Source organism: Chenopodium quinoa, unplaced genomic scaffold, assembly GCF_001683475.1.
Source record: "Chenopodium quinoa cultivar QQ74 unplaced genomic scaffold, ASM168347v1, whole genome shotgun sequence".
Classification (NCBI taxonomy): domain Eukaryota; kingdom Viridiplantae; phylum Streptophyta; class Magnoliopsida; order Caryophyllales; family Amaranthaceae; genus Chenopodium; species Chenopodium quinoa.
The window spans coordinates 3,916,119-4,039,170 of NW_018743697.1; the positions used below are offsets into that span (position 1 = coordinate 3,916,119).

A 123,052-nucleotide genomic window follows, 5' to 3' on the forward strand; every position below is an offset into this window, starting at 1 on the left:
AAAATTTAGAAGTAAAATCAAGTCAAGAGAGAAAAAAGAATAAAAAGTGTAACGTTCGAGTTGACTCGAGACTTGACTCGCTTGAACAACGATGTGAAATATGAAGAAAATAGGTGGGAGCAACGAAGAAGAAGAATAGTAGAGCTGCACATATATAGCATAGCCATGTACTACAGCTACGTTATTTAAAAGTCTATGCAATTACACAAACTGCGAAGCATATGTCATGTCGCTGCTTTCTGAATTAAACAGCAGTGATTTATCCAATCATTCAATCATCTATCAATCTTCCATCCTAAACTTCACTATGTTCTTCACTTTTTCCAAATCTGGTACTGTACAAGTTTAAAGTTCTCCCAATTTGTTTCTTTTTTTTTGGCCTAATTTAAGCCTCTTTTTGTTTGGAGATAATTCATTTTACACAAGCTGTTTCATTTTGCCCAAATTCTCAAAAAAAAAAAAAAAAAAAAAAAAGTTTAAGGTGGACTAATTTGAGGCTAAGAATTGTTAACATTGGTTAGAGATTTCCCCACGTTCCTTGTACACCTATTTTCTTACTTGAAAAAAGTATCCGTGATATGGAAAAGATATGTGAAAAAAAACACAATATTTTACTTTTTTTTTTTAGGGGAAAAACACAATATTTTACTTGGATAAAGTCTATATATAATGTTTAATATTTTGACATACTCAAAATGAAATTCAGGCATGTAAAATTGTAAATAGGGTAGATACTACAAGTGCTTGCACTACCTACGCAACCATCCAAGATTTTTTTTTTAATTTTTTTACTACATCTGTTACAAATTATTTGCAACGATTTGACATAAAGTAGAGAGGAAAAATGTCTAATCGTTGCAAATAATATGTAACGGAGGTAATATTTTTTTGGTAAGGTTGGATCACACGTCAGCGAGATAAGTACAGAGACATAATAAAAGTTTACATGTATGAAACCTCACATATTTTCCTTTTAAAAAAAAAAAAAAAAAAAAACCCTCACATTTCATTAGACTTATTAAATACGAAATACAGTGATAATCTCATTACCTGCATCACTACACATTAACAGTATTTTTTTTGTTTTTTTTTTAAAAAGGATCAATAGTCACTCTCCAATCTCAGCCTACTGCATTACTGAAATGGAATTTCAGAAACTGATATAAAAATAATAAATCCAGAGGAAATAAGTTGCAGCAAATCAGAAAATATGTCAGCACTATAAGTCTATAACCTCTCAAACAACACATACGACTTTCAATATAATTCTCAGTAATGTAGTATTACAAGTCACGTCACCTAATTCCATCTCTCATAAACCTCAATTTGTTATAAATTATCACATTTTCTCAACCACTAAAAATAAAGAATTTACCATAATATATATCACAGTCCAGTTCCATCTCAGGACATTAACATTTTTTCCGAACATCACAAATATTAGTATGATACTTGGAGTCCTGATTTTATCTCAAATAGCCGACTCTGAGTCCGAGCAACATAGACATTTATTCTAACAACATAGTAGTGAATATGTACTGCTAATAATTTCTAACAGCACACAAAAGTTTTTTTTAAAAAAAAAAAAAAAGAGAGAGAGAGTTTACTGGAAGAGTACTCCAGTAGGAGTAACAAACTTAATAAAGAAGCTATGAAGAAGGAACCTGCAAAACAGGTGACTGAATCATAAATTGGGATTCAATAAATAAGGGAAGAAGAAAGGATTCTGCAACTGAAGATCTCTTACCTTTTCTAGGAACCAAATAATATAATACAGAGAAAAGGCACTGCAGTCAAGGATCCCTATGCTCTACCTATTCTAACAATTCCAGAGATCTTGTAGCCCTGTAGGACTCATCCCTATTTTCCCTTCCTTTTCACTTCTCAGATCCATAAATGGCAGCTGTCATTTGAGCCATCTTATTAGACAATCAAACTTTCAAAGCTACCCTAAAAAAAAAAAAAAAAAAAAAAAATCTGTCTTTTCTGCAAGTGTGTTGTCATAGATATAAGAAGAGTTATCAGTGTCTCAGTAGAAAAGTAAATATAAGACACAATCCCTTGTCTTTCAAGCAAACCCCTCTCTCTCTCTCTCTCTCTCTCTCTCTCTCTCTCTCTCCTCCCAATGCAAGAAGAAAGGCCAGTAAACTTAAGGGTTCTCTCTGGATTTTCAGTGTTTTTTCTTATTGGCAGAAATTTGGGACCCAATGCAAGAAGTATATACTGTATACATATAATGATCATGGAATCATGCATAGCATTGTTCAACTCCAAGTGATCTGAATCATCTTTCACTCTCTCTTTCTCTCACTAAAAAAGAAAATACTTATCGTTTGAGTTTCTGGGAGCAATGAGAAAGAAGTTGTTTAGCACAATTGTGTTACTTCTGCAAATTGTTGCTTGGGTTCCTGCAACTAGTAGGCTTTTGATTCCAAACCATGATTCTTCTTCTCTGATATCAGGTACCAACTGTATGTTATTTCATCACCATTTTGACCTGTTAAGAAAATTTGCTAGTAACATTAACAGTATCAAGAACTACGATCACTCTACATTCCGGGAAAATAATTTTGGCACTCCGACTGAGAGAGCAGAGTTTTAATGCTCTGATCATAAAGAGGAGTGCCAAAATCAGTTTCCAACATTCCACTTGTCCCAATCAAACCAAAACTATAATCACCCCTAACTAAAAATTTTCTGTGTTCAGGTACTGGTGGAAGTCCAGAGAGTTCACAAGCTCCCTGCAGTTCAATAGAGGTATAATCACTCTCGCTCTCTCTGTCTCTATCTCTCTACTTATGAATCTATCTCTATTTTTCTCTTGTTTGAATATTAACATCCAATAATAAACATTTTTGCAGGATTTACAGAAACTATCAGAAGCAAAAAGCTACAGAAATGAACTTGGTTCAAGACCCCCGAATTGCGACCACAAATGTGATGGTTGCAACCCTTGTGTAGCCATACAAGTACCCACAATAAGCGGCGGCCACTTAGGAATACAGTATGCAAATTATGAGCCTGTTAGTTGGAAATGCAAATGTGGGGCAACATTCTACAGCCCGTAACTATTTTTGTTACCCTAAAGTCTAGGTATTTATAAGTTAAAAACTTATCTTAAGTTCAGCAAATGCTTTTTTACTCTGTTTTCTATCTTGAGTGAAGTTTAGAGTGCATTTAGCTCTGTACAAATTAGGCATTCTATTTGAGATATGAGTCAAATCAATGTAGAAGTATATATTAATCATCTGTACTAAATCAATATTCGAGTTTTCTCAAGGTTTTGAGCAAAAAAATTGCATCAATCTTATCATGTCAATTCTATTCTATGAGACGTGTAAGTCATCAAATTAGAGGACTCACATTTCCTCCTCTACCTTTCCTTGCTGTCTTGGATAGATTCGATTTGAATTTCACCCACCAGATATCCCTTGTCGTTTGTGCTGATATGAAAGATTCAGCCAAGACTTCATAATGTCGTAAGTCGTAAACCCAATGGCAACAGACGGGACAACTTTGATGTAGTTAATACTCAGACCAGCAAACAACTGCCTCCATCCTTGACTTTGAACAATCCCCCTAAGGCCTTCAATGGTGTTTTTATACCTTGCTCCACCTTGATGCAAATTTTCAACCTGCAGTCGACATTTTACCTAAAAGTCAGTTATTGAGTCATACGCACACAGGTAGGCTCTTTTTCATAGTACTTTTTGTTACAAGATAATTAAATCTGAAATAAGGGATGTTCATCCAAAGAAAGTGATAGTTGGTTAATTAGCACCAAAAAACACAAATGAAAAAGAAAGGAGAAGGGAAACAAATGCATTTGAGTCACCCAAGTGGCCAAGTTGGATCTAATCGTTCAATCATGCAAAAAAACTAATTATGCGCACTGCCCCAGTTGTAGTTTGTATCATTAGCTGTGTGAAACTCTCTTTGTCATCGCACCAGTAAACTCAAGATTAAATGTTGTAAGCTAAAGGTTTGAGAAAAGGGCCATATTTTGCTGAAAGCAAAGGATTGGAACAGCCAAATGATCACAAAAATGACAAGTACGATGCTCATAGAGACATGGATGGCACTTTGCACAATCATTCTCATGTCAATTCGACACGACTAAATACAATCAGCTTGGCATATCCAAAGACCTTGTATCAAAGGAAACTGATTAAGAGTAGCACAGATCATTTCACATGACTAATCCCATCACAACTCCTAAAAATCAATATGGAAACTATCAACTCGTTGAGAATCTCCTTCAGAATTTGTGCTACCCCCTCAATCCCAAATTGCTAGCTGATTTGCTGCAATCACTGTTTTTTAGGTGTTCATCAACTTTGACAATAATTATTCATGATACTCCTTGCTATCTTTTTCGTTAAATGTCTTTTCAATAAATCAATTTTTAAATTTTTTTTAACTATATGCAATTAAAAATATATTAATAGGCAAACATGAATAAAAAAAATAATAATAATAAAAAGAGAGAGCAAACAGTTAGGACAAAGGGAGTAGTACACTGGGTTTGCCACTATATCTTGGTATATCAACTACACAACCATTACTACAAAATGTTTATGTTAACTTATTGGCAGGCTCTGGGAGTAGTTGAAGGCTTGAAGCCACAGACTAAATCCCATGCAATGTGTTATTCATCCCTAATTGAACATGCAGAATTGAGTAATTTAAATTTTTTTTTATTTTTTTATTTTTAAAAAAAACACAACAACAACAACAACAAAAATATTGATCTAAAGATGCTGAGCAACCCAACCAATGTAATATATAATGAACCATTAAGCATCCAGATATAAGTACATTATGAAATATGAATTATGTAGTTAGGATTCCTAGTCCAATGAAGAAATCTAAATATAGATAAAAAATAATAATAATAACAATAATAAAAATAAAAAGATTGCCACTATACCTAATAATAAATATAAAACGAAATAAGAGGTAAAAAAAGAGGGGGGGGGGGGGGGAACGAGGACACTTGGAGAAATTTACCTGCATTTGTCGTCTAACAACATCCAATGGGTATGTGAAGGTTTGTCCAAATAATCCAGCTAAAGCTCCACAAGAAAGCCTTAATACAATGGATTTTTGATGCTCATCAGGAACTCTTCTTTTGAGCTCCTCGTATATATAGAACTTCAAACCAGCGTATGGAAGGATTCCAACAAGTGTTGGTCCTGCTCAAACAGTGAGTCACAATGTCACATGGCATATACAGTACTTACAAGAGTAACAACTGCGTAATTAGTCCAAAAAAGATAGCATGGCATGGGTAAAAACAATCCTTCCTAACTTCTTATTAACTAAACACTGACCTAAACAGCCATAATTTTTATGCTTTAAGGTGTGACTGTGCGAGTGTGTGACCGAGAATTTTCATATGAAGGGGAACATCCAACGTACACGTGATAATAAGAGCAACAATCACAGTGAACCCTTTAGAATGCAAGCACTGAAAATAATTTAGTTCTCCTAAGCAAGTACTTACCCACGCCACGATACAAGGCGCGCACACCGCCTTCATTGTAAACACGCTTAAATACATCTTTTACTCCACTATATGATGGAGAAGAGTTGCTGCAGTTCAAACTGCTCCTGAAAGTTGACCGTTTGTCCACTACCTTAGACCAGATAAATGATGACAAAAGCCATGAAAATACACATTACCAACCAACTACAAAGTCAAATTCTGGTAATGAAACAATAAGAATGTCATGACCCTTAATAAATGTAGGATAGGCACCTGATAAGCAAGCTTTGTCCTCGCCAAGTCCAAGGGGTATGTGCATAAAACTGCAGTACCACCAGCTGCTGAGCCGGCTATAAGATCTACAACAGGTCCTGTCCCCAGGGAAGTACATTTATCATACAGCCAAAACCGGTATCTCTCATACGCCATGTAATGCAAAGCTGCATAAGGAACAATCCGGAGGACACTTGCACCATTCCCTCTAATAAGAAATCGAGTAGTTTAATACAAATTAACAACTTGCACCAACCAAACATAACTGTGAAAACAGAAGAAAAAATAAACAACAAACCAATAAATCAAAGCCTTACTTGTACAACCCTTGTATCCCTTCATGATTTAGCACCTTCTTCAGTGACCTGTAGACCCCAAGAGAATGAAACCCATCCGTTCGTGTCTACAAATGTGTTAAAAATCTCATATAAGCACTGCAATTAGTAACTAGTTCCTCTAATCATTGTCACCCTGATTTCACGTTCATATTCATTCAATTAATCAATTTCTTATCAACCCCAAACAACTAAAATCCTCTACAAGTGCCTAATTTCCACAAAACAACAACCCCAAAATACTCTTTTACCAGTGCCATTGCTCAAGATTATTTAATATGTAATCTTCAACAAACACAAATTACTACTTCCATCCCAGTTTACTGGCTCCAGTTTTCTTATAGGCGTTCCAAATTATCCAACTCATTACTTATTATGAATTATTTCTCTCTAATTTGTCTCTTGAATTGGGTCCTAAATATATACGGCGGGATTATAACAAGTAATAACACCAAATAATATCCCAAAAACAATTCAAATCAAAACATTCACCTCATAATTTCATAAATTCATCAATTAACTTAAAAACACAATACAATTAGCAACAAAACCAACAACTAAACCCATCAAATCAATTTAACAATCTTTACTACAACCCCAATTAATTAAACAACATCAAAATTAAAAATTCAATAAATAAAAAAAAAACCTGAAAAAGAATCTTAATTCTTTCAAGGGGGGCAACAGCAGTCTTAGCAAAAGCACCAGCAGCACCACCAGCAATCAATTCCCTGACATAAACAGGCAAAGAATCGACAAAAGTAGGATCATCATCAACAATTAAGCCGGCAACATTCGATGAAGATGACAACGTTGTACTATCCGAAGAACCCATCTCGAAATCTGAGGAAACAATTAACTGAATTGGGGATTACCAGCCGGAAGAAGGGATTTGGGTGTTCTTCCGGGGTAATTTGATTGATCTGAATCAACCGCATTAAAAGGGGTATTTTAATGAATATTCAGGAAATTTGGAAAACAAATTTATCATTGGACACGTTTTTTCCTCTTTTCCTTCTACTGGAAAGACACAGTGGAAGGAGGAAACTTCCCAACGCTTTTTTTTTTTTTGGTCTTCCTTGTTTTGGCGCTTTCGTATTCTACAGTATTTTTATGATTTGAGTACTAACTAGTAACAACCTTAACAAATTCTTATATGCACTCGGGTTTATGTAGAGGTGAGGCCGTGTAGGCATATGTAGTATTTGTTGCTCATTTGAAGATTAGAAAATAAGTAAATAAATTCAAAATCAAATGACTAAAAGAAAATCAATGAAAGAAAGAAATGACTTGTCCAGTTAACAACTCTAAAAATTAATTTATTAAATGTTGATTTGCTATGTTTTTGTTCAATTAGTGTTGCATATACTTGCATGGATAAGTATATCAAATGACACATGCTTTTTAAAAAACCATTGTATATATATATGATAATGTCGTGCCACATTGGATAGATTTAAATAGGCTTTATAAGATTTAAAAAAAAAAAGTTAATTTAGAATTATATTTGGATAGAATTTTAAGATAAAATTGTTAGTTTGGAGTTTTATTTTCGATAAAATTTCAATATTTCATAGGTACAAATTGAATTATAATTTTATTCAAAAAAATTATTAGATTATAATTCTAAAAATTATCATATAAGTAGACCGGTCAATTAGGGCCAGGTCATGAGTTATCTCGAATTAAAAATTTATCTTAAAATTCAATATATAAACCACCCAAGCATTGCACAAATGCACGGGGCACAAAAATAGTATGATCGTGCTTGGTGAATAGCTGAAAGTTAAAGCTGATTTTTACTAGCTGAATGTATTAAGTGATTTGACTAACTTATTTTATTACTTGATTGTATAAAAGTGTTTAGTAAATAGCCGATAACTTAAAGTTGATTGAGTATGTGAAATGACCAATAAGCTAATTGTGGGGTAAATAGTTTAGGTAGAATTTTAAATTAAATGGGGATATAAGAGTCATTTCGCCATAAATTAATGAATAGGCTAATTGAAAATCACATCAATGCCAAATAAATCCTTAGCATTCAGATTTTTTAAAAAAATTTCATCCAATTCAACTTTACCAAACCCGATTCGAATACTCGAATTGACACCAATAATATCCGCTATGGACTCGATGTCTCTCTAATCGGACATGCTCACATGCCCATTGCCCAATTTGTTTTCATCAAAATGGCTTCATTTTCGTTTTTATAAAGCCCAAATCAACCGACTGTCACCTCTTCCTCTCTTTCTCCGATATTGCTCCGTTGTTTGCTCTTCCTCACTGTACTTCCAGATCTCCAATTCCACCCAGAAAATGGCGTCATTCTCTGTTTATCGGGTGAGTCTTCTCTCTCTTTCTCTAGATCCACGACTTACTTTTCTTTTACTTAATTTGTAGTTCAATTTCTTTTGCAATTTTCATTACATTTCGATTTGATCCAATTTTTGCGCTACCCAAAACAATTAAACCTAATTTGATCTGATTTTTGTTCAATCAAAACAAAATCGCTTAATTTGATCTGATTTCGTTGTTCCTATATTTCAATCGAGTGTAATTAACATTGTTTAGGGTCTGATTTAACATTCATCGTAGCTAAAACAATCATTATTCGCAATTTAATTGATGAATTATGCTTATATCGTGGCACTGAATCGCTGCAATTGTGGAAGTTGATGAAAAGTTGTGTGATTTGTGATTGATCATGAGTAGTTGATGTTATTTGGTTATGATTCGGTCGTGTAGGACTCATGCCCATTAGTGAAGAACATACTGCTTCTCGATTCGGAAGGGAAGAGGGTAGCTGTTAAGTATTATTCGGATGAATGGTCTACGAATGCGGCGAAATTGGCCTATGAGAAATCCGTCTTTACTAAAACTCAGAAGACTAATGCTAGGACAGAAGGTAGCCTATCATTATATTGATATGATGTGTTTGTTTCTCGTACATTAATTTGATGGCGTCGAGTTTGACAGCTCATAAGTTGTGTTTGCTTTGTATGATTTTGTTTATGAACATGTATGATCTGCAGTGCAGTTATGTTTAAAAGCTTCTCCAGCTCAAGATATTATTGAAAGGGAATTTTGATTAAGTTATATACTGTTCTAGCCTTCTAGATAATGATGATAGGACATAAACAGGCCGTGTAATCAGATCTTGAGCGCAGGGCTTTGGTGCATATTATAGGCAGTTAGTTTTATGCATCATGATTAGTCAAACCGTCTAGGATATTGAACTGTTTTGGTAGACTCTGGATTACAAACGTGCTACAACGTGGTAGCGATTACCTGCCATGAATATGTTTGCATGCTTGGCAAATACAGCCTAACTACACCAATAAGACATACAGAGTTTTATTTTAATCTAAACTATGAAATTTTAATGTATCTTTGGGAATTTACTTGTTGATAATAGCTGAGGAGACTTTGTAGATTGGGGTTTAATTGGAACCATTTGCTGCTAGCTTATTAATTTGAAGTTTGTGCTCTTTATATCAGGGTTACAATGAATGTCAGTTTTTCAAGATTTTAAAAAGTACTACATAAGTTATTGGGACTCCATGTAAGATGTAACTCATATAAGTTAATCTTTTGGCCCGTGCAATGCACGACTTGTTAATAGAAAATTGCATTGAGAGATGATTAAGGAAATACCAATAAATAATTATGAGTGTAATACGTAAATGAAAACATAATTAAAGAAATAAAAATTTTGGGACTTTAATTTGAAATGAGACTTAATAGAAAGAAGATGGAGGGACTAAAATCAAAGAGAGAAAATAAAAAGGTTGAATTAAAGAGGGGAGATGAAGATGAAGTGTTTAATGAAAGAGTTAAGAAAAATTGTATAATTAAAAATAAAAAAATTTAAAACGACATGTGGCACATTGAGTTGAAGAAGAAGATAGGGAAGTGTAATAGAATGATGACATATGTCTTTTTTGGTTTGCCTTTTTAAATACTAAGTATAGATAGATATAGATGTTTGGGGCTCCTTATGACCTAGATTAAAGTTAATAGAATGCCAGCAGAAGTTGGTTAATTTGTCCTCTGTGGAAACTCCTTATGATATGTGGAGTATTTGCTTTGAGCAATTTTTTTGGGTACCAACTTTTGCTCTTCTCTAATGGGAACAAAAGCCTTTAGATTAAATCATGTGTTAGAAGGAGTATATCTCTGTTATAGTGTTATATGTAGCTCCCCATGCATATATGTCTGGAAAAAGTAACTTGTCAGTTCAATGGCTGTTAAATCATGTTACGAATTTTCCTTGGAACTGCTACGTAATATACTCTTGGTCTATCATTATCTTATATGGTCACTGATATATCATGATTGTCCAGCTGAAATAACTATGTTTGACAACAACATCGTCATCTATAAGTTCATCCAGGACCTCCACTTCTTTGTAACTGGAGGTGATGATGAAAATGAACTTATTCTGGATGCTGTGCTTCAGGGTTTCTTTGATGCTGTTACCCTTTTACTGAGGTAGCTTTTTAAGAGCTAATGGATTTATTATCTATTTTTTATTCTTATTTTTATATTGATGTTAAACTTATGCTTGTTTGCTATCTATATATGGTGTTGTTTTGTGTCCAGGAACAAGGTTGACAAAAGTGAAGCCCTTGAGAATTTGGATCTTATACTTCTATGCCTCGATGAGATAGTTGACAGAGGGTAATATATTGTCCAAGCACTTGATTATTATGTGATTTTTGTTTAGTAATAAATGCTTTTGTTTTATTTGGATTTTATGTTGATATGTCTCTTTTCTTTCTGGAAATATCATTCTTGTGTTGCCAATATCCGTCCCAATATTTCTTCCATAATGTACCAAAATATCTTAGATCTATGAATCTTCGTGTTGATGTTGAAGTAATTAACCTATACCAGGGCAGCTAAAGCTATACTGGCTGTCATCTTCACTTGCTAAGTTGGTGATATGGCATATGACTCTCTTGTAGTAGCTGCCCCGGAATGGTTAATAAACAGTACATTCTTAATGGCTGGTGCATTAGTTTTGTTTAAAGTGCTCTGAATGAAGCACCAGCAGCTTAAAAGAAGTAGAAAACTAGGGATTATTTTTGTATGCATGGTAATGATGCGCCATTTACAGATTCTCTCAATTTCTGGTTCATGGTTATCCCTTTTTTCTGTAGTTGCTCATCATGCTATATGGCTCTCTAATTCTCCAGAACAGTTTGGAATTCTTAGTATTAGTAGTATTGAGTATTGACATAATGGCATGTTTCTGGGAAGTTGTTACAAATTTAGGAATCAATATTAATTTGTAGCAGAATCATTTTCATTTTCTTTTGTCAAAATAGTAATAGCTTGATCAACTATTTATGATAGATACGTATAATCAAGTAAGCTCATGTTTGTTGTATCTTTTTAGGCCTTGTTAGTTAGATGTTAATAGCTGTGGGAATTCATAATTCCATGGAAGAAGAGGGTTCACCAAAGGCTGTGGAGCTTCTAGTCCCACACCTATTTTCTAGTTTTGCCATTACAGTTGCTTAGGTTATGATGTAGGGGTAGGCCAGGCTTGTTGGCAAACAAAATGCTTACATGGCATACTAAGATCCCATGTCTCTGCATGTGTTTCCTTTGAAATTTGGAGCTGCCTTAGATGCACTCCTAGAAATTGGACATTTAAACCTCTAAAAATGACTTATGTGTGTTCAGATTAGCTGAATAGCTTACATATTATATTTTTTTTTCCTTTTTTTTTTTTGGCTTGTTGTGGCTGGCTCGGGCTCAATCTTATATTTCCTAATGCAGGATGATTCTTGAGACTGATGGTAATGTCATTGCTAATAAAGTTGCTACCAGTAGCGTTGATCCTGCTGCACCCTTATCTGAGCAGGTGATGCTATTGAATTTTGTTATTTTTCTCTTTAGTTATTTGTCTCATTTAGACACCATTATCTCCCCTTGCTTTTCATGTGCTTCTGTAGTTCTGTTTAGTATCTGAATGATGATTTTTCCCTCTGGATATGTATTAGAAATCAGTGAATTTATAGACTACTCAATAATGTACCTGTGGGATATATGTACAGCGTACATAGTTCATATATAAATGTTGTTTGATTGAAGACTGACAAAAAGCTTTCCTGTTAATCCGCAGACCATATCTCAAGCACTGGCTTTGGCTCGCGAACACTTGACAAGATCTCTTTTGAGCTAATAATCTATACAATGAATATATTGTCAGCCATTTACTCTATCTTGGATTCTTTGGCGATCCCCTGCTTCATGATGCCAAATTGTTGCGGTTTTTTTGTTGTCTGGCTGATATTCTAGCTGATATGATCATTTAGCTTTGCTTAGCTCATTTAAGCACTTTGTTGGAAGAGTTTATTTTCTTTAGCGAAACCTTTGAAACATTGATTTGCTAGCAAGAAGTATATTCGTTGATGTACCATTTTGTGTATAACTCGTTCAATATAAAAAATTATGTCCTGGTTACATTAATAACTTTGCACCTGGAGTCTTTTTTCTCAATAGTTTCTTACTCGCAAATCTTATGCTGGAGGGGGCACATAGGCCTCCTTTAGTCCTTTACCAATGTACTCAGTGATTTGATTGATCCAACTCCTTTCAAGCCTCTACAATGTCTTCCGAATCTTCTCGTCGAATGGCATTAATATTTAAATTAAGGAGTAAGGCCAATCAATTAACAGGATGCGTTAATGATTAAGTTTAATAGAACCTCTCTAATAGGCATTAATAGGCCACATAAATACTACGTTAGTTTTTTTAGTTTTTACACTTGTGCGGCTGTGCCACCCCATTAGGTCATATCCCAAATGCCTTTACTTTTGGATATATGGCTTACTGGGCAACATGCCAACATTCCCTCTGTATCTAAAAATAAGTACGGAGTAGTAAGCATCGTTTTTTATAGTTTTGTTGCATATACCGAGTACGTTGTTAGGAGTACTTGGTGTATACTTTTAGAGGTAGAACGAGTATATTTTTTTGTAGTTTACAGATACAAGAACTTGTTTTTTCAACTATATTTTGAGGGTTTATTAATTATTATAGTAATTATTTAATGTATTAACTTCATGAGCTTTATACTAAAACCTTTTTTTCGTATTAATTTTACATTAATACTAGTTTAACCAGATCCTACTTGGGGCCTATAAACTGAACTGAAATGAACAGGCCCTTAATAAAACCTATATATATCAGAAACACATATTCATTCGTGTAAAAGTTTTAGACCAATGATTAGGGGTGAAAGTTCGGTATTCGGTTTGGATTACACCCCAAACCGAATCCAAACCGAATTATTTCGGTTTCGGATTTTTGAAACCGAATCCAAACCGAATTTGGATTCAATCCAATCCAATCCAAACCGAAATAATTCGGTTTTGAGAATTAAATCCAATCCAAACCGAAATAATTCGGTTTTGAGAATTAAATCCAATCCAAACCGAATTTTTATGGGCTGCTGTATTAGGCCTTAAAATCTGGGCTTTTTATTGGGCATATAATTTTGGGCCTTTTAAGGCCTAAATTTTGTACCTGTTCCTGAACAAAATTAAAGCATAAATTTTAACATACAACTTTCACAAGTCACAACCATATGCCATACTGCCATAGTAACTAAATTGTCCAGCCATACTGCCATAGACCATAGTAATTAAATACACTTACACATTGTCCACATTGAGACATAAGAACTTAACAAGTCTTAAAACTATCAAAACAGTCCACATGATGAATTGATAATAAAACAGACAAACAGTCCACAAATGAACTAGTTCAACCAACAGGGCAGCTTCATTCTTAGGCTCTTGGCAGAAACTTCAAGTCTTCAATCAATAGGGCAGCTTCATTCTTGGCAGCTAACTCTCAATCAAGCTCAACCAAGTCCGGGTTTTGACCACCAATTGTCATATTCCTCAAGTCTAATAACATTAAAAAAAAATAAACAAGTTACATAATATATATGAAATAATGAAAAAAAATAACATGATAATTGTTGTTTTATGTTACCTTCTTCAAGATCTTCAACTTCTTGTAAACACTCTTCTATATTAGGAAAGGGAGAAGAACGTAGCCAATTTTGAGCACAAACAAGTCCTTCAACGACCCTTGGAGTTAAGGAGCTCCTAAATGGGTCTAGAACCCTACCACCAGTGCTGAATGCACTCTCAGAGGCTACTGTTGAGATAGAGACAGCAAGTATATCACGGGCCATTCTTCCAATTGTTGGAAACCTAGCACTATTAAACTTCCACCACCCCAAAATATCAAAATTTTCACATTCCTCCTCCGTTTCCTCTTCTAAATATTTGTCTAACTCAATTTTTGCTTCTCCATCTTTCTCACACTTATGTTTCTTATACTTACTTTTCAATACCTGAAGCTTCTTTTGTTTGGGAGAAAATTGGGAACTGTCCATACTTGAGGACACTTCCTCCCTAATCACATCACCAGAAGAACCACGATACTCCTCATACAATGCATTCAAAGACTCTTTCAAATTATTCACCAAAACAAATGCATGCTTAGAATCATAAATTTCAATTAACATCCACTCAACATAATCTAACTTATAACGAGGATCAAGCACAACAGCAATAAAAATCAGCATGTTTATTTTCTCCGGATCACCCCAATATTTGTCATATTTCTCCTTCATTTTAGTAGCCATAAGACACATCTCCACATCATCATTTGTCATCAAATCTTTCAAAAGGACAGCAACACTCACCAATTCATGGAAAAATAAATTGGAAGTCACATGCAAAGACCCAGAGACACGCAACGTAAGATCATAAAAGACTTGTAAAAATTCAGAAAACCTTCTGACTGTTTCCCAATCCTCAGAAGTAGGGCAGCCCTTCCCCTCCCTCTCATTTAACTCAATCACATAATGAGGGTCCTCCTCAGAGTACCTCTCAAAAGCATACTCAAACACCAAAGCAGCATCCAACATTAAAAAGGTGGAATTCCACCTAGTAGGCACATCAAGGCACAACAACTTTTTAGAGTTGATTTTTTCTTCCACAACACATTTTTTAAACCTTACCAACCTAGAAGGGGATTGTTTGATGAATCTTACAGCTTGTCTCACACGAGTAATAGACTCATTAACAATTTTCAAGCCATCAGACACAACCAAATTCACAATATGAGCAACACAACGCATATGAAGGAACCGACCCTTAAGAACCCCAGCTTTCCAACCATTTATTTTCCTTCTCATATATCCTATTGCGGTATCATTTGAGCTAGCATTATCAACAGTTATGCAAAATACTTTCTCAAGTTCCCAATCAAGCAAACATTTCTCAATTTCTTTCCCAATTTCCTCCCCCTTATGACTTGATATAGGACAAAAATTCAGAATACGTTTTTGCAAATTCCAGTCATTATCAACAAAGTGAACAGTCAAGCACATGTAATTAATTTGCTGAATAGATGTCCATGTATCGGTTGTTAATGAAACCCTTGAGTTACAATTTTTTAATACCAATTTCAGCTTTCTTTTTTGAGTTAAAAAAGTTTCATAACAATCTTTAGCCACAGTAATTCTGGAAGGGACATGAAATCTAGGCTCCATTACATTACAAAATTTTTTAAAGCCTACTCCCTCAACAAACTTAAAAGGCAATTCATCAACTATAACCATCTCAGATAAAGCTTTTCTAATTACAGTTGGATCATATTTCACATAAGACAATCCACTAGTACAACCACTTTCAATTTTATTGCTTTTGAAAGACAACAAACTTTGTTTTGATTCTTTAGGAGTATTATAGGGGTACTTACGACATCTATTTATATGAGCCCACAATGGACTAGTGCCATTTCTCTTTGTACCACACTTGTATCTCATACCACAGTACTTGCAACGTGCTTCCATTCCAGTGTGTGTTTCTTCCTTGATAAAGTGCTCCCAAACCTCGGAACGATCCTTCATTCTCTTCCTCTTGGGTTTGGATTTTTCATTGTCAGATTCATGCTCCTCAATAGGGACATTCCCTTCAACATTATCCATATTTGTGGACATTCTGATAATCTGATTTAAAACAGAAAAAAGAACTCACTCAATAACCAACAATTTTTATGCAAATCTATGAAAAACAATCAATCTATCACCAGTTCGAGCATAATACAATTCGAGCATAATACAATTTCGAGCATAATACAATTCGAGCATAATAACTATTCAAAGAAAACAATCTATCACCAGTTCGAAAATAACAAAGAAAACATGCAATTCGAGCATAATACTATAATAGAACAACATATATTCTGAACTCTGAAGGAATATCATCAATTCGAGCATAATACAATTCGAGCATAATAACTATTCAAAGAAAACAATCTATCACCAGTTCGAAAATGACAAAGAAAACATGCAATTCGAGCATAATACTATAATAGAACAACATATATTCTGAACTCTGAAGGAATATCATCAATTCGAGCATAATACAATTCGAGCATAATAACTATTCAAAGAAAACAATCTATCACCAGTTCGAAAATAACAAAGAAAACATGCAATTCGAGCAGGAAAAGAGAAGTGCAAGTGAAATCTGAAATTCAAAAATAACAAACATGCAATTCGAGCAGGAAAAGAGAAGTGCAAGTGAAATCTGAAATTCAAAATAACAAAGAAAACATGCAATTCGAGCAGGAAAAGAGAAGTGAAATATGAAATATTGAAATTAAAGCATACCGGAACACTCGAACAGGTGGTCAGCGGCGGCCGGCGTTGGAACACTCGAACGGAACACAGGTGGTGAGAGGGAGAGATGAGGGAAAATCTAGGGTTTTAGTGAGGGAAAGAGATCAGAAACGAAAGAGAAGTGAAATATGAAATATTGAAATTAAAGCATACCGCCATACCGGAACACTCGAACAGGTGGTCAGCGGCGGCCGGCGTTGGAACACTCGAACGGAACACAGCCACAGGTGGTAAGTAGGAAAGCAGGAAGTAGTGAGGTGGTGGATTGGTGGTGGTGGACGAACGGAGTGACTGAGTGAGGTGGTGAGAGGGAGAGATGAGGGAAAATCTAGGGTTTTACTTTTAGTGAGGGAAACGGCTGAGATTGAGAGATTCTGAGAAATGGGCTTATAAATTTAGGGTTTGAGTATATATACGTAGGAAAATGGGCTGAGAAATGGGGCTTATTTCGGTTCGGTGTTCGGTTTTCGGTTTTTAAAATCCCAAAACCGAATCCAAACCGATATAATTCGGTTTTCATTTTCTCAAACCGATCCAAACCGAAAACCGAACAAAACCGAACCGAATTGCTTATTCGGTTCGGTTTGGTTCGGTTTTCGGTTTTTATCCAAACTACTTTCACCCCTACCAATGATAAGTCGGCTCAAATAAAGAGAGCTTTAGACCATATTACACAATGAAACCAAAACATCGTATTCATATGAAGATAACATATTAAAAGAGGCAGTGCCCTGATTACCGAACCTCGTTTTCTTGGCAAACACGTACATAATCTAGCCGCAAGCAAATATGGCATTGACAACTACAATAGTTAAATAAAGTCTTTATTTACGTGGCCAAAGTAAGAAGCATTAATACACCGTAAGAGAAAAAGAGCAATGGACTGACACAAATAAAGAACAATGACGAACATTACTTAAGTTTTTGGTTCACCTAATTTACTCTTAAGAGACAAAGAACCACCTTTACATCACCTTCATAGCTTCATCTACAAGAAAAGTAACGTATATTGATTATTTTTTTAAAAGCTAGTTTTAGTTGGTATAACACTATAACTATAGATCTATCTAACGCAGTATACTAATTGTAATTAAAGAACTTGTTTTATTTTTCACTTGACAAGATTGACAAGACATAAATTTAACCATCAATTCAATATACTTTGTAATGTTTAGTTTTCTGTGTTTTAAAAAAAAAACCCTAGTAATTTATACCGGTATTGTGATAGTATTGACTATTGAGACTAGTCTAATAAGATCTCGTATAATATACATAGTATATACGAAGTAGTATTTTTTTTTCTTTAATTATTAAGTCAAAAGCCTTTAAAGAAGTAAGTCAAATTATATGAGGTATTGTGGTACATATTTGAATGATGTAAAATTTAAATTATATCAAGTCAAAAAAAAAAATGTAGACACACATGAAATGGAATTTTTAAAACCTTTCATATACTTTTAAAATTTAAGGTTTATTTTTATTTTTTATAATAAGATTTCGACCTTATAAAAAAAGAAAGACATCAATATCACTTATTTAGTACTCCGTATTTTTAATCACAGCAATTACGCAATTTGTCAAATTATTTATTGTTGAGATGGACTCTTTCAATAAATATGGTGTAATGTCAAAACCATCACATAGCTCAAAGCATATGATAAATTAAACCAATACTCCACTTAATAATCACATTAGGTATTATTGAGTAAACAAAGAGAGACACTAAGAGTACAATGCATTGCATTTATTAAAATTAGCAGATTCCTCTTTTATTAGTAATAACTTTACTGTATGAAAATTGGTTGATGTCCATATCTTCTCCACCTCTATCTTGTCCAAAACTATAATCAAATGGTCGGTGGACTTTCCTTAAATATGTAATGTGTTGAGATCAATTATGTTTATGGCTAGCACGTTTTATGTTTTTTTGCATAATACCTCAATAATTAATGATAATTTACTAATAAGCTGAACTGAACTGAACTGAACTGAAATTTGAGAGATGGAAATTAGGAGCTGGACTGAAGTGAACTGATTGGAGCTGAACTGAACTGAATGGAGTTGAACTGGACTGAATTGAAATTAAGTAAATGTGAACATGCTCTGAGTTTTTAGTTGGACTAGTAACCAAAGAAAACCAATTGTAGTGATCTACCCAACTTTACTACTTCCTCTGTTCCAATATTATTACAACAATTGGACTTTAAAAAAAAAATTGCACTAATCGTCACTCTTGATTGACCATATAATATGATTTGTAAGTTGAAACAAAATATAGGCATGTTAAATTTGTTTCATAAATACTTTTCTAATATCAACTTTTTATAATTTTAACTATTGTACAATTATAGATATTTAACATACCACCTCCATTCATTTTAGTTGCAACAATGAAATTTTTTATGTCTTACAAATAATATCTCATTGTTGCAACTAAAAGTTAACGGATGTAGTAAAAAAAAATATGTTTTGAAATGCGTAATTTCATCCTTATTGCAATATTATTGAAATGGAGAAAAATATTAGCTTAATTTGTAACATTATTAGATATATATATCCACGCATAATCAGATCACTCAATGTTGATTTTCACAGCTTAATTAAACTGTTTCTAATATAGTGTCTATATATTATGAAGAAGGAACTAGTCTTCTACTCTTTATCCGTTGTCAAAAAAAAAAAAAAAAAAAAAAAAAAAATTGTCTGGATTAATTCAGATATTAATTAGTCAAGTTGAAAATGCACATGTTTAATAACACTAAGCAACAAAATAAATCATGATATGTTTTTTTTTTTTCCTTTCTTTTTATTTTTTTTAATAATATCATGATATGTTGAGCTCCCTGATCAAAATTTAGTAGAAGACAATTCAGAGTGGGAAGCCTCAACGTGGAGCCCACTCATTAAAATCAAAGAATTGGAGTATTTCAGATTTTGTAGTGAGAATGACTACATTGAGGTTGCCATACGACTATACGAGGAATTTGTAATTTCTAATGAATTTCTGTATCATTTTCCATTTTTAATTAAGCGCATTGAATTTACGAAGTAGGGAGTACTATTTATTTATTTATCTTTAATACACGGAAAACGGAATCATTGATTTTTTTTTATAAATATTGAAGTATACATTTTTAATTTTTTGTGTGTGATTGAACCACAATTGCAATACAAATTAATAATGGGAGTGAAAGATTTAAATTTTAAATACATGATATATCGTGCACAAGTTCTTAGTCTTAATCATTATAACAAAACCTCATCGGTTAAAACACAGAAGTATTACATACCGACAAACAATCATACATAGTAGTAATATTTATTTCCTATAACGTTTGTTCAGTTCAGCTTAATTTCAGTTCAATTCCTAATTTCTTTCTCTCATAAATAATTCATTTCAGCTTAGTTATTTTCAGTAAATCAAAATAGGCCCTAATTTATCAATTTTATATATATTTTTTTTTGTTAAATAAATATAACAGAACAGATGAAACATCAACATACAGAGGATTGATTATTAAGAAAATTTTAATATAAGTCCACATAAATAATTAAATACTCGTATGAAGTATGAGGTATTGTATGTATTTGTTGATATATTAGTAAAAAGTTATACACTTATACTCTTTATTTATGTTTTTGTCAATGTTCAATTTTTCTTATCTTAAAAAAATAAAAAATTACGTTTGTTTATTTTAACTAAAACATTTCAATTGGATACGAGTAGGCGAGTAGGTGGAAAAAAAGGAGCGTGTAATTCCTTTTATAGAAATACTCCTGTTAAACACTACGGAGTGTGTACTATATTACGGAGTACTGTTTATATCATTGTAGCTAGGAGCTGTCAGACTAACAACAGCAGAATAGCCCAGCAGTTGCTACTGACATAAAAAATCCAATTAGTATCATTCATTTAATTTATGTAATTAAGTACTCTTACTAACTAACTAAAATTATATATGCTTGATTTGGACAGTAATAAATTTCATTTATATAATTGACTTGGACAGTTGTATGTTAAGTTGCAAATTTGTATGAGTCTAAAATGCATGTTGAACCAACTACTCAGCTACTTTTAAACTCTTTGTAACACTATGATGTTTTTAATTAAGAAAATAATATCACAATAATGGAGTGTGAAATATTTTATTACTAGATAGTATTATTATAAGGGGTGTGGATTTGTAGGTACAATCTCGGTTGCATACAATTTATTTTAACCAATTATTCTTTTTTTGAGGGATAATATAGTGTGAAATGAGAGTTTTAATACTAATTAGAACCAACAAGATCCTCCAAGGCACAAATGTCCAAGTAGAAAGCATTCAAGTACATCTGCTTCACCCAATCGTGGAGACCAAATGTGATATTAGATGAGCTAGAGCAATTATTTCACGACTCTTTGAACATGAAAAATACACGCTATATGAAAGACATGTATGAAAATGAACAAATTGGCTATATATGAATTGTAATTTAGCATCTACTATTTCATCATGGTATTCACATTCAACTTATCTCAGTTAATATTTGAAGGTCATTTTTATCGAGGTTACTTTATTTCAATTTATATAGATTTTACGCATACTTGTTCTTGTAGATGCATCTTATAAATTGTATTTCGTATAATTTATTAGATCACATAGCCTGGTTTCTCATTGGGACAAGACATTATCGTGACCATATGTCATCTTATGTGCATATATAATGACTCACATCAACGCATGTAGGTCATAATTTTTTACATTCCTCTATATATTGTTTGTGTGTTGGCAAAAAAAAAAAAACAATTTTAGAGGAACTTTGGATGAATTAGCAACAATTAGATATGAAATGAAAGAAATTTTAGTCTACTAGCAAGTAGCAATGACTAATGAGCACAAATTTCTTTTGTAGAAAATTGAGTTGACTCCTTCAATACTTAGGTCTACTAGTCTTTAGTTTCTACCAATCTAAAACAGGTGTCCACTTCACCCTCAATTACTAGGAAACTTCTATTCTCAATCAATGCCCAAAATTTCACAAATAAAGAAAGAAATTGGTGAATTTCACTTTAGCAAATTTTATTTATTTATTTTATTTCAAAGAAAGTAAAAAAAAAAAAAAAAAAAAACATGAAAAGTTATGGTATGGGGACTCAAATTAAATTAATCACCATACACTTTAATTGGAAATTGTTATTAATTATTTAATAAATGTAGTAAATAATTAATTATTCTTATTTTAAAGAAATTTATTAATAAGGCCCGGAAAATGCTGCTTATTGGTTCGAAGTTTTCCGGACGAAGAGAAGAAAGACTAAACCCTGTTTTCTCTCTCTTCCTCTGTCTCTCATTCTCTCTGCAATTTCCCCCCTCTTTCTCTCTCTAGATTTTCTCTCTTCTAACCCAAAAAATAAACATACATTGAGATCCCTCCAAAATTAAGGAGCTGTATTTTGCTAAGATCTCTTATTATTTCAAAATTTGGGTTTTGTCTTTAATTTTTTTTGTTGGTGTTTTTGGATTTTGATAACAACAAGTCAAGCATTGTGATTATCGCAGGTACCCTCATTGTCTTTTTTACAATCTTTAATGTTATGAGCTTTATTACTTTTTTTTTTTTAAAAAAAAAATTATTATATATTTTTTTTCTGGGTTGGGGGGATTTCTGGGACAATTTCTTCATCTGGGTATGATTTCAAATTTTTTTTGGGGAATAATTTTGTCTGGGTTTTTGTCGGTTTTAATGCATGATATCTGGAATTGTTTTTTCTCTTATAATGCATGATCAGAAATTAGTGATATGATTTTGACTCTTGTTCTTCATTGTTGGATCAGTCTTTCTTATATTATGATTTTTTTTATTTTTTTTTGGATTTTATTTATATGATTTGTCCCCATATCCAATTTCTTTATGTAATTCATGTTTGGGATATTAAAGAAAATGCTATTTTGTTGGTTGACTTTATGAATTTTTAGAATTTCAAATATTAGGAGATGAGAACCAGCTAAATTGTGATTCTGTATACATTATAATGGGCTGTTATATATGTAGGAATTGCTTTGGATCGGTTAAATATCTTTCTGGGGTACAGTGATTTCTTGGAATTTCAGCTGAAAGATTGAAAGGGGGTGAGCTCCCAGGAGGATGAAATGGTTTGATTAAGATGTGTCAATATAGACTTGATTGACTTAGAAAGCTAAGATATGGCGAAGGGTAGGATTAGGGCAAAGATACGTCGTAGCAATCTTTATACATTTGCCTGTCTCCGGCCACACCATCAAAGGCCTGAGGATCCTCCGAGCTCATTACCTGATGGCCCCGGCTTTTCTCGAATTGTACACTGCAACCAATCTGATCTTCATAAGAAAAAACCTCTTAGATATAGGTCTAACAATATCTCGACTACTAAGTACAATATTATTACATTCCTTCCAAAGGGTCTATTTGAGCAATTTCGTCGTGCTGCCAATATGTACTTTCTCTTGGCTGCAATTCTATCTGTCACCTCAGTTTCACCGTTTGGTCCTATTAGTATGATTGCTCCTCTGTCTATTGTGGTTGGGCTTACTATGGCCAAGGAAGCTGTGGAGGATTGGCGTAGGTTTATTCAAGATATGAAGGTTAATAGTCGAAAAGTCAGTGTTCACAAAGGGGATGGTGTGTTTGGGGGCAGGACATGGCAAAGGGTATGTGTTGGAGATGTTGTAAAAGTAAAGAAGGATGAGTTTTTCCCAGCAGATTTGTTGCTGCTATCTTCAAGTTATGAAGATGGTATTTGTTATGTGGAGACTATGAATTTAGACGGCGAGACAAACTTAAAAGTTAAGAGAGCTCTAGAAGTAACCTTAACGTTGGATGATGACTCCTCATTTAAGGATTTCAAGGGTATGATCAGATGTGAGGACCCAAATCCGAATCTTTACACATTCGTCGGTAATTTGGAGTTTGAGCGCCAGATCTTTCCTATTGATCCAAATCAGATTCTTCTGAGGGACTCAAAGCTCAGGAACACTGGTTATGTGTATGGTGTGGTTATTTTCACTGGACATGACAGTAAAGTGATGCAGAATGCAACTGATTCCCCTTCAAAAAGAAGTAGGATAGAAAAGAAAATGGACCATATCATATATATCCTTTTCTCTGTGCTTGTGTTGATTTCCTTGATCAGCTCAGTTGGCTTCTCAGTGAGGACCAAGTATGACATGCCAAAATGGTGGTACTTGAGAGCCCCAGATGGCAAGGGCTTGTATGATCCCAACAGGCCAGCGTTGTCTGGTCTCTTCCATCTTGTCACTGCGCTCATACTGTATGGATACTTAATTCCAATCTCACTGTATGTTTCCATTGAGTTTGTGAAATTTCTACAAGCCATCTTTATTGACAAGGACTTACACATGTATGATGAAGAGTCAGGAACACCAGCACAGGCTAGGACATCAAATTTAAATGAGGAATTGGGCCAAGTTGACACAATCCTATCCGACAAAACTGGTACTTTGACATGCAATCAAATGGATTTTCTCAAGTGCTGTATTGCTGGTGTAGCATATGGCACTCGTTCTAGTGAAGTTGAACTTGCTGCTGCTAAACAGATGGCAAAGGACCTAGAGGAGCAGGGTGCAGAAATGTCTAATAGTGGTTTCAGAAGGTCAGAAATAGAGTTGGAATCTGTAATCACTTCCAGAGATGAGAGGGATCATAAAACTGCTGTAAAAGGCTTTGGCTTTGAGGATGACCGGCTCCTGGCAGGCAATTGGGTTAATGAGCCCAATGTGGAGACTATGCTGTTATTTTTTCGCATTCTTGCAGTCTGTCATACTGCCATCCCTGAGCTGAATGAAGAGACCGGCACATACACTTATGAAGCAGAATCTCCTGACGAAGCTGCCTTTCTTGCGGCTGCCAGGGAATTTGGTTTTGAGTTTGTGAAAAGAACCCAATCCACTGTCGTTGTTCGTGAGAGATATTCTAGCTATGGACAAGCTGTTGAAAGGTCAGCTTGAACTGAACAAGTTACTGTACCTGAGGTGTTACTGTAACATTTTTCTTGTTGTGTTGAAAATTTGAAAACTATTGAATTGTTTTCTTTCCTATATGTATCTGTCAGGGAATATAAAGTTCTTACTCTTTTAGATTTCACGAGCAAGAGAAAACGAATGTCTGTGATCGTGCGCAATGAAGAAGGCCAAATTCTTCTTTTCTGCAAAGGAGCAGACAGGTGTGTATATTTGGTTTATCACCATTGTTTCTTCAGTTACATGCATGCGCATGTATCCTTTTAATTAATGTATCTAGAATTCATATTAATTTTTATTCATTTGGGAGTTGGCTAGCATAATTTCTTTCTTTTTTGCAATGTTTTGGGTTCAGTCTTGCATCACTTTTATGTTACCCTATCTAACATTTGATGAATCTGTGGGTTTACAGTATAATTTTTGAACGGCTTTCAAAGAATGGAAAAGAGTATCTGGAAGACACTACAAAGCATCTAAATGATTATGGAGATAATGGGTTGCGTACATTAGCCCTTGCTTATAAAAAGCTTGAAGAGTCTGAATTTTCTGATTGGAACAATGAATTTGTGAAAGCAAAGAGTTCCATTGGGAGTGATAGAGACGTAAATCTGGAGCGGGTTTCAGATATGATGGAGAGAGATTTAATTCTTGTGGGTGCAACTGCTGTCGAAGACAAGCTGCAGAAAGGAGTATGTATCTTTTTGGTCCCTAAACTACAATTTACTTATAATGTTCTGCATAAATTTACAATTTTTCATTACTGTAGGTCCCTGAATGCATTGATAAACTTGCTCAAGCTGGTCTCAAGTTATGGGTTCTCACCGGTGATAAGATGGAAACTGCTATAAACATTGGGTATGTGCTCTCCACCTTGCTTCGTTAAAAGTGGAACCAAAGTTCTCCTATTTGGTTTACTAATGGGAGAGATGCAATTTGCAGTGAATTATGAGCTGAATTAGACATATTAGATGACTTGCATTACTGATTCTCTTTATGATAACAAAAATCTATAGACTAAATCCATTCTCTTCGTGTATGCAGCTATTCATGCAGTCTTCTTCGTCAAGGCATGAAACAGATTTGTATATCAACAGCACATATCGAAGGAACTGGCAATGATTCCAAAGAGGTACCAGTTGTCTTCAGAAATAATCTGATGATTCACTTTCAAATTTTATTAGATTTCATACTAGAAAGTTTTGATGGTGACCAACCAGGCAATCAAAGAGAACATTTCATTACAAATCACCAATGCTTCTCAAATGATTAAACTTGAAAAGGATCCGCATGCTGCGTTTGCCTTGATCATTGATGGGAAAAGTTTGACCTATGCTCTGGAAGATGACATGAAGTACTACCTCTTGAGTCTAGCAGTTGAATGTGCATCTGTTATTTGTTGCCGTGTTTCTCCGAAGCAGAAGGCGCTGGTATGCATTATCATTTAATTTGTCTGTCTACCCCTCCCCGCCCAGCATACATATAAAATAGAATTAAAAAAAAAAAAAAAAACAGAAAAATCTTACTTTTTTCTCCAAATTATTAGGTAACAAGGTTGGTCAAAGAAGGGACTGGAAAAACCACTTTGGCCATTGGTGATGGTGCCAATGATGTTGGAATGATTCAAGAAGCTGATATTGGTGTGGGCATCAGTGGGGCTGAAGGTATGCAGGTAGGTAGTGTCCATGATGATTTCTTCCCCTCTCTAACTTGTTTCTAGTTCTCACTTCTACATGGTCATATCCTGTGCTGCTGCTTTTCTTTTTCCTAATCTCTGCCACTTATTGACAGAATGAATGGTATGCTTCTGTAATGTACTCTTTTTGGAATTCTCAACTACCTTTAGCTAGCAAATCTTCTTCACCATTAACACCATTTCATTTTGAGTAGCTTGAAATTATTGTAATATGATGCCAAGTGATTTAGACCTTAACAAAAGGGCTGTACTCTTATACTGACTAATAATCTTCTATGGCATTCTCCTGTGATAATCTTTTTCTACTTTAATGTGACTCTTGCCATGGTGAAACATGGTTTCTGACTTTTTGCTACTATTCATCTAAATGCTCTTTGATGCTTTTCATTTTTAACTTTTCCCATCTACGTATTTTGGGTAGCATGATTCCGTCTTACCATAGCATTCAGCTTTTTGCAGGCGGTGATGGCTAGTGATTTTGCTGTTGCACAATTTCGGTTTCTGGAAAGGCTTTTGCTTGTACATGGACATTGGTGTTACAAGAGAATAGCTCAGATGGTAATGAATTCAAGCTCAAACTTGTGTATATTCTTAAATATTAGTGGCTAGAATAATATATATAACCACAAAATTGTTTTTTTCCCTCTTTGGTACAGATTTGCTACTTTTTTTACAAGAATATAGCTTTTGGTCTCACTTTATTTTACTTTGAGGCCTTTGCTGGCTTTTCTGGGCAAACAATCTACGATGATTGGTATTCTCTCTCCTTCAATGTGATCCTCACCTCTTTGCCCGTCATTTCTCTTGGAGTTTTTGAGCAGGATGTTTCTTCAGATGTCTGCTTGGAGGTAAATTCTCATCTGAATCCAAATTCCTAACATTTTACAGTGAAATTTGTGTTGATCCAAGTTTTATAATTTCCAGTTCCCAGCGCTGTATCAGCAAGGCCCAAGAAACCTGTTTTTTGACTGGTATAGAATTTTTGGGTGGATAGGAAATGGCCTCTATACCTCCCTCGTAGTATTCTTTTTCAACATTATCATATTTTACAATCAAGCATTTCGCTCTGGAGGTCAGGTTGCTGACATGTCAGCAGTGGGAACCATCATGTTCACAGGAATTATCTGGGCCGTCAATTGTCAAATTGCCCTCACCATGAGCCACTTTACTTGGATCCAACACTTGCTTGTGTGGGGTAGCATTGGAATGTGGTACATTTTTCTCTTGATCTATGGTGCAATGCCTTCAACTGTCTCTGGGAATGCCCATAATCTGCTTGTAGAAGCCCTTGCACCAGCACCCATATATTGGTCGACAACTCTTTTGGTGACTGTTGCTTGTGTTCTCCCATACTTTGCGCACATTGTGTTCCAACGATCTTTCAACCCATTGGATCACCATATAATCCAAGAGATCAAATACTATAAGAAGGATGTCGAGGATCAAACTATGTGGGTCAGGGAACAATCGAAGGCAAGGCAAACGACCAAGATTGGTTTTACTGCAAGGGTAGAAGCCAAAATCAGACAGTTGAAAATCAAACTGAATAAAAAGCATTCTGGAGCAACCTACCACCCTTCTCCTGTATCATAATTGATTTATTTCTTTTTCTTCTCTTTTTTTTTTTATTTTTTTTTAGATTTTGCTTAACAAGCTTCCATTTTTTGGTAGGTCTTACAATTTTTTTAAATTTTTTTTTTAAAGTTCATAAATTAGCAATTTTTTTCGTGGTATCTCTTGTGTCCCATATTCATTGAACAAGAGCTTTATATAGCTGTTGTATGTACCATATATATACGAGTAAATGAATAGTACAGTTTGTGAATGATTTGAAACAAAGATGCGTGCCTCCTCTCTCTCTCTCTCTCCCTCTTTTCTGTCTTTCATAAGTAATTCCCCTTGTTTTTTTTCCTACCCCCATCCCTGAGAAGTGTGACAGGCATGGAATGACCACCGTGGTTTGTGACTGTGTGCCACCAGAGGCTGTGGCACGACCCCTGTACCGAGACAGTTACCAAGATGGCAAGATACAGAGTATGTTGAAGCTGGATTTATTATAGTAGGAATGAGGTAGGATTTAAATCTGAGCTTGTCTTCGAAATGTATCTGGGTCAGCATTAACTCATTGAAAAATTCTAATGATTTATCACAGCTTTATTAACATCTACGAAGTATAATGTAATGTGCCAGCAGATATTCAACAATTAGTAAATGCAGTTTGATTAAGTATACAAAGTGTCTCCCGTCAAAAAAAAAAAAAAAAAAAAAGTATACAAAGTGGGATTATTCTACTATGTCATTCTTTAAAAAAAGGCACCATAACATGCTGACATGGCATGTTATGGTTGGCCAATTTTTCATTTATTTTTTAAAGTCAAAACATACCATACATGTATGTATAATTGTAAATACGTGTATTTTTTTAAATACGTAATTATTGTAATTGAAAATCTATTTTTAACTTTTAAAATTATGGTGTGAAATTAAATTATAATTAGAATTTTAGAAAATCAAAAATTCATCATTGTTCATCAAAGCCCGGAATTCACGTCGTCTGAACACCAACCTGGCCGCTTGAAACCTGACCAATGAAGCCAAAAGAAACACCTTTTCGGTCGCCTGAAAACTAACCAATAAAGTCGCCTGAACCCTGCCTAAAACTGACTGAAAGTCGCCAGATAATGGTCTGAAATTCGCCAAAATACAGCGTGAAATTCGCCTGAAAATAGCCTGAATATCGCCAGAAAAATGCACACATTAATGAACCCTGAAAGACAGCCTGAAACTGCACCAAAGAACAGAGAAGACAGCCTAAAATCCGCCCTGAAATTGCACCCAAAACACAACCTGAAATCGCCCTTAAACTGCACAAAATAATCGAGAATTCTGCCTAAATTTCGCCGGAAAAACGTACCCTGAACCACTAGAAACCATTATCGCCGTGATGAACCCTTTGCCTGACCAAAGCACGCCTGAAAATTGTCGGGGATGCTACCGGAAAATGATGGTGGAAGTGCACTTTACCCTAATTTTAATTTTGTGGTTTTTAATTATAAGTATAAATTTGAAAATTAATTAGATTTTTAAAATAAGTTTTCATAATTTATAATTATGTATTTCTTTAAAAAAAAATACATGTATTAAAAATAATATATAATATAAATACAATTTTAATACATTATAACATTAAAAATAATTTAAAATAAAAAATTTAATACTAAATATAAGCCAATCAAATTTTGCCACATAAGCAAATTGTGGTGTCCTTTTTAAAGAAGGACATTGTAGAATTTTTAATACAAAGTGTCAAATGTCAACATTGTTTAGTTTGAGTCCTTTGAGAGATGCACATTTGCTTGATAATTGATTTAGTTGTAGGATATCAGTGTGTCTTAGTACTCCTTCGATTCAAATTAATACATTGTGATAACGAATTTCATGTGATTTTTATTCATTTAAATTGAGGATTTACATGTGTGTATTACTAAATTTCCAAACATGTCTCCTTTAAGACATAATTGAGGGATTTGAGTGATATGATCCATTATTGATTGGAACATCAAATTTGAGTTATTATTTTTCTCACCTTAAAAAATTGGAGAATTTGGATCAATACAAATCTTTGGTGATTTTAATGCATTGCATACTATGTTAATATATTTAACTAAAATGATCAGATAATCATTACCATGTCAAAAACATTTTCTAACAAGTTAATTAAAAGAAATGTAATCAAAATCAGTTAAATCACTATAGTATACTCAAATGTAAATGTCAATTGCTTTAGTTGATAATATCTTGGGTCATCATCACCTTTTAGATTGAATTTTATCTACATTATTGCCTCTAGTATCTCTTTAAACAAACAATACTTTAATAAGTTGCTAATATCAAATACTTGAGATGATAATACCTCTCATTGAATCTCATTTATATTATTGTTTCTTATAAACCTTTAAATAAAACAGTTTTATTTAAAACTCACATTTGTAGAGACCAAACTCCAATAATGAGAACAAGTAATGGTTTATTTTAAGTTATTTGTTAAATATTCTTCCACATATTCCTAGGCTTAGGGCTTGTTCTCTTACGTTGAAATTCAGTTCAGTTTAGTTCAGTTCAGTTCAGTTCAGTTCAACTCCTAATTTCTTTCTCTTATAAAATATTCATTTCAGTTCAGTTCAGTTCATTTCAGCTAAGTTCAGTTCAACTCAGTTCAGTTCAGTTCACTTCAGTTGAGTTCAGTCAATGAGAATATACCCTTAATGTATAGGGTCATAGACTAATTAGTAGTTTTTTTGCTAAAAAGTTGTAATTTGGTTATTTACATTTGTAACATTGGATCTAGTAAGACTCTTGTGTTGTCAAAAAAAAAAAAAAAGTAAGACTCTTGTGAGTAGTTTAACAATGGTAATTCATAGTCTGTCCATACTGTATCTCAATTTATTAAGCATATGTTAGGAAAAGAATTTCGAGATAAATAGTAAGAGATTACAAACTAAGATGCCTTTACTCTTCCCAATTTATTGATAGGTTTCTTTTGTTTTTTTTTTTTTTAAGTTTTTTTTTTTGAAAGAAACTCCAATGACAAGTTTATTTGACAATTAGCTTGCCATGCCACATAAGCTTTAAGTCTAATTATCATTTTAGCTATTTTTACTCCAATGGGTAGCTATTAGGTTAGTAGTAGTCGTTAGATAGAAAATACTACCTCCGGTCCAATTTACTCGCAACAAAGGGGTATTATTTGTGAGACATAAAATATTCCTTTGTTGCGAGTAAATTGGACCGAAGGTAGTACATGAAAAGAGCTTAATTGGTGCAATGAGCATTTTTTTTTTGACAAGTTTAATTCCCGAGCAAATTAGCTTTGCTAGCCAAGCTAATTGAGTTCTCTAGCTCCAATGGTCAAGCTAGTAGCTAGGGAATCATTGAAATTGCAATCAATTCCCTAGCTACAACCATTGGAATTGTTCTGTTTTTGATTATTTTTTTTTTCTATCTTCAACCGGTACCCATATTTTATTATCTCACTTTTTTTTTTTTTAAAAAAAAAAGTTTCTTGGAATCAAGAGAAAAGCTAACCACTTAAGGGCGTGTTCGACGCTAGATTTTAGTGGTTTGACCAAGTCAAATCACTACTTGACAAAAAAATGTGAATGTGTTGGCAAAATAGTGGTTAGAGTAGCTTTTAGTGGTGGGGGTAGCTTTTATGAAAAGTTAGAAAGATTAGTTTTTGAAATTAGAGGTAGCTTTTGAGGTAGACGTTGAAAATTTAATCTATAGTTTTAAAAATAAAATGTTGATTTTTATATGTAACAGCTAGTCAACTGCTACTTTACCGAACCCTCGTATCTGAATTATTTATCTTCACAACTAACAACTTCCTATACAGCTCACAACTATCTCCACAGCCTCCACAGCTATAGCCTACCGCTACCTTCACAGCTATATTTTGCCGAACATATCCTAAGTCTCTCCCTCTCAGTCTTGTGATTTTTATTTTATTCTCTACTTTTGTAGATTTGTTAATGATAAATTGATAATTGGTAAAAAAAATAAACAAATTACAAAAAAAAATCCAATTATGTGAAATACTATAAACGAATCAAAATATAACTACCCGAATAATTCCCACATTTTTTTTAAATTTTTTTATTATTGTTTTTAAAGATTTAAGAAGAAAATAGGAGTAAAATACTTCAATTTTATAACCAAAGGAAAAAAAAAAAGAAAAAGGAAAAAAACAGGAAAAGGAGCTGTTATTGAACGCAACAGCGGCAAGGCTTCGTTGGATCAAATCGAAGCTGCGATACCATTTTCTCTCTCCTCTCTTCTTCCCCACTTTCTTTCTGCAATTTTTTTTTTTTTTTTGTTTTTTTTTTTTTGGATTTTCCTCATAATTTCCCCCTTTTCCATTTCAATTTCATAAATAAATTCATCCCTTAATTTTTTTTTAGGCTGAGGAAAATAAAATTTCGATTTTAAGAAAAATTTGGGAGGGAGAAAATTAAGGGAATTAAAATACGGAGTATACAGAATTTAATTCCTTCCCTTTTTTTTTTAAAAAAAAAATTAATTACTCCGTATTAATTTATTTAATAAGTAATTCCCTTTTGTTTTCAATGGGGGTTACCTTCCAATTTTCTCTTCATTTCCATAACCAAACACAAAAACCCAATTAGGGTTTGTTCGTCGATTGATTATTTTTCCTTTATTTTTTTTTTAAAATTTTTGAAAAATTTCCTGGAATATTGATTCAATTTTACATGGAACCTCGAGTTGGTAACAAGTTTCGGCTTGGTCGGAAGATCGGCAGTGGTTCCTTTGGAGAGATCTACCTTGGTTTGTTCTTCATTATAATTATTCTCTTAATTTTTTTTTTTATTAATTTATCAGCTTTTTAATTTTTATTTTGTGTGATTTTTCTTGATTTTTTGTTTTTTAAAATTCTTTCTGTGTAGGTACCAATGTACAAACCAATGAGGAGGTGGCAATCAAGCTTGTGAGTATTGCTTCACTAATATTAATGTGATTTCATGTATTTTATTTTGGTCTTAGCTTTTGTAATGGAACTTCATTTATTAATATGAAGTATATACTAATTTGATTGATTTTTGGTCTTTGTTGAATTGGTAAAGCAATTAGCTTTGTAATGTTAATGTTACTAGATACCGTGATATCATATTGTTTATTTTTGATGTGGAATATGTGTTATATAGTGGATATTTTCGGTTCATGATGTATCAAATGCTGATTTTGTTTTTGATTATACTTAGATGCCTTCTAGCTGTGTTGTATTTGTTATCACTTGTCAATATCAATGATTGCTTTTCCTGTTTGAGTTGTGAAGTAAAGTTGTGTGTCTTATTGGGGTTGCATTGTCTATGGGAGGTGGGGGGGGGGTGTTAATGGCTGGTTGTCTTATTGCCTATTTTCTTGTCGTAAATCCGTATAATATTGATAAGATTTGGTTTTGCAGCTTCCATGTAATTGTGTTTGTTGATATTTAGATCTCCTGGCCAATTTTCTGAGATGTTCTACTGTTAATGAGTAATTACAATAAACAATATGTTCATAGGGCTCTTCTGGGTCTTTAAGTTATGTTGCTGACTCCATAATTTTAGTGTTTTTAGTCTCTTGCACTTGGTGTCTATATTCTTTGCGATTTAATTGTACTTAAAATGTCTGTTATTAACCAAACCATAGGAAGTAAAGGCGAAGTACTATAATTTAAAGTTTTTATATATTGAGGGCACCTTAAATGCTCTAGATGGCTTTTCTGTGATATTCAGTGTTTATGTCAGCAAAGCTACAAGGACCTCTGAACTTGTGTTTTTTTTTTTTTTTTTTTTTTTTTTAATGGTATGTAGGGACTTTGCATTTTTTCTATCCTTGACGATTTGCGGCCTTAGGCCTATCTACATTCATGTACAGCCATTGAGCCATACTTCCTTTTGTTCTGCATTTCCTCAGTAACCCTACGATTCAATGAGTAGCTTGATACAAAAGAGGTGTCACATATCATGCTGTTAGCCTTTTCAGTGCTTGATTTGGCCTTGGTAGTTATAAAGCTTCATTAGAAGGTGATACACTGTTAACAGTTGTTCCAGTCCCATCTTAATTGCTCTTATTTGGCAACTGTTGGAGCTTTAAGGATAAATTCATTTTTGAAAAATTGGAGCTACTGAACATTTCATTCAGTTTAGGCAATTGAATATGGATTATTAACTACTTAAACCCCTACGACAAAGAGTTGGGATTTTGTTACTAGCTTGCAGATTCGTGAAATTATTTTGCAATCTGGTGTTGTGATTGAATCATATCGTCTCAAAGTTCAAGGTCAATTTTGTTGTTCTATTGTCTTAGACGAGTGAGGAAAATAACATGTTGCAGTTGCTTCAGTCTATTTGTTGGTCCATGTGATGAAATCATGAAACAGGTTAAGTTATTCCATTTCTTGGGTTGCATGTGATTTAGCTGCTGTTTGATGATACTGATATGATTGCCTTCTACCTGATAAATGAAACCTCTGCTACTGTGCCTTCCAATTTTTTTCTTTCTGACATTATTTAATGCTTTTCAGGAAAACGTGAAAACAAAGCATCCTCAACTGCTTTATGAGTCCAAATTGTACAAAATTCTGCAAGGAGGAAGTAATGAACTTATCTTCCATTCTCGACACTTAATTGATTCTAAAGCTGAATATAACAATATATTATTTTCCCGCATTTTGATATTAGTCTTACTTTGATATTGTCTGATGTTGGCAGCTGGAATTCCTAACGTAAGATGGTTTGGTGTTGAAGGAGACTATAATGTTTTAGTCATAGATCTACTTGGGCCCAGCTTAGAAGATTTATTCAATTTCTGTAGTAGGAAGTTTTCACTGAAGACTGTTCTTATGCTTGCTGATCAGATGGTATTATATCTTGTTAATTAGTTTTTTTAAGAAACATTTTGTTATTTAGTTGATATTTATTTTGTGTGTCAAAAATATTTACTTAGTGGTGATATGACATCCTCAGATCAATCGAGTTGAATTTGTTCATTCTAAATCATTTTTGCATCGAGATATTAAGCCAGACAACTTCCTCATGGGATTAGGACGACGTGCAAATCAGGTGTGACTGTGTGATTGTTATTTGTAGAGAAGAGTGCGTGTGTGACAGGGAGGTGTGGGGGAATGGAAGGGTTAGTTTCTCTTAGGAATATTATTAACTCTATAATTCACTAACCTTATGCAGGTTTACATGATTGATTTTGGTCTAGCAAAGAAGTATAGAGACAGTACAACCCATCAACATATTCCTTACAGGTGAGTGATGAGTTTTGTGTTTACTTTTGCAACTCATTGTTGTTCCTGTGTGTCGGAATTCATTAGCCTACTAAAGTACTAAATATGTTGCTGCTGCTGTTCCATCATTACCTTCATCTACATCTTCATCGTCATTTATTATATCATCATCATTATTCCCAACATCATCTTCATCATCTAGTTATTTATTTACGCTCTCATCATAAACTAATTGTCTACATGTCTGAATGCATCCACTAGTCTATAATAAGAATCGTGTTTGGCTAATGTTTGTGTTAGTGGGAAACATAAGTGGTTGCTGGTCTAACCTAGAGATAATTGTAGTCTGAGACTTGTATGTGGACTTGGTCTTAAATTTGGCTAGATCAAATTCATTTTCCCGACCTTTTATTTTTCTTTGTTATAACGAAGTACTTTAGATTATATCATATCATATATATGTATATATGAAGCTTGGCAATGAAATCAGCTACCACATGTTATATGTGTGTATGCTTGTGCGTTCTGTTTATGCTACATATGAAAGCAAAGAACCCCTGTTTTCTGACAACTGTTATCTGACCAAAACTATCCCCAACAACTCCAAACTTCTTCTGTTATATCATGTCCTCTAATGACAAAATATACGTGTAGTACTCTAACATAGTATATGCACTGTGTACGCAAATTGAACCGAATATGACTAGGTAAGCCTTGGTTATAGACTTATAGTAAAATGTGTATTTTCCCTGCAAATGCCTGTTGATTATTGCTTGTCAGGGCAAATTAAAAAAAATATGTACTACATTGCTTTCTTGATGAGCCAACAGCAATAGGAAGTTCTTTTTATAGTTATTTGTCATGCTAATTTGTAGTTTTTGGATTAGTCCTCATCATGCAAGATGTTTTTCTAATTTGCCCGGATGATTAGAGAAGAAGAAAAGAGAACTAAGAAATTACAGAGGGTTTTCAGAAGAAGAATAAAATAATGGAAAAATGATGTAATGGGAAGATAGAGGAAGGTTGTATTGATATAATCAATTTTTGTGAGGCAAACATTCTCTCCAACAAAGAGAATTATCACAACAATCTGAAATTCATAATGATTCTTTCTCATCTCATCTTCCTGTTTATTACAAAACTGATTATCTAATTTTTCTCACCATAAGGGCATGCTTAGATTGAAGGTAATGCATTAAGGGATCAATAATAAAAGAGAATGAAGGTGAGAAGAGGTGGTTGTGACTTGTGAGGGGATGAAGTAATGGAAGTGTCTTCTGGTGGGAAGAAAAGAGGGGGGGGGGTGTTTATTAGCCTCATATGGATGGTAATATTAATAGCTATCCTAGGGTGATGCCGTGATGGTGGGTAATATTACTCTCATTTTGAGGATAATAAGTCTTATCAACCTATCTTCTTCCTCATACCAGCACTACCTCATTTCCTTTACCCCCATGGCCCACTCCATCCCATTAATCACCACCTCTGCTCTCCATTTCCTTAGGTTTATTTTTTTTACTACCTCCCTAATGCATAACCCGTGATCCAAGCTTACCCTAAGAAACACTCTTTTATTCATGCATCACATTCCTCTGACAGAATTGACATTGTGTTCGAGCCATATACCCTCGACTGCACTTGCTGTAGATGATGTGGATAGGTGGCTGCCTACATTTAGTGTTGTAATTTTCCTCAAATTCTTAGATTAAGTTTTCGTTGTGTTTTTTTCTTTCTTCCTTTTGATGTTGCAGTTGTTTCTTTGTCCTGCCTCCCTCTCACGTCCCTCTTCCCCCCCATCCTCCCCTCACCCCTCTCCTAGAAAAAAGTTGATGCTGAAGTGATTTACCAAACACTCATCTTAAAAAATGATGTGTGATATTTGTCTGTTTGCTGTAGGGAGAACAAGAATTTGACTGGGACTGCTAGATATGCAAGCATGAACACTCACTTAGGAATCGGTATGGTTTGCCAATCTATTGTCTATTGATAATTCCCCACTCATTCTCCCACTTCCATAGTCTCATCTATAATGGCTGTTAAAAGTAAATTGCATTTAAGTGGCTATTTTTAATGCTACAAGCAATTTTGATGTTCAGAACAAAGCCGGAGGGATGACTTAGAATCACTGGGTTATGTTCTTATGTATTTTTTAAGAGGAAGGTGAGCACTGGTTGTGTTCAAATTTTACACTTTTGCCCTTTCTTTTTATTTTATTGGTATTGAGTCTATATTTCTTGTAGTCTCCCCTGGCAGGGGCTGAAAGCGGGGACCAAGAAACAGAAGTATGAAAAAATTAGTGAGAAAAAGGTCTCGACATCTATTGAGGTAATTTTGTCTCTTCTAGAAGCCTTTTCTATGGTTTGAAGTAATATATTGGTCTGCTAATTACCAATGTCTATCAGGCTCTATGTCGAGGTTATCCAACAGAATTTGCATCCTACTTCCATTATTGCCGTTCACTGCGGTTTGATGATAAGCCAGATTATGCCTATCTGAAAAGGATCTTTCGTGACCTCTTTATTCGTGAAGGTATATAAGATTTGTCTATTTATTCTTATTATTATATATTTGTTGATGGGTATTTCGCTTCCCTTTAGGTTGCCTTGATTTTTATTGTGGTATTACTTTGGTTCAGGATTTCAGTTTGATTATGTCTTTGATTGGACTATTCTGAAGTATCAGCAATCTCAGATTGTTGCTCCCCCTCCACGCGCCCTTGTGAGTGAAATTGGTCTTAGACTATTTTAAAATTTTAACACTACGGCTTTAGTGTTGATGATTTATGTATCTGTTTAATGACTGTATCAGGGTGCTGCTGGACCAAGCTCTGGGTTGCTTCATGGCGCTAGTGACAGACAACCTGGTACCTTTCTACAATATTACCTTCTTTATTAAATGCTTCAATTCACCCACTATTCCATGCGTCCTCCAAAAACTTTTATACAACTATACATTTATGTTTTTGCTGAGTTTTTTTTTTTATTTTTTTTTAAATATGAAATTTTACCATTTTTATATTACCACTGTGTTTTATAACTTTTTTTTTCCTGGATATAAAAGTGCTCAATTAGAGGAAGAGAGAAATAGAGTACAAGAAAGTCACCAACAAAAGAAATATCTATAGATCTAGCTACAATAAAAATCCGAGTAGAATACTTCTGAGGATCCAATCCTGATAAATGGGTTGCATCCCAGTTCTGTTGCTTCCTATTGTCCTTTTGTAAAATTTCTTTCCTGAGTAAACAATTTTAGGCTTCAAATGCTTTCTGTATGATTTACTAATTGACTCCTCTTGTCCTCCAAAACTTGTCTAGGATTGTTACCATATTGTTCTCCATATAGATTTCTATAATTTGCATGGTTGTATCTTTTTCATTCAATTTATTGCACCTACAACTTCTATTGAGCAAAGCTGATGAAAGTATTTTGTTGTAGGTGCTGAGGAAGGTAGACCTTCTAACTGGCTTTCTGCAGACTCAGCACGTAGGAGAATGCCGAGTTTGCCTAAGCAGAAAAGTCCTGTTGGAAATGATCCGGCTGCAGCCAAAGAACCCATGGTATGGTATTTTTTTTTCTGTATATATCTTGCCACTTATACAAGTTGGGGATGGTTCCTACATGTCATGCTTTTAAATTGATTCCCGAACCTTGTAATTAGATTATTAAGTATTTGACTACTGCTAGCTGTGAGCATGAATCAGCTGATAAACGTTGAGAACTTGATTAGTAATACATATCCATGTACTGGGTTAGTGGAAGACTTTTCCTGCTGGATTTTGTTAAACTAGTCATATGCAGTATATCCTAATGTTAAATCTTTAATTAATGACCAGTAAAGCGGAAAGACATTAAACTCACTTTGTTCACAAAATATTTTTTTGTTAGGTTTGGGCACACATTTGTGATTGTTTTTAGTAGGGTGATGTAGAATGTCCTAGAGAAAGAGAAGTTAACTTTATTAGTAAGAAAAAATTTGGAAAAGAAAAAATAGAAGACAATTTCAGGGAGGTCGAAGTTAAGGTCAAGAGACAACCTGGAGTTAGTTATAATGTAGAGGCTAAAGGTTTATCCATCTTCCATGAAAATACAAGAGGCAGAAGTGAGATATTATGGATTAAAAGAATTCACAGCTTGAGCAGTAACAATCCAAAACTCCTGCAACAGTTAACAAGCTCTCTAGAACTTTCCTCATTTCCTCCTTTTCTCTGGTATAGCCAATGAAGAAGTTGCATTTCTCTTTACGAGTTTGCGATCTAACTTCCTCTGCGTAGCACAGTGTTTTGATTCCAAACTTGGGGGCAGGTTCATTAGTTTCCATCAACTGATATTGGGGATTTCTGTGTGGGTTGTGCAAAGTGTGCGATTAGACATGAGAAAAACTGCAAACCAAATGCATGTTATGCGTTACAGTATACAGAATCCAATTTCTTATTATGTTTTCTTATATAGATGGTAATACCTTCATTTCAAAATGATTGTCATGAAGTGCTACTTAAGAGCTGCTATTGTTTAGCAAGCCAATTATAGAAATCAACTAAGTAATTTGGGATCCGGTAGAGATGGGGAAAAAAAGGGAGGTGGCATGGTGCTTAACTTGTTACCAATGACAAATGAAAGTATATATGTTGTCATTATGTCCATGTCATTATTTTGGACATGTAACTGTGTTTCCATGTCTTCTTAAGTCCAGAATTTTCATTTAATGATGTTAGATCCTATTCTAAGTTTGATACTCAACACTCGAGTCCTAAAACATAATATGGAAATGGAAAGAAAGACATCCAGTATAATGCAGGGTGTACTTAAAATAAATTTTCTTAAACTACCTCCCACCTCTCAAAGAATAAAAAGAATTATATAAAACTATTGTGCACCAATTTAAATTATGTCTGGCTCAATGTTCTGCGCATGCACCATTGCACCCTTACTACCAAGGTTTTTTTTTTTTTTTTTTTTTTTTTTTTTTTTTTTTTTTTTTTTTTTGGGGAAAGAAGTTATTATAGACAATTTGAACTATGGTTTGGCTCATTGTAAGTGTTGCACTGTTTTCTTCATTGTTGGGGGTCTTATAAATACAGTATAATGCAAAGATACCTTCATGATCTTACTAAGTTCAGTCTTCTGTACTTGGATCCTAGCCGTCAAAATTTTTCATTGACCTTATTGCTTTTCTTGGTCTCCTTGGCAGCTTTCTAGCTCTGCTGTGAGAACAAGCACATCAGCAAGGCGTGCTGCAGGGTCAAGTAGTCGGGATGCAGTGTTTGCTGGGAGTGATGCGGATGCCACTCGCCCTGGTTCTGGGGATCCTACTCTTCAGAAAGTTTCAAGTGGGCACCGTATATCTCCATTTGTGTCATCAGAGCATCCTCGTTCATTTTCTGCCAGGGTAGCGTCAAATGAACAAAATCTTGAATCTACCATCAAGAAAATCGAGGGCCTTAATGTTAGCAACGAAGAGAGGCTGCAGTAACAAGTATCTGCACAAAGCTTTTTTAGACGTCACTTTCCCCAATGTAAATCTCAAATATCAGTCTGTTTTATGGACCATAAGTGTTTTTCTTTCTTTTTTCCCCCCACTTTTAAATTTAGGTTCTGCTGGCTGTTCTTTTTCTTTCCCTCTTATTGTTTTTTAAATTTTTTAGGACAGGCGAAAGCCAGAAAATTGAAGGCATGAAACCAGAAGAGGTAAGTACTGTGGAAGCACCTGTAAGGAAGTTTTAATAGTCCCCTTTAATTGAGGTGGAATGCAGAATATTTACGTCTTGGTCAAATCATTTTCATGCTTGGGATTTTTTTTTGGTTTTAATTTTTTTTTCTCTCCTTTTTGGTTTTGTCATCTTTTCAAAAAAAAAAAAAAAAAAATGATTTTGTCATCACTTCACAGATTTCGTCCAAGAATATTGTAGTGGCACTCACCTCGTCTTTTCCTATTATTTTCCACGATTTTTCTTCACCCTCATTTACTTCTCTTCAACCTCCCCAACTTTATCTCTTATTTAATTAATTTAATGTCCAGGTTTTTTTTATTAAAGTAACGAAATTAATACGGAGTATGATGGTTTTGTACGAAGTACGTATTTTTTTAATTAAATCACTATGTAAGACAACAAATAAATTACTACCAAGCTCCTTTAGTCGAATACTTTCGGATTGACATTAGCTATTGCTCTCTGCTATTGTGAAGTGTTTTCCATCTCCTCTCTTACATTTGTTTGGATAGAGAGAATTGGAGGGAACAAAGAGAAGAGAAAAGAAGGAATTCATCCTCTTTTTTATGGATACCTTTTGACAAGAGTGAAGGGAATTGGACGGATTCATTTTCCCTTCTCTTTAGTAAACCAAAATTCTTCCAATGTTGGAAAGTTTTGGAGGGAAAATGTAACATCACCTTCTCCCTCCCCTCTTCCTTTTTTTTCCCTCTCTTCCCTTTCTCTTTCACTTGGCAATAAAAGCATTTTTTTGTTGGATTCGTTTATCATCTTGCACGTCCTCTGGTTTGATCCTTTGCCTTTTGATTCAAACTTCAATGTGCACATTAACAAGTGTTTCGGATGAAAACAATGGGATCTTGTCGAAGGTCCGATGAAGTGGAGAAGACTGGATTCGGTCCAAGTGATGTTGGGCCGAAGGTTTCCTGCACAGTAAACACACGTAAACTAGCCTCGGGGGTGTTGCCGAAGAAGGCCCCTCCGATGCTAAAGTTAGTACAATGTGTAGAATGAGAACACTATGCAAGAGAATTAATTGCTTGAGGCTTTTCTTGAATGAATGTACAAATGTAATATTGATGGCTTTTATACCTTTGCATATATGGAGAAGTTGGGCCTTAGCCCAATTGGCTTGCCTTGAGGACTGATCTTTGACTTTAGCACAATTGGAGAGATGAACCTTGACCTTGGGCTTTTAATTGGATCATTTAATGACTAGGCCCAATTGGACTAAATTGGACCCAAACAACAAGCAAATAATGAAGTTGTCCTTTAAGACTAGAATAATCACATAAGCAAGCAAAACTTTTCTGTTTCACGAATATTACAATAATATTGAGATGCTTTATAAAAGTTAGAAAGGAATAATTTATACATGTGATATGCTGAGATTTTTTTTAATTTTTTTTTTTAACACCTATACTTCAAGACTACAAGTAATTAAAAGTTTTCATTTAGGACGTGTTCGGCAAAATATAGTTGTAACGATTAGTTTTGATTTAGCTGTTAATAATTTTGTTTTAACAAACAATAAGTTGCTCATTTATTGCGAATATAGATACGTAGTAATTAAAACATGAATGTTCGGTAAAATAGTAATTGACTAGATGTTATATATATATATATATATATATATATATATATATATATATATATATATATATATATATATATATATATATATATATATTCTTAAAATGTATATTAAATTTTCGACAATTACTGCTAATCTTCAAAGGCTAATATTTTTAAGGATAAAAGCTACCTCCGTCACTAAACACTACTCCAACCATTCATTAGTTGGTCAAACACTAAAAACTATTAAAAAGCTACCGCTGAATACGTCCTTAATGGCTAAACGACACAAAATAATATAATAACCAATCTATCAAATATAAACAATATTGAATTAATTTTTTTTTTTCAAAAAATAATAATGTAATAGGGTAAGTTAGGGTTGATCCAACAAATTAAACTTTGCAATTTCCAAACTTATACTACCTCCGTTTTTTTAGTTAATGTTTTGACTTTAGCACTATGCCACTATTCACACACTTCCCTTTGTTAGTATTTTATGATTTATACGTAATGAAAAATATAGCCATGTGGGGTCCTGTTAGATTTGTCACTGTATATATTTTCAAAATATCAACTTTTTATAATGTTTTCTTATCGATAATAAAGATATTAACGATTGAATTTGTGCATTGAAAAACGTGACTAAAGAAACGTGTCAGCTAAAAAGAAACGGAGAAAGTATAAAATACTTAGGGTAATGTTGTATGTAGCCCTAAGGGCTATATATAAGCATTAAATATACTCTTGGAACTTGTATAAAATTAGGAATTCATGACATAAACACGCGTAAATCAGTGTAATTAGTGTTTATATATTCATGATTTCTTAACTTTTTACGATTTTCAAGTGTAAATTTAATGCTTATATGTAGCCCTTTTCATTTTTATTGACTTTTTGGAATGTAGGAAGATAATTTGTGTATGACTATTATTTAATAAAGTGATGCACTTATTTAAAAAATTGAGGGAGAACGAAGAAAAAGAGTGGTATAACTATAATAATGGGGAAAGGGGAGTGGTGTAAATTTTATTGAATTTGGGAAACCTATTAGCTCTCAACTAATTTTCAATTATTTATTTTGTTCAATGAATTTAGCTTATGTGAGCTTATATGAACTCATTAACCCCTATTTAAACTAATTCAAAATTCAAGTATATTTTTCTAGAAATAATTTAAGATGAACTAAATATGACCTAAGTTTGTTTGATATAATTGGGTTTAATTACTTGTATATAAATGTTAATCATATAACTAATATATAAAGCTAAACTTTTAGCCAGGCGACGAGACAACGACAATTGGCGTTCCAACTTTTCGCCAAGTGTCGTGCCACGTAGGATAGAATTATATATAATTCAATTTGTAGGATAAAAAAGGTAGTTTAGAATTTTATTTTTAATCAAATTTGGATAGAATTTTAGGATAAAATTGTTTATTTAGAGTTTTATTTTTGATAAATTACCAATATTTCATATGTACAAATTGAATTATAATTTTATTAAAAAAAAATTAGATTATAATTGTCATAAATTATCATATAAATTTATTTTTTGTATCATAATATTTTTTTGGAGCGAAGGAATTAGTTCAAAAATGTACCACATCCATGGTTTATAATATATTCTAATCAATTAAAATAATATACTTCACAATCTAATATAATTTTATTAATGTGTGTAGATCTGTCAATCAGGTCCGGTCACGAGTCATTTCAGACAAGGTCAAAAAAAAAAAATTTCACCAATATTATTATTATTTGTCATTACATGTCTACAAGTTTAAATCGTCACAAAAACACGTCAATTCCTAACTAATTTTGTATCAATGATATGTTTTAAAATTTGACATATAGATTAAAATATATCTTTAAATTTAATAAACAACCCGGGCATCGCACGGGCACAAAACTAGTTATACTATAAAGCTAAGTGATTAGTAATTATTTTCAATTCTAAAGGTGAAGACACTTAATTTAATCTAAACATTTATTTGTACTACTTTCAATAATTTTTATTTGCAATTTTGGGATACTATTTACGAGATATAAAAAGTTTTAAAGTTGCACATGATAATTAACGAAGGTAGTAGAATGTTTAACCCTAAAAATACGGGTGAAGAAAAACATTTACTTGTGATCTCATCAATACCATATTTCCTGTTGTAAGAAATGTTGTTCATGATGAGACTGTTATAGCATCTGATTAGAAAAATAACCTTGAAACCAAAGTAAGAATTGATGCCAAGATATTAAAGTAAAGTTACCAAAGTTTGGACTTATAATATTCCAAGTGTAAGGAGTAATATTTAAACACTTTATCTGTCTATAAATGTGTGGATTTTGCCAAAACATTATATAATTCATACCACATACATACTGATGCGGTTCCAAGGCATCAATATTGTTATTATAATTATTTTTATTGTTATTTTTAGTTTATTATTAGATGACCGAATTTATTAGGATATTTTTGTTAGTTTAATTCGGTTAGTATAAGATAAGCTTAACTTTAAAGATCATATTTGCAAAATATTATCTTTACAAGTTAGAATTAGTTTCCTAGTTAGATTAGAATTTATTTTACCGATTTTTAGGCTAATTATTTAGCTTATAAATACGTGATGGTGTTTAACGAAAAGTAGGATTGATTTGAAATTTATAAAGTTTTACGTAAGCTTGTGCTTGTGTATTCTTGGCCTAGTTTAGGTTTTAAGCTCGTGTTGCTTAGCGTTTCTTGACCGAGACTCAAGATTCCAAACCTTTCAACTGCGATTGAAGGTTATATCCATCAAAATTCATATCAAATTGGTGTGGCTGCTGGGATGACGAGGGACGAGTTTGACAATTTGTGTCAAAAAACTCAGTTTCGAATGTCATATTGATCGACTTGGTTCTCCTTCGTTTCTAAAGATTTTGAGGGGATTCTTTTTTTCAAATTGGTTAATTTTTTGTCTTGTTTTCACCTGCAAAATTTGAAAAATTTTCAAGTAGACTAGCTATTAAACTGAGTTCGTTCTTTACAACTGGTCAAAAATCGAATTAATCTGGCAGTGTTGAGGAAAAAATAAACTGCAATCACTTGGCTAGGAATTTTTTGCTGAATTTTCGTTCGAGTCTTTTAGACATATAGGGCTAGCAGTATAAAAAATTTCAGAATTTTTCGAGGTGTTTTCATTGGGTTTTGGTCCTCGTACTTTCGATCAATTTCTGGACTGGTTTTGTGTGTTTTCTCATCCACATAAACATGGAAAATAAAAGTTGGTTTGAAGCATTTATGATGGAAATCAAGAAAATGAATGAATGTTTGGATATAATTGATGCTCGTTTTCAAATTCGTGACGTGAGATGTGGTGTACAAGATATGTCTTATGAGAAAGAGAAACTAGAGCAACCAATTGTTGAGGCTATATACGAGGAAAAGATTGTATCTTTACCGAGTGATAATCTTACAAATCCAATTTTAGAGCAATCTCATGAACAACTAGTAGAAGAAAAAGAAATTATGGAGCACAAAAGTGTATATTTGTCTAGTTTTGTTGACGAGAAGGTTACATTTGAACTATCTAAGTTGGTAGCAAAAAGTCAAATTTCTACAACTTCCTTTTATGGTGATAATTGGGATACAAATATTTTCACGTATTATTTCCATTATATTGATTGCATTGAAAAAGGTGTATCATCAATTAAAATTTTGGAGCATTCAATTGAAGTTTGTGGTGCATTCATTGGTGTAAAATATAAGCATGACGTGGTTGGATGGAGACATATTCTTTTAGCTCATGTTCGATTAATTTGGATGATATCTTGGTTCCATGGTTTGCTAAAATTTGGGACAAGTTTTTTTCAAGAGGGGGAGTATGATGCAGTTCCAAGGCATCAATATTGTTATTATAATTATTTTTATTGTTATTTTTAGTTTATTATTAGATGACCGAATTTATTAGGATATTTTTGTTAGTTTAATTCGGTTAGTATAAGATAAGCTTAACTTTAAAGATCATATTTGCAAAATATTATCTTTACAAGTTAGAATTAGTTTCCTAGTTAGATTAGAATTTATTTTACCGATTTTTAGGCTAATTATTTAGCTTATAAATACGTGATGGTGTTTGACGAAAAGTAGGATTGATTGATTTGAAATTTATAAAGTTTTACGTAAGCTTGTGCTTGTGTATTCTTGGCCTAGTTTAGGTTTTAAGCTCGTGTTGCTTAGCGTTTCTTGACCGAGACTCAAGATTCCAAACCTTTCAACTGCGATTGAAGGTTATATTCATCAAAATTCATATCACATACCTAAACAAAAGCATTCTATTGTATTAACTAAGAGATTTCTAATCGTTTAGTCGATTATTTAATCTGTTTTCTTTTCGATCATCAGTTCATATTTTTATTCCCTTGTTATATCATGAATCCAAATTAAATTTCTTCTTCTCAGATTTCCATTTAGAAGGGGAAATGGATTGGTTGTGCTTGGCAAAAGAAGTTGGGAATGCAGCTAACGAGATTTGCAAACCCATGGACAAGATAAATGAATGCTATTCTTACATTAAAAACTACAAAGAAAACCTAAAACTTGTCCATGACAAGTACAATAAACTAAAGATAGAAAGAGATGCCATTGATAGCAGAGTTAAGCGCGAAGTGGATAACTTGCGAGTTCCTACGGAAGGAGCTAAAAGATGGCTCGAAGACGTAAGGAAACTCATGGAAGAAGTTGATGAGGGATTGATGAAGAAGCCCCAAGGATGATGAGGAGAGAAAAGGCAGAGACGTGATCACCTGCTTACGTCGTTCTCGTTGCAATTTGTGTCGACGCTATGACATGAGCAAAAAGGCTAAATCTAAGGCTGATGAAATTGATGCTATAATCAACAAAAAACCGAACGATGTCACGGAACCTGTGAGTAGATTGGACTTGAAATCAATCCCTAATGAATTTCTCAAGGGCTTGCGTTCGAGAGTAGAGCTTATAGAGGAAATACTCAAAAGGTTACGCGATGATAAAGTTGATGCAGTTGGCATATTTGGCATGGGAGCCATAGGTAAATTCAATACTTTTATATATGGTACTTTTTAATGATTTTCTAGCATCACGTATGCATGTTTCAATTGTTTTATTGGTTTAATTAATTTGACTGTTATTAACCTCTTAACTATGCCAACCAAATTATACTCAAAGCTTAGAAAATACTCCCTCCGTTCCATAATATATTTTCTGTTTTCCTATTTTATTGGTACTTGCAACCAAAAATAGAGTCGAATTCCGACGTTGGTTCTTTCCCAAGATCAGCCCTTTGTCTTTGTGTTTTCACATCAAGAATTATACCTTTTTTTTTTTTTTTTTTTTTTTTTTGCCTCTAGCCTTATAAAATATTGTCTTAACTCTCTAAACTTGACAATTTTTTTTATTTTTTTTAATCAATATGGCCATGTGTAACATATAGTTATTCACTTATATGTGTTGTTTGAGAAACTATATTTCAACAAACATAGTTGGGCTAAGATTATGATAATATCTAGCCGTGTATTAATTTTTCACCCGCCAATAATTACACCAAATTGCATGTTTACTGTTTCTAGTACGTAGTACATGTTAGGACTTGGGACTAATGCTAAGATATATATGTATATGTGACATAGGTAAAACAACATTGGTAACAGAAATTTCTAACCATGAAGAAATAAAAACTATGTTTAACTAACAAAGAAATAATTATGGTTGAGATTTCTAAAGCCCCCAACATGGAACGTATTCAAGATCAAATTGCAGAGAAAATTGGTCTGAAATGACATTTTCATAATTTCGATGTTTTCAAACTTTTTTCCAATTTTTTTAACTTTTAAGTCAATTTCATTTACTTTAAGATTGATTTCATTTACTTTTACTTAATTTTCATTTACTTTTGAGAAATTTTCATTTACTTTTACTTAATTTTCATTTACGTAGTAGTTAGTACACATGTTAAGACTTAGGACTAATGTTGAGATGCATATGTATACGTGACATAGGTAAAACAACTTTGGTAACAGAAATTCTCAACCACAAAGATATAAAAACTATGTTTAAAGAAATAATAATGGTTGAGATTTCTGAAGCCCCCAACATGGAACGCATTCAAGATCAAATCGCAGAGAAAGTTGGCTTGAAATTGGATGGTGTGCACAGTGTAGAGCAGAGGAGAACATCACTGTATAACCGTTTGGAGAGAGTGAGTAAGATACTCATAATCTTGGATAACGTCTGGGCTAAACTTGATTTGAATAAAGTGGGGATTCCAAAACCTCATGTGAATCAAAACAAGTTTTGCAAGATTTTGGTGACAAGCAGGGAGAAGAATGTGTGTGAAGCTATGGAGATATCGAAGAATAACATATTCGAAGTAAAGCCATTAGACTATGATGAATCAAAGCAACTTTTCAGAGCACGAATTGGAGCAAAAATCAACGACGATGGCTGGAAAGACCCACAGCGCGAGGACATGGAGAAAAGAATGCTGAATAGGTGTGGAGGACTTCCTCTTGCAATTGTGGCATTAGCGGATGTGCTAAAGAACGAAGAGTCGTTAGAAGCATGGAAACACTTTGCATCTGATTTGGAAAAACCTATGTCAAATAGTTTAGCCAAAAGTAGGGGTGTACATCGTCAAGCCTACACAATTTTGGAAACAAGTTACAAGCTTATGGAAGATGAAAAGAAAAAGAGGTTCTTCTTGCTTGCTTGTTTGTTTCCATTTGGTGCAAGGATACCGATTGAAGATATGATGAGGTATGGCATCGGATTGGAATTGCTTGAGAATGTTGACAATCTTATCGAAGCCATGGAGCAAGCCAACAGATGGGTGGAGGAGCTCAAATCATCATCTTTGTTGTTAGAAGATGAAGATTATAAACAAATTCATGTGAAAATTCATGATGTGGTTCGGGCATCTACAATATTTCTTGCAGAACAAGGTATGTAAAGGCTTTTAGCTTATTTTTATAAAATATAAAGTATTTTGCATGTAATTTGAATGAGCTTCGATCCTTTAATTTCTTTTATTGCTTTTTGAGCTATAAACCACTAATGAAAAGGTTTTAATTGGAAAATAGAAAGTACATACACTAAAAGCTCTTCATCTATGAAATAATATACTTATATATGGGCTCAACTTGATTAATAATTGTATTATTAGGAAAATACAAGTTTATTTACCAAATAAATTAGTACCGTAGTGTTTATATTATGACATTTTCTTAAATAAATAAACAACTTTTATCAAATATGGACCCATAACCAAATGAAGTTAATTTAAGAAAGTGTATTAGAATATCCATATTGACACCTTTAGGATACCTTGACACCTTTGTATAGGCCATATAATCCATATTGGCGTATCCAAGTGCGTATATAGACTTTACAAGTATGCAGGTAATGCAACACTTAAATTCTTAATTTGTAGAAAAATTTGTGAGAAAAGACCTTTTAAGAGGTCGACTTTGTGAATAAGGATCTTTTAAGCCAAAAGTTGTGAGAAATGACCTTATAAGTTGAGTGAGGTTGTGAAGAAGAATTTTGGCTGGTTTTCCGACTAGTCAGCGCGTGACTCTGACATTACTTATCATGCATGTTCCTAGCACATGACACTTACAAAAAAAAGACCCTTTTGCACTTTTTCCCAATATTTTCCTTCATTTTAAACAATCCTGTGCTAGGCACATGAGGGAAAAAAGTAATTGGAGGTCTTTTTTTAGTGTCATATGTTACGTGAAAGTCAACGCTAGATAATAATTTTCTAATTAAGCATTTAAGTGTTGCACTAAATAATAATCCAAGTAAAATAAATTTGTAAATGGTAATGCAGGTGGTGACATGATTATGGTGGAAGGCTTTCCTCGATGGATGTCGTTGAAGTCTTGCTCAAAGTATTATGCCATCTCTTTGATGTCCGGTTCTAATCATTCTCGTCTAAATAAACTCAATTACGACAAGCTTCGAATTTTGATATTAGATCATACTCGAGGGGAATTTGAGGATACTTTCTTTCAGGGGATGAAGTATTTGATGGTTTTGGTTCTACGCGGGATGAAACTTAAGCCAAAGTTACCAAGCTCCATGCTTAATTTAAAGAGCAGTCTTACAACGCTGATCATGGAGAATTGTGAATTGGGAGATATAACAGGAATTGGTGAGTTGACCAACCTTGTTGTTCTTAGTTTAAGGAGATCATTTATAGTGGAAATATCAGAGGCAATAGGGAATCTTTGCAATCTTCGCTTTTTGGATTTGACAGAGTGCAGTATTGAGAGAAATGGAATAGCTGCTAATGTCCTATCTAAGCTCTCTCTCTTGGAAGGACTTTACGCTCTTAATGGTGGTTCGGAACCATGGAGATATAATAATAATAATGATGATTCTAAAAAGGGTGAATATTCATCTTATGCCCGCTTTGCTGAGTTGAATTATTTGAGCTTCCTCAAACTGCTTCAGTTACACGTGGCATTCAATGATTGGCCAATTGATGATCATCAACTCCAATTTCTCAGTAATCTCGATCACTTTCGTATATGTTTTGGATATTGTATGATATTTCCAAGAGGATACTCTCGTGCTTTATCCGGGATTTACGACGATTCTTGGTCATCAATTGTAAGAAATAATGGTGTAAGGGTATTACTCGAGAAGACTCAATATTTGAGACTAGAATGGATGACGGAGCTCAAACATATTAATGATGAGATCCAACAACAAGAAGAAGACGAAACCAAAATGCAGTTGAGTAATATTCACTTTCCACATTCGCAACAGTTGGATGTTCGATGGTGTCCAAAGATGCAATCTCTCTCATCTACACCTTTCCAGGCACCCAACTTGACTCCCAACAACAAACTCAACAATCATCCCAACAACAATCTCAACAATCACAGGTTGTGCAAGATACAATCAATGATCGACAGCCACCACCACCACAAGCACCGCCACCATTCATACTCTCTCCTCCACCACCACCATTGCCTTCGCCTCCGCCTCCGCCTCGACTGCCTCCTCCGCCTCCTCCTCCAATTTCCCCACCTCCTTCGTCTCCTCCGCCTCCTCGAGTGCCTCCTCCTCCGCCTCCACCATCATTGCCGCCTCTGCCATCGCCACACCCTCACCCACATCGTGTGTAACTGATGAGAGCAGACATTGGGGAAAGAACAGCAGCTCGTTGCTCTATATCCAAGGCACTGTCATGATTGATGATTACTCAAGATTCGATTTTTATTACAATTTTTTTTTTTATATAAATCAAACCGGTTAAAAACGGTAAAAGGAGGTCACCGGGACGGAATATTCCCTCCGGTAAGTACTCTGCCATACTTCGGTACTCAAAATGCAACAACTGATACTTGAGTACCTTATTTGCAACTTTAGGCAAAGTTTAGTACCCACATTCACCCTTAACTCATACTTTGTCTATATTACACGTAAAATACTACGTGTACTTTTAATTTGTGGAATAACATATGATACTGTGGATCTTTTCTCAAAATGGCTAATTTTACAAAAGTATTTACCAAAACGGCTAATTATAAATTTTAATTCTCAAAGTAGCTAATTTATTAGTTTAGAAGGAAATTATCTATCTCTTATATTCCTTTGAACCGGTTTGGTTCATATTATGAGTTTTTTTTTTTAAAAAAAATATATTATTAAAAAAAATTTGGATTTTTGTTTTTCTATGAGAAATTCTAATGCCATAGTTTAAAATACCTCATTAATTTGAACAATAACATTCAACATAATATATTTGCAACAATTCTTAATTTTTAAAAATTTTACACAAAATAAACAATCACTCAAAAAACTTGATCCAACTTCCAATCGACAAATTAAAAAAAAAAACACATGAAGATAGAAATATATTAAGGTCTAAAGGCCCAAAGTTTCTAATGCATTTACAGGGAGATCGAAAAGGTGTATTAGAATAAGATAAAAGGCTAAAATTTAGAAAGCAAGTAAGAACAATCAAGTCTTGATTTTAAATAATTAGTGTTGATAAGTATTAGGTGACTCGTACTTCGTAGCTTTGTCCGCCCGATCGGGCGGACATTGCCCGGTCTGACCGGGCGGTGGGGGTTGGATACGTTGAAGCATTCGTATGGAGTTTTCTTCTCGCGCCCGATCGGGCAGACCTTGCCCGGTCTGACCGGGCGGAGAAGGAAAAATGCGGAGACGCGGATTTTACGATTTAAAGTTATCTTTTATGTTATCTTTTTGCCCAAGTATCTTTTATTTTAGGAATTAATATAAAACCTCCCTAATATTAGTATAAGGGTTAAGAGAGACAGAGTGAGAGCCGTTCTTGAGAAATACAAGAATCATCTTTGTAATCTTTGCAGTTTATAGTGAAATCATTCGATCTCGGTGCCCGTGGACGTAGCTATCACATCGATAGTGAACCACGTAAATTCTTGGTGTTGTTCTTATTGTTTGCATTGAATTTCTTTATTGTTTTCTTGTTTGTTTTCGACCTTTGCTTCCGCTGTCGCACAACAATTGGTATCAAGAGCTCAGGTTCAATCCTTGGAGAGTTTCTTGAAGATAACAATGGCAGGAGATTCAACAATAAGAATTGAGAAGTTTACCGGGAAAAATAGTTTCGGGCTATGGCAAATTAAGATGAAGGCTCTGTTAAAACAACAGCAGATATGGCGTCCGTTGGCTCCAAAGAGTACTACTTCGGAGTCAGGAGACGGACCGACTGACTCGCAGTTAGAAGTTATGGAAGAGAAGGCACACTCTACCATATTACTTAGTCTTGATGATCAAATCATCACGGAGGTTGCTGATCAGGAAACGGCGGCTGGATTGTGGCTGAAGCTGGAGTCATTGTATATGACTAAGTCGTTGACCAACAAATTATTACTGAAACAGCGGTTGTTTAGCCTCCGGATGCAGTCAGGTACTTCCTTACGGGAACATCTAGAAAAACTTAACTCTATTTTGCTTGATTTACGTAATTTAGATGTTAAAATTGATGATGAGGATGCTGCGTTGATTTTACTTGTATCTCTACCGTCTAGCTTTGAGAATTTTGTAGAGTCTTTTGTTGTTGGTAAGGATTCTATAACCTTAGAAGAAGTGAAGGCAGCACTTCATACTAGGGAACTCAGAATGAAAGCTACGAGTGATAATGGGGATAATGGTAGTGGGTTATTTGTTAAGTCCGGAAAGTCTAAAAAGAATAAGGGGTTTAACAAGGGGAACAATGCTGGGTCGGGTGCTGGAAACGGCAAGGATGGATCTAGTAAAACTACTACTAAAACATGTTATTACTGTAAAGAACCGGGTCACTTTAGGAATAATTGTCCGGTGAGGAAAAACAAGTCCCAGGCTGCTGTAGTTGAAGAGAAACCGAATGAGAGCTATAATTCAGAGGAAGATTTAGCATTAGTCAGTTCTGCTAGGTCTGATGATTTATCTGATAACTGGGTTCTAGATTCGGGGTGTTCGTTCCATATGTGTCCACGTCGAGATTGGTTTGATACATATGAACCTCGCAATGGGGGTATGGTTATAGTCGGTAACAATGCTCCATGTAAGGTCACAGGTATTGGTTCCATGAGGTTGAGGACTGTTGATGGGCGGAGGTTAACTTTGACTAATGTACGGCATGTTCCTGCTTTAGGAAAGAATCTGATTTCATTGGGTACCCTGGATGAATTGGGGTACAATGGTGTGTTTTCAGATGGGGAGTTGTGTATTTTCAGAGGTTCTGAGTTGGTACTTAAGGGTATCAAAAGGAACACCCTCTATGTTTTTGAGGGTGTTACACTGCCTAGTTCTGCGGTTTGCGCATCTGTATCTCACCAGGAGATGACTAAGATTTGGCACATGAGGCTTGGTCATATGGGGGAGAAGGGGATGCAGCTATTGTCCAAGAGGGGTCTTCTATCCGGGGTCAAGGTTGCCAACCTTGAATTTTGTGAGCATTGTGTGTTTGGTAAGAAACACAGGTCAAAGTTCAGCAAGGGTGCTCACATTACTGATGCAGTGCTCGATTACATCCATTCAGATTGCTGGGGTCCATCTAGAGTTGAAGGTATGGGAGGTTACCACTATTTTGTGTCATTTGTTGATGACAAGTCCCGATACACATGGCTTAGGTTGCTTAAGTCAAAGGATGAGGCCTTCAAAGTTTTCAAGCAATGGAAAGCTTTGGTGGAAAATCGACAAGGAAGGAAGATCAAGAAGCTACGAACGGACAATGGGCTAGAGTTTTGCAAAGACGAGTTTAATCAGTTCTGTGCAGATGAGGGTATAGGTCGGCATCATACTGTCAGGAAGACACCACAGCAGAACGGTGTAGCAGAACGGGTTAATCAGACACTGCTAGAGAGAGTTCGATGCATGCTCTCTAATGCAGGGCTTGGGAGGAGGTACTGGAGTGAAGCTGTGTTAACAGCTTGTTATGTCATTAATAGGGGTCCTCATTCTGGAATTGATTCCAAAATTCCGTTTGAGATCTGGAGTGGTAAGTTGCCTAATTTTTCGAATTTGAAGATTTTTGGTTGTGTTGCTTATTATCATGTTATTGAGGGTAAGCTGGATCCACGAGCCAAGAAGGGGTGTTTTGTTGGGTACGGGGATGGTGTGAAGGGGTTTAGAATTTTTTCACCTTCGGAGGGTCGGGTCATTCTTAGTAGGGATGTTACTTTCGATGAAAACACCATGTATTCAATTAAAAATGCAGAGATTTCAGATTTGAGAAGGGAAGGAGACAATTTATTACAGACAGATGGGGTACTTGAGGTACATCAGTCTACCATTGCTGATTTACCTCGGGTACAATATATTGATGATGATGCTGATGTTCCAGTGCCGGGTACTCCTGAACCTGAGATTACTCCTACTCATTCTAACTCTGGGGATGAGGTGGAGCAATCTAATCAGGGGTCATCTAGTCAACCTGACACCATTCTTGAGATGCCTAAACGAGTTATCAAGAAGCCTGTTAGATTGATTGAAGAGATGGAGGGAAGAAATTGCTGTGTTGATGCGATGACAGGTTATGCATTGAGTGTAGCTGATGATGTAGAGTCATTTGAACCTGCCACATATAAACAAGCAATTAGTTGTAGTGAGTCTGCGCAATGGCTTGCCGCAATGGGTGAAGAGATGCAGTCTCTTTACAAGAACAGAGTGTGGGAACTGGTAAAGGTACCGGAAGGGAGGAAGCTTGTGGGTTGTAAATGGATTTACAAGAAGAAAGAAGGGTTGTCGGAAACTGAGCAAATACGTTTTAAGGCTAGGCTAGTTGCTAAGGGGTTCAGTCAGGTAGAAGGGGTTGATTTTGTTGAGATATTCTCACCTGTGGTTCGACATACTTCTATCCGTGTGTTATTGTCAATTGTAGCACATTTTGATCTTGAGCTGGAGCAGTTGGATGTTAAAACGGCTTTCCTTCATGGCGATTTGGAGGAGGAGATTCTGATGAAGCAGCCCGAAGGATTCGAAGTTCCTGGAAAGGAACACTATGCCTGCAGATTGCTAAAGTCATTGTATGGACTTAAGCAATCCCCCCGACAGTGGTACAAAAGGTTTGATTCTTTTATGGTTTCACAAGGTTTTGACAGGAATTCATATGATTGCTGTGTGTATCATAGTAAGCTGGATAATGGTTCCATGATTTATCTTTTGTTATATGTTGATGACATGTTGGTTGCCACAAAGAATAAATCTGATATTGCTAGATTAAAGGAGATGCTTAACTCGGAGTTTGACATGAAAGACTTGGGTGCAGCTAGGAAGATTTTGGGTATGGAGATCTACAGGGATCGGGCTAGAGGTAAGCTTTTCTTGACTCAGAAAAGCTACATTGAAAAGATTTTGTCTCGTTTTGGGATGGAAAAATCGAAGCCTATAAGTACGCCAACTACTGTTAGTTGTAAGTTGTCTTTGTCTATGTCACCTCAATCAGAGGAGGAGTTGTCTTATATGTCTAGAGTTCCATATGCAAACGCGGTTGGTTGTTTGATGTATGCTATGGTCTGTACTAGGCCGGATATTGCGCATGCTGTTAGTGTTGTAAGCAGGTTTATGGCTCGACCTGGGAGGGAACACTGGCAAGGGGTGAAAAGGATTTTTCGCTACCTGAGAGGGACAACTGATATTGGTCTTGTGTACGGGAATGGTAGGGAATGCTTGGTCACTGGGTACAGTGATTCTGATTATGCAGCTGATGTGGATACCAGGAGGTCTGTGACTGGTTATGTGTTCACTTTGGGTGGTTCTGTGGTTAGTTGGAAGTCTACATTGCAGTCATCAGTTACGTTGTCAACTGCTGAAGCTGAGTATATGGCTTTAACTTCTGCAGCTAAGGAGTCTATTTGGCTCAAAGGCCTAGTAGGTGAACTGGGTATTGCACAGGATTTTGCTACAGTGTATTGTGATAGTCTAAGTGCGATTTGCTTAGCTAAAGATCAAGTACACCATGATCGGACGAAGCACATTGATGTCAGGTATCATTTCTTGCGTACTGACAAGAGGATTAAGGTGAAGAAGATTGGGACTGCTGACAACCCGGCTGATTTCTTCACTAAGCCTGTTCCGTTTAGCAAGTTTAAACATTGCTTAGACTTGCTAAATATTGATTACTACGTGATGTAGTAGGCCTTGAGGGGCGAAGTTGGGGAGCTCCTGGTGTAGGTGTGTTGGCCTTAAGGTGGAGCTTGCCCGGGGCTTGTGATGCAGGTGGAGCATTATGAGTTGTTATACTTGGAGACGAGTATGTGATGGGTCTTGGTTGAAGACTTATCGGGATGTATGGCTTATGCATGAGTCTTGCATCGGGTTTGGCTTGAGATGTTTTTCCACTATGTCTTGATGGGGTCGTTTGCTGACTACGAGTTCTCGTCAAGGTGGAGATTGTTGATAAGTATTAGGTGACTCGTACTTCGTAGCTTTGTCCGCCCGATCGGGCGGACATTGCCCGGTCTGACCGGGCGGTGGGGGTTGGATACGTTGAAGCATTCGTATGGAGTTTTCTTCTCGCGCCCGATCGGGCAGACCTTGCCCGGTCTGACCGGGCGGAGAAGGAAAAATGCGGAGACGCGGATTTTACGATTTAAAGTTATCTTTTATGTTATCTTTTTGCCCAAGTATCTTTTATTTTAGGAATTAATATAAAACCTCCCTAATATTAGTATAAGGGTTAAGAGAGACAGAGTGAGAGCCGTTCTTGAGAAATACAAGAATCATCTTTGTAATCTTTGCAGTTTATAGTGAAATCATTCGATCTCGGTGCCCGTGGACGTAGCTATCACATCGATAGTGAACCACGTAAATTCTTGGTGTTGTTCTTATTGTTTGCATTGAATTTCTTTATTGTTTTCTTGTTTGTTTTCGACCTTTGCTTCCGCTGTCGCACAACAATTAGAGTATACAACTGTTGGCCATAGAATCGTTTTATTTGCTCCAGAAAAGATGAACAATACTTAATTTCCCTTATCGTGGTATAATTTGCGATAGTCTTCATAGAACATTACTACTTGAAATTTCAAATTTTTGTGATTGATGTGATCTAGAAGAAAAATTAGGCCTTTTTTTTTTTTTTTTTTATAATCGAAATTAGAGTTTTGCCATTGTTTGCATACTCCTTAATTTTGTATATTGCTTAACTTTTCCAACTTAAAAAATCTTTTTGAAAATAAAAAAATAAAAAAAGTGAACCAAACAAGTTCAAAGAAAATAAGAAATAGACTAAATTACTTCTAAGTTAATAAATTAGCTAGCTTGGGAATTAAATTTTATAATTAGTCGTGTTGGTAAATACTTTTATCAAACTAGCCGTTTTAGTAAAAGATTCTGATACTCAGTGGTGAATCTTGACAATTTTTCTCAGGGGGGCCAAATTACCTTAATATTATTAATTATACAAATATCTTAATACATATATAGTAAAGCATTCTTAAAAAAAAATTATATTATCCTTAATATTATTACTCCCTCTGTTTCATAATGTTAATCCCATATACTATTTTGAGCGTTCTACCCATATTGAATATATTTCATTTATAACTTGATTTTTTTTGGAATTAATTGGTTGTGGATTGATGACATGACTCTAAGTAAAGAAATATTTACCTTAAATTATGCAATTATGACTTGTGCTTTCATAATAAAAAAAATCAAAAAAGTTAAATAAGGTAAACTAATTATGAATTATGTTGTACTTTAATTAATGTTAGATTCCAAATATAATTTTTTTCTTATTTTATGTGATTGATTCCATATGGGACTAATATTATGAAAAGGAGGGAGTAATTACTATAAAATACCATTAAAATAAAATAATCATTGATATAATTTTATTCCAATATATAAGTAATTAACCTTTGACATTAATTCTATAACTCATAACTTTAAAGGGTGGATAAAGGTGTTATTTACTTACTGAGTATTTGTTATAATTAATAAATAAAAATCAAATAATAGCTTAGTTCATTAGCTAAGGCTCAAGTCTACACACAATGTATAAATTGAAGAGGAAATAATAATTCAAGGCATTGGAATTGTGGATAAAAATAATGCATAAATTGAATAACAAAAAGAGATAACTAAAAGGGTAATTTTATAATTTGTGTAGTGCAAATAGCTAGTAGTGATCCAGTAAATTCACGTGTGTTTCATTGCTTTGGGATTTGTGCAAGAAAGATAAAGTGAATAAGTCATACTTCTAGTATGAGTGAATGACATATACTCACCTAGTAAGCTTGGACGCTTCATACAAACTACTTACGGTAACTTTTGGGCTTTTTAATAGACATTGAATGAAAACAAATTTTGAGGGGGCCAAGCCCTTGCTCGCCCCTTCAAAGGTCCGCCCCTGCTGATACTGTCACAACACTTGCAGGCAATATGATACCCCTTTTACTAAATTAACCATTCTAATTGTCCACCATATATATATCTTTCAAGAATTTTCAATTCTTCTGATTAATGTAGAGTACATGTTATATCAACTACTTGCAGACAATATTCCCATCGCTGAGTTTGATTTGGTGTCATAAAATAGTACAATTGTGGGAAGTGAATAGTAAGGAGATGACTTACTATTCCAGCTTTAACAATTTGCAAAGCTTAGATATTTATGGATGTGAGAAACTTGAAAGTTTGGGATCCCTCTCGAATCTCGATAGCAACTGAAAACATTATCCATAGGGGGATGTCCACTGCTAAGGGAAGTCATAAGTTCCAATAAATAGTATATTGGTTTATAGCATATTCATTCATAATTATTAAAGACGTACTCAACTCAAAATCATGCAATTGGAGATCAGAGATATTAGTACTATGTTGAAATATAGATGTTGGATTTAAAATGTTACATTTTTCATGCAGTGTGAAGGCGTTGTCGAAGAATAAAGTAGAGGATGGAGTAGCAGTTATACAAGCAGAAAGTTTCAAATGCCATTGATCGTAGAAAGCTTTTGCTTGATATGGTTGCCAAAGAACCAAATTCTTCCTCCTTTGTATAATGAACATACAATAATCTGTTCTAGACTTCTAGCTAGTAGCTAGGGGATTGTAATGTTGCATGCATGTATTATTGGATAGTTTGTTATGTTTTATACTTGGTATATATTGTGTAAATATTTAATCTGTATGTAATAAGAAAATGAATTGTTGCTTGGACATATTCAGAATAAGGGTATTAAAGTTGTCGGCGAAGAAGTTTTTCCGTCCCTTGAACGAGTTGAGATAGAAGACTGCCCCAAATTGCAAATGTTCATATCAATATCAAGAGAAGATCTTAAGGATCAAGTTCTAAAGTTGCCAACTTTGCAATACTTGAAAATTAACAAATGTCCAGAAATGGGTCATTTTCGTTTTGGACCTCTTTTAAAGGCACCCAAATTAAAACAAATTACATTAAATGATGACAATTATTCAGTGGATTGAGACTACAGACATTAATTCTTTTCTCCAAAACAGCCATCAATCCAAGGTATTGCTCTCCACAATTCAAGCTTTAATACAGTATGATTTATTTGTGTGTATTTATACAAATTGTCATTTTTAATTTTTTTTAAAAAACTATATTTGTAGTGTAATGGCGAACACTTGTTTTTTCAAGCCTTTCCGCTGCTAAACAATCTAATTACAAGGTAGTGAGGGATATCTTAAGTGGTTAGAGATTCCCTCCCGGTTCCAGGTGATCCTGGAATCGATTCTCATCACTCGTCCTTGTAGCTCTCAAAAATAATAAATAAATAAATAAAAAATCTAATTACACCCCCATTATCTATACTTTATTATTTATTAAAAAGCTTTCCTAAAACAAAATATGTGTCACTTTGCACCCTACCTTTCTCATGTAAATTGACAATAAAAATATTTATCATAAGTTTTGACTACAAGACCATAAGATTTAAATTAACATTATTGCTATCTTTGTTATCTTTTAATTACGAACCACATAAAAATACTAAATCTTTGTTTAATAAAATATCAATTTGAGTGCCGTATTTAGTTTCATTAGTTATTAGGAAAAATTGAAAAGAATAATCCCACCTTTGCTTGATTTGCTCAAAACGAGCCAACCTTTAAGTATTTCGGGAACAAGCTAACCTTTGCCCCCTATTTTCTCAAAACAAGCCCTTGACCGGTTTTATAATTTGGCAACTGGTTTTAGAAGGTGACTTGACACGTGTCACCTTCTAATTGGTCATATTTTAATAATTAAAAAAAAACAAAATTTATTAAAAAGAAAAACACCAACAACCTTACTGCCTTAGCCCTACCCCCGCCTGAACGCCGTCATCCACTAGCCTTGCCCCCCCGCCCTTCCCCGACAACCCCATCACTACTCAGCTGGTTATGGCGGCAGCAATTTCTTTGACATCGAAGGTAATTGAATTAATTGATTGATTGGTTTTTGTTTTAATGGTTTCTTTGTTTTATAATCGGGTTTTGTTTCAAAAAGATGAAATCATTAAGTACAAATTTCATGTTTTTGCGGCGAATCTACAGGGAGTAGCAGAGGAAAGAGTCGTTTTGGGATGGCGGGATGGGGGATTCGAGGTGGTGGGTGGGGTTTATGGGGAGGGCTACTTTTTCGAGGTTGTTGGGGCGTTTTTGGGGTGGCTGGGGTTTTTGGGATGGCTGGATGGAAAATTGTGAATGTTGATGGGGTTGTCGGGAGTGGAGATGGGGTTTTCGTGGTGGCTGGTAGGGTCACCGAGAGTGGAGATGGGTTTTCGGGGTGGCTGGGTGGTGTTTTGGATTGGAGGGGGTTTTGGAGTGGTTGAGTGAGGTTATTCCGGCGGGAATGGAATTTGTGGGGTGGATTCCATGGTTGGAGTGTCAGGGAAGGCGGCTAGGGGTGGGGCTGCCAATGAAGCTGGTTGTGTTGTGGTGGCAGGGTGGGAGAAGAGAGATTAAAGGAAAAAATAAAAATAAAATTAAAAAATTAACCTATTGAATAGGTAATAGGTAAAAAGGCTTGTTTTGAGAAAATAGGAGGCAAAGGTTGGTTTGTTCCCAGAATATGTAAAGGTTGGCTCGTTTTGAGCAAATCAAGCAAATGTGAGATTATTCTTTTCAATTTTTCCTAGTTATTATCATTGACTTTTTTTATTTAATTTTTTTTGGAGAAATGTTTACTGATATTCAAAGTGAAATCCGATACATCACTAGGCACACATACCAGTTTATACTTAATTAACTAAATGTCTAATGAAAAAGTGAGTTCAATTCATTTAATTAACACCCATATATATGAAATTTGGTTTAAATTAGGTTCAATGAAATCCTTTTCGCTTGGTATATTAATAAAATATTATATAAGTGAGACAACTTTTTGGCAACCAAAACAAATGTTATGCAAGTAAAATGAACTCTCTTCGTTGCGTGTTGACTTCTCACTATTCATATGTTTACTATACCGTTAACTAAGACAATTTATGTAAAAAATTGCTGCATGTGTGTGTGTTTTTAATACAAGATTATTTATATTTAGGATCAATTTAGTACACTGACGAATGTATGCATTAACTTTGACTATGTTAATTATTATGGAATAGAGGTGATAATACATAAATAAAGATATCTCTGTAGTATTAATCAAAATCTATCGTGCACATTTGATGAGATCAGATGATATTATTTTATCAGTATTCTCACTATTCCTTTTTTGTTTTTTAGATAAGGGAGAATTAAAAAAAAAAAAAAAGAAAAAAAAGTGTGATCAATTTTATTCAAATAACAATCATGCTGGATTTTAACTATTACGTTTAACCTGCAGTGAGAGGATAAGCAAAAGAAAGTCCAAGAAATTAATCGTTTGTCTCTTTGTACATAAATATGGTAACTAAGTATTTTAAAAAAAAAAACTCTTTTTCTTTTCTAATAGCTAGTTTACTGAATTTACAATAATATATGGGAGTACGTATTGCAATCCTACGTAAAATACATTGTGTAAATATTGGTTTTAAATTTATAAAAAATGATGTATATGTAATGTATGTATTGTATCAACTGGACGGATCCAAGAGGCTTACTTGGGCCATGGCTCGCCGCCCCATGAATGAAAAAGGTTGTAGTTATTTATGGCCTTAAAATGCATCACTAAGACAATGGTTTGAGTTTGAGTAATTGGTTAGTTCCTTGAAGGATATAGGATTTGAGCAAACCAAGTTAAGAATGTTAAGTCTAGGGATGTCAATGGGGTGGGGTGGGGTGGGGCGGGTCGGATGTTGGCCTTCCCATCCCCATCCCCTCCTAACATTTTTATACCCATATCCATCTTCATCTCCATCCCCATTCCCGCGGCGGGTTCAATATTTATCCCCATTTTCGCCCCGGCGGGTACAACTCCAAAACTATCCCCGCCCCACCCCCCGCTTGGATATTCATCCCCACCTTATCTTCACCAAAGACCCGCCTAATCCCCACCCAAGACCCACCTAATCTCCGTCTTAAATACACAATCTTACATAATTAATACGGATTATAATAATAATAAAAACATTCTTAAAATTACACACCTTTTTATTTACTTCATCCGTTCTTTTTTACTTGACCCGCTTTAACTTTTACACTATTCACCACCCCTCCTTTGACCGTATTTTGTGAATAATATGAAAGGAAAAACATATTCATGTTGGATCATTTTGAATTCGTCTTAATAAGAATTATCATAATATATAACTTTTATATTTTTTAATTAAGGAGAATTAAAGTTATTGACCGTTGAAGTTTTGCATTAGCAAGAGTGATAAAAGAAACAGGTCAAGTAAAAAAGAACAGAGGAAGTATAATATAAGTATAGTAAAAAGTATTATAATTAATATTTTATTTCACTTAATTATTTTATAAAATAGTATAGAAGTATATAATTTTGCTTTTAAAGATATACAGACGTGGGTATGAGGTGGGGATGAGGCGGGTACGAAGTGGGGCGGGGCGGGTACAACTTAAAATCCACCCCCGCCCCATCACCCATGGCGAGTATGATTTTTATCCCCATCCCCGCCCCACCACTCGCCAAACCAAGACCTTTGGGGCGGGGATGGGGTGGGTCTCCCACTTGACCCGCCCCATTTACATCCCTAGTTAAGTCTGTTTATACAAAGGTCAAATGACTGATTTGCAATGTTGCAATTTATTTACATCTCTGTTTTATATTTGTTGTAAGTTTGGGGTATTATTTGTGAGATATAAAATATTTCAAAGTTGAACGAGCTAACGTGAATTCTGAAATCTACTTTTTAGGTATTGAGGCTGGCTATCTTGATTTGTATTGCGAATAGCTTCATGATTAACCATTTAACCCCTCATCTATTTAGTCCATTTTTCATGGTCTCATGGGCCAATATTTTAACACCCCTTATTGGCCTAGTCCAGTGCATAAGCATAACGTTTATGGAACAATTTTACGAACCACAGTAGTGACAGTACATTTTCCATTGAATAAAAAACCACGACAATATTAAGCAATTTGTGTTCGATTTAAGTTACTGGCCCAACTACAAGTGAAAAGTGAAAAAATTATTAAGTCTGTTATATTAAGTAGCTTCCAACGGATTTTCTTCTAATCATCATAATATGACTATATGAAGAAGATGGTATAATCCCATCCCTAAACTCTTCATTATTCGAGTGTTCGATGATATATTATATATTGGGGTTCATCAATCTAACTACATATATATATATAAATCAACTTATCCTATGTCCTTGACTTCTCCTTGAATTCCCTCTAGAAAAGCACGATCCAATTTAACTTGATTATCGGAGGGGCGTACTGATAAAGAAGAGGCATCCACCCTAAATACAACAAACCTTGATAGGAATCCCTAATTTATAAGGCCATGCTTATCATATTCAGTGGCGGAGCCAGAATTTTCAACTTGGGGGGACAAAATCGTACACCGAATCTTCCTCTAAGTATTGGACTCATTTTCGTTGGACCCATTTTTATTGAGTTTCGTTCTTTTAAACAAGAATTGTCGAAGATCGGGTTGTTTAGTTGCCTTGGATTTGTTTGAATTTGGTGAATCTTTTGACATTTCCTAATTAAATTGAAAATTATATATCAATTTCCACAATCCACATCATTACATAATAACAAAACCTAAGATTCTAATTTCTAAATTTCTAATTCAACTATACATTTCAATAATTTAAATTCTCAAAAACAGGGGAAAAAAATTAAATACCAATAATTCAGAGATTAAACAATTCAATTTTCAATAAGTTCAATACTTCAAAGTTCAAAACTTCAATACCCACAAATCAACAAATGACAAATCCACAATCATTCTCAATCGAAATTAAACAAGTTGATATATACAACAATTTCATCAATTAAACAAGTAATAAGTTGAAATTCGTCTTCAATACCCACAAATGACAAAATCGTCAAATCCACAATAATTCTCAATCGAAATTAAAAAAGACTAACAAGTAATAAGTTGATATATACAACAATTTCATCAATTAAACAAGTAATAAGTTGAAATTCAGATTTACATACCTCCATTGATTTGGGTGAATTGGGTCTAGCGAAGACCGGAAGACCGAAGACAGCAAGACACCCGCCACCAACACCGACACCGCACACCGGCGACACGAACTGTCGTCTGTCGAACTCCAAGTCGCGAACTGGTGATTTGGGTGAACAGAACCGGCGACGGGAGCAGGGGTGGAGCCAATAAAGGGCGGAAGACCGAAGACAGCAAGACACCCGACACCGCCACTGGACGGGAGAAGACGCGAACGAACCAACGAAGTGCCGCCGACGAGCCTGACTGCCTGAGAACTCTAAGTCTCCAACTTTCGAACTTCGAAGAGAGAGAAATTGAGAATTGTGAAAGTTAGGGTTTAGTTTTGCAATTTCTTTTCTTCTTCTTTCTGTCTCACTTCAGTTTTTTTTTTAATTTTTTTTCTTTAATTTTTTTTTTTTTAAATTTTTTTTTTGAAAATGGGGGGACAAGTGTCCCCACATGTCCCCTTCTAGCTCCGCCCATGATCATATTATCAAAACACCTAGCAAAGATTCATTATTATCCCCAAAATATCTTCAGTCAATTTTTTTTTTGAGCAATACCCAGTCAATTCCCCAGATAAACAAATTCTAGGGATATAATTATCTTTTCAAGTACTAGTGGAGGGGTATATGCGCCTTTTCATGTACTAGTTTAGGGGTACATGTGTAATTTTCTCACCAAATAGTAAAAGCAAAACGCAAATAGTAATTGAACAGCTCACCAAAAGTATCACCAAATAGTAAAAGCAAAAAACAAATAGTAATTACCCTGCTTTTTCAATATATTTACAAAAATGCCATCAGATTAACGAAAATTCGTTTATCTAGCAGATTAACTTGTATTTTTCCTTTTTTTATATATAAAAAAAATTCAATCAATCAAATTAAATAATTTGTGTATAAGAAAAAAGAAATAACACATCAACATTTCAACCATCTTCATAATAATAATCATACAAATGAAACAACACAATTTAATCTCATCATTAACACAATACTAAAACAAAAACAACAAAATAAAACTAAAAATAAACATAAAAAGAGAAGAAATTGAAATAAAATAAAAATCAGCGCCAACCATGTACAACTTGAGAGCAAGTATGCTTAATCCATCTAAAACTCTTCCTAAAAGAACCTTTCATTTTACCTTCAACTGCATAAACTTTATAACTAGCAACCCTCTTCTTCCTTTGAAGTTCTGGATCAGTTAAACTCCACCCTTTCGTCGATGAATTCGAGTATGAAGTTGATCCAAACCCCTTGTTTTTCTTATGATCATTATTATTATTATGATTACCTTTTGAATCTTTGTTTGAAGGTTGAGGATGAACTTGCATATAATTAGAAGCATATGAAGTACTATAAGATCTTAGATCTTGCATACTTGTCGGCGGTCCACTCAATTTTCCACCTCCATTGTTGTTGTTGTTACAATTCTCCATTTGCATTCTTCCTTCTCTACATGACATAGATCTGAAATTCTCCATTTTTTTATTATTTTTTTTGTTTTCGTGTTGTGTCTAGTTCGTACTTCTATATCTTAAAGGGCTAATGCAACGCGACGAGTAATGTTACTCGTCGCGCTAGGGATGTCAATGGACTAGGTAAAGTTGTTAATATGTAATCAAGGATTTTATTCTATGAAGAAGTTTTAGAGGGAAAAAATTGAGGAGGAGGAGAAAAATGAAGAAGTAGAAGTAGTAGAATTGTAGAAATGTGGATTTGGTTAAGTATAATTGATTAAGGTGGGGTAATGTGTAGATAATTATATTTATGGATCATCATAAATTCTTGGGAACAGTTTGCTGATCCAAGTGCTGGCGTTATTTGTTTATTTATAGGAGTTGGTACTTTTTTTTAAATAAAAATTTATGTTTGAATTTTGTATGTACTCCATATATTAGAGACTTAGAGTAATTTCAGATTTGCATAGTTGGTGTTGCACTACCTACTTCACTTCTATTTATTTCTTGTTTTTGTTGACTTTTTTTTTCCTAGAGTTGGGCTAGCCTTGGAATGAGGGAAAGAATATTATTTTCCCTTTCAGAAAGGTATTTAATTAGAATATTAATATTAATTACTAGGGAAAAAAAATTAAGGAGTTCCCTCCACTCCACGTCTCTAAGTTATATGGAGTACTTCCTTCCAAAAAAAAAAAAAAAAAAAAAAAAACTTGTATCGAGGGTGAGTAATAACTTAAGTGATTAGAGCTTAGTATAAACGTATAACTAATCTATATCTATCTATACTTGGTATTTAAAAACTCAATCCACAATCATTCATATACCACATGTCCTCACAACTTATTCGTATGCCACATGTCCTCACAACTCACTCATATGCAAATGTTACTTCCCTTACCTTTTTAATATTAAAAAAATTAAATTAAAATATTACATAATGTTAAAGTCTTTGTGCATTCCGTAACTTGCACATTTAAGTAAGAAAATGAAGTGTTTAATTTCTATCATGATAGAATAAAGTTGAATTAACTATTACATAAACATATGAAGTATAATAAAAATAGTCTTATCTCTTAAACTTAAAATATAGCTTAAACTAATATGTCATTTTATATTCTACAATATTCATGTATATATACTTAACTAATTTAATTATTCTTTCTCAATTATATCTACTTAACCAAAAAAAAAAATATGGTTTTCACAGCATTTACTTCAAAAGTCATGTAACAATAACTTCGTAGTTTCAACTATTGAAAAGCATACATTTATATAAAAATAACCTATATTATAACCCGTGCATTGAACGAGCCAAAATACTAGTTAATTTTGCAAAATTTGACCACTAATGACGCAAAATTGTTGATCAATTTCATTATTAAATACAGCAAAAACTAATCTTTACTCGATTTTATAAATTTAATAAGATACTCCGTATTATATATTACTCCGATAAATTATCATAAATTAGCATATGTTATTATGTATATCATTGTACATTTAATGTTTATATAGTTAAGATTACAACCAGTAAATACTAAAGAGTCCTGTACGTTCTCATTCTCATATGCATGTTGCTGGACGTTGATGGTTGTAATTTCATTTGATCGTAAAAAGAAGGCACATGGTCCACTTGTGTAGTCAAAATTGACTACTTTTATTGATTATTTTAGCATGCATCATTAGCCATGGCCCCATAGACATGAACTACAAAATCATTTGTAATCATATTTTTTAAGCAAACTTGTAATTATGCTAATTAGCAATCAATTTTACAGATCTATTATAGCTATTATTTCCTCTACATAGAGATCTATTTGTAATTGTTTGCATTGTCTTTATAGATATCAATTGATTGGTAAAATTCAATTAAGGGAGATATCGTGATATTGTACGTACTTAAGACATTAAATTAAATTTTCTTCACAATAATATATAAATATATCCTAGTTCTGCTATAAATATTATCGTAATCCTATAATATCTATCATCTTTTACAACTAATTTTTATTATTTAGGTATAAAAAATTCATTTTGTGTGAGCTGAATACTAATTAAGTAGCACGAATTGAAGTATATTGTTTCATTTGTACTAGTTATATATTTGAAAATTAAATAACAAAATTTGTTTAAGAATTCCTAAAAATAAAAGTTTAATTTAAGAAGCTAAATATGGAGTATATATTATGGGGAACTTGTCTTTTCAAGGACAGCTCAGCTCATTACTGCTGTGGTAGCTCCACATTAAGCAAAGGGAAAGAGAAAGAGAAAACAAGGCTCTCTATTTTTTTTTTCTTTCCTATTATCGTTTAGGAAATTCTTTTATTGATCTTTGTTAGGGAAATTATTGATCTATTTTATTTCAGTCTGTTATCTTCATTTAACTTTAAAAAAGAGTAAAAGGTAAGTTAGGACTTCTTTTCTCCATCACTTTTCTTTTTCAAGCATGGTTTTTGTATCATTCACAATAATTGATGATTATATGTTGAATTATTTGAGCTACAAGGTGTGGTGTGGGCCTGTGGGGTTAAACCACTCCCACAATCCCACGTATAATATCACAAAAGATTTTAAATACCAAGTAATATACATGAGATAGACGGGTTAAATACTTATTACCTCCGTTAAACGTTATATGTAGCTTTAGGTTATTATTTGTGAGATATAAAATATTTCAAAGTTGCACGTAATATTTAATGGAGTTAGTATAAGAAATAAAGTAAAACATTATATATTGGTAGATATCATAATTTGTATGACATCTCTACAACGCCAAGTACTAACACATTCAACATCATTAGCTAGAGAATACACTTAATTGTATAGTATGACATCAAGTCTACAATGCTTATAAAGAATGTAGGATTGAATTTCATACATATCTCACTACTCTACTGCCGAATCAAAATCACAAGTCTTCATAAAAAAAGTTTAATAATAAATTAAAATAATATATTCGTATAAAAAATTGAATCTCGTACACATTATTACCGTATAGAATCACAATCACAAGTCTTCATATAAAACAACATAAATTACAAACATTGGATCTTTATTCAAGGGGAAGGCCGGAAAAGCACATGGGAAGGCCTCGAAATGTACATGCATAATGCATAAGAAGTGAGAAGCGGTCCACAAATTGTTCGTTGCACCGGTGTACTGAAGTAAATGTAAGCCACACTGTACTTTTTGTGTTGTCCAAAGGCCTAAGAATCCTAAGACAGGTGACACAATGCCGTAAGTTCGTCGTACAAGGCCGACGGTCCACACATTTTATTTCTTTTTTTTACTACTACTATTATTTAATTGCAGCTTAAAACATTTCCAAGAAATACTTGGGACATTCTGAAATTTTTATTGTCATTGTCACATACGGAGTACTTAGATTGTAATTCATATACTACGTATTTTATGTGCAAGCTTTTAAAATATAGTACGATTATTTGTTACGTCAAACTAGTCTTCTACAATGGTGTTTTATTTGGACTATAGGTCTATAGACTATAGGCGTTTATCTCATGCTGAAAGGAGATATACAACTGGATTTGGGCTTTATGTATATGGGTTTTGGGCCTATAAGCTATGTGGTTGAACATTATACTTGTATTTTTAGGTAACTATACTTACTAAAAAAAAAGTTGCCTAAATAGTTGAGAACATGAATACATGATTATTATTTTTTTAAATAGCTACTTGGCGGGCATGTTAAAAATCAAATTTTTTTTTTTTTTTTTTAAGTAAAATCAATTCAGTAAAAAAAAATCTCACACGGCATTTACAAAATATATTTGAATTTAACAAATACATAACATATTGAATCAAATAAAGAATTATTTCATATAGGCTATGTTTGTCATGTAATAACATATCTCTTTATATCCATTTAAAAGTGACGACATAATTTGTTGTAGCCCTTTTGGAAAAAAATGCTTACCTAAAAACTCTGAGAATTTCTTACTTTGTAAAAAAAAAAAAAACTCCTTTTGTGATTTTTATTTGGCCTATTGGAATCTTGAGAGAGAATCTAATTAATAAAAATAGTAGTATCCAATACTTAAATTCAAAACATAATCATGTAAGATTTCGCTAGACTGCTCATGACTTTTGATTTCTCAGTATGCACTAAGCTTATTAGAATTTTTTGTTTTACAGAGGTTGAAATAGTTAACTTACAATATTGAATTGAAAACTATATTAAATTTTTTTTGGGAAAATAGGATAAACATCAAACAAGAGTGATGGAGTACGTATTTTAATTTAAGACTATTTAAGTAGCCATGTTATCTTCACCTTGATTAATATTTCATATATAGTCAAAATAATTCAAGTTTAGTTAAATTAAGTTAATTTCATCAAAATCAGATTTAATCCGTAAAGTTCAATAAGATCCAAGAACAAATATAATTGTAAACAAGTAAAAATTAAATAAATTTTAATTAGTAAAAATTATTTAAGTTCTCATGTAAATAAAAAGATCGAAATTCATGAAACATAATTATTATATTTAGCAAAATAATTTATTTTTAGTTACCATAAATTAAATGTATCAAAAATAATTTAGAGTTAATAAATATAAGTTGAAGAAAACAAAGCCTACTTAAGAGGGTTACTTCAAAAATAATCACTATACAATTTTGTGACTAGAACATCTCCATTTAAAAGTATAACAAACATGCATTTTTTTCACCTACTTTATACTCTGATCTTTATTGATTTACAAAAGACTTCTGCTACAACATGTTAAAATTTCCACCCTCAAGTTATAATTTGAATGCAAAATCTCTCAACCGAATTAATTCTGGCAATACAACAGAATCCAAATGTGGTCTATCCTTCTTCCTAATCTCACTACACTTGAGAGCCAATTTAGCAAGTGACAAGGCCTCCTCAACAGGCCAATCCGGGATCAACGGATCGAGCATTTCGCTGAAAGTCCCTTCATCTATAGCTTCTTCAACATGGTAAGACAATGCCATAGGAGGTCTTGCCGTGATAAGTTGTAGCAGCATGATTCCTAGTGAATAAACATCGGACTTTGTCCCGAGTTTTCCTGTTTGCTGATACTCTGGATCTATGTAACAGAATGTTCCTGCTGCAGCTGTCATGTGGTACTGTGTTATTTGGTTTGCCACTGCTGGTGGGACTAGTCTTGCTAGTCCTACATCGGCGATCTTGCTTGTGTAGTTCCCGTCTAGGAGGATGTTTGCTGGCTTGAGATCGCGGTGTACCATTGGCTCTGGCTTGGCCTCGTGCAAGAATAAAAGCGCGCTTCCTACCTCTGCTGCAATCTTGAATCTAGTCTTCCAAGGTATGGGAGGTGTATTGTTCCTGCAGAACAGTCTGTCTTCTAAACTCCCATTCTCCATGTACTCGTACACGAGGCACCCATACTCCGCACAGGCTCCTAGGAGAAGTACCATGTTTGGATGTCTAATTCGTCCTAGCACTTCAATCTGTTACAACAATGCAGAATAATTAACATCAGGTTGAGTAAAACTGTTTATCTATTTCTCTCCGTCTACAAATAATAATCGTGTATTCAACCAAAAACTTAAACTGTTGGCCAAGGCCCATAAATATCTTTTATGCCTTGACCTTTGTCACAGTAACTCTTGATATCATATACTATAAGCTGATAGTTGAGGTCCAGAAATATTTTTTATACTCTTTTCACATATAGTTTTGGTAAACCGACTACCTCTTGTTGAAATTGCTTAAGTCCTTGTGATGCATCCGGCCTCAAAACCTTGATTGCAACAGGGGTATGCTGAAGGACAGCTCGATACACAGGTCCATACCCTCCTTCGCCGATTTTCAATGTAGCCGAGAAATTATTCGTTGCAACTTCAATCTCCTTAAAGGTGTATTCTCGATGGCTAACTTGGCTAGCACTTCTTGCTCTCTGTCCATTCTCTTCTTGTTTAGCGGCTCTCTCCTCCACAATTTTTCTCTTTCGAGTCTCCATTTCGATTAATCGTTCTGTCATCTGTGCTGCGTTCAATGCTGCTTGACACTTTTGTCGTTCTAATTCTGCCACAATCATCGCGCCTTCTCTTGCTAGCTTTATATTCTCAATGCTATCTTCATTTCCTATACTTTGAAGAAGCTCATCCTTAAAAACCAACAAAAAAATCATAAAAATTAGATCTTATAGTACAGTGTAATAATATGTTACAATAATATTACAAGAAATTTGCTTAAAATGTTTCTTATGATCGAACATACATGTTGCTTTGCCGTTGTAGATTGCTTGCATATTGTATGATAGAGTTCCATTGTTTGCTTTATTTCGAGCTTCAATTGCCTCATTTCATCATCCAGCTCATCCTTTATAAAAAACCAAATAGATCGCTTAAATTAGCTTGTTATTAAGAATCATACAAGATTAGTGATGTTAAAATTACGGTATGTTTCACTAGTAAGGGTGTCATTTGATACTTTACGGAACAGTTTTCCTAGGCATGTGAATAATTATAATGTAAATCCTAACACTTGACCATGTTCGAGGTTAGTAATGCTTACCGAAGTGAAGCTTTGACTTCTTGACAATGTTCGAGGACGTGGCTCATTGTTTTCACTAGGCTTGCCGCCGCTACCCTGTCGATTATGGTTCCTGCAAACATAATCGTAGGGATCCATTGAATTTGTGAACTTAAGGCATTATATAGTCGTTTCATATTTTTGCAAGTTAGAGGTATCATTTGTGATATATAAAATGTTCCAAAGTTGCAAATAACATGAAATGAAGGTAGTATATGGATTTTTTTTTGTTTTTGTTTTTTGAACTATTGACTGAGTCAATTTTGTCAAACATATTGCAAAGAAATTTTTGAAGAAATTCAACAAAACATTACAAACCTTGGAGAATTATCGAAGCTATTATTGTTGTGTGGATGTGTAGGTGGTTGCCCCATGTTTTGAAGTCTACAAGATGAAAGTTCAAATGAGCTCAAATCAAAGTTTTTTTTTTTTTTTTTTTTTTTATAAAAGCTACCTTATGTTATAGAAGATAATTAAGTTATAGAAAGGATCGTTCAAATATTCTTACCGCAATGAATTTTCAAAGCTTGAGCTGTGTCGATGTTTAGAAGGTTGCCCTTTATCCGGTGATCTAAAAGATAAACAACCAAATTGCTTAAATTTTTTGAGGTCATGTTGATTAGAAATTGTTTTATATACCCAGGTGCACGGTGCACTCAAGAGTATTTTTTGCTCATTTCGATGATTATTGCTCATTTTATCATCAAATGAACAAATAAAAACCCTTGAGTGTACCATATACCTGGGTGCATATAACAATCTATCTATGTTGATAATCACCAAATCTACGAGGGAAGCTCAAAACAAACTTAATTTTCGTACTACCTAGAGGGGTTGTCGAAGTTATTGTTGGCGTTATGAGGACGAGTAGTTGGTTGCTCCATACCTTGAGATCTAGAAGGTAAATCATCAAAGGATCTCATACTCAATTTCATGTTATTAATTATAGTAAATAGAGAGACTATAAACAAACTCAATCATTAGAACATTTAAATTACCTGTTGTAGGCATTGTCTTCTCTTGTGTTGTTGTATGGACTACCTATAGGGCTGTTGTATGGACTACCTATACGGTTGTTGTATGGACTAGCAGGGTGGTTATATGGACTAGCAGGGTTGTTGTATGGACTAGTTGGACGCCCCGTACCTTGCGATCTGGAAGACAATGATCGAGTAGGTGATTAGATGACTAAGCGTGGTAACTTAATGTATAGTCATGTTTGTGTCAATAGTTGTAAAGAATGTAAACAACCAGATAGGAAGTCTAATATGTCGCCTATTTTTTTTTTTATACCAGTATGGTAAATTCAGTAGAAAGAGTTTAAATAAACTCGATCATTAATCATTTACCTGGGGGCATTATCATTTCTAGTGCTTCTGTATGGACTATTTGATTGCCCCATACCTTTCGATCTGGAAGATCCTTGTGATCTAGAAGACGAATGGCCCGAGAAGTTGGATTGATTGTCGTCGCCATTGCTGTAACTAGACTTGGAGCTTGCAGACTTATTAGACCTTGCGGTTTTGGCGTTGGAATTAGAAGAAGGTACTTGACAAATATTAGAAGCACGCATTGAGTGTATCTTTCCTTTGTAGATAACGTACACAGTGCAAAAGTCTGGTGCTGATTTTTCCAAACTTGTAGGTACATCTTGCGGCCTAAACCTCCTATCTCAAAGGAAAAAAAAAGGCACCATTTTCATTTATATTCTTTTTCAATTATTGATAATAAATTAATAATACTCTATTAAATTTCATAAGCAAGTTAATAAAACATAATAAAGGGAAAATTGATAGCAAAGATGACCTTGTAAAAGCATTGAGATTGGAAGCGCCAACAACAATATTGCCAATGGAGTGTTCCGCAATGTAACTAATAAGTGCACTTGCCACATCGATATCATGGAGTACCACCTCGTATGCACTTATCTAATAAAGAAAATAATAAATCGAGTTATTACTTTCTCTGTCTCTAAAAGTTTTTTAATAGGAAAAGAGTATTCAACCAGAAATATTAATGGCAAATATTTGAACATTTGACATATAATTTAAATTGTGTATTATCTACCCCTTTTCGACCACAATATCCACGGTAAGGAAGAAATAGTTGTTTCACTTCAGAGTCCGATGGGGTTGAACCAGTTGGACCATAATTCATTTCTGCAAACACCCAACTTTCAAAAACATCTCACTAATTTTTAATGAACCAATACATATGTATCAAATAAATGCAGTATAGAATAACCTAAATAAATAAATAGATTTGCGTAGAACACCTTCAAACCACCCTCAAGACAACAAAACATGTGTAGATTTCAAAAGGTCAATTCGTCAATAAATCTATTTTCAAATATTATTCATTCTATATCTTTCTAAGTAAATTTTTTAATATTGTTTTGTAAGGTTAGACATTGATCATTCAATTTTTTATTTTTTTTTTTTATCAAAAATATAAATATATAACAAACTAAAAATATTATTTAAATTCTAATGAAATTTTAGATGGCAATTTCATTTGTTAGAACTTGTGTAATGAAAATATCATTTAATTTATTTAGAAACAGAGAGAGTAATAAAACACCAACGACACAATAATATACTTACGAGATTGGTAATTGTGGGTTTTAACATGAACAAGAACAACAGTGAAGTCTTTTGATCCTTTCAAAAAATGATCCACGGTCCATTGTACAGCTGATTGACTATTCTTCCCCTTATCAATTGCAATGGCAACACTATTATGCCCCAATTCTAAGGGCTCCGGTATAGCCATTAATCTAATTAATACAAAACCAATAAATAATTTCAGCTTCCTTTAATATTTTACCCAATCTTATATGCAAATTCAAGAATTCAACCAAAAAATGCATGAAATTTCAACTCAAATAAAATTAATTAATTGAGTTGAAATTTCAATTTTGCAAACAACCCTTTTTCCTCCTCCGTCCTTTTTTTCTCTACAATCTACAAACTTTTTTTTTTCCTCTTTAGTTTCTTTTCTCTCTCTCAATCTGTGAAAAAAAAATTCGGGAAATGAGTTTTCCATTTTTAACTTAAGATATCTATTTTTATTGTACACTTATCATTTATTAGAGTCAAGCGAGAACAAATCTCATTTTACGTCTATATTTGGCAAAACATGAAAAAATTATGAGTAGTCATAAATATATAACTATATCCAATGGTTTTCAAAAAAAAATTATAACTATATCCAATTATCCATATCTAATTTTGTCATTGTTTTAAAATTCTTACCATCTCTATACCAAATCACAATTCATTTTGTACTGTATAATGTATCTTAGCCCTATAAAATATGCACTCCTAGCTCAAGTTCGAGTTACTTGATTATAATGTATGGTTGGTGCACCCGGGTGCACCATGCGCATGGTGCACCCGGAAAGAACATTAGGTATATTTAAAAGAACATGGACGAAAAAATGAACATTATAGATATTTATAAAGAACATGAGCATAATATGTTCTTTAAATTTGATTATTATGTTCTTTGAGTTTGAAATATATGTTCTTTATATTATACAATATGTTCATTAATGTATGTACATTTAAAAAAAAAATAATAATAAAATTCACCCGAGTAACTAGAAAAAAGAACATGTTCTTTACTGTATTATCATGTTTTTTTTGTAAAGCCTTTATGTTCTTTGGTTAGAGGTGATCAAAGTTAGACTGACCCGACTTGATTTTGGACGGGTTTTGGGCAGAATTTTTTTTGCCCCCAAATCGGATCGGACCCAGCCCGTAAATTTAAATTTTTGGGCGAGTTTGGGATTGCGTTTTTATGTATTTTAGTTGATTTTTTTTACTCAACCCGAAAAGCCCGCACGGCCGGATCATTTTGGGCAGGTTTGGGCACAAAAACTTCAGCCCAAAACTTGGCCCGACTCGAGAAGTGAGCTGATTTTTTAACCTTACCCCGGTCCGTCCTATGATCACCTATATCTTTGTCAAACACGAACATGTTCTTTTTTATCAAATATAATGTTATTTTTCAAACACGTTTAACCACCCAAGTAACCATGAAAAATAACATGTTCTTTTTGTACAGACTTTATGTTCTTTGTAATGTCACGTTCTTGTCAAACACAAACATGTTCTTTTGTCAAACACAGGCATGTTCTTTTTCAAACACTAGCATGTTCTTTTTTTTCCATGTTCTTTAAAATATGCCTAATGTTCTTTCCGGGTGCACCATGCGCATGGTGCACCCGGGTGCACTATACCATTTTCAACTTGATTATATGTTTTCTCGCGGTGAGAAATTTTTTACAAAGTATTGAATGATGGTGAATATATAATTGTACCCTATACCTCACTTTTTATGCTCTTATTCTGGTTCTCATTTGATTGGAAAATCAATATCAATATATCATTGTTCCTACACTAGTATAATTTGAATCAATTACTTGTATGTTACAACAAAATTTGAATTAAGGGTCACAGAGTATCTCAATTCAATCATCTATACATATACTTGTATTAGTTATTTTATGTGATGCACACGTAGATTAGGTCAACATGTGAATGGCGTAAATGTCTTTCTACCTCACACACCGTGTGTGTTGAATACTTCCGTTACCAAGAAAGATCGATCTTATCACTTTTTTTATTGTACAATAATAGGATATTAATATAATCAATTCATAATATAATACAATATACTTCGTATTATTTAGTTGAGTACGTGAATCTTGTATGTAACTAGTAAGAATGTAAAATCACAACTTATATATAAAATTTTCTACAGAAAGAGGCAATCTTTTATTTTTATGGTATAATAAGCAAAGTTTAAGGAATTGAGATGATTAATGTAAGTCGGGTTAGAGTTACGGAGGTTCTATGTGATTATATATGTTAAATTGTGTAAATCTCCGTAAGTGGAGCGATGTATATCCCTCATGTACAAATAAATAGTCAGTACAAAAGTAAGCAATAAGTTTACGTACAAGATCAAGAATGTTTACAATACGGAGTATACGATTAAAGATGAGGAAAGGATAATTTCTATAATCTCACTTCCCAAAAATGTAAAAAGGAAAAGAGAAAAAGAGAGAAATAATTATTAACTCATAGTTAAATCTCTTAGCCGGGTCAATTCCGGCAAAACAACGGAGTCCAAATCAGGTCTATCCTTCTTTCGAAGCTCGGTACACTTGAGAGCCAATTGAGCCATTGCTAAAGCCTCTTGGAAGGGCCAATTAGACACGGCTGGATCGAGCATTTCCTCGAATTTACCGGCCTCAATGGCCTCTTCCATATGGTATGACAATGCCATAGGATGCCTTGCAGTGAGCAACTGAAGCAAAATTATCCCTAATGAATAGATATCGGATTTTGTACCAAGTTGTCCTGTTTGTTGATACTCTGGATCTATGTAGCAAAATGTACCAGCCGCGGCTGTCAAATGGTATTGAGTCATTTGATTCGCGACTGTTGGGGGTACTAATCGCGCCAACCCTACATCACCTATCTTGCTCGTGTAGTTCGAGTCTAGGAGAATGTTAGCCGGTTTTAAGTCCCTATGTACCATAGGCTCTGGCTTTGCCTCGTGTAGGAAGAGGAGGGATGTTCCTATCTCGGCTGCAATCTTGAATCGAGTTCTCCAAGGGATGGGAGGGGTGTTGTTCTTTCGGAACAATCTGTCTTCTAGGCTTCCATTCTCCATGTGCTCGTATACTAGGCACCCGTACTCTGGACATGCTCCTAGGAGGAGTACCATGTTAGGGTGTCTCATTCGTCCGAGCACCTCGATCTACAATAAAATTACAAACAATTTTTCAGTGGATCAAATAAATTCATAACTATCTATCCATTTTGGTGCCTTAAAGTATTGTATAATTCTACTTTCACGACTTGAGATGGTTATGTTAGAGTATAAAACATAATCTCAGGCCTCAACGTTCAGCTTAATCTTCTGGTTGAGTTGGTCTTTTAACAGGTTAACAGACTTTGAGCAACCTCATCACTTTGTAACGTGACACAATTATCTATTAAACTCATGATATAAGTACTAATTTGTTACATTACCTCTTGTTGAAATTGTTTTAGTCCTTGGGATACATTCGGCCTTAGAACCTTGATCGCGACAGGGGTGTGCTGAAGTATGGCTTTGTACACAGGTCCATACCCTCCTTCACCAATCTTCAACGAACTAGAGAAGTAATTAGTTCCAACTTCAATCTCTTTCAACGAGTACAATCGATAACTGACTAATTGGCTTGATTTGTTTCCTGATCTTCTTATATCTTCCTCATCCTGTTTTGCAGCTTTCTTCTCGGCCAATTTTCTCTTTCGACCCTCCATATCTACTAATCGTTCTGATAGTTGTGCTGCATCCATCGCGGCTTGGCATTTTAGCCGCTCTAGATCTGCTACTACCAATGCAGCCTCTCTTGCTAGCTTGATCTCCTCAATATCATCATCTCCAGTTTGAATATAATCAGCCTAAGAACAAAAGATGTTATAAATTGAATCATGACTTTTAGTTTGTATTGTTTGAAATATAACTCAAATGCATTATATTATAAATGCTTAAACTACCTGTTGCTTTGCCACACTTGCTTGCTCGCAAATCGAATGATAAAGATCCATTGTGTTCTTTATTTCAAGCTTTAGTCTCGCCATCTCAGCTTCTAGCTCATCCTTCAAAGAAAGAAAATAGAGACAAATCGAGACATCAATCACTTTTATCTACTCATAGTCCTACCTTATACTCCGTACTTCCTTGTCTCTATTTGTTCTACGTACTATAGAACAAATAGAGACAGAGGGGGTATGTACATATCATCAAAATAATATTAGTTATAACGCGACTAATGATTTTTAAATGACAACAAATAGCTTACCGAGGATGAATTTTGGGAACTCGTGGTTGAATTAGGTTGTTGTTCACTATATTCAACAGAAGTAGCAGACTCAAAACTATTGGGGTTGGAACCATAATAAGAAGGATTTCGTCCTTGATTGTATCTATCTGGTGTACTAATGGTTTCGCTACTCGAATAAGAATGTGAGTTTCTGCATACCAACACAATCATCCACAAAACTCAATTGTATTAGGCCTACAATTTGATCTATCCAACACAATTACGCCTTGTTTGTAACACGTTGCTAGAAAAATTAAGTACTCTATAGAATTTTTCGACGAATTTCATTACCTGGAGTTATTATCTGTGCTTGTATTACTATATGGAAGAGGTGGTTGTCCCATAATTTGATATAAAGTAGAAGAATTATTCGAGGAGTTATCAGAGCTCCTACTATAGTAAGGATATTGCTGCTGGTAACTTGGGAAGTCAATTTCATGTCGAATTCTCGGATTATTGTAACGACTATTAGATGTCACACGTTGCTTATTTGGTGATTCAGTACTGTTGCGTATACTTTGTGGTTTAAGGTAGTGAGGATCATGTGTCATTCGATGGTAAATGGATGATATATCAGCACCACCAACAGGCGTAACAGGGTTACTAGAGGAAGAGTAATTCCTCTCCGAATGCACCATGCTCGACCGCGATGTACCACTTGATACACTACTATTGCCAAAACTAGTCTTGGAATTGTTAGTCCTGTATGTTGAGGTTCCGGAGCTTAAACTTGACCGTCCTGTGGCCGCGATAGGGGCCGTAGGCATTAGACATACGTTTGAAGGTCGCATCGATTGCACCTTCCCTTTGTATATCACATATACTGCACAAAAATCAGGGGCTGATTTTTCAAGGCTGGTTGGAACATCTGCTGCTTTAAATCTCCTGTATATATATCAAAGAGAAACGATGATAAAAATCACATGTCTTGCAATATTATGTGTAGTATAGTTCTTATAGCAATGCGCAAAATTATGTCAGTGACGAATCTAGAATTTTTTTTAATTCAAGCATATAGATTTTGAGGTACACTTTTTATTGTATCGTTTCAATTTTATTAGATGTTCCCGAAGGGACGAGGTACACTTTTTATAGTTCCCTTAAATTGTTTTTAAATTCTTAATTTTCTATTCACAAAATAGACCATACATGTAAGTAACCTTATTTTTTGGCTTAACTTTTCAATTCATATAACCAAACATGATAACCTCGAGGAATTCATCGATACATTCAAGATCTGTTTTCCTTCTAAATATCAATTTTGCAAACAAACATAAGGAAATAGCCTCAGCAAATTCATCTTACATTCTTAAATGATGTCATGAAGAACAAATAAACAACCTTGAATAAGGAACAACCTTGTGATAGCATTACGATTCGAGGCCCCAACAACAATATTGCCAAGGTTGTTATGCTCGATATAGTTAACAAGTGCACTTGGAACATCGATATCATGAAGTACTACCTCCATCGCGTCTATCTACAATAGAAGAACATTTTAGACAAACATTGTAAAACAACCCCAAAATTTCAAGTATTACGAATAGAAATTAAGTATTGCATACCCCTTTTCGGCTACAAAATCCTCGATAAGGAAGAAATAATTGTTGTACATCGGAGTCTGTTGGGGCTAAACCGGTTGTCGAAGATTCTAGCTCTGTATATACAAATTTATAACACCCAAAATAATAAATTTTGTGCAAAAAATGAATTTAAATCATGAAATTTCATGCAACTATCACCAATATATAATTTATATAAATTATAATAAATAATGCCTTAAGATTAAGGTAACTCACGGTTATTAAAATGGTGAGTTTTAACATGAACAAGAACAACTTGAAAATCTTTTCCCTTCAAGAAATGATCAATAGTCCATCTAACAGCTTGTTGGCTGTTCTTGCCCTTATCAATGGCAACCGCGACAGCATTATGACCCAATTCAATGGGTTGAACTGGTTTAGCCATTCATATGATATGATACGATATAATATGATATGATACCTCCTTACACCCTTCTCTTTCTCTCTCCTTCCTTGGTTGCTTCGCGTTCTCTCAATTAGATTCGCGAAGCAACCAAATGTTTCTTTAACTCCCCTAAACTCGGGGGAAATTGTTCCCAAAAAAATAATTGAAACTTAATTAAAAGCGAAGCTTTTACAATTATTTCATTTCATATATGTCATTCCTATAGGAGTAAACAAACACCGTACGTCTTACCACTATTATCTATCCGACATGGAGTGTTCTGTTTTTTTACAACTAATTTTAGTAAAAATATTTGAATAAATATTTATGGATGATAATATATACAAGTAACACTTTTTTTGAATTTCTTGGTTGTATTAAGTTGGCTTCTAATTTTATCTTATCTTACCCAAATAACGGTGGAACAGTACCTGTTATTGACCTTATTGTTATCCACTTGTATAAATATTATTATTTGTTATTTATTCTAATTATAAGAGCTAGAAAGTTTCTATGAACATTGAATGAATTTTTAATATTTTATGAAATTTTAATGTTATTATTAGGAAAAATTAGAAAATAACACCAAAAAATTTTAAAAAAATGAATCATAATACCACATAATCTCAAATTTTTAATTATAACACTACTTTAAAAAAAAAAAAAAGGAAATTCTCATTGGTACACCCGTGGTTTTGACTTTTCCCATTGATACACTTCAAAATTTTTGTCTTCCCATCGGTACACCTATGGTTTGGTCTTTTCCCAACCGTGACTAACACCGTTAATAAGTATTTCATTAAGTTAAAATAATTAAGGAAAAGACTATATTACCCCTTTTAAACATCTAAAGTCTCGATTTGCGTGTTGAAAATTGTTCGGTTAAAGTTTTGGAGTCCTAGTCGTTAAGGATTCAAATTAACCTCGAAATTAGCAAAAAAAAATAACATAAATGTCTCATATGCGTGTCAAAAAATGTCTCGATTTGCGTGTCATTACTTTTTTGTGATAATAATTGTTCGGTTAAGGTTTTAGGAGTCATTTTAAACCTTAATGGGTCTAAATCGAACTCGAAATTGTCAAAAAATTAACAAAAATATCTCATTTTGCACGTCATGATATTTGTTTTTTTGTTTTGTTATGACACGCAAAACGAGACATTTTCGTTAATTTTTTTACAATTTTGAGTTCGATTGAGACCCTTAAAGGGTGAAAATGACCCCTAAAACATTAAACGAACAATTACTATCACAAAAAAGTAATGGCACGCAAACCGAGATATTTTTACACGCACATGAGACATTTGCACTATTTTTTTTTCTAATTTTGAGGTTTAGATCCTTAAAGACTAACATGACTTTCAAAACTTTAACTGAACAATTTTCGACAGGCAAATCGAGACATTAGATATTTAAAAGGGGGTATTATAGTCTTTTCCTTAATTATTTTAACTTAATGAAATACTTTTTAACGGTGTTAGTCACGGTTGGGAAAAAGACTAAACCTTGGGTGTACCGATGAGAAAACAAAAATTTTGGAGTGTATCTAACGGGTTTTTGGATGTAATCCGTTAGTAGGACCCATCAAGTACACGTGGCATTCATTGATTGGCTAAGGAAAAGTAAAACTGAAAAACAAAAGAAACATTCAAAAAAAAATCAAAACCCTAACCCAGCCCCACCACTGGTAACCATGAACTGTCGCCGGCTCCCCATCCCATCACCACCGTCGCACCCCCAGCCATCGGAAAACCCACCTGCGTCGACCTTGAAACACTCCAGCCACCAAAAAACCCACCTAACCCATCCTTGAAACACCCTAGCAACCGAAAAACCTTGAAACACCCATGCCCTAGCCCCGATTTTGTTGGTTTTTGGTTTCTCGGGTTGTTATTTTTGGGTTGGTTGGGTTTCGATTTCTGGGTTGGTTGGGTTTCGATTTCTAGGGTGGTTTTGGCAGTGCTTGAGCTGGTTGCAGGGGATGGGGTGGTTTTTAGGGAAAAGGAAGGGCGAAATTGGTGGAGTCAGCGATTTTGGTGGGGTCAGTGGGTTCTGGCAGGATCGGATGTCATGGGGTTCCGGGCCTTCCGGGGGTTGGGTTTGGATTGTCTGCAGCTTGGGCAGATGGTCCGGTGGTGGGACTGGGCTGGGTAAGGATTTAAGTTTTTTTTTTTTAAAAAAAAAATAATTTTAATTTCAATTTATTTTTTTAAAACAAGTTGTTGAGTGACACACTGACACGTGTTCATACTTCATAGCGAGCCCCACTAATGAATTCCATCCAAAAATCCGTTAGATGGTGGTTAAATCAATTTTTTTTTTTTTTTGTTTTTTTTTTTTTTTGTGGTGTTATAATAAAAATTTGAGATTATATTGTGGTGTTATAATCCATTTTTTGTAAAATTTATGGTGTTATTTTCTAACTTTTCCAAATTATAATGTCCATAGATCTTTACTCCTTATTACCAAATGTGTTTGGTTAAGCATAGGAAATTCTACTTTCAGTCATAAAGAGGAAAAAAAAAATCAAAATTGTATATTAATTAGATATCATAAGATCTCATTTTACTATGTTGTTTCTTGCGTAGTATACAATATTGTGAATTTACAGCCAAAGTAATTTAGTAACTGTTTGGCCTAGTTTCTACAAGTGTTTCTTTATCTAAGAAATAGAAACTGGGCCAAACAAGGGTTTTTTAAGAAACAAAAACACTTTCTCAAGAAGCCCAAAATAACTTCTAGAGTGGGAAAAATAAGAAGCACCAATTTTGAGCTTCTCTATATCAGTTTCTCGGGGAGCTGATTTCCCATTTAATGAAACTTTTTTTTGGACAAAAATATCCTTAACATTTTACAAAAAGACCTCTAATATCCCATTAAAAAAAAGAAACCCCCCTTCTCTCTCTTCACCTCTCATAAACACTGAGCAGCTCTTTCTCTCTCCAAAAACACGAAACGCTCAACCCTCAAGGCCAAACAAAGACGGCGTCCGACGACATGCAATCCGGTCCTCCTAGACCACCGGCGCCACCATTTCGTCCACCCAAGAGGACACAACCAAGCAATAATAAGGTAATGTTTTTTTACTTATTAAAATTGTCTCTTTTGTGGGTAGAACCCTAATTTCTTTGCATTGATTTTGAAATAGGAGAAAGCTATAGATCTCAGTGGTTCTCCTCATCCAAATCATCCCAATACTTCACGAACAAGAAGTTCTGCCAATGAGGTTAGTGAATTGGTCCAGAATATAGATCTTGAAAATTTCATTTTTGATTCAATTTAGCAAAATACTAACCGTTTACACAAATTCAATTTCTGGGTATTCTTAGAATTTAAAGACTGGGTAAATGATACCTGTGTTAGGACAATGCCATGAAATTAATGTTAAATATAGTATGGTTATAATTTTAATGTGGTTTAGGCGGAATAGCAGTCGAAACTAAAAACAATGTCATTTGTAAGGGCTGAGCTTGTTAATCTCATACGCAGTAATGAAAAATTAGAACTCGGAAGCTTTTATTTCATATATGTTACATTGAAGTTATTTGTAATCGTAGTGGGTTCGATATAGTTGTTGTCTAGTACAGCATTAGAGCCCAAAAATATGCAAAGTCATTAAGCTAGAGATAGGAAGTTGTTTGCTAGGCTGCTTGTTCTGGGGCATAAGGGGGTGGGGACAATATTAGAACTATGGTCTTTATTAATTGGTAAAGTTAGGAAATGTGTCTACTTTTTTAGAACATCCTAAATTCCTAATATTGTATTATAATTGACTATTGTTTTTTGACAAAGGGATTGCTGAGTACCTCGATATTGTGTGCCTTGTTGCTATATCAGAGTAAATAAATAAATAAGGCCTCCTTGAGAGTCTTGACTTTGATATTATAAGTTGTTAAGATGAATTATCGATTTCTTTCTCTTTTAACCATTACAAGCTATGCAGTACCTGTTATACCTCTACATATATGGATGTGGTTTATTATATGCCACTGATAGTTGTGCAGTGCAAATTTTGGGCAGTTGGCCACTTGGCCATATAATTGGACGTTTATCTCGTTCTAATTGAAAGTTATATTTAAGGGCTATAGTCATGGGTATTTCTGATCTATGTTGACAATGGTGTAGTATATGTACGTAGTTGGATGTTTATTTAGTATATTCATTGCTTGTGTTGGTATCAAATTTACTTGCTTATATCCGGACAAGGTGATAGTGGAATGGTTGAAATATATTTTTGAGGTATTGATGTTATGATGTCATAGTATCATATTCTTTGTAAGAACTTATAGACAGGGAACCATTACCTAACCTTTCTTAAAGGTGAGTAATAAAGTTTGGCTATACATTATGCATCAACAAATTAATGAACATGTTATGAATGGGCTTTATATATATATATATATATATATATATATATATATATATATATATATATATATATATATATATATATATATATATATATATATATATATATATATATATATATATATATATATTAGGGAATGAAATGCATGTTGGATTTAAAGAGTACTCGGCTTGTATGTTGTAAGGTTTGTCAATATAATGCTGGTAGAATTTATAAAGCGTGACCTTGGGAGGCAGATTACATTATTATGTTGTGTGTATGGTTGGTGAAGCTTATGCGTAATGCACAACGTTTCATGGCTTTGTTTGTCTTTAGATTAACGAACAAGTAAAGAGGTCAAAAGCAACTTGGTCTGATAAAACAACTAAGATTTTTTGTGAGGTTTGTGCTGAAGAGGTCCATGCAGGGAATAGACCACACACTCATTTTAGCAAAATTGGTTGGAATAATGTGGTTATAAAGTTCCAACAAAGGTCTGGTAAAAAGTATGACCAGAAGCAATTAAAAAACAAGTGGAAGAAGTTAAAAACGGAGTACGCTACATGGAAGAATCTCGTAGAAAAGGAGACAGGGTTAGGATGGGATCATAAGAAAAATACAATTGTTGCATCCGATCAGTGGTGGGCACTCCAAGAACAGGTGAGCATAACAATAATCTGATTTGTACATTGCCTTTTTTCAAGTAGTTAGTTTTAACTAATTACATTTATTTATTTGTATAGGCCAATCCGAGTGTTGCTAAATTTCGTGAAGCTGGAATCCAAAATTTAACAGAGTTAGATATCATGTTTGCTAAAATAATTGTTTCTGCTACAACTTCATGGAACCCTTATTCACAAGATGATATTGAAATAGAAGACTTGACTACCATAGGAAACGAAGAGATAGAAGATGAGGAACAAGTTGACATTACTATGGGTGGTAGTATCAATGAAACAATATCTCAACAGCTTGAAAGTGAAAGCATTGACAAGATCAAAGTCAATACAACATCGGAAGAAAAAGGAAAAAAAACACAAAAAGGAAATAAATCTAAAGTTAGCACAGCTAAGCTCATGCAAAATGAGCTAAAACGTATTGTTGGTGCGATGGAGAATTTCTCTCAATCTAGTGCTACTGTAACTTCAAAAAGAACTGATCTTCCTGGTTGTAGCATTGGAGAGTGTCTAACATTGCTAGCTACAACACCAGGGGTTGAAATAGGAAGTGAACTTTATATGTTAGGAACTCGTTTATTTGTCAAACGAGAATATAGAGAGATGTTTGTTGGTATTCCTGATGAAAATATACGGAGTTGTTGGCTTGAGCAAGAATTGGAAAGAGAGAAAAAAGCTTCTCAACGTTAATTATTTTTTTATTTGTTATGAAACATTGTATTTATGCTTTGATTGCTACTTTTTTTAATTACCTTGTTGTAACAGACCAACTTTCTTATTTATGTCAGTTATTTTGATTTTCTTAGTATTTGTTATATATTATTATCATTATACTTTCTCATATAATATTAGCTTTTTATAGTTGCTTCGTTATATAAGGTTTACTTTAAAGTATACAATTTTAATTGGTTCCTTGTTTTTTTTAATCAGGTTAGTTCAAATGGAAGTGCTTATGATGATGTAATTGACGAATCCTCCTCCGAAGAAGAAGACGATGAAGATTTATTACTTCAAGAACAACTGAGGGGTAAACAAATGATGTTATATGCCGCCACAGGGGTAACGATACTTACCAAATACTATCTTAAATATTTAATTAAACAGCCTACTAGGATTTCGTTATGTTCTGGATGGCACTGGTTGCAAGAGGTTTTATCTACATCGGGTGAAAGTTATAGGATATTAAGAATGGAACCCCATGTGTTTTATAGTCTTGCTAAATTATTAATGGATAAATATGGATTAAAGTCAACTAGGACCATGTCTGCTGAAGAAGCACTCGGAATATTCGTATATTTATGTGCACAATTTCAATCTAATCGTAATATGAAAAATCGCTTTAAACATTCTGGTGAAACAATAAGTAGAAAATTCAATGAAGTTCTTGAAGCAATGATAAGATTTTCTAAAGATATTGTAAGACCTTCTGATCCAAACTTCAAGGAGGTTCCAACTAAGATACGAAATAATTATAAATATTGGCCACATTTCAAGGATTGTATTGGTGCCATTGACGGAACTCATATTCCATGTGTTGTTTCGGAGGAGGATGAAATCCCTTACATTGGCCGCAAAGGTAACCCTACTCAAAATGTTTTAGCAATTTGTGACTTCGACATGTTATTTACATATTTTGTTGCTGGGTGGCCGGGATCTGTTCATGATAATCGAATCTTAAAAGATGCAATGGAAGACCGCAAGAAATATTTCCCTCATCCACCCGAAGGTATATATTTATGAAACTATATATTATAATATCTTCTTTACCATTATTATACTATGTTGTCATTATCTAATATTGTACAATGTACAGGAAAATATTATGTTGTTGACGCGGGTTATCCGAATATGAAAGGATTTATGGCTCCTTTTAAAGGCGAACGATACCATGTTCCTGATTTTCGTCGTTCAACACAACCTCCAAATGGTTTCTACGAGGTCTTTAATTATTCACATTCGTCATTGAGAAACGTTATAGAGAGAACATTTGGTGTCTGGAAAAAAAGATGGAGGATATTATCAATTATGCCCAGCTTTTCGTTGGAAACTCAAAAGAAACTTGTTGCAGCTACTATGGCTATGCATAACTATATAAGAAGACACGCGCTTGAAGATTTGGAATTTGATAAATGTGATGCAGATCCTTATTACATACCTGAAGTTGAAGGGGATGAGGATATTGGAGGCAACCCGGTAACTACTCTTGAAGAACATGATGGATCAATGGATGATTTTAGTCTGGAGTCTATTCGCTACAATATTGCAACTTCTCTAATGAGTCGTGGATTGTAACATTATTGGATCTTTTATTAGGAATAATAATAGCAGACATTTTGGATATGAATTTTTTATATTTTGACAAAAAAATCCAAGTATTTAGACTTATAAAATTGTTCAATATTTTAAATTAAATTTAATCTTACAAGCTATTATAAACAATTTGCTATTAAAAAACAAAAAAAAACTATTATTAACAAAAAAAAAAACTATTATTAACAACAATGTACAAGAAATTAATACTAATTTATTCTCCCAAATAATTTTTTTAAAAAAAAACTAATATGGGCCAAACAGGGTAAAATAGTTTCTCAATCTAAGAATCACTTCTGATTTTTGATGGGCCAAACAAATCTATTTCGTACAACTGTTTCTCTAGAAATAGTTTCTGGAAAACTACTTCTGGGAAACAGAAGTTGTTTTTCAAAAGCTTGGCCAAACAAACCCTTTTATATGGACATCTTTTGACATTTTAGCATTTAAATCTAATTGTTCGAGAAAAAAAATTATATCAAAAAACGATCGATTATCTTTTGAAAATATAAGGAAAAGTAATAAAGAGTTAACCCCCAGTTGTAAAGAAAATTAAACTAAATAATTGCCCTTTTGACAAATGTGTCTGAGAAAATATACGCGTAACTCTAGATGTATCCGTAAACAAGCTAATGGATTTAATCTCTAAGAGCACAACAGGCAATGATGAAAATAACAAACAATACAACAAGAAGTACAACATTGACAATAGTAATTCTTCTCCAACCCTTCATAAATAAAGCTAAATAACCAGCTTTGCATGATCCACAATTATAGCACAAATTATTAAAAGCATTGTTCCAAACTTTGCAATCTGGATCTGGTGAAGTCAATCCCTTTACTGGAACTATCCAAGTTGTTGCACTTTCATATGTAAATCCACATTGTGCTGGTGGTTTGCAACATCCTGTCTGTCTCAAAAGAAAAAGGAAAAAAAAAAACATTTATCAAACACTTTTCTTATTAAAAAAAGAAAATCACTAAAAATGCATTCATAATCTAAAAATAATAACCTTAAGATAAAACAACATGATAAAACAACTAACATGATAAAACTAGATGTCTTACAAGGGATTGAACTTTGATTTTTGCAGGAAATATGTGTTTAAAAAATTGATTTAAAATAAGAAAGTTCAAGTTTTCTCAAATATAGGCACTTTGTATTTCGTATTGGTTTTAAGTCTTTTAACCTATCGTAAGTTTAACACATTATAATCGTTCAAACAAAAAAAAGTTTCACATTATAAAAATTAAAATATATGAAGCGGGAAATAAAAAGAAATGAAGAGATTGAGTTTGAAATATGCTCTTGGACTATTAATTTTTGGAGGGGGAAGGGATTTTTTTTTTAGGATTTCTACATTATAACCCTCTAACTTTCCGTTTTCTACGATGTGCCCCCCTTTTTGAGAAATCTACATTGTAACCTCAAAATACATTTAGCTTCTATACGGTAACCTTGTCGTTAACAAATTCCGTTAGTGGGGCCCACTCACCACTTAATAATATTTTTTTATCGATTTGCGTGTTGAAAATGGTTCCGTTTAAGGTTTTGGGGGCTATTTTGATCCTAAAGGGTCCATATTGAGCTCAAATTTAGCAAAAAAATAACACAAATGTCTCGTATTGCATATTAAGGAATGTCTCGAAATGCGTGTTTATGTATTTAATACGCAAAACGAGACATTTGCGTCATTTTTTTGTCAAATCTGAGCTCAATTTAGTTTCTTAAGGGCCAAAATAGCCCCCAAAACCTTTAAAGAAACCATTTCCAACACGCAAATCGATAAAAATATTATAAAGTTATGAGTGGGCCCCACTAACGGAATTTGTTAACGGCAATATAACGACAAGGTTACCGTATAGAAGCTAAATGTATTTTGAGGTTACAATGTAGATTTCTCAAAAGGGGGCACATGGTAGAAAACGGAAAGTTAGAGGGGTATAATGTGGAAAAAACCTTCTTTTTTTTTTTTTTTGACAAAATTAGAGGGTGTTTTTCTTAGAGCTGGATGGTCTTCTCCAAATAATTCAATTCTTTTTCTGAATAACAATATTTAAAACAAAATAATAATTAAAAAAAAAAAGCAAAAAGATTATACCTCAATAGATGTAAGTTTAGAGCGCTTAAGAGTAACAAAATCCATAATAGACCTAAAAGCACCAATCTTGCCACAAGCATCATGGCGAATCATGCATGACTTAATATCCTCCCAATGACTTCCACCAACCATATTATTCTTCAGCCAACTTGAGAACCCTTGAAGCTCATACTCCTTAACATTACCCCCTAGAACATCCTGCCCATTTCCGCCTCCCTTAATCACCGCGCCTCCAACAGTTAAACACGCTAGCAACCCTATGATTACAACGAACAATGCAATCAAATACAACCACAGGAAGAGGGTTATTCGACAGCATGAGCCTAGGAGTCCGATGAGGGAGATGATAAGCAAGCAAGTGCCGAGTGCAAGGAGAGGCTTGTACATTATGGGATCACAAGGGGAATTCGCTGTTATTTTAACGAAATAACCAGCCAAGAGAATAGGTAATGAAATGCATAAGGTTATGGTGTTTAGGCATCCTAGAAGAACAGTACTTACCGCCATTACAAATTCCTTGACTAATTATGTTTTAGAGTTTTATTTCTTAAAAAAAAAAAAAAAAAATCGAGTTTTAAAATGAATGAGTAAAATTTCTTTACCTATGGAGGAATAGAGAGAATGACCCCAAATGATAATCAAGGGGTAATTTTCTCTGGAATGATGCAAAAATTTTAATAAAAAAACTTCCCAAATTGGGTGGCAAGGAGAAAAGAAGGGATTAAAGGGTCCCTAAATATGGGGATATTATTCCCGTCAAAAAAAAATATATGGGGATATTATTTAGAAGTAGAAAATTGTGAAAATACAATTTTGAAAAATGGGCATGTTGTATTAACAAAAAAATTGTTAAAATGTTTGAGATCAAGGATAGATATTCTCACCTGTGATTTAGCCTATTTTCAAGTTGACAAAAATAAGAGCCAGAAGAGAGGTAAAGAAAACCAGATATGGTATTTAGTTTGATGAGAGTGACCAATAATTAACAATGATCTTCAGGTAAAAGAGACCATTTTCATGTTTGATGTTCAAATCTAGCAGCACAAGAGAGTAGCTTATTACTCATATTATTATGTCGTTTTATACATCATGACCCGTTACAAGCTATTAACCAATTTTGCCAAACACCAGCTAAAACAGCAAGTACGAACAAAAGAGTATATACACGTATTAATTGCTCTACAAAAATGGGCAAGTTCACAAACGGCAGATTTACCAAGGATTGGCTCAAATCAATGACCATTAACTCAGATTAGATTTGGTACCATTCCGGCTCAATTTTAGAGCCAGTGTTGGCATATTCAACAATTAAAGCGAAAGGGGAGAGGGGAGAGGGAAGAGCATCACAATCTGGTTCAATTGTGAATTTATGAGGCTAGCCTTATCAAAATATTGGTTGACAATCCTGCCTTGAGCTAAACCCGCACCTTGCAATTAAATTTGACCAATCTTGAACCAGTTAAGCACATAGGCTATCACTGATAGAAACTAAGCCGCTCATAAAGATTGTGCTACCTGTCGTAGTAGATTACTTTCATTCACCAACAAAGTGCAGACTACTGTGTCAATGTTGTGGCCTGTGGGTTTACAGAACCTCATAGAAGAGCTCATCTACCAGTAATTTCCCATGCCACTAATAAACAGGATGATTGGCGAATGTACCATATAAGTAATGATACAGCTTCCAGTAATGACACCATAACATATTACTTGATCCAATACCACAAATCCACAATGCAGCAACTATAAGCACGACACAACAGTACATCTGGGCAAAAAGTAGAGCATTTCAAAAGGACACATATCTCATACTTCGTATATCTTTTCATAATGTTGCTAGTGTTTTATACACTTCACTACAGTGGTCATAATTTATGTACATAAAAGTTTTTTTGAGAAAATAGTATAACTTACAGTCATCCTGCAAAATTCTTTACCAAGCTCTTTCCCCAGAGATCCCCTGTTCTATTTCGCTTGTGTGTTAGATTGGACAAAGAAATATATACAAGGAATTAATAATATAGAGCTTTAAGGGTTTCAAGAAGCACTAGAGAAGAATCACGGCCACGATAATCAGTGTCACAACTGTAAATACCAGAGCCTGCAATCATGGAGATATAATGTTACTAATACATGAGAGAATGGCAATATCCACACTTTCTTAATTTTATATTCAAATGAACAAGCAACTTGAAGAGATGGGCGAGCCATGACACACAGTTATAGAAATGATTATCTAATCACGATAAATGTATCCAGTTAAACATTGGTAAGCAGGAGTAACAAGCGGAGAAGTGGGCAAGAAAAGCAGATAGTGTGCATAAGGTAAGCTGTGCGAATCTTCAGACCTTGTAAATTTTTAAAGCATTAAATATGTCCGTTGATGCCAGTAAATACCACCAAGAGGCAAGACATTTTACAGTCTTACTAGCATACATTAAGAGCTACGTACATCATATGCTATTAGAGGCTAAACACAATCGAATTTCAAATCTAGAGTATTTTTTATTACTACGCTGTTAAATTCTAACTCCATTGATATCAGTAAAGGCCAATTAAGCAAACAATAGCAGTGATGTCCGCAAAATCAAAGACAAGTAATAGTGTGGGCATAAGCCAAGACAAGCAATGCCATGTCATAGACAAGATACTTACAGCTATTGCGCAAGTGGCCAGTCCAATCCTTTCCCTAGGATCTTTACGGTAGTAATTTCTGAAGTAAAGGATTGTAGCATAGTACCACATCAACGGGAATATGAAACCAAGCAAAAAACTGCCAGAAAGACACATGTTTTTATTACGAGAGAAGGCAGAAAAGTGGGCAGGACAAGCAAATAGAAAAAGTTGGACACTTACGAAAACCAACCAATACCACAGCCAAAGCATGGGAGTGGTTTATCATACAGCCCCAACAATTGGTCCCCTCCATCCCCAATAAGCGTATAATCCCCCTTTTTTTCAGGGTCTGTTGGGCAGCCTGCGGTGGATAAATACATTTGAATAATTGAGATAACTATGGAAAGAACATTTAAGCGGAGGAAAAAACATCAATTTATGTTGTATGTCTGGGTGCTGCAAATGCATGCACATTCTCTATTTCTCATGGGCCTCATCCTTATGTTTAAGAATGACTACTTCCCGAACCTTATAGTATGCTGCCTTCCCTCAGACAACTCCTATTTGGCCTTTCGAACCTTGCTCAAATAGGGAAGACCAAATATTCATGCATCAGAACATACCGGAACATTTTGCCTCAAACACCCCTATGATTTTATTTCCTAATGTGTTCAGTCCAATCCAATCTTTTATCTCACAACATACTCCCCAGTATTTACCTTGTTCAAAAAGGTCAGGCTATAGGGATAATTGCACACATTTACTTCAATATATTCTAGCTTGTTTAAGCAAAAACGAAAATCATGGTAGGATTAATCCACCAACACTCTATTGGCAATCAAATAAATGGACAATTATCATTCTTATCAAAACTTTGGTTTCCAAATGTAAATTTGGAATGTCACCATTATCTAGTAATCTTCGACATGATAATAACATCATAAAAACATACATTTAAGAACCAAAAACCTTGATTCGAGCTTTCACCCGTAACATTTAACTCATTTAAACCAAATTCTAGCCAAATCATACAATGTCCTTTCTTAAACTAGCAATCATTCTATACTTCCATTATATTACCAAAATGGGATAATAAGCAGCACAAAAATAACAAAATCAAAATGAGAAAAAAACATACTTTGTTCCATGCTTGGCTATAGAAAAATTCACCAAACTGACATGAAATTCTAGATGCAGCTGCCCAAGTCTCTCTTTCTATAATCTGCAACATTCAAACCACAAAAATTCATCAGCAACATAAATCACCTTCTCTATAATTAGACATACGTGAATCAATTGATAATCTAAACACACAAAATTAGCAGAGCAGCTTCAAATCTCAAATACCCACCAAACAAATTAATAAAAGACAGCTACAGCTAGGCTGAATTCAATCAAATTTTGGGAAAACAAATAAGATAATATCATCAATTAATTACAAAAGATTGAAACCCTAAATTACAATGAAAAAAAAGGCAATGAAATAGTTGGATTCAGCCAAGAAATTAAGTGCGACTTGCCTGAAAAGGGAAGGTAGCTGGATAGTGGTAGCCAAATGCTTTGCCGTAGCTCTAGAGAGAAAGACAGGTGGGATGTCTTTACAGTAGAAAAAATAGAGAGAAATGGGGGCATTGGCATACTCAAGGAGTGGGGTACACGACTACAACAAGTTAATGTTCACAACGGCGACGGGTCCTTTACTATTTTTGGTTGTTTTTATTGAGTCGTGGAGTTAGAGTTTGTTCCGATTTACTGAAAATAACTTAATTGAACTGAATTGATTAGAGCTGAATTGAACTGAATAGTGATGAGATGAATGGTTTATAAGAGAAGGAAATTAGAAATTGAACTGAACTAATTGGAGCTGAAATGAATTGAACTGAACTGAACAAGTCCTTAGTCTCTTGTTAGACAGTTTTGATAAGATGGTGAGACCGTGAGAGCTTGAGCCATATGACCAAATAACCGGGTACCAGGTAGGCAGGTAAGTGGAGTGTATAAATTTTGTTATATATACCTGAGTGTACTGTATGCCCAGAGCTATTCGCTCATTAATTTTTGTTCATTCAATAAATGGGCAAAAATACATATGAGCAAGTTACTCAGGGTGTACAAAATCGGCTCTTGAAAGTATATGGGATATTTTCGGTTAATAATAAAAGTAAATAAGTTATAATTTATTTTATTAAACGGATTTATGATTATGGATTTATGGGTACATAAGTACACATTAACAAAATATCCATCTTCATCCTTAGCCAGCACTATACCTGAAATATCGAATTACACTTAATTATATACTTCCACTATTGGACAAAAATAAAATTAAATTGTAACAACTTATCACTTTCTTCTTATCGGTAATAAAATTTTGTCAATTAATTTGTTTATTTACTTAGTATAATATCTCTTTGAAAATACGTGCTAAAGTCGTGTGTTGCAACTTGAAAGTAAATGTAAACCGAGTAAATACTACCCAAAAAAAAAAAAAAAAAATATTTGTGGCCTCGTCTTAAAATTTGGTATGAGCCCACAACCAAAAACACCACCAAATAGCCCAATATTACTTCCTTTCTTCTTCTCTCTCCAATTCTCAATTGTAGGGTTTATCACAGAAAAACCCCAATTCAATCTCCAAAACCCTGTCGTTTGATTTCTCTCTGTTTCAACCCCACTATCTCTCTTTGCCAAAATCTAACATGGAAGCATTAACACCCCCTAAATCACACAATTCCAAGAAAAAAAAGAGGAAAGCAATCGAATTTGATACCCAAGTTCAAATGTTGAAGGAACAACAAGAGAAAAATGCACCAATGTTAGGGTATTACCCTTCTGGGTTCGACCCATTAAACCTTAAAAACCCAGAATCAAGCAAACTAGGGTTTTTCAGGGATCAAAAACGGCTTAGAAGAGTTGAACTTGTTGTGAAACCAAATGGGTCTAAAGTTGATTATGTTGGTAATAGTCATTTTGGTGAAGCTGCTGTTGGTAGGATGAATAGTTATGCTCTTGCGGTTGTTGATAAACGTTCTCAGTCTTTCAGATTGGCCCCCATTAATGCTAATAGGGTATAATTTCCTTCACTTTTTTCAATTTTTGTTTTTTCAAGCTTATTGTTTGCTTAATTCTGGTGTACAAAGAGCCACAAAAGGCAGTAATTTACTCGGGTTTTGATCCCGGGTACCATCGATTAAGCTGATTGGAATTTTTGATATTTGATTGTGTTAATTGCTTTAAATGAAGAAATGTTGGATTTTTTTTTTTTTTTTTTTTTTGTTTAGTTAGTTGAAGAAGGGGGTTGCATCTTGGCTTTTAGTGTTGTTTGTTTGATTGATTGGTTTCCATGAAAATGATTTGTGCTTGTGTGATCATTCAAGGAAGAATTATGGGAAATTGAAGATTTTTACGTTTGATTATTTCATTAACAGTGTCATGTTTATCATCAACTGGTATAGCTATGCGTTTCAGAATTCATTAATGACAATATGACATTTCCTGTTATATAGATACAAAGTATGCAAAGTTGCTAACCAAAAAAAAAAGTTCGAGGAATAACAGAATGCTGCATTGTCTAAAGTGGGATGTGTCTCATAAAGGCAGTATTGGCTGTCTTTTGGGTTGTTGTCAGTACAGCGACTTATTGCCAGGATCATATGATGCGATTTAAAACCCTCCATTTGCTTGTTTCTGAGATTACAATCTAACAGCATTCTTTTGAAGTAGACACCTATTTGAGCTCGACACCTTTTCCTAACATGGACCTTGTTGCTGACAATGTTCAGGTATTCAGGCTACAACCATTAGCTAGGGCATCACGTGCATCTGAAACGGAACCAGAAACTCCAGCCAAGATTGAAGATGCTGAAGATAGAAGACTCAAAAGGCATAAACTTACAGACCGTTATGGTACCAAGGGTGCAATAAAGAAGGTTTGTATGCTTCCACTTGGATATTTAATTATATATTGATACCCATCTTTGGCGTTAGGATCTTAGGAACCAAAGGCTTATGCTGTGATACGATGTAGGGAACTGTTATTCTTGGCTCTGTTCCTTCTTTACTGATGATGAGATATCTAGATCAACATCCATTTGTTTTTCTGCGTTATGTTATGCGATAAAACTCCTGAACATGTTCTATTAAGTTTTAACCCAGTTCATGTTTGATGAGTTATGGGGAATCATGATGTATACATATACCATTTGAGCTAAGGTCCAAATTATGAACTCATCAAGTGATGAAACACTAATTTTGAAAAAAAAAAAAAAAAAATCTTACAGATTAGTCAAAGATAAAAATCTGTCAAGTGTAATATAGTAATTTGTAGCTTCCAGATTATTAATAAGAGAGTCAGAAATTTCCAAAACTAGTGATCACAACTTCAAATGTATTAAATTGTACTCCTATAGAACACTTGTATCGTCTGGATCAGATTTAATTCGGACAAATTATAGATTAGTTGTCTCTCTTGCAGGACAAGGAAGCTATGCGGTTAAGTCAAAAGGAAGATCCTGATGTCATGCCTGAGATAAACCAAATTTTAGAGGCAACTCCTATAGACAAGACAGCAATTGAAAGTTCCAGTTTGAACACTGACAACAATCTTCCCCCACACGATCTCTCTGCTACAACACCAGAGAAGGCTTATCTGCTTGATAAAATTATTCTCAAGGGAGAATGGGATTATGTGAGAGACATTTTGGAGCGGTTGCAATCTGGGCAGGAGATAAAACCAGATGTTTACCCAAGTTTTGTGTGCAATCGATGTTACAAAGTGGAATTAAACAAGGTGAGTTGGTTTAAGATAGACTTTTATTTTCATTTGAAATTCACTTATTTGAACTTGTTGTAGTTGTAAATTGAAATTGGGTACCCTTATTAAAACTTATTTGAACTTCTTTTCCTATAAATAAATAAAATAAAATTTTGTATGGGAAAAGAACATAGCTGTAGGCTGATACAAAATTTTATTTTATTTAAAGATGGCATTTATCTCTTGCAAGAAGATGTAGAGCTGGTAGTGATAATCAAGGCAGCATCTACATCTTCTTGCAAGAGATTTGTGTGTTGGAAATAAGTTGTTATTGATATGTGATTTTTTTTGCTTGAATTAAAACAATAGCAGAAGGTAGTTAAGGAAAAATAAAGGGAAGTAGGTGAGCTTAATTGCACTTGTCAAGCTGTTCTGCGTATATATTGTAAAGCTAGCCTTTATTTTTCTGTGTCTTTAGGGAGGGGGTGGAGTAAGTTGGTTGCTCTGTGTGAGTTTGTTTGGTTTGAGAATTGAGACAAAGGAGCTAATGATAGTGTACTTAGGCTATGTTGTTAATCTAGCACGGCAAAATGTAGTAAACGGGGATATGCTTCTTTGGGCTTGTTGTGTATTAAGATAGCAAAATCTGGCAAATTACATGATCATGGCTAGTATTTTGGGCAGCTCGGTGGCTTTTTATGCATTTTCTGTCCAGACTTCATTGACTAAGTGTTGTTCTGTCTAGATTTCATTGCCAATATTGTGGTCATTGATCTCAATATCATTCTTTAACCTGAATGCTTTCCCCATAGGTACATATAGTCATATATGTATGTTATTTTCTACTCTTGATTCTGTAGGATGAAGCAGAGAAGAGTAGGCTTGCTGGCATCCTGTCATACATTTCTCATCTCATAAACATCAAGAATCGGTATTCTGCTGGTGGTGGTGGAAAATCTTCAAAGCATCACGTTTATCTCCCAAGTATTTTGTCACAGAAGTTTGACAAAATGTTTATTAATAAAGAGAAAAACAGGCTCTCAGATGACAAAATAGGCTCCCTCATCAGCTATGTGCTGGTTCTCACCTTATTTGTTGATGAGTTTCAGACTGATTTTACAGATATTGCCAAGGATCTGAAGATGTCTGCTTTAAGTCTAAGACCTTATTTCGAGAATTTGGGCTGTAAGTTTGCCAGAAGAAATAAGGTGACTGTTGCTACCCTTCCTACTCCTCTTAAGTTCCCAACACTGAGGAAGAGGAGAAGAGGGTAATGTAATAATGGCCCCTGCTATTCTTTCACTTTCCAAACAAACCTTAATTCCTTCCAGAGGTTTGTTATTGGACAGCGCCTTTTACAACATGTGATAATCAAAATGGGGATAGATTGAGCCATCAACTACATTTATTTTTTGTTTTGTAATCTCAGTTGGCATATCAACTCTATAAGGTAAAAGTTGTTTCAGTGATTGAAAATTGAAAGATTACTGTGCTAGTTATGATGGCTTCATGGTTTATATTGTTGAGCTAATTGCATAGATGTACTTATCAAATGATTAATTGTGCTTTTTTAAAAACTGATTTGAAATTGGATAAACATGCTTTTACTCTCTGTTTTTGGATTTATATCTTGGCAAGATATTGATATGCATATGCTATTATGTTATTAAGTTTAGATAACATATGCACTCTTTGTTGCTAATTATTTCGTGTGATACTACACAAAAACTGAATTGCACAGGACCAGCACATAAAATTTTGATGCACAATTACATGTTTACAATTTTCTAATCATGTTAAAAAGTTGTTAATTAGGTGGATATTGCCACCTTGTGGATTCTTGATGGTGCAAGCTGAATTCAAATTGATCATCTTAGTCATTTTGGGGACTCTAATCATATAGTTATGTTTTTGATGTCCCAAATTCCCGATTATAGTTAAATCTGTTTCATATTATGTGCAATACATGTTTTCTATTCATTTTAAATAGTCTTTCTTCATCATATGCTTTTTTATTATTCTTTCTCCATTTAAGACTCATTAATAAAATTCTCCTATGAAGGCTTTTGTTGCACTAAATATAAAATGGAGGTAGTATGATGTTTTCAAATATAAAATCATTTAATGTTTAAATTGAATGAAAATATTTCACAAAAAAAAAAAAAAAAATTGAATGAAAATAGTAATAACACATGAATACGGAGCAAGTCGTATTCTTAAACAAAAAAGGGATGAAATAATGTGATAACCATGTTAAAATGGAGGGGGAGGTTCTGATCCTATTAGGTAATTAGTGAGTATATAACTATATTTTTCCTAAGAGTTGGTTTAATAAGCTAATTTGACTATTTGATTGCATTAGATGTTTTGACTAACTGATTGTATTAGTTGTATATGTAAAATTGTGTGATAAAATTAGGTAATGATTTTAGTCGAACCTTTATTTGCGAAACAACTACAAGGCATAATTGGTAGTTATGCAATTCAGATTTTCATCGTTACGAACAACTTCACAGGTCATAATCTTACAAGTTACATGTGTAGTCATTAACGGTTGCTCACCTACTAATATATAAACACGTGCTAAAATGTATAATTAACTTATTTTACTATGCATATGTGGTTTGGCGGTGCGTCATACTCCGTAGGCAATTTTTTTTTCAATTGAAAGATATAATAATAATAATAATAATAATAATAATAATAATAATAATAATAATAATAATAATTGTTTCGGGTGGAAACAATGGGACCTTGCCGAAGGTCCGATGAAACGGAGAAGACTAGATTCGGTCCAAGTAATGTTGGGCCGAAGGTTTCCTGCACAGTAAACACACGTAAACTAGCCTCGGGGGTGTTGCCGAAGAAGGCCCCTCCGATGCTAAAGTCAGTACAATGTGTTGAAAGAGAAGACTATGCAAGAGAATTAGTTGCTTGAGGCTTTGCTTGAATTAATGAGAATCTATGTAAAAATGTAATATTGATGGCTTTTATACCTCTTCATACATGGAGATGTTGGGTCTTAGCCCAATTGGCTTGCCTTGAGGGCTGATCTTTGACTTTAGCACAATTGGAGAGATGAACCTTGACCTTGGGCTTTTAATTGGATCATTTAATGCCTAAGCCCAATTGGACTAAATTGGACCCAAACAACTTGCCCCCCAGACCCGATTTGGAAGGATGACGGGTCGGGTTTGATTTAATTCAGAAAAGGAGGGAAGTGAATGATTTAATTAATCCAAAAATTTGAATTTAAACCGTAATTAATGAGATAACAACGGTTAAGGCGGATGATTGTGGAAGTTGGACGGATAATGGGCAGTTTAATCGCAAGGTCGTGTGTTTAACGGTTACTTAGTGGGGTATTTAAGAGAAATTGAAACGCGGACTCCCCGTATTCCCATTTCTGGAGATATAATCAGAGGCGCGTCATCTCTCCTCACTTATTCACCAACACAAACCCAGAATTCTCGAGAGAAACCAAGAACCCGCATCAAAACTTCGCAAATTCCCCGAGCATTAAGCTTAGAAACTGAGACTTGCCACTACGAACTCGTAAATCGGCAACTTTCGCTTCAGATTAAGGTAAATTCCTTTGATTTCAGTTTATTTTTCTTCGAATTCGAACTCCTTCCCCTTTTTTCGACTTTTTTCTTCGAAATAATCAATGGCAAGAGGAGTTAGAGGTAGAGCCCGTGCTCCAAGAAGAGCAAGGCCGATTCCCGATCCTAGGAACAGGATTGGGACCTGGAATGGACAAAGGCCAGAGTCTGACCCTGCTGAAGGGATTAGGGCGACTCCCATTTCCTCGGCTCCTCCTCAGAGAATGGAGGGGCCGAGCGCTTCTGGACGGGACGATGAAGTTCCCGCTGTCCTTTGGGATATCCTCCCCGGGTTTTCAGAGTGGGAGAATGCCGAAGTAGCTTCGGCCATGATAAAGAACCGCCCCTACTCATGGTGGGTGGAGAATGCCGAACAATATCGGTTTGCCGAGCAAATTGAGTTGCATTACGGCATTTTTGAAGCTGATGGGTATTGGTGCCGAATGCCCGCGGCATCCGATAGAATCCATCGTTTACCCCCGGGGTATGTGGGGGTGTACACAAGACAACTTCAGTACGGGCTGAGGTTCCCTTTGGACGTATTCGTCCGAGACTTGCTGATCCATTACAATATCTCTCTATGTCAGTTAACTCCCACCAGCATCCGAAGGGTGATGACATACTTATGGGTCTGCAAGTTCTTCAAGTATGTGCCGAACCTGCACTGCTTCAAAAAGCTTCATCGGCTAGTGCCAAATATTCAAAGTGGGCACGGAAGTCATGGTTCTGGGTGGTACCGGATTGAGTCTCGGCCCCAGTACCTAACCATGTGGCCGAACGACTCTTCAGACAAGGACTGGAGAGGTCAATGGATTTGGGTTAGGGCACCCACGGACCCGAGCCACCCTTGCGTCTTCAGCGCTCCCCGGTACCTTGCTGAGCCTGATCCCGACATGGGAAGTCTAGGTCCCCCCGTAGATAACGGGCCAGATCCGAACCTTAATCAACAGAACATCTTCGCCAAGCTGCCGAACCGGGGGGGCAGCGGCCGAATGCAGCATATCCCGGAGACTTGGCTCCCCGATACGCATTATGTTTTCCAAGAGAACATGCTAGCAGCTGTTGGCCTCAGCCGAAAGTTTAAGGATGGTAAGCTTCTTCGGCTGGGGCCGAGGCTTTTTAATTATCTCTTTTTCTCCTCACTTCGCTTTTTCTATGCTGTGCCAGCCTAACTGAACTGACCTTTCCCCTTTTCTTTTTCAGAGCGGGACGAGACCAACGTCGGCATTAACTACGCTCGTCTTGGCGTCAACCGAGAACGAGTTGTAACTGATCGGGCCCCCTCCATCACTGAACCGAGGCATAGGGAAGTTCATCTAGACTCTTCCCACTTCCAAATTGAGGTTGTTGCTCTGTATCAGAGGCAGAAGCCTTGGTGGAAGAAGAGAGATCCCTGGTTTCAGCTGCTAGACGAAGAAGCTGAAGCTGCCCGTACGGACGAAGAGGTTGCACGGGTTATCGAAGCTTGTGAAGGAGGAGAAGGGTCCTCCAGGGCTGCTGAAGAGGAAGCTGCAGCTAGGGCAGCTAAAGAAGACGAGGCTTTGCTGAAGACCTCGGTGAGCTTTCAGACTTAACTTTGTCTTTTTTTTTTTTTTTTTTGTACTCACATTCTTCCTCCCCCCTGTCTTTTACAGTCTGAAGAGAGTAACAGACACAGAGAAGGGAAAGCCCCTGTTCGTCCCGAAGACCAGTTACAAGAAGAGTCTTCAGACTCAGACATGGACGAGCAGCCGCTTCAGAAAAGGCGCCGAAGAATGGCCATCATCGGCCCGCATGACTTTCAGCGGAGGCCAATGACCATCGGCGTTGAAATAAGGGAACCCGAGGAAGGCAATGGATCGCCGAGGGTTCCCCGGCCACCACCCCAATCACCTCAAAAGACCCCTCCGCCACCTCCTGAGATGGAGGTGGATCAGAAAACTCCCGAATCTAAGGGAGGGGTCCAAGAAGAAGTTCAGGAGAGTGCCGCTGAGCACAAGAATAAGGATGCCGTGATGCCCAGTGCTGAGGGTTTCACGGCAGACATCGCAAGAGAGGTTGAGGCTTTCGTCCTCACCCCTGAAGAAGAAGAGGTCATAATAATTGACTCTTCTGAGAAGGATGATGCTGAGCCATCCAAAGCTAAAGAAGCTCCGTCGTCATCCTTTCCTTCCTTCCAGACTCTTCAATCTGGAGAAATGGGTTTCTCGGCCCCCCGAATTCCAATCCCAGATCACATCTGGGACCTCATATGGGGTCAGAACCGAGAAGGTGCTGGAGCCTACTTCGGCGATTTTGCTGGCACGTCCGAAGTAGATAGGGCAAGAATCTGGTCGCTGAAGGCCACTGCTGGGATGGGCGAATCCAGCAGATCAGTTCCTGACACAGCCAGGTCTAACCAACTGCTGATGATGCAGGTGATTTTCCTTGCATTTATTTCCTCTAAAATTCAGCTCTATTTTTATTATTATTTTTTTTTTTTAACTTGTGCTCCTGTTTTCAGTTCGTGCACAATCAGACTCTCACTGTAGAGCTGATAGATACCCTACAAGATAGGGTAGACGCTGCCGAGCACGACAAGAAGGTAGCCGAAGAGGAGTTAAAGCTTGCTAAGCTGAAGCAAGCAGCAGCTGAAGAGAAGCAGCAGAAGGGTGAGGAATACGAGAAAAAGGCTGCTGAAGCCTTCAAAACCTTCTGCGACGCTATGGAGAAGGAAGTTTTTCCCCCACTGATGGAAGGGGAAAAATTCCTCCAAGAGCACATGGGAGTGGACGTCTCCAAATTCAAGGCTGTCATTGAGAGCCGAATCCAGGAAGGAGCTGCTGCACAAGCTGAAGTGCAGCAACGGTTAGAAGCTCTTGAAGCCAGCAGAATGGCTGCTGAAGAGCTGCTCCAAGCCAGGGATGTCCAACTCTCAGAGGCTGCTGCTGCTGCTGAAGCTCGGAGAGCTAAGCTCCAAGAGGCTGAGGATCAGCTGATGGCTAAAAAGGAAGAAGTGGCCCAGGCTCAGACAGAGGCTTCCCAAGTTCAGCAGGAGCTGAATGAGCTGAAAGGTTCCTCCTCCAAGCTCGCCGATGAGCTGAAGAAATCCAAGGAAGACTTGGAGGAGACCCAGAAGAAGTTGGATGATGCTGAGGCTCTACTCAAAGTCCGTGTCTATACCCAGGAAGAATATGAAATGGGTTTCAGAAACGGGTTCAGAGTATGCCGAAGAGTCTGCCTTCATGCTGAGCCGAAGCTGGACTGGTCCAAATGTGCTGAATGGGTCCAGAATCCCGAAGACCCTCATATGAAGTATGCAACTCCAGTCGAAGCTGAAATTCTTAAGGCTGAGGAAGCCGAAGAAGAAGCTGAGAGAATGGAGTTGGAGGCTGAACAGAGGGAAAGGGAGGCTCGGCAGAGTGCAAAGCCTGCTTCTTCTGCTGCTGGGGCTGAGACCACCATGGGGCTCAACAATGCTGACCAGTCTGATCCTCGGGCTGAAGCATAGGAACTCGGGCAGTCGTCTTCAGAATCTTGCGGTTCATCATGCGCTCAACTTTAGACTTGCCGCTTTCTGAATTTTTTGCCTTGTTTTTTGCTTCAGCTTGCCTTGTCGTACAAAACAGTTTAATTTTTTGCTTCTGTACGTATTTCGGCAGCTGTTATTTTCCGCTTGTGGGCGGCTGCCGATACAGTTTATTTGAACTTGTAGCTCAATTTCTGAGCATAAATTATTAATTTGATGTTCTTTTCTTCAGCTGCTTTGTTTTTGAATGCTTTAATGTTTCTTCAATTCTGCTGAACATAAACTTGCACTGGTAGTGCTTCTTGCCCCCCCAGAAATTGAAGTATGGCTTCAGCTGAATAAACAATTTCTTTATTTCTTCAAAATGGGTATTCGAAACACAGGGTCAACTGAAGGCAATGCTTCGGATAACGCCTTTGGAGAACAAATCTTACTGAAGCTTGACTTCAGCTGAAAGACTAGAGTTCTTTAAAAAATAGATATCCGAAACACAGGGCCAACTGAAGGCAATGTTTCGGATAATAGCTTTCTGGGATACAAGGCTCAGTTAAGGCAATATCCCAGAATTGTCCATGAACTCATGTCTTTGGAGAACAAGTCTTACTGAAGTTGGACTTCAGCTGAAAGACCAGTGTTCTTTAAAAAGACTCATGTCTTTGGAGAACAAGTCTTACTGAAGTTTGACTTCAGCTGAAAGACCAGTGTTCTTTAAAAAGACGAGTTTTGTCAGCAATCTGAAACCCAGTTACCCGAAGGCGAAGGTTTCAGACGAGGCTGAATAAACAATTTTCAACTGTTGCTGTTATCCTTGATTTTCTGTCTATCTTTGAAAAATGGATATCCGAAACACAGGGCCAACTGAAGGCAATGTTTCGGATAATGGCTTTCTGGGATACAAGGCTCAGTTAAGGCAATATCCCAGAATTGTCCATGGACTCATGTCTTTGGAGAACAAGTCTTACTGAAGTTTGACTTCAGCTGAAAGACCAGTGTTCTTTAAAAAGACGAGTTTTGTCAGCAATCTGAAACCCAGTTACCCGAAGGCGAAGGTTTCAGACGAGGATGAATAAAAAAACCCTTAAAGAGTAGATAAAACCGAGAAAACTTTGAAAGGATAAAAAGTTGTAAACATTTATATAAATGGCGGCTCCAAGGCCTTTCATTAGTTCAAAATGTACTTACAAAGATTGTTCTGCCCCGAAGGGTTTACACATGATATTTTTTCAGTACATCAGCGTTCCAGTGATTTTTCAACTCAGTTCCATCCAAATGCCGAAGTCGGTATGTCCCTGGCTGAGCTCATCACAGATTTCATAAGGTCCCTCCCATGCAGCTGAGAGTTTCCCATGGATTCGGCCTTTCTGAACTGCAGCAGCATTCCGAAGGACAAGGTCTCCAATTCTAAGAGGCCTTTCATGGACCCTTCGGTTATAAAATTTGCTGATTCTCTGCTTATAAGCGGCCATTCTGTCTCGGGCTGAGTCTCTTACTTCGTCATCCGTCAGTGTATGACTGACGAAGTAGATCGGTTGTTGAATTTTACTTTCTTCCTTTAGCAGTACTGCGCTGATGGTGACTGGGCTAACGGCCACGTATAGGTACAAAGTTTCTCCTTCAGCTGGGCTAGCCAGCGTTGGGAGTTGAGCCAGATGCTCCCGAATCTGTTTAAAGGCGTCTTTTTGCTCTTCCTCCCAAACGAGCTCTTTTGTTTTCGGGAGTTTCAGGGCTTTGAAGAAAGGTAACCCCTTATCCGAAGCTCTGGAAATGAACCTCGAGAGGGCTGCCATTCTTCCGGTGAGCCGCTGAACATCCCGCTTTGTTTTCGGCTCAGGAAGGTCGAGCGCCGCTTTGACCTTGGAGGGATTGGCATCAATCTCCCTTTTGCTGACTATGAACCCAAGGAATTTCCCTGACTTCACGCTGAAGACACACTTCTTCGGATTCAGCTTCATTTGATGCTTTCTTAAGGTGGCGAAAGTTTCAGCTAGGTCCTTAACATGGTCCTCAGGTTTTTTGCTTTTGACGATCGAATCGTCGACATAGACTTCCATGTTTCGGCCCTTTTGATCGGCAAAAACTTGATCCACCAGCCTTTGATAGGTTGCCCCCGCATTTTTCAATCCGAAGGGCATCATTTTGTAATTGTACACCCCAGCGTTCGTGACGAATGCTGTCTTTGCTCGATCGTCGGGGTGCATGAAGATCTGATGATACCCCGAGAATGCGTCCATGAAACTAAGCAAGGCATGGCCACTTGTCGAATCGACTAGCTGATCGATCCTCGGCAAGGGATAGAAATCCTTCGGACAAGCCTTATTTAGGTCCGTGAAGTCAACGCACATCCTCCAGGTACCATTGGCCTTCTGAACCATCACCACATTTGCCAGCCATTCTGGATATTGGCAAGGTTCGATGAAGCCTGCCTCCAGCAATTTTTTGACCTCGGCTGCGATGTCTCGGTTCTTATTAGCGGAGTAATTCCGCTTCTTTTGCTTCACTGGTCGACACGTTGGGTCAACATTAAGCTTATGGGAGATGAGGTCTGAACTTATCCCGGGCATATCAGCTGCCGAGAAAGCAAACACATCTCTGTTGTCCCGAAGGAGCTGAATAAGTTCACAACGGGTGTTCGGATCAAGGTCCATCCCGATTGTTACACATTTCTCAACGTCTCCTTCGGCCAACTCAACTGTTTCAGTCTGTTGGTCCATGTCCATTGCTGATGGACTGGACTCTTCATAATCTGGCCTGCTGCCTATGTCAGCAGGTGTCCCAGTCTTTTTGTTCTTCGGCTGGCTCTCTGAGTCTTGTTGTTCAGCTGAAGAGCTAACCTTTTCCCTTTCGGGCCCTTTACCTCTGGGTACAGATCCTTGGGCCGAAGCACTTAGGCCTTTCGGCTTTTTTGTGCTTGGCTCTCTTTCTTTTTCTTTCTCCTCCTCATCCTTGTCGTCATTTGGGCGACTACTGGATGGTTTGAGGTAGTTGCACCTTCGGGCGTCCTTTTGGTTGCCCTGTATCCTTTCGGGGAAGCCGGCGTCTGAGACGTAAATCATCTGCTGATGATAAGTTGAGACGACCCCTTGGATCTCATGAATTATGGGTCTCCCCAAAATCACGTTGTACACTGAAGGAGCGTCAATGACCAAAAATTCAATCATGACGGAGCGTCAATGACAAAAAATCCTGGCTGCCTCATCGCAGCCGATGGTGATAGGAAGTGTCACCTTCCCATCTGGATAAGTTGAAGCCCTGTTGAACCCGGATACCGGGTAGGGTACCGGCGTAAGGTGCTTGGGCTTCAGCTTGATTTGATTGTAGGCCTTTCGGAACAGAAAGTTTGCTCCGCTGCCACCGTCAACAAGGACCTTACTGACGTCGTGGTTGGCCACCGTGGCGATGATCACCAACGGATCCTCGTGAGGGAACGTTATCCCCCGGCAGTCGGCGGCTGTGAACGTCATGTTCTGCACCGGCGATTGGGGAGATTGGATATCAGCGTTGTTCACCTGGTGAGTCAAAGCCCTAAGGTGTCGCTTGTGCTCCCTCCGAGAGTATATTCCTCCCGAGATAACATTGATCGGAGAGAATTTCCCCTCCAGTTTTTTACTGTTCTTCCGGGGGAAGTCGAGGTCTAGCCGAGAGTCCTTTGCTGACTTCTCGGACTCTTTTTTCTCGCGGTGATCCGCGATGTATTTTTTCAAGTATCCCTTCCGGACCATGTCCTCTATCTGGTCCTTCAGTTGGATACACTCCTCAGTGTTGTGTCCCGAAGACTCGTGGAACTCGCACCACTGATTTTTATTTTTTCGCTGATACCACTCTGGGAGTGGTCTCGGCTTTCGGTAACTCTGCTCCTCCTTCGTCACGCTGTAAATTTTGGCGCGTGGAAGAGAGAGCGGAGTGTAGGACTCGTATCTGCCTGTGTATGAGGCAGATTTTTCCTTCTTTGGGTCGCTGACCGAAGATTACTCCGAGCCCTTTGACTTTCCCTTTGCCTTATGGCCTTGGCCTTCAGACAAGGGTATTTGTCTTTGTTTCCCTCCCCCAAATTGAGGTTGGGTTTTCGCTTTGTTCCATTCTTCGGCTCGGATGAACTTATCCGAGGCATTCAGAGCTTCCTCCAAGGTCTGCGGGTTATGCATGACCATGAAGTCTAGGAACTTCCCGGGCTGAAGGCCATTCTGCATTGCAAAAACGGCTAGCCCCTGGTCCAGCTGAGAGACGCTGGATGACTCGTTACTGAAACGGGTCAGATAGTCTCGGAGGCTTTCGGTTTCCCCCTGTTGCAGACTCATGAGTTCTGCAGTAGTCTTCTCTCGGCGGTTTGCCGTGGGAAACTTGCTCTTGAATTTGGAGGACAGATCATCCCACCCTGTTATGGAGCCTTGCTTTACTCCCTTGGAGATCCACGCTTGCGCGACCCCCTTGAGAGTGGTTGGGAAATATTTGCACCAAGTCGCTTCGGATCTGGGGCAAAGATGCATATGAGTCTCATACGAGGCCACGTGATCCTTCGGATCCGAGGTCCCGTCATATGTGATGTGCGACGGTATTTTAACCGTGGGCACGTGCTCTTCCAGTATCCATTGCTCGAATGGCGAACTGGCGGGTAGCATAACGGCCTTGCCCTTGTTCCTGGCCGAAGGGACCGCGCTCCGCCCTCTTAGAGAGGTAGGAGTGGTTTTCGTCCCTGGCTGGGAAGTCTGGGCCTCGGCCGCAGGGAACGAGAGGCGACTGCGAACGCTCGGTTCCTTGCCGCCGAGTCGGTCGAGGACGCTTCGGCGAACAGTCTCAGGTTCTCGGTGAGTAGATTCTGGCCGAGAAGCTGAGCTGCTGCTCTTATGCGTTTCTGGTCGGGAGGATAAGGATCCTTTTAAAAATTGAGGGTTCTTTTTCCTCTCTTTTTCATTTTTCCATGTATCCTCTTCCCACTTTTCCAGTTCCCGGAAGGAAGGAAGCTTCCCACCATCATGGTCTAGCTTCCTCCGCTGATGCCGGGTATGCGGAGGAGTTCGATTACGAGGTGGTGGCATATTTTGTGCCCTCATTGCCTCCATGAGCATTGCCAGCGCTCTTGCCACCTCCTCCGAGCTGGGCCCCGTCAAAGGGTCCTCGGCCGAGTATGGGAATGAGGGAGCACAGTCGATGGTTGGCTTTGGGGCACTGAATGTGTCCTATGATCGGACTCACCCCTGCTAGACCGAGAGTGACTCGGCCTATGATAAGTCATGAATTACGGGAGAAAGAGAATCCTCCTTGTATGATCCTCCCCCCGAGCTGGCACCCTTGGGAGAGTTCCGGTCCGGCGAGGGTGATGGTGTAGAGGTTTTAGGCTTTTCGCCCGCTCCTTGACGGAGGCCTTTACTCTTGCGGTTCTTAGACATTGCTACTAAGATAATTGCAAGATGATCTTGGTTAGTGTTTTGGCTTAAAGATTTTTGAAAGTCTTCCCCACAGACGGCGCCAAATTGTTTCGGGTGAAAACAATGGGACCTTGCCGAAGGTCCGATGAAACGGAGAAGACTAGATTCGGTCCAAGTAATGTTGGACCGAAGGTTTCCTGCACATTAAACACACGTAAACTAGCCTCGGGGGTGTTGCCGAGGAAGGCCCCTCCGATGCTAAAGTCAGTACAATGTGTTGAAAGAGAAGACTATGCAAGAGAATTAGTTGCTTGAGGCTTTGCTTGAATTAATGAGAATCTATGTAAAAATGTAATATTGATGGCTTTTATACCTCTTCATACATGGAGATGTTGGGTCTTAGCCCAATTGACTTGCCTTGAGGGCTGATCTTTGACTTTAGCACAATTGGAGAGATGAACCTTGACCTTGGGCTTTTAATTGGATCATTTAATGCCTAAGCCCAATTGGACTAAATTGGACCCAAACAATAATAATAATAATAATAATAATAATAATAATAATAATAATAATAATAATAATAATAATAATTTAGCTTAAAATTATTTAGACTTTTAGTTTATTTTTAGGCTCTTAATCTTAAATCGAATTATTGAAAATAATGGGATGAGACTGAAGCTTTAGAAAAGTCAAGCAATAAAAAATAACATATGAGTACGAGTAGTTGCTTTCTTGTAGTCTCAAAATACATCAAAACAAATTGAACCAAAATAGTACTCCGTAATTCATAGTTACGTACTCCCTCCATCTCTTAATTAGATTTTTTTTTCATATTGGCAATCTACTTTATTTTCTAAAAAAGTTTACAAGCTCCTTGACAAAAAAAATAATAAATAAATAAATAAATAATAATGTTCATATCTCTATGACAATCAATAATTAAAATTTGCAAATTGCAGTCATTTAAAGTTCGTATTTTGCAAATTGCAGCCATTAAAAAATAAAATTGCAAATTGCAGCCCAAAAATTCATATAAATCGTAAATTGCAACTCGATTCAACTTTTTCATCGGTTTACAAGTTGAAAAATTTTCGATTAAGGTTTTAGGGGCCATTTAGCTCTTAGGGGTCCGAATTGAGCTCGGAATTAGCAAAAAAAATAACACAAGTATCTTGTTTTGCGTAACAAAAATGTATCGATTTGTGGAAAACTGTAAATATGAGACACTTACGTTATTTTTTGCTATTCCAAGCTCAATTCGGGTCCCTAAGGGCTGAAATGACCCCTAAAACCTTAAACGAAGATTTTTTCAACATGTAAAATGATGAAATGATTGAATCGGGCTGCAATTTACAATTTATACGAACTTTTGGGCTGCAATTTGCAAAAAAAAAAAAAAATTAAATGGCTGCAATTTGCAAATTTTCCTAATTATTAATTCACAACATTTTATCTAAGACGAAGATAAAACTATAGTTGGAAACTCTAGTGTTGTAAGTGGTGTCATGAATTTAATACACACATTTGCTCTTGTGATAGTCAAACAAATACAAGATAATTAAAAGCCATATTAATTGCTGAGTGCTCTGTATTACTCTTTAGCAAAGGTAATATGGCATGTTCTATACATGTTTGATCACGTAAATCTCAACTTAATTAACAAATGTGAACATGAGATCTTGAGAGCACAAATCACATATGGATGTGAAGGGTCGATAAATTAAAAAGACGTATATTATTATTATCCTTCAATAATTCAATATGATGTATAAACAAAATATTAAAAAAATAATAGTAATAAAGCAATAACAAAAACATGAAGATATTTGATAGTCATATTCCCACGTTATCATGTAAATCTTGGCTGAAAAGGCGCACAAAAAAAGGAGGCTATTACACAATTTGCATGAACTTGTTTTTCCAAATTCCAACCAAACTCAAAGGAAATTAAATAAAACCAAATAAAATACTATCAACATGAAGACTTCATGACTTAAGAATTTATGATAATTATTGTAGATCGATCTTACAATCAATAATAGGAAATAGTCAATGATAGATGCCTTGTATATTTATTTTATAATAGAATCTTTATTCCTTGGGGTAAAAGCAAATATATACTCCGTATTATATGCGTACAACCTATATATAATGAAATAATACGGAAAATCATATTAAGGAATCAAAGAATATGGCTTGAATCTGTCCTAATCAAAGGTTTTATACTCTCCAAATATTTGTCAATTGTCATTAAACTCATTATATTTCATAATTTATATCGAGAAGCAATGAAAAATCATTGACTATGACTTTAGGAAAGATTAGAGGCATAATCTTACGCATAAGTTTTGCTTATCTAATAATCTTTTGCCCATTTCTTTGTCACTACTTGTTATAATTAGTCTGTACAAACATAAGTCAAGGTCTATCAAGTATAAGAAATCAATTATACTTGTATGAAGTTTGATGGCAATAATCGACATAAAGGTGGTATAGTTGTATGTACGTCTTGTGTGAAATCACATAATAATTATATCGACGTAAAAGTTAGCATATTTTGCTTTATAATAGTGTGAAGATAGTTTATTATGGTGCCATATGAGCTGTGATAATGAATTATCACAAAGCCTCTCAAATACGATGTATAAGTTTTTGTTAACCATTTTCTTTATAACTATGAATAAGCATTGAATTTCCAATAAGTTTTATATCATGCTTGGAATATTCATTTGATAGATATGCTTGGGGGTTTTTAATTATCATATGTCATTTGAAGTTGTGTAGTCTAACTACGTAGTTTAAGTTGGAGTCAAAATAAATTTTAAAAAAAACGATCAATGTCAGGTAATTGAGAATTTTTTCCTCCTACCTAGTGTGAAGGTTGTGTTTGATGATGATAGCTCTCACAAGTCAAATACTTGGAATGAGATTCGAGTAGCATGCACATGGAAGGTTTCTAGCTTCAAAAGTTTCCTTAACACAACTATCACCAAGAATATTGATAATGATTTGGCTTCTTGCTAATTTGGACTATAATGAGAAATTGCGCCTAAAAACAAAGTGATTGAGGCAAGTCCTAACTTTACAGCAGACTTCAAATGAGAATTACAATCAAGATATTAGTGTGAAAATTTGAAAATGGTACAAAGGATCCCTTCTAACATCAAACTAATAACTAATGAATAACGACAATACTATAACTTTTCTTGATAAATGTACTATGAATAATTAAAGAGGAAGAAAACTTTGACAACATAATGGCCATTTAGACAAACAATTGTTCTTTGGTGATCCAATTATCTATGGATCACAATTTGTCCTAATTATTGGATAAGTGAAACAATGGATAAATGAAAAGGGTCGAATTAACCGGGTTTTAATGGACATGGTTTTTATTATAGTTTTGTAACAAAATTATACACTAATTAAAAATAAGAATGTATACTTGTAGTTTCGTATTCACATGTGCTCACTTTAGTCTCTACTCTTATTTGTTTTTCCTTGCTCGCTTATGTCCTAAACCCTCTACAACCTACGATCAATCCACAAACCGCTTTGAGTTGACCTGTTTAAAATGTCAAGAGGTGACCTAGCTCAACCCTGGCCTGCATCAACCTTTACTTGACCCACTAACCAGATTTAGGGACCACTGATAGGCTCATGCTCAACTAATCACCAAAAATCAGCCAAACGCAACAAATATTGTGACTAGATGTCATCATCATATAAGTTCTAATCTGGTAAAGGAGAAACAAAAGCACAATTTTATTTCTATTTCTAATCTATTTTCTCAAAACTCCTTATTAAAGGAGTTCAAACTTCATTCGTTTGTTTTTAATAACATTCTAATTCGTGCAATATTTACCTACTTTCTTTTTAGTTGCGTAACACTTATATGTATAATTACTTATGGATGGTTAAACTTATACACAACCAATTAAAAAAGTCAAAGTTATACAAAGTATTCCGTACTATTAATGGTTCAACACACTGTACACCAAAACTGATTGACAGCAAAATAGAAGTATAACAAAAGTTATACTCCTACTAGCGTTAAAACAACCTGGATATAATAGAGTACACTATTCATCAGACGCGTTGTTTCGCACACAAAATACGCGTCCTTAGCAAGTTTCTCATTCTTTGGAGGCCCACGTTACACAACACAGCAGCCGTTACCAATTTAATAATTTATATAAATCAAATAAATATTAGTCTTTTTAAATTTTAATGATTTCCAGCATACTCTATTATTGTCCACAAGCAAGCACAATCTATTTAAACTATCATATAAATTATCCCCTTAAAATCATACCCAACATTAAAGTTGCACAAACAAACGACTAAAGGCAGCTGAAAAAGCAAAAAAAAAAGTTGCAACTGCCTTAAAGGCACCATTTGATCTTTGAAAGCAAAGCAGAGATAGAAAGCAAAATCTCAACCATAGTACATACATGGAGCAAACAGAAGACGACCCACCTCCTTTTTGGATACAGAGCAATGCTGCCCTCCGTCAGGCAGACCGTCATCGGCGTAGACACAACCCGGCATCGAGCTTATTCCTCAATACTGGTGTTCTGGTTGTGATTCTGCTGGCTGCAGCTGTTGTATTTTTAGCCATAGTGATCCCTTCTGTATTGTCTCTTGCTCGCTCGGTCTTTAATCCGAGCTTAGTGAAGAGCAGTTGGAACTCACTTAATCTGATTCTTGTCTTGTTTGCAATTGTTTGTGGGTTCTTGGGAAGGAAGGATGATGATCAAACACCAGTTAGCAGTCCTATGAGACAAGAATCTAGCAAGTCCGCAGAGTCATCGACTCCACGCCGGTGGTATGAATATCAAGACAGTAGGATGGCACACAATAGTTTTGGTAATGCAGATACTATGAGAAGGTTAAGAAGGAACAGCAGCTCATACCCGGATCTTCGGCAAGAGGGACAATGGATGATGAGCGAGAATAGGTGGAGATCATATGATGATACTCATCTGTATAATCATCAATTTTCGAGATCTGAGAGTCGTATTAATCGTAGTAAATCTCTTGGAGTGGTGGATGAAGATGAGTTTGATGTTAAAAACATTGAGGTGGATACATTTGTAGGTGGTGCCAAACAGGATATAAAACCATCGCCACCAACTCCGCCACCATCAGCAACTGCTAGAAAAAATGTTAATGTTAGATCCAAACAAGTGGTTAATGAGGATCAACATGTCACCAAAAATATTGAGATGGATGCTCAAGTAAGTAATGAACAACAGGTTCTCAAATCTGAATCAAATCCACCACATCCTGTCCATTATCCTATTTCACCTTCGCCACCAATGTCACCGCTATCTCCAACATCACCAACCTCATATTTCTGGCCACCACCATCACCACCACCTCCTCCTCCTCCACCTCCACCACCCCTACGAGCACATTCATCAATATCAACTAAAAAGAAGCATGAGAGTAATCAAAACAATTCAATAAAAAAGAAACCCAAAGCAAAGGTTAAAAAGCAAATGCCATCACCAGCATTTCTACCACAACCATTGTCACCACCCTCACCATTGTCACCAACCAATGACTTTTGGCCACCACCATCACCGCCTCCGCCCCCGCCTCCGCCACCCTCACGAACTGCAATTCGAAGGCAGCAATTGTCACCAACCAATGACTTTTGGCCACCACCTTCACCGCCTCCGCCCCCACCTCCACCACCCTCACGAACTGCAATTCCACAGCAGCAATTGTCACCAACCAATGACTTTTGGCCACCACCTTCACCGCCACCACCCCCACCTCCACCACCCTCACGAACCACATACCGACGGCAACCAATGTCACCACCCTCGCCAATATCACCAAACAATTACTTCTGGCCACCTCCATCACCGCCACCGCCGCCACCTCCACCTCCACCACTCCCACGGACTTATTCAACAATTTCAGCTATAAAGAAGCATGAAAATAGGAGGAACAGCCAAGCAAATAGGAGACATATATCAAAGGTTCAAATTCTAGAACAACCACCTCCACCCCCACCCCCACCACCGCCACCACTGAGACCAATAATAGGCCAATTCTCTGAAGATATAATAAGAGATAAAAAGAAAGGGATTGTGATTAGGACCCTCAATCGCCTTCCAAGAAGGAAAAGGAAGCAGGCAAGGAGAAGTTATGAGAACCTAACAGAAATCATCCAACCTCCAAAGACATCAATTCATCGTTCAAAGTCCACTCCTGAATTCCCCCCACCATCTCCTCCACCACCCCCACCTCCACCGCCTCCATCACATCCTTCCATGTTCCATAATATTTTCTCTAAAAAAGGAAAGACAAAGAGGCAAATATATTCCACTTCAGTCCCTCCTCCTGCACCACCACCACCACCTGCTAGACCACTGCAACAACAATATCAGAGCCTTGATTCTGCTAGACCATTGCCTAAGACTAGAACTACACCATCAACAACCAGAAGAACAGTCCCGCCAGCTAAAACAGATAGCTTCAGCAGCATAGATAAAGACATTGGTAATGGCAGTGAGTCACCACTGATCCCAATACCGCCACCTCCTCCTCCGCCGCCATTTAAGATGTCAGCATGGAGATTTGTCACACAAGGGGGTTATGTTAAGATAGAGAGCAACAATAACAGTCCGCGCAGTGGTTATTCAGCATCAGAAGATGATGACAGTTCCCCAAGCAATAAACAAACTAGCAATGTGTTTTGTCCAAGTCCAGATGTAGATACAAAAGCTGATGATTTTATTGCTAGATTCAGAGCCAAATTGACACTTGACAAGATGAATTCAATCAAGCGAAATCACGGGACTGGTCCTTCACCACTGGGATCAGATTCAGGCCGATCCTGATCCCAGGGCTACCCATAATCCAAATGAAGTTAGTATTTGTTTATTTATTTTCAAAACAAGGGTTTTTGTTTTTTTATTTGTTTCTTTTTACTATTATTTTCTTAGTTAAATACTTAAATTATACCTTCATTTATTCTTTGGGATGAGATTTTTTTATTTGTTTAAGGCTGATACGAGAAGTGTAGATGATGTTAATAGACATGATACAATAATACCCTGCATACCTGTAGGTGGAATGTACACAGAGATATTGAACCTTTTTTTGGTCCTCAAATTCTAATAGAATTAGTTTTGTTTTGTTTTGTTATTGGGCATATTATGATCTGGTTTTACTTTATTTAGTAATCAAAGGTTATACATTAATTCTTGTATAAGATGATTCGGTTATGGATATTTTTATTTGTATTAATATCTGTTGTTAGTTCTGTAATGGCACACAATCCTCGATAAAGGAAGAATTGGTGCGTTTTGAGAGAGAGCATGTGACAACTTCACAAGAAGAATTCTTTATGGATATTTTCTACTTTAGTACGGAGAATTCATCATATCCCTAACTCATCTACCTGGCTACGGATATTTAATTTTCCGATTTCAATCATCCGGCATTGATTAGAAAATAAAACATTACCTAACCAACCTTGACAATGCAATACTTTCCCACAATTGATGACAGCCACAAACTAAATTTATGATTGAATTAACTTCAACATCTAACCCCAAGCAATGCCAGCTGGATATGATAAAAACCTCTTATTTATGCATGATGATTATATAGCAAAGTCATTATCATACTGCGTAATTCACTAAGCTAACAGTTCATCATGCATAAAACTTCTCAGAGCAAAAATTGTCTTTTAGGAGTTTATATGTTACCTTGAGTGCCTCTGCAAGCAATACTTCAAATAGCCTTCAATAGAATAGTTCTTGCTTATTAATTTATGTTTCTGCCTCAATTGCTTAAAAACTAACTTGTTCAATGCTTTGCTTTCAAAGTCATAGCAATTGAGGACTTTGACCATCTTGTGAAGAATGATTCCACTTATCTGTAATACATGGGTTACCTAGCAAATCAGTAATAGAAAATCAGATATTCAGATAGTTAAATCACTTAAATGAACCCATAATTCAAGAGATTGTAATGGTGAAATATTCATAGTTAAATGAAATTGAAAATGCTTAGGGCGGTTACATAACTCCAGATCAGGTAAAACTTCACAAATTATCCAGAAATATGTACCATAATTTCATATATGACCTGAACTCAGCTCCAATTATTCGGTCTGAAATATCAGAAGAGTGAACTTCAAATGTTTGACAAACTCAAACAAATTGCAGTCCCAAATCATAATAATGCTCACAAATTTTACTTAGGCATGTTATCGTATTTGTGTAAATTGGCAACACCATTTTAAACCAAAATCTGCATACATCCGCAAATATTTGCTAGATTCTTCATTTAATATTTGGATAAGGACATTCCTTGCCAAGTAGTTGACTTTAGGATACAAATAAATTGACCAAAAATGGAAGAAGGGTGACTGCAATGAAAACTTGCTAATTGAAACACATTATATACTTGTACATTTGACTAAAATGCTTCCAATGATGAGAGTTATTTCTGGAATGAGTCCACAGTTGCAGAAATTTGACATATAACGTTAAAAAAAAAAAAAAAAAAAAAAAAAAAAAAAAAAAAAAAAAAAAAGATATAGTGGACTTGTTATATTTACAGAGCAAGATACCAAAAGGTCGGTGGAGGAGCCCACTGGCAGCATGGCTCCCAGATGGACATCCTCATTTACCACTGATAGAAAACCTTCACACTTCACTGATACATGATCATAAAATAAGGAAAGATTATCTGTTTGTGAGAATGAAGTGACAGTGGAAGCTAGGATGGGACTTTTAAGCCTTTCAAGTTCCATGTTCCAGCCACTTGCAGCTCATATTATAATTAGCTTATAAGCCCACAATAATTCGGGTTTCCGAGTAAAACTGGTCATTAGAATATTTTTCTAATCAGAATATTCTTCTAATCAAACAATTTACTCAAAACATAACGAAGTTTCTCATGTACTTAGTACAAGGTACGAAATTTCACTTTAAGGTAGAACTAAAATGTTCTTACCCCCCCCCCCTCTTTTTCCCTCTTTCCTCATGGGTCATCCTTGGTACAATGTTTGTGTAGCTTACGAAAAAAAATCCCAATAAACTTATGGGACCTAGACGTCCTTTCAGTAACTATATACAACAATTATACTATGCCTCCATCAGTTCATAGTAGCTACTGAATGCTAATCATGTCAAGAATTCAACTATTCACTCACCATCCATAACAAATAAGTCAATAGTATGCTAGTTCAGGTAAGCCAATGGCCACTACCTGATTTCCATGCTCTACATTAGTATCTACATAACATAGAGTCATTATAGAAGTTATAAACATTGTCTGAAGAGGAAAACTCACAAGAACCGCCTTCAATTAATACAGAAGTAACCAATAAGGTCTTGACCTAGTGGCAAAGACAAAGGACCTATGTATGATAAGTCAATCTGTCAATACCCTTGTGGGCCGTTATGGCTCATTCAGACTAAACAAATATGGAAGGAAAGATGTTATGTGTGAGCAGAATCTTACCTTCAAGTATATCCATGAACTCCACGGTCTTCTAAGCTCATCTCCAGGACAATAGTGCTACCAACAATAGATGAAATTTTGCTCATGTAACCTAAATAGCCAACAAGATGGTTGAGGTAACAGCAAAAATATCATAATCAGTAAAAAGTACCAGATCATTGGAAATCTAGAAGATCAAAAAGCTATATCTCGACAAAAAGTTGTCCAGGCTTGATCTCCCACTCTCCCAGGCCAGACCAAGGTCAGTAGATGATACAATTTTAACCATAAAATGCCAACAGTTGAATTGGACTTGATCATAATTTTCCAAAAAAAAAAAAAAAGGTCATACGGTGAATCAGCAAGACAATCAAAGAAAACATGTAAGATATGCTCATTCTTTGATTAAAGTATATTTTATCACTTAAAAACTTCAATCCTTGGTGTATAACAATTATCCATATCAATATATCATTGCAAATTTTTCAAAATGCAACATATCCCACATTGCTTCAAGACTTTACTCACTCCTACTAATAATTGTAATTTGAAACAGCTCTCCCCAGATTTTGCCGAGTGTTTACAAACTTTCATGACTCACTAATTCCGAAACAGACAAATCAGCTATCAAATCAACAAAAAGTCTTTATTGAAAGCTATAATTATATTCAACAGCAAAAAGTTTTTGCATCAATTGAAAGATTCTAAGTCAACAAAATTTTACATTCCCCTTGTACTCAAAACCTGATCAATCTAATTCTTTCTAGTGTTACATCTCAGGTTTGATAGACTTAAGCACAGAAACAGGTCAGTGCTGTAAGAGCTTATTTGTCAAGCATAAAGGACCCAGAGAAAGTAATAAGTGAAATTAAACTTTCACTAGCATCTGCAAGACTTGATAGCTTCTATTATAATTTGGGACAGTTAATTAGAATAAGAGATTAATTACACTTATTTATTTAGCGCTTAAAGTTTCTAAACAGAACAAGCCTATGGTTTGCTAGTTAGAAGCGATAGCATATAGATCATCGGGAGGTACCTACAACATAATGACTATTAGTCTTGGCCTTATGTTCATTCCGATATCCCGATCTAGACTAGGAGTAGTAATGCAAAGCAATCATTTAATTCCTAAAAGAGTCAAAAACCTAAAGACAAGGCTCGGGAAAGCTTTCCTGACACTTATTCCTGACATACTGTGGCTTGGTATATAAATACTCTAAGCTAACATCTATATGGAAACAGATTTGGATACTAGAAACAAGGTATCACTCAATTCCACCAAGGAACAAATTCCCTTACTATAATAGACAGAGATATAGACAATATAACATACTAGAACTCCAAAATCTATATAAAATTATAAATGACAAATCACTCTCAAACAAATATATTTTAGTCAAGTGACACGAGTCATATTACAAGAGGGAGCAGAACTGAGATACAACTGCCCCTGATTAAAGCTGTGTTATCACTATTATATTTGCAGTCTACCATACTTTAGTTACTAATATGAAGCACTTTAGGTTACTTCTTACACATGTAACAACATAAATCATTTCTTAAGAGCAACTTCACCCACGATCAATTGGTTTTCAAATGAACTCCATTATGGGCATTATTGATCTTAGGTTCCCTCGTTTATTTTCTTATTAATAATTGGTTGTCCTATGCTTGGTTCTACCTCGTACTTGAAATAGCTATATTTCGACTAAGGGGTAAAAAAAAAAAAAAAAAAAGCTGCTGTCTAACAACATTTAAGCAAGATTTCATCCCTGATAAGAACATAAATTACACACAACACTAAGCACCATAATATAAAATAACATCGGAAAATCTACAAGCAGTATTTTACAACCAAT

The 123,052-nt window shown here is 35.3% G+C and overlaps 12 protein-coding genes across 19 annotated transcripts; 8 read left to right on the forward strand and 4 right to left on the reverse strand.

The window, feature by feature from the left end:
* Positions 1 to 434: 434 nt before the first annotated feature.
* Positions 435 to 7,387, reverse strand: LOC110684342 (mitochondrial carrier protein CoAc1-like). 3 transcript variants are annotated; one of them, XR_002503757.1, is made up of 7 exons: positions 6,746 to 7,387; positions 6,079 to 6,164; positions 5,762 to 5,969; positions 5,507 to 5,639; positions 5,011 to 5,195; positions 3,364 to 3,635; positions 435 to 2,497 (listed from the first exon to the last, which is right to left on the reverse strand). XR_002503757.1 is itself a non-coding variant. In XM_021860788.1 (6 exons), the coding sequence occupies exons 1-6, from the start codon at positions 6,929 to 6,931 to the stop codon at positions 3,414 to 3,416; spliced, it is 1,020 nt and encodes a 339-aa protein (XP_021716480.1). In that variant the 5' UTR covers positions 6,932 to 7,387; the 3' UTR covers positions 3,218 to 3,413. The 3 variants fall into 3 exon arrangements, 2 of the variants coding, with proteins under 2 accessions (XP_021716480.1, XP_021716481.1); XM_021860788.1 differs by lacking the exon at positions 435 to 2,497 and having other exon boundaries at positions 3,218 to 3,635; XM_021860789.1 differs by lacking the exon at positions 435 to 2,497 and having other exon boundaries at positions 3,218 to 3,635; positions 6,079 to 6,126; positions 6,746 to 6,830.
* LOC110684344 (EPIDERMAL PATTERNING FACTOR-like protein 2) lies at positions 2,325 to 3,120 on the forward strand. The gene is made up of 3 exons (XM_021860792.1): positions 2,325 to 2,462; positions 2,708 to 2,757; positions 2,862 to 3,120. The coding sequence occupies exons 1-3, from the start codon at positions 2,351 to 2,353 to the stop codon at positions 3,066 to 3,068; spliced, it is 369 nt and encodes a 122-aa protein (XP_021716484.1). The 5' UTR covers positions 2,325 to 2,350; the 3' UTR covers positions 3,069 to 3,120.
* An 863-nt stretch (positions 7,388 to 8,250) lies between the features above and the next one.
* On the forward strand, positions 8,251 to 12,586 carry LOC110684343 (coatomer subunit zeta-3-like). The gene is made up of 6 exons (XM_021860791.1): positions 8,251 to 8,436; positions 8,842 to 9,001; positions 10,440 to 10,587; positions 10,699 to 10,776; positions 11,884 to 11,968; positions 12,230 to 12,586. Exons 1-6 carry the CDS (start codon positions 8,413 to 8,415, stop codon positions 12,287 to 12,289), a joined length of 555 nt encoding a protein of 184 aa, XP_021716483.1. The 5' UTR covers positions 8,251 to 8,412; the 3' UTR covers positions 12,290 to 12,586.
* Positions 12,587 to 22,060: 9,474 nt separating this feature from the next.
* On the forward strand, positions 22,061 to 28,348 carry LOC110684346 (probable phospholipid-transporting ATPase 4). The gene is made up of 11 exons (XM_021860794.1): positions 22,061 to 22,359; positions 22,853 to 24,794; positions 24,909 to 25,019; positions 25,229 to 25,505; positions 25,583 to 25,671; positions 25,858 to 25,945; positions 26,034 to 26,243; positions 26,360 to 26,485; positions 26,969 to 27,067; positions 27,166 to 27,357; positions 27,434 to 28,348. The coding sequence occupies exons 2-11, from the start codon at positions 23,005 to 23,007 to the stop codon at positions 28,100 to 28,102; spliced, it is 3,651 nt and encodes a 1,216-aa protein (XP_021716486.1). The 5' UTR covers positions 22,061 to 22,359; positions 22,853 to 23,004; the 3' UTR covers positions 28,103 to 28,348.
* Positions 28,349 to 32,185: 3,837 nt separating this feature from the next.
* Positions 32,186 to 41,086, forward strand: LOC110684347 (casein kinase 1-like protein 2). 2 transcript variants are annotated; one of them, XM_021860796.1, is made up of 15 exons: positions 32,186 to 32,854; positions 32,974 to 33,014; positions 34,596 to 34,665; positions 34,783 to 34,931; positions 35,038 to 35,133; positions 35,257 to 35,327; positions 37,203 to 37,264; positions 37,403 to 37,466; positions 37,547 to 37,631; positions 37,709 to 37,835; positions 37,942 to 38,024; positions 38,115 to 38,169; positions 38,742 to 38,863; positions 40,495 to 40,819; positions 40,949 to 41,086. In XM_021860796.1, the coding sequence occupies exons 1-14, from the start codon at positions 32,779 to 32,781 to the stop codon at positions 40,774 to 40,776; spliced, it is 1,383 nt and encodes a 460-aa protein (XP_021716488.1). In that variant the 5' UTR covers positions 32,186 to 32,778; the 3' UTR covers positions 40,777 to 40,819; positions 40,949 to 41,086. The 2 variants fall into 2 exon arrangements, with proteins under 2 accessions (XP_021716488.1, XP_021716487.1); XM_021860795.1 differs by having other exon boundaries at positions 32,187 to 32,854; positions 40,495 to 41,086.
* A 6,326-nt stretch (positions 41,087 to 47,412) lies between these two features.
* Positions 47,413 to 61,862, forward strand: LOC110684499 (probable disease resistance protein At4g27220). The gene is made up of 5 exons (XM_021860954.1): positions 47,413 to 47,632; positions 48,600 to 49,541; positions 50,432 to 51,494; positions 59,953 to 60,011; positions 61,585 to 61,862. Exons 1-5 carry the CDS (start codon positions 47,413 to 47,415, stop codon positions 61,860 to 61,862), a joined length of 2,562 nt encoding a protein of 853 aa, XP_021716646.1.
* Positions 61,863 to 71,674: 9,812 nt separating this feature from the next.
* On the reverse strand, positions 71,675 to 76,700 carry LOC110684500 (U-box domain-containing protein 35-like). Its single transcript, XM_021860955.1, has 12 exons — positions 76,209 to 76,700; positions 75,673 to 75,764; positions 75,412 to 75,533; positions 74,955 to 75,272; positions 74,604 to 74,759; positions 74,431 to 74,499; positions 74,114 to 74,290; positions 73,924 to 73,989; positions 73,588 to 73,678; positions 73,291 to 73,392; positions 72,764 to 73,177; positions 71,675 to 72,518 (listed from the first exon to the last, which is right to left on the reverse strand). Exons 1-12 carry the CDS (start codon positions 76,375 to 76,377, stop codon positions 71,826 to 71,828), a joined length of 2,469 nt encoding a protein of 822 aa, XP_021716647.1. The 5' UTR covers positions 76,378 to 76,700; the 3' UTR covers positions 71,675 to 71,825.
* A 1,746-nt stretch (positions 76,701 to 78,446) lies between these two features.
* LOC110684349 (U-box domain-containing protein 35-like) lies at positions 78,447 to 82,635 on the reverse strand. Its single transcript, XM_021860797.1, has 8 exons — positions 82,291 to 82,635; positions 82,057 to 82,148; positions 81,850 to 81,971; positions 80,783 to 81,376; positions 80,471 to 80,642; positions 80,166 to 80,267; positions 79,653 to 80,069; positions 78,447 to 79,377 (listed from the first exon to the last, which is right to left on the reverse strand). Exons 1-8 carry the CDS (start codon positions 82,457 to 82,459, stop codon positions 78,688 to 78,690), a joined length of 2,358 nt encoding a protein of 785 aa, XP_021716489.1. The 5' UTR covers positions 82,460 to 82,635; the 3' UTR covers positions 78,447 to 78,687.
* Positions 82,636 to 84,807: 2,172 nt separating this feature from the next.
* On the forward strand, positions 84,808 to 90,103 carry LOC110684350 (L10-interacting MYB domain-containing protein-like). 2 transcript variants are annotated; one of them, XM_021860798.1, is made up of 4 exons: positions 84,808 to 85,530; positions 85,607 to 85,684; positions 88,414 to 89,209; positions 89,297 to 90,103. In XM_021860798.1, the coding sequence occupies exons 1-4, from the start codon at positions 85,456 to 85,458 to the stop codon at positions 89,773 to 89,775; spliced, it is 1,428 nt and encodes a 475-aa protein (XP_021716490.1). In that variant the 5' UTR covers positions 84,808 to 85,455; the 3' UTR covers positions 89,776 to 90,103. The 2 variants fall into 2 exon arrangements, with proteins under 2 accessions (XP_021716490.1, XP_021716492.1); XM_021860800.1 differs by lacking the exons at positions 88,414 to 89,209; positions 89,297 to 90,103 and adding exons at positions 87,143 to 87,466; positions 87,550 to 88,321.
* A 51-nt stretch (positions 90,104 to 90,154) lies between these two features.
* Positions 90,155 to 96,182, reverse strand: LOC110684351 (tetraspanin-8-like). 4 transcript variants are annotated; one of them, XM_021860802.1, is made up of 5 exons: positions 95,863 to 96,018; positions 95,650 to 95,733; positions 93,810 to 93,996; positions 91,896 to 93,663; positions 90,155 to 90,704 (listed from the first exon to the last, which is right to left on the reverse strand). In XM_021860802.1, the coding sequence occupies exons 4-5, from the start codon at positions 92,400 to 92,402 to the stop codon at positions 90,432 to 90,434; spliced, it is 780 nt and encodes a 259-aa protein (XP_021716494.1). In that variant the 5' UTR covers positions 92,403 to 93,663; positions 93,810 to 93,996; positions 95,650 to 95,733; positions 95,863 to 96,018; the 3' UTR covers positions 90,155 to 90,431. The 4 variants fall into 4 exon arrangements, with proteins under 4 accessions (XP_021716494.1, XP_021716493.1, XP_021716495.1 ...); XM_021860803.1 differs by lacking the exons at positions 90,155 to 90,704; positions 91,896 to 93,663; positions 95,863 to 96,018 and adding exons at positions 94,551 to 94,668; positions 94,752 to 94,872; positions 96,032 to 96,182 and having other exon boundaries at positions 93,683 to 93,996; XM_021860804.1 differs by lacking the exons at positions 90,155 to 90,704; positions 91,896 to 93,663 and adding exons at positions 94,551 to 94,668; positions 94,752 to 94,872 and having other exon boundaries at positions 93,683 to 93,996; positions 95,863 to 95,995.
* An 852-nt stretch (positions 96,183 to 97,034) lies between these two features.
* On the forward strand, positions 97,035 to 100,886 carry LOC110684352 (DNA-directed RNA polymerase I subunit rpa49-like). Its single transcript, XM_021860805.1, has 4 exons — positions 97,035 to 97,579; positions 98,294 to 98,440; positions 98,986 to 99,300; positions 100,125 to 100,886. Exons 1-4 carry the CDS (start codon positions 97,211 to 97,213, stop codon positions 100,536 to 100,538), a joined length of 1,245 nt encoding a protein of 414 aa, XP_021716497.1. The 5' UTR covers positions 97,035 to 97,210; the 3' UTR covers positions 100,539 to 100,886.
* Positions 100,887 to 116,170: 15,284 nt separating this feature from the next.
* On the forward strand, positions 116,171 to 118,573 carry LOC110684502 (ras-associated and pleckstrin homology domains-containing protein 1-like). Its single transcript, XM_021860956.1, has one exon. It carries the CDS (start codon positions 116,171 to 116,173, stop codon positions 118,571 to 118,573), a length of 2,403 nt encoding a protein of 800 aa, XP_021716648.1.
* Positions 118,574 to 123,052: the final 4,479 nt, after the last annotated feature.

Bases quoted from the DNA above. Each gene is read 5' to 3' on its own strand.
- LOC110684351 (XM_021860802.1), bottom strand. From the start codon at position 92,402: ATGGCGGTAAGTACTGTTCTTCTAGGATGCCTAAACACCATAACCTTA. The intron at 90,705-91,895 runs GTATAATCTTTT...CTTTTGAGACAG, and splicing joins CTAAACTTACATCTATTGAG to ACAGGATGTTGCAAACCACC.
- LOC110684500 (XM_021860955.1), bottom strand. From the start codon at position 76,377: ATGGCTATACCGGAGCCCTTAGAATTGGGGCATAATAGTGTTGCCATT. The intron at 74,500-74,603 runs GTAATTTAAATG...TTTACCTTCTAG, and splicing joins GAAGACAATGCCTACAACAG to ATCTCAAGGTATGGAGCAAC. The intron at 73,178-73,290 runs GTATGTTCGATC...TTGGTTTTTAAG, and splicing joins CTACAACGGCAAAGCAACAT to GATGAGCTTCTTCAAAGTAT.
- LOC110684499 (XM_021860954.1), top strand. From the start codon at position 47,413: ATGAGCAAAAAGGCTAAATCTAAGGCTGATGAAATTGATGCTATAATC. The intron at 47,633-48,599 runs GTAAATTCAATA...TACGTGACATAG, and splicing joins ATTTGGCATGGGAGCCATAG to GTAAAACAACTTTGGTAACA. The intron at 51,495-59,952 runs GTTGTGCAAGAT...TTTTTCATGCAG, and splicing joins AACAATCTCAACAATCACAG to TGTGAAGGCGTTGTCGAAGA.
- LOC110684346 (XM_021860794.1), top strand. From the start codon at position 23,005: ATGGCGAAGGGTAGGATTAGGGCAAAGATACGTCGTAGCAATCTTTAT. The intron at 25,672-25,857 runs GTATGTGCTCTC...TCGTGTATGCAG, and splicing joins GAAACTGCTATAAACATTGG to CTATTCATGCAGTCTTCTTC. The intron at 26,486-26,968 runs GTAGGTAGTGTC...AGCTTTTTGCAG, and splicing joins GTGGGGCTGAAGGTATGCAG to GCGGTGATGGCTAGTGATTT.
- LOC110684343 (XM_021860791.1), top strand. From the start codon at position 8,413: ATGGCGTCATTCTCTGTTTATCGG. The intron at 8,437-8,841 runs GTGAGTCTTCTC...TCGGTCGTGTAG, and splicing joins CGTCATTCTCTGTTTATCGG to GACTCATGCCCATTAGTGAA. The intron at 10,588-10,698 runs GTAGCTTTTTAA...TTTTGTGTCCAG, and splicing joins GCTGTTACCCTTTTACTGAG to GAACAAGGTTGACAAAAGTG.
- LOC110684352 (XM_021860805.1), top strand. From the start codon at position 97,211: ATGGAAGCATTAACACCCCCTAAATCACACAATTCCAAGAAAAAAAAG. The intron at 97,580-98,293 runs GTATAATTTCCT...GACAATGTTCAG, and splicing joins CCCCCATTAATGCTAATAGG to GTATTCAGGCTACAACCATT. The intron at 98,441-98,985 runs GTTTGTATGCTT...TCTCTCTTGCAG, and splicing joins CCAAGGGTGCAATAAAGAAG to GACAAGGAAGCTATGCGGTT.
- LOC110684344 (XM_021860792.1), top strand. From the start codon at position 2,351: ATGAGAAAGAAGTTGTTTAGCACAATTGTGTTACTTCTGCAAATTGTT. The intron at 2,463-2,707 runs GTACCAACTGTA...TTCTGTGTTCAG, and splicing joins TTCTTCTTCTCTGATATCAG to GTACTGGTGGAAGTCCAGAG. The intron at 2,758-2,861 runs GTATAATCACTC...ACATTTTTGCAG, and splicing joins CTCCCTGCAGTTCAATAGAG to GATTTACAGAAACTATCAGA.
- LOC110684347 (XM_021860796.1), top strand. From the start codon at position 32,779: ATGGAACCTCGAGTTGGTAACAAGTTTCGGCTTGGTCGGAAGATCGGC. The intron at 38,170-38,741 runs GTACCTTTCTAC...ATTTTGTTGTAG, and splicing joins CGCTAGTGACAGACAACCTG to GTGCTGAGGAAGGTAGACCT. The intron at 38,864-40,494 runs GTATGGTATTTT...TCTCCTTGGCAG, and splicing joins CTGCAGCCAAAGAACCCATG to CTTTCTAGCTCTGCTGTGAG.
- LOC110684349 (XM_021860797.1), bottom strand. From the start codon at position 82,459: ATGGCTAAACCAGTTCAACCCATTGAATTGGGTCATAATGCTGTCGCG. The intron at 81,972-82,056 runs GTATGCAATACT...CTTCTATTGTAG, and splicing joins GATTTTGTAGCCGAAAAGGG to ATAGACGCGATGGAGGTAGT. The intron at 80,268-80,470 runs GTAAGCTATTTG...CTTTCTTTGAAG, and splicing joins GTTCCCAAAATTCATCCTCG to GATGAGCTAGAAGCTGAGAT.
- LOC110684350 (XM_021860798.1), top strand. From the start codon at position 85,456: ATGCAATCCGGTCCTCCTAGACCACCGGCGCCACCATTTCGTCCACCC. The intron at 85,685-88,413 runs GTTAGTGAATTG...TTTTTTAATCAG, and splicing joins CAAGAAGTTCTGCCAATGAG to GTTAGTTCAAATGGAAGTGC. The intron at 89,210-89,296 runs GTATATATTTAT...TACAATGTACAG, and splicing joins TTTCCCTCATCCACCCGAAG to GAAAATATTATGTTGTTGAC.
- LOC110684342 (XM_021860788.1), bottom strand. From the start codon at position 6,931: ATGGGTTCTTCGGATAGTACAACGTTGTCATCTTCATCGAATGTTGCC. The intron at 5,640-5,761 runs GTGCCTATCCTA...ATCTGGTCTAAG, and splicing joins GGACAAAGCTTGCTTATCAG to GTAGTGGACAAACGGTCAAC. The intron at 3,636-5,010 runs GTAAATTTCTCC...TGTCGACTGCAG, and splicing joins TTGTTAGACGACAAATGCAG to GTTGAAAATTTGCATCAAGG.
- LOC110684502 (XM_021860956.1), top strand. From the start codon at position 116,171: ATGGAGCAAACAGAAGACGACCCACCTCCTTTTTGGATACAGAGCAAT.